This window comes from Oncorhynchus nerka, linkage group LG5 (assembly GCF_034236695.1).
Source record: "Oncorhynchus nerka isolate Pitt River linkage group LG5, Oner_Uvic_2.0, whole genome shotgun sequence".
Classification (NCBI taxonomy): Eukaryota; Metazoa; Chordata; class Actinopteri; order Salmoniformes; family Salmonidae; genus Oncorhynchus; species Oncorhynchus nerka.
Window position 1 is genome coordinate 36,310,917 of NC_088400.1, and position 144,179 is coordinate 36,455,095.

The following is a 144,179-nucleotide window of genomic DNA, read 5'->3' on the forward strand; positions in this document are numbered from 1 at the left end:
ATAACTTGTAATATAACTGCAGCCTACAAATCTGTTGACTGTTGTAATAGAACTGCACCCTACAGATCTGTTGACTGTTGTAATAGAACTGCACCCTACAGATCGGTTCTGTTGTAATAGAACTGCACCCTACAGATCTGTTGACTGTTGTAATAGAACTGCACCCTACAGATCGGTTCTGTTGTAATAGAACTGCACCCTACAGATCGGTTGACTGTTGTAATAGAACTGCACCCTACAGATCTGTTGACTGTTGTAATAGAACTGCACCCTACAGATCTGTTGACTGTTGTAATAGAACTGCACCCTACAGATCTGTTGACTGTTGTAATAGAACTGCACCCTACAGATCGGTTCTGTTGTAATAGAACTGCACCCTACAGATCTGTTGACTCTTGTAATAGAACTGCACCCTACAGATCTTTTGACTGTTGTAATGGCGCTAGAGTGTGTCAACATTCTGAAAGCATTAGCTAATGCTATGTTTGTATACAACTGAATTCCTTGGAAACCATTCAGAGTATATCGAGACATACTACTCCTAGTGTAGATATAACAGGCTCCACTGGAATGGTCTGTGGAGGCACTTCGATTCACAGCCAGCCAGAGGGATGTTTTAACACTTCAAAAATAACCCCTCTACAAATTAGAATGGTTCCCTGCAGCCGATGAAAAGGCAACAACATGGACGTGGGTTGTGTGTGGAATCTATAAAGATATAACCTCAGAGTGCCACATCACTCCTCCCAAGCCAGCATTACCTTCTCCAAGAGCTACTGTACAATCGATGACACTGAGCAGGCATCAGGGTGTTTATTACATGCTGGGCCCGGCACTGATCCACTATTGTAGCAGATCATCTAATTGAAGCCGGCAACCAATTCCCTGCTGTGCTCTGGACGTGTGGCAGCCAGGAGTGAGATACATACCAAGGAACTCAATGGCCTTGGCTTTATACATCCTACTGCTTTTGTCTCCTCCCATCCTAGATTCCTGCGGTCCATCTAACACAGCCTTGTTTAGATGTCCACTAAGCATGCTAAACAGGGCTGCGAGTCAGAGGGCTATAGGACAGATGGAGTAGGTCTATCCACTGTTGAGAAATGACATTATGCACAGTATGCGTTTCCATGCTTTCGTAGTAATGGGTTGACGCTGTCTTTGGCAGGAAATGCCTGCTTTATCTCAGGGCTGAGGTGATCACATGGAGAAATACAGGAGTGCAACCACAGTGCATGAATAAGGTTGTGAAAAGAAAGGAAAGAAGGTGTAGCTGCTGGTGGCTATCAAAACAAAGTCAGCATGTTTCGACTGCACTCGCCCTAACCTCTCTCTCATAAAACCCGGTGCTAATTACTGAAGTATGAATTATTTAGCCGTTCAACGACTCAATGAAATATAAATGGTCTGGATCAATAGGGCGCTCCATCAGAGCACCCCGGGGACTCCCCACAGGGAGGGGGATATGACCAGGGAAGGGCTCCTATTCTCCAGGCCAGACCACATAGTACCACATAGTGACACTGGGGTTGGACCACAGACACTGACCCTCAGCAGTATGCTGCATCAGCGCTATTCTCACAGCACCCAGGAGAGCTGCATTAGCCTAGCCATTCACTGGTGTATGGTTAACCTTAGGACCAGTGGCCTCATTTATCAACAGTGCATAAGCACAAAAAAATATTATCCTTGCATGCGGGACTTTTCCCGCAAAGGTTGGCATTTACCTGATCTTAAACTTGACAGGAAAGTGTGCATTTCTCCAATAATATCTCAGACCATTTCTAGTGGTTGAAGAACTGTATTACAAGCAAACGGTGTAATTTTGAGGGAAATTGAAGTGTTTGACGAACAGGAATTACAATAATTGTAAATAAAAGCATTACAACGTAGACTACTGATAAAACACATGCGTTTGCCGTTGGTAAGGTGATCCCATAACAGCATGTAGAGTAAAGTGTTTCTCTGACTTTTATTATATGGGCCCAAATCATAATAATATTTTCTGACAACATTTTTACTCCCGTTATACACAACAAATATTAGGCTACCATTTATCCACCACTCATTCGATAGCCAAGCATGCTCGAAAGTAAATCGACCGGTAACCTACAGTATAGAAGCGGCAATATTGCTGTGACTGAGATAGGAGCGCACACAAATCCTAGAATTTCCACGTACGCCAGAATTTAGTGAGACATTTACGCACGGTTGATAAATTAGGTCCCTGGGGTTTGTACTGGTAATGTGAGCTGGTCAGGGAAACTGCTAACCCCTAGCCCTTTCATCTCAGTGGGTGTGTGCGTACAGTATGACGTGATGTTCAATCAAAGCATTGGTAGACATTGTTTAATATACATGTGCGCCATCTAGTGGTATATTACCTGAAATGCATGTTTTGTTGAAGACGGGGCTTTTCTCCGTTTCTGATTACAGTCCAAACCTAGAGGAACACATCAGAGAACGACGAAAAAAATCAGTCATCACAGAGAAAAAAACCATGTAAAAACAATCCTTTCACAAAAGGATGTACACGGATACTTACACCAGCCAGCCAACCCATCATTATAAATAAGAAGCTGTTGTTCTTAATTGACCTGGCTGGTCAAAAAGTACAAATAGAAAATTATAAATCCACCACAGTATGTCAATGTTTTGCCTCTAAACAAACTAACAGCAAACATACCCTGCCACTGTGGTTCAAGAGTAAACAGACAGCTGTACTTTGGAGTGGGTGAGAGTGTGTCCATGGTGTGTGTGTGTTTCTCTGCATTGGGCATTGTGATACCAGAGTATCAGATCAGACAGGGATGGCAACAGTTGACCTAATCCTCCTCCTGTGTGTGATGCTGCTAGACTGCCGGCTGGTCTGGGGAGGTAAGTCCTGCTCTGACTGCTGATGGTTTCAGTAGGTTTCTCACTAGTAACAATATTACTGTCATATTACTGTATTACTGTCAACAATATTACTATTACATAGCACCAGCTATGACTGTAACAGCCTTACCATCTCCCTCTGGCCCTCCAGCCCCAGTGTTCCTGTCAGACCAGGCAGCAGACAGTGTGCTGAGGAGACAGAGGCGCCACAACACAGGGGTGTTCGAGGAGCTGTTATGGGGGAACCTGGAGAGAGAGTGTCTGGAGGAGAGGTGTGACCTGGAGGAGGCCAGGGAAGCATTTGAGAATGAAGAGAAGACGGTGAGTGTGTGTGTGTGTGTGTGTGTGGTGGGGTTAGACTCCACCATGAATCCGGTACTGTGTAATGAATGGGTTAACTTGTGATATTCTGAACATTCTGTATTTATTTTTCAGATGGAGTTTTGGGCCGCTTATGAAGGTGACTTTGCTTAATGATTAACTGTTGTGTTGCCACAAACAGAGGGGATTAAGCTGTGACTCAGAGCTGTGTGTGGTGTGTGGGTTTAGCAGTGTTTGTGTTTGTGTTTATTATGGATCCTCTTCCTGGGGTCCAGCAAAATGAAGGCAGTTTATACAATTTTAAAAACATTACAATATATTCACCGATTTCACAACACACTGTGTGCCCTCAGGCCCCGACTCCACCACTAACACATATCTACAGTACTAAATCCATGTGTATGTATAGTGCGTATGTGTATGTTATCGTGTGAGTGTGTGTTTATGAAACTTGGTGTAACGTAAATTGCATCAATAATGCTCTGTTATGTATCAGATGGGGACCAGTGTAAGTCGTCCCCCTGTCTAAACCAGGGCTCCTGTAAAGACCAGAAAGGATCCTACTCCTGCATCTGTCTACGAGGCTTCACTGGGACGAACTGTGAGATAGGTACAGTAATAACATCGTAATGGCTTACTTGACTGAAGCCATTGGCTCCTATAAGGAGCATAGGCCTTGACAAATGTCCTCCATTTCAGTCAGTTCGGGGCAGGTTGGTCCAGCTTAAACCAGTTGAGGACGCTCTATGTAAACTCTGCCTGGACGTCACTCCTATAACATTGCGATAACACAGTTGTAAAACCACGTTGGGGCGGCAGGGTAGCCTAGTGGTTAGAGAGTTGTACTAGTAACCGAAAGGTTGCAAGTTCATATCCCTGAGCTGACATGGTACAAATCTGTCGTTCTGCCCCTGAACAGGCAGTTAACCCACTGTTCCTAGGCCGTCATTGAAAATAAGAATTTGTTCTTAACTGACTTGCCTAGTTAAATAAAGGTAAAATAAATAAATAACAATCGCAACCATACTTACTTCTATTTGCTATATTATTTAACATGCCTCATCTCTTTAGATGTGGGTAATTGATGTAGGTTTCTCCCCACAGTAACAGTTAGACAGTGTGCGGTGAATAATGGAGAATGTATGCACTTCTGCGAGAACCTGGACACCTATGGGGCAGAGTGTAGCTGTGCAGAGGGCTACAAGCTGGCGCAGGATCGAGTCAACTGCAATCCTGAAGGTAGCCACAACATTCACACGTCTTGTTATACCTTTTACCATAATCTTGCTAAAGTACTGTGTAGCAACATGTCAATACAGTAGTGTGATTACAACGTTACATCATTGGTGTAGAGTAACTTGATGTAGAGTTACCACCCAGCCCTCCTTCATTTGGATTTGTATACCACCAGTGGAGTTTCCTTGTGGCAGAGACAGGCGGACTGTGATCACGGACATGTCTAGATCATTACTCCCCCTTAAGAAAACAAGATCAGATGCCAACGTCATTACAACCCCCTCCCTCACCCCAGCCAATACCACCAAGCCCCCTGTGAGAGACCTCAACGTCAGAATACGTATTGTAGGTGGCGACACAGTCACCCCTGGAGATATCCCATGGCAGGTAAGAGAGGGGAAAATACCAAGATGCACTATGCACTGGTGAATGTGTGTCTAAGCATCTCTGGGTCCTTGAAAAGAGCTACATACAACCCATATATATTATTATTACCATGTAAGGGCCGATATACAGTACCAGTCAAAAGTTTGGACACACCTATACATTAAAAGGTTTTTATTTTTACTATTTTCTACATTGTAGAATAATAGTGACGACATCAAAACCATAAAATAAAACATATGGAATTCTGTGGTAACCAAAAAAAGGGATAAACAAATCTAAATATATTTGAAATTTGAGATTCTTCAAAGTAGCCACCCTTTGCCTTGATGACAGCTTTGCACACTCTTGGCATTCTCTCAACAAGCTTCATGAGGTAATCACCTGAATTGCATTTCAATTAACAGGTGTGCCTTGTTAAAAGTTCATTTGTGGAATGTCTTTCCTTAATGTGTTTGAGCCAATCAGTTGTGTTGTGCCAGGGTAGGGGTGGTTTACAGAAGATAGCATTATTTGGTAAAAGACCAAGTCCATATTACGGCAAGAACAGCTCAAATAAGCAAAGAGAAACAACAGTCCATCATTACTTTAAGACATGAAGGTCCGTCAATTCAGAACATTTCAAGAACTTTGAAAGTTTCTTCAAGTGCAGTCGCAAAAGCCATCAAGTGCTATGATGACACTGGCTCTCATGAAGACCGCCACAGGAAAGGAAGAACCAGAGTTACCTCTGCTCCAGAGGATAAGTTCATTAGAGTTACCAGCCTCAGAAATTACATCCCAAATAAATTCTTCAGAGTTCAAGTAACAGACACATCTCAACATCAACTGTTGGTCAAATTGCTGCAAAGAAACCACTACCAAAGGACACCAATAATAAGAAGAGACTTGCTTGGGCCAAGAAACAAGAAACACGAGCAAGAAACACGAGCAATGGACATTAGACCAGTGGAAATCTGTCCTTTGGTCTGATGAGTCCAAATTTGAGATTTATGTTTCCAACCGCTATGTCTTTGTGAGTAGGTGAACTGATGATATCCGCATGTGTGGTTCCCACCGTAAAGCATGCAAGAAGAGGTGTGATGGTGCTTTGCTGGTGACACTGTGATTTATTTAGAATTCAAGGCACACTTAACCAGCATGGCTACCACAGCATTCTGCAGCGATACGCCATCCCATCTGGTTTGCGCTTGCCCTCCATATGCAGGACTATCATTTGTTTTTTAACAGGACAATGACCCAAAACACACCTCCAGGCTATTTGACCAAGGCGGCGAATGATGGAGAGCTGCATCAGATGCCCTGGCCTCCAAAATCACCCAACTTCAACCCAATTTAGGTGGTTTGGGATGAGTTGGACCGCAGAGTGAAGGAAAAGCAGCCAACAAGTGCTCAGCATATGTGGGAACTCCAAGACTGTAGGAAAAGCATTAAAGGTGAAGCTGGTTGAGAGAATGCCAAGAGTGTGCAAAGCTGTCATCAAGGCAAAGGGTGGCTACTTTGAAGAATCTAAAATATATTTTGATTTGTTTAACACTTTTTGGTTACTACATGATTTCTTTGGTGTTATTTCATAGTTGTGATGTATTTATTCACTATTATTCTACAATGTCGAAAATAGTTCAAATTAAGAAAAACTCTCGAGTAGGTGTGTCCAAACTTTAGACTGATACTGTATGTAACGGGATCTCCCTGCTCTCTACTCCCCTAGGCTGCTCTGGTGCAGAGGCCCAGTGGTCAGGTTTTCTGTGGGGGCTCTATCCTCAGTCAGTTGTGGGTCATCACTGCTGCCCACTGTCTGGTGGAGGGACAGCAGGGATCTTTTTTCGTCAGAGTGGGTAAGGCACAATTCCGTTTTTTTTTTTAGCTCAGCTACGGTACATTCTCACTACTTTACACAGGAGCGTGTTCATAGGTGTATGATTTGTATCTATTTCATTGCATCTATGACTAAAACTAAATTCTCTACTAGGACGATTCATATTGATTACTTAATTGAGTTATTGTACCTCTCCAGGGGAGCATAACATCAATGTTAAAGAGGCCACGGAACAGGACCACGAGGTGTCGAAGCAGTACAAACATCCACTCTACGACTCCCAGCAGAGTCTGTACAACCACGATATCGCCCTGCTGCGCCTGCACAACCCCATCACATTCTCCTCCCACGCCAGACCCATCTGCCTGGGGCCCAAGGTCTTCACCGAGGACCTGGTGAAGGATCAGTCCCCAGCTACAGTCAGTGGCTGGGGTCGCACACGCTTCCAGGGGGCCACGTCTCACTTACTACAGAAGGTAGAGGTGCCATTTACAGAGAGGACGTCGTGTAAGGATAGCAGTAGTGCCCGTATCACCAAGTATATGTTCTGTGCCGGCTATGCTCACGTGGCCAAAGACTCGTGCCAGGGGGACAGCGGGGGTCCCCATACCAACCGTTACCATGACACCTGGTTCCTGACAGGGATAGTGAGCTGGGGGGAGGAGTGTGCCAAGGATGGGAAGTATGGGGTATACACCAGAGTGTCGCATTACTATAGATGGATACGTCACGTTATGTCAGTGACCAAGCGCATGCTGCATGACGTCCTGGATGACTAACCCCTGACCTTTGACCCTCAGGGCCCACGCTGGCTTTTTTTGTTCCAGGTCTTTTGGGGGTTCAGGAGATGTGTCTGTTTTGTATTCAAATAGAGAGCGTCTTCTTGTAGCTGGTGAAGATAAGCTTTACATGATAGAGACCTGTATGGCGAACAGATGCTTATGCCTACTGAACATTTATTATGCTTATTCAGAAAACAAAAACTATAATTTACTGGCAAATGGCTGTATGCAAGCAACTAACACTGCTTTATTGTATTCTAATATAGAAAAAAAATAACATTAAACTCTAAGGTGCAGAAGAAACCTGTATTATTTCAATAAATACTTTATTTGGTCTATATACAATACTGAAGCTGTATAAAAAAGCAGCCAATCAACAACGATGACTGAAGAACAATAATAAAAACCTGAAACCTGCCACGTTCGGTCAATATTCAGTTAGCCATGCTATGTTCTCTTATGAGAAACACTTAGCAACAAGCTTACAGCGCTTGTCAAAGACGCACAGCATTTTCAAGCATATTTCTGTCTCTATTTTTGAACATCACAGTTCAGTGCAAAATGTGCAGCATTTTGGAGCCCAAAAGAAAGAAAACCCAGCTAATTCTGCCATATGAGGAGAGAAACCCATTGATGCGACGCGCAGCAGTCAAGCAGGTCTCCGTTAAGGGTAGATAGACAATTTTACTGGGCTGCACAGCTGCTTACCGCCGCGAAGGAACAACTTGATAGCAAAATTAATGAATTAATTAATAAGAAGACATTAGTAGGGTGGCGCTGTGCTCCCCGCTGTTTTCCTGGCTCATTTCCACATCAAACGCAGCATATGAAAGGCAGGCCTCCGACTGGGGCCTTGATTTGATGTAGTAAATTCATATAAGTCCGCAATCAATATTTAATTAAGCGTTCGACATAGCGGGTATATTTCATGTTTGCTGTATGATCCTGTTTAATGGGAAGCCTAAGATTAATTGCAAGGCCGTGGAGGAGACGAGTAGAGGAAGAGAGAGTGGCACATTTCTCCCTCTCTCTTGATCCAGCTCTCTCTCGCTCCATTTTGTGCTGCTCACACCGGGGAGACAGAGTGAAATCCTGGGGAGAATGACATCAGTCTTTGCTGGCGCCACGCGGGTAGTAGCTCTTCCCCCATATCACTATAGACCTGAGGAGTACCCTTCTATCAGTCACCATCACCTCACAAGATGTCGGAATTTACCATCCGTGACATCTTAACTTTATGTATATTGGGGCGGTGTGGCTCCTCGCCATTGACACACACTGAGCTTCGGAAATAAAGTTGAAAAACAATAGGTATGAATCAGGAAAATATGAAGGAGGTATTGTGTTCATGGAGAGCTCAATTTCTCTAGAGCCTTTGAAACTATAGTAAAGCTTTCCGCTTGTTTTCTTTCAGCTTGCATTTCGCTTGGAAGCATTAATAAAGTGCCAGTTGAGTATAGGTCCGATGTGAGGTAGAAGCAAGACTGCGTTTGATATTGCGGAGCAAACAGTACATTTATCAAAGAGGAGCTCGATTCCAACATTGCAGGAATAAAAAGGCATCATGGCACGGCACGTTTTGGCATTTCAAGCTTGGAGAGCTAAGAGAAGGGTGCCTTAAGGAATAAGACAGGATGAATACCTAAACAACATGAGCATGTAGAATAAATGAACATCAACAAACAATAGACCAACATTCAAGTATACACATCCAAAATGAATGACATTGCTATGTACAAAAGTCTCTTTTTAAGAAATGTTTCAGGCAAACACCCGGATTATTATGACGCATAAGAATAAACGCATAAATGTACAAACAACAACTGCATTCTCACTGATTAGCAATGACGGTTAAGAATCCCTCAGAGAGCGAGAGTCCATGGATGTAATCCAGCTACAGCAGCCCAACAGAAAAGCCCATTGGCTGGGTCTAAGAGGAAGTGGGGGATTGAATTTTAAGTCCCAAACCTTTTCACATGTCCCTTGTCTTTCACCAAACCGTGTGCCTTTTGTGCTGGTAGAACCCTGTGCTGTCTAAAGTGTTTGGAGGGTAACATTCATAAAGTGTGTCCACTGTCCATCATGGTGGGCAAAAAAAAACAGGTCCTCATGTTACTGGCCCAGAAAAATGTCAATCAAAAACCCAGACCTAAAACTCCTACGTCCTTCTTAAATTGGCTAGTTGTCTCTAATCGTGGCCAATCAGAGCACTTTGAGGAAGCAGAGTTTAAGATATTCCATCAGTCATGACCTCACAATGTCTAATGGAAAACAGTCTGTCTTTTCAGTCTGCCAATCTTTGTAAAGGTCCAACAAAAGGTGTTGCTGCCTTCCAAAGCTCCTCCGAAGTGGGAAATATGAGGTTCCGACTAACCACTTTCCCAGGTCCCTCGAGCACTTGAAGACATCATTTTCCCTTTAAGGGGAGCTGAGCTTTCTGGCCTTCAGATTCCCTGGATCTGGATAAAAGATAGGAGACACAAATGATTCAAAGAAGCCCATCTAATGAGCTACATGTCAGAGAGGAGGATTGAGAGTACAAATGGCTTTAGAAACCTCTTCCTCTGTACTGTAACACTAACCTTACCTCCTAGTCTGGTGGACTGTCCTCTACTGCCGTTTCCCAGAATCATGTGCAGGTTGGGGACTGGGATGATACCCTCCTGTCTGCGACTCAGGTTCTTCACCAGCCTGGAGATGGAGTGAGGGAGGGAGGCTTTAGAGGAGTTAAAGGCCCAGTACAGTCAAAAACGTGATATTACTGTTTCTCATTTAAAACAAACATTTGTTTATATATATGTATTTTTTTTTAAATCATACTGAGGTTTGTATATTACTGAGAAATTGTGAAAATGATGATAAGGCCATTTTAATGTTGGAGCTGTTTGAAAAACACATGACATTTCAACCTGTTTAGGTGGAATGGGAGTTTTGGTCTGGTGACAACAACCAGGGGGTCAATTAGTTCATAGACCAATAAGAAATAGAGTTCCAAGCCTTTCAGTTTTCCCCTCCCCACTCAGAGCACTCTCAGACAGTCCTAGCAACATTCTTGCATGAGAAATTGCTCACTGTTAAGAAACAAATGTATTTCTTTGACCATCTTAATTGAAAAAAATCACAGTACTTACTGATTTAATATTGAGATACAAACTTTAGCTGCATTGGACCTTTAAGGTGAAGGGCAGGACACACAATAACGAAATTGGCGGAGCGCCGCAGTGTGCAGAAGATAACCTGCTGGGTGTTGACGAATGGTGGCCATTCAACATGTAGAATTGTTGTGAAATGAAAATAAAATGGTAGCCGATAGGACTGCCACACTCTGCTTTTAACCATTCTCCTACGCTGTCTGTTTTGTCGTTAAGTCTTTACACCTGCTATATTAGGCTACAGTCAAACCCGTGTCAAATAAGGTTCTGCCATTGGCAACCAACTTTACCACCAGACAACTGACACTGTCGACACTCACCAGTGGCCTTCGCTGTCCTCGTGCTGCAGCTGGATGACATCACCGCTCTTGATGGTGAGGTCATCTGGGCCGTATCGTGAACATTCAGCCAAGGCCTTATATCTGCCTGGAGCCTGGGAGGACAGAAACAATTCTGCTAGACTAAGAGAAGGATATGTAGAACTGTAGCCTACTAGAGTATGCCTTTTAAACGTGTAGTGTCCACTTTAAACGTAGGGAGTTTGAAGAGGTTCCTTTAACCTTTCTGAGCATATTTAAGGTCCTGGGTAAGGAACGAGGCCACACAGTGTGTTAGTGTTTAAATACAAATGAGTGGTTGTATTGATGTTGTAGAGAACCCATCTCACCAGCTGAGCAGCGTCCTCCTCCTCGGTGTCTGAAGGCTGAGAGGGGTCCTCACCTCCACCCCACTCCTCCAGACCCTCACAGATGTCTAATGAGTGAGGTGCACCGGGCCAGCCTGGAAATTACACATTTTAGTTTTGAGTTACATTTTGCTTGTCTCTCCTTATATAGTGCCTTAATGAAGTACCAGAAATACCTGAAGTAAATACGTGGTAACTATAGCGATAAATTACAATTAAAAACGGAGTAATTGACAATCAAATTATATTTTTTCAAGGGATAGGGGGGGGAAATCTATACTGTAGAGTATTGCGTTATTATTTTTGCAGATTTTATATCAATACTGACTCCCAAGTATTGACTTACAATGTTAGCTAGCGCTAGTGCACTGTACCAGCGATAAAACCGTAGGATTTATCATCCCCCCACCCCCAGAGTTTCTCCATGCACCCACAGCTCCTTTATGTGAAATACCTGCATCTTTAGGGAACCGGGATTGCAATTGTATTAATACCCACATAAATCCAATGTCAATTCAGAGGAGTTTCATGTACCATCTGTCATGACCCAATAACCATTGTTGACCCAATCACCATAATTACAAATAGTTACCAACTATTTACTTTATGTTATGGGTAGACAGCTGGGTTGCTTAGAAACAAAACCGATGCGTGCGCAATTTAGGGGAAAACAACTGTCAACTCAAAATGATTATTGACAACATATGAACTGTATTTCATCTCCAAATGTTTATTGAAAACATACATTTCCACAATAACCACTAGTTGTCTCTCAAATACATCGCTACAGTTGTTGGTTAGCTAGCTAGCGAATTCTCGCCATATTAGCATACAGGTGACATAAGTCAAAACACCTCAAAACAAGACATGGTATCAATAACAAGATACAACTAGCTGAAACAAGAGACATACTATACCCCGCATGGCAGCCTCTTGTTGCTATCATACCGTTTAAAAATCATAACACCACGAGGCCTTGTGCCCCATTGATGTGAGCGCATCATTTTGGTGGTTGTCTGGCAACCAGTCTACTGTACATGTATGGGGTAGTGGTGTACTCACTGCGTCGGTTGCGTCGGTGTTGAAGGGAGTGGGACTGGGGGTCTGGACTGCTCCTCCCTGACTCAGTGTCCTCGGAGCTGATCGACGCCCTCTGCTGTTTGCTGTGGGAGAGACAACACGACACAATCCATTTATATACATTTTATTTAACCTTTATTTAACTAGACTTAATCAATGAACGACCTCATGCTCCAGGTAGAAGCTGCCCTTAGCCACAGATCTAACCTTTACTAATTTCAGAGGAACATCTGATCCTTGATCTGTGGTTAAGGACAACTTCTCATCTCACACCACCATGATGACCTTTCAGCCGCCAGCCAAACAGCCCACGGAGCAGCAAAACAGAGTACAGCATATAGCAACCATGTGACCAAGTGCAACCAAGTTCACACTAAGACACATGCTGGCGCATGGAAAGATCTGGTCTCCATTTAACATGATCCTAGTTCGTCAGTGTATTAGGAGGACTATTTTTGTTGGGTTTGAAATAACTACTATAATTTAGCGAACCCCATCTTAGAAGCAGTTCTGGTGCTGGAAACATGAGGAAATCAATACGTTTTTTGTTTATTTGCTTTGCATTCCATGCTAAATTGAAAATCCCATGCAAAGATGGGTGCAGTCATTTGGGGTAAGATGTCTGAGATGGAAGGCCTGTTAGGACATTTGTCTCTCAAGTCATGAAAACCACATCTGGCGATTTATGAGCCGAATGGAGTCTACTATTAAATGGGTTGCAGATGACGGTCAGTATGCAAACACAGCAGCCCTGTGGGTGGTTTAGATCCCCAAGCTGGGCCATGCCGAGCCTGGCCGAGACATGCAGAGCTGGGCTGAGTTTACCACTGAGCGTCAGGGCGGGTCAGTGGCGCTGGGGGCGGGGGCGGTTGGGGGGGGGGGCGTTGCCGGGGGCTTCGAGGGTGTGGACTCCGGGAGCGCAGACACTGAAAGACATTGGCGGACAGCGAGACAATGTCCAGCCCCGGCAGACAGCCCTTAGGAGCCCCTCCGGACGGCCGCACACCCCTGCAGGGGGGAGGGGGGAGGACAGCAACCAGACAGCAAAGGAGAGAGGGGAGCATTCACACACACATCTTCCCTTCACACACACACATCTTCCCTTCACACACACATCTTCCCTTCACACACACATCTTCCCTTCACACACACATTTTCCCTTCACACACACATCTTCTCTTCACACACACATCTTCTCTTCACACACACATCTTCTCTTCACACACACATCTTCTCTTCACATCTTCTTTCACACATCTTCTCTTCACACACACATCTTCTCTTCACACACACATCTTCCCTTCACACACACATCTTCCCTTCACACACACATCTTCCCTTCACACATCTTCCCTTCACACACACATCTTCCCTTCACACACACATCTTCCCTTCACACACATCTTCTCTTCACACACATCTTCCCTTCACACACACATCTTCTCTTCACACACACATCTTCCCTTCACACACACATCTTCCCTTCACACACACATCTTCCCTTCACACACACATCTTCTCTTCACACACACATCTTCCCTTCACACACACATCTTCTCTTCACACACACATCTTCTCTTCACACACACACATCTTCCCTTCACACACATCTTCTCTTCACACACACATCTTCCCTTCATACACACATCTTCTCTTCACACACACATCTTCCCTTCACACATCTTCCCTTCACACATCTTCCCTTCACACACCTTCCCTTCACACACACATCTTCCCTTCACACACACATCTTCTCTTCACACACACATCTTCCCTTCACACACACATCTTCCCTTCACACACACATCTTCTCTTCACACACACATCTTCTCTTCACACACACATATCTTCCCTTCACACACACACATCTTCCCTTCACACACATTTTCCCTTCACACACACATCTTCCCTTCACACACATCTTCCCTTCACACACATCTTCCCTTCACACACACATCTTCCCTTCACACACACATCTTCCCTTCACACACACATCTTCTCTTCACACACACATCTTCTCTTCACACACACATCTTCCCTTCACACACACATCTTCCCTTCACACACACATCTTCCCTTCACACACACATCTTCTCTTCACACACACATCTTCTCTTCACACACACATCTTCTCTTCACACACACATCTTCTCTTCACACACACATCTTCCCTTCACACACACATCTTCCCTTCACACACACATCTTCCCTTCACACATACATCTTCCCTTCACACACACACATCTTCCCTTCACACACACACATCTTCCCTTCACACACACATCTTCCCTTCACACACATCTTCTCTTCACACACACATCTTCCCTTCACACACACATCTTCCCTTCACACACACATCTTCCCTTCACACACACATCTTCCCTTCACACACACATCTTCCCTTCACACACATCTTCCCTTCACACACACATCTTCCCTTCACACACACATCTTCCCTTCACACACATCTTCCCTTCACACACACATCTTCCCTTCACACACACATCTTCCCTTCACACACACATCTTCCCTTCACACACACATCTTCTCTTCACACACACATCTTCTCTTCACACACATCTTCCCTTCACACACACATCTTCTCTTCACACACACATCTTCTCTTCACACACACATCTTCTCTTCACACACATCTTCCCTTCACACACACATATTCTCTTCACACATCTTCCCTTCACACACACATCTTCCCTTCACACACATCTTCCCTTCACACACATCTTCCCTTCACACACACATCTTCTCTTCACACACACATCTTCCCTTCACACACACATCTTCCCTTCACACACACATCTTCCCTTCACACACACACCTCTTCTCTTCACACACACATCTTCCCTTCACACACACATCTTCTCTTCACACACACATCTTCCCTTCACACACACATCTTCTCTTCACACACACATCTTCTCTTCACACACACACATCTTCCCTTCACACACATCTTCTCTTCACACACATCTTCTCTTCACACACACATCTTCCCTTCATACACACATCTTCTCTTCACACACACATCTTCTCTTCACACACACATCTTCCCTTCACACACACATCTTCCCTTCACACATCTTCCCTTCACACACACATCTTCCCTTCACACACACATCGTCCCTTCACACACACACATCTTCCCTTCACACACACACATCTTCTCTTCACACACACATCTTCTCTTCACACACACATCTTCTCTTCACACACACATCTTCTCTTCACACACACATCTTCTCTTCACACACACATCTTCTCTTCACACATCAGCTCCTGAACCTTCTTCCCCTGTTCTATTTCCCAGCTTTATACCTGCTTCTTGATATGCTCCCCAACACCACATATCATAACTGTCTCAACAGGTCACATAACTGCCTGCCACACTCACACCATCAGTGGGGAGCTGCTGTGTCTTTTACACCCAACATACCTCTCAGACAAGGGCGGAGACAGTTGAATGTGTTCTGGCATCTGGTTGTTGACACAATGCTCATCTGAGAGAAAAAGAGAACCAGAGAGAGGATGTCTGAGATGAATTAAACCAACTCTTTGTTGGGTGTGCTTTGGAGAGTGATGTGAGTGACATCCAAAACCTTTAAGGAGTTTCTGCTGGTTGGTGAGGATCCTTCGCAGATCATTGAGCCAAGCCATCTTAACCTCCACTGTGGGGGCCTGGGAGATAAGAATAGAACACAGTCAATGTATGGTAACAAAACACAATGACAAGATAGACAGAGTACTTATTTTTTTGTGAAGACATTTTATTTGCATCTTACAGGCATGATTTAAAAATGGCACCACAGTAACATAACACACATTTCACTATAACAATATATAACAAATCATAACATGGCATGAAGTTGACAAAGAAGGCACAACAAAGAACAGAACAACACGCAGATGACAAACAAGTCAGTGGGTTGTGGTTATTGTCTAGAGTGCTTGTGTGGTGAACATACGCTGCTTCTGGGTGGCATGAATAATTTCAACAGTCACTTCACACAGAGTAGAGGTAGTCCTTACCTGAACTGAGTACACCTCCTCCCTGCCACTGTACCAGATCTCAAACTTTTTCACATCTCCCTTGACGTTCTCTGTAATCCCCACCGCACTCATCTGTCAGGACACACACACACACACACTGACTGTTACACACACACACATACTGATTGAACCTGGGGCCTACAAGCACACGTCATGCATCACACATCAGCCACACGTCAGCTACACGCTACACGGCTGGCCCGCTGGCCCAAACACTTCCGTGTGATCGCAGGAAGCTCAGGGGCTCAATAATAAATCAAGAGGAGAACATCAGGTGGTGTGACACCATCCGCCATGCCCTGTGCATATTAACACACACACTCGCCTTGACACACAAACCAAAACAAACATCCCACTGGAGACAGTTCCGAAAGGCAGCACGTGTCAGAAAGTACCGCCTTCACATACACACCTTGAGACAGTGCTTGAAGCTGTAGGAGGGGGTCTTGTCTGCACCCTCTCCATGCTCCTCCCTGCGCTTGCAGAAGAGCAGAGCTCTCTCGTACAGGAACAGGTGTCTCTGCATGGGCTTGAAGCGGGCCAGCTCCTTCATACGGGTGGGGCCTTTCTTATGGCTGATCCACACACTGAAGGAGCCCTGCATCAGCACCCGGCCCAGGTCAGACAACTCTCCCTGGGTGAACAATACACAGACAGGGTCAGAGACTGGCTCATACACAGTTCAACACATAGGGACTGGTTTAGTTAGTTAATCTAATGCTACACATACTGACAGAATTGTATAAAATGCCAATATACTGTATGCTATGATCAGATTCAACCACTTTGCTGTACAGTGTCAGCAGCACCAGGAGGCCCCACCTGGTAGCCCGTGATGGCAATCTGATGCATGGAGTCATTGACTGACTTGAGGAGGTCCAGCATGGCTGCTAGCGCCCCCTGTAGCTCCGAGGTCCCCTCACAGCCTCCTGGACTGTACTTCAGTAGCTCCTAGCGCATGCACGCACGCACGCACGCACACACCCACACACACCAAACACACACACACACCAAACAAACACACACACACACACACACAAATCAATGTCTGGTACACATCAATATCTGATAAAAGTTGAAATCCCAAATTCTCCAGCTGTACTATAAAATAATAGTTGCGTGTAAGATTTTCCTTATTTTGTCATTTAACAGGGACTAACACGGGATGTTTAGCAGTCCCCATTAACCAGATGGGATTTCTCTGCAATTTAATCTGTAATCCCTAATGTCATGCATTCAATTCATTGAAATGAATGTCCCTCTGTAGAGCTAGGTTATGTAAGAGTGCTGTTACCATTTACAGGATTTTGGGACATTGAATTATGATAAAGGTTCCCACATGGTTTTATCTACTATAGAGACACTGCAATAGTGGCATGGTGTGCTGGGTAGAGGTGTGTGTGTCATACCTTCAGTAGTAGCTGGTACTTGGTAAGGCGTTGTACTGGTTTCAGCAGGTAAGAATCCAGGCCCAGTTTGTGCTCCAGCTTCTTCTGACACTCCTGTAGAATATGTCGAGGAGGGACAAGATTGGGAAGGCTTTAATACTGCTTTACCACAACCGTGAATCTATTTAAAGTAATATGTCATTTTGTGCCATTAAAAAAAAAGAATATTATGGCTAAGTATCAATAGGGAGCAGTAGTGGGCTGACAGACAGAAACAGGCTTCACCTGGAAAAAGGCACAGTCGGAGAATTGCCTCCACAAGGACTCAGAGCGAGACTTATTCTGACAGTAACACTCATACACCTGGAAATTCTCCTTCTGGAAATACACACAAACATTTCCAATGACCCACCATCCATGCAAGACAAACACACATATACTATAGGTAAAGACATTGCTCAGAAACAACCACAGACATGTACACACACACACTATAGACTTTCCTCACCCGCTCCAGAAAGCAGGCCCCTACTCCCTCTGGGGTCTCCAGGCAGCCCTCCAGGTCCTGCAGGAACACCCTGTCGAAGCAAGAGATCATGAGTCAGAGGTCACAGACATGTTAAGTCAATAGGTCATACCCTAACCACACACAGCAGCAAACATCACCACACAGTCAGCCTCACAGTAGGCCCCATGTCCTGCCCTCATCCATAGTTAATGACTGGGGTCACCCACACAGCTGTGCCACTGAGCCCCCTGTGTCTGCAAGTTTCCTCTCTCGTTTGCATAATCAAATGCTTGTTTGAGCAACTCACATTTAACACCAGTTAGAAAGGCTCTAATTGGCTTAGGGCCTCGTGCAGTCATTCAATTAAGCCATTCAGCCCAGCAGGGGAGCAGGGCCAGCAGGCAGGATATAGAGAATGCAGATCACAGGAGGCGGCTCATAATAATAATGTCCGTAACGGAGCGAATGGAATGGCATCAAACACATGGAAACCATATGTCTGATGTATGATACCATTCCACTAATTCTACTCCCGTTACTACCACTAGCCAATCCTCCCCAATTAAGGTGCCACCAACCTCCTGTGATACAGACAGAGCCACTAATAAACACTTGAACTAACTCACACAGCTGGATAGAGGAAACTGGCTTGTATACTGAACAAATATAAACACACCATGCAACAATTTCAAAGATTTTACTGAGTTACAGTTCATATAAGGAAATCAGTCAAGTTAAATAAATAAATTAGGCTCTAATCTATGGATTTCACATGACTGGGAAAACACATACAGTTTGCATCTGTTGGTCACAGATACTTTAAGAGAAATGGGCCTCACAATGGGCCTCACAATTCCATCACGGTATTTCTGTGCATTTCAATTGCCATCGATAAAATGCAATTGTGTTCGTTGTCTGTAGTTTATGCCTGCCCATATCATAACCCTAGTGCCACCACTCTGTTCACAATGTTGACATCAACAAACCGCTCGCCCACACGACGCCATGCACGTGGTCCGCGGTTGAGAGGCCGGTTGTACGGACTGCCGAATTCTCTAAAACGACGTTGGTGGCGGCTTATGGTAGAGAAATTAACATACAATTCTCTGGCAGCACCTCTGGTGGACATTCCTGCAGTCAGCATGCCAATTGCAACCTCCCTCAAGATGTTAGAAATCCGTGGCATTGTGTTGTGTGACAAAACTGCCCTTGTGTAATGATCATGCTGTTTAATCAGCTTCTTGATATGCCACACCTGTTAAGTGGATGGATTATCTTGGCAAAGGAGAAATGCTCACTAACAGGGATGTAAACCAATTTGTGCACAACATTTGAGAGAAATACGCTTTTCTTGTGTGAATGGAACGTTTCTGGGATTTTTTGTATTTCAGCTCATGAAACATGGGACCAACACTTACATGCGGTGTTGATATTTTTGCTCAGTGTAGCTAGTGTACAGGAGACATGGTTGATTTTAAGATGAAGCATTAGTTCATAGAGGCTATGTGGATGCAATGATTGGAGTCTCAATGAACTGAGAGATTGAATCAAACAACATTAATGACAGTGAGGATCCTTCCTCTAAACCACAGGATACATGTGTGTGTGTGTCCTTGCCTGCTGTGGAAGTTGTAGATCTCAGGCATGTTTCCAAACAGGATGTCTTTCTTACTTTGCAGGATGGGGGGCAGGAGCCCTGAAAGGCCTGGATTCTCCATCTCTCCCCTGTATCCCTACACACATATATACACACACATCAGCATAGAGAACTCTGGAGTAATCCATAAATGGTGAAACGCTGCTGTGTATCTTCTCACCAGCAGCACTGACAGCAGCTCCTCCACATAGACTCTCTCTGTCTCGATTAGCTCCCTCATCACGTGACTGTGGAGGTGACAGGGCCTCATTAGTATTATGTCTGAACATAAGGAATCAGGAAGACTGCGGAGGGATAATAAAGAGGATGAGTAGACAGACCGTTTGAGAAGGTCTGGGCTGTCCTCTCCCTCCAGGCTGGAGAGCAGGGAGCTCCTATTCTCCTGGTAGTCATGCATCACCTCAATCTGAGACAGACGGGTCAAAACCGAGACAACCAGGATTACCATCCTCAGATAACACAGATTAAAGAAGGAAATCCACCTCAAGCCTTTATGACTACCGAAAGATTACCAACTGTAATGTAAACATCACAGCTGTACTGTTGCCACGGTGACATTCATAGTGAGGTGTGTGAACTGCGGCAGCGTTTTAAGTCCTTTCTCCACTGTGGTTATTCACTTTCTTTAATTTCTCCACGTTTACGTCATCCTTTCCTCCATCTCACCTTTCTGGAGCCGGGGCTTTTCCGTGACGTCCTCTTCCCAGGAAGTGATAGATCGAAGGAGAACTTCAAACCGTCGACCCCTGCAAAAGATGACCTCTCAGCTGAAGTTGATAATGATGTACGTTTCTATGTGTTTTGATAAAACACAAGACCTGTCTGGATAACACGTCAATAATGGGGATAAAACACAAGACCTGTCTGGATAACACGTCAATAATGGTGATAAAACACGAGACCTGTCTGGATAACATGTCAATAATGGTGATAAAACACGAGACCTGTCTGGATAACACGTCAATAATGGTGATAAAACACGAGACCTGTCTGGATAACATGTCAATAATGGTGATAAAACACAAGACCTGTCTGGATAACATGTCAATAATGGTGATAAAACACGAGACCTGTCTGGATAACATGTCAATAATGGTGATAAAACACAAGATCTGTCTGGATAACATGTCAATAATGGTGATAAAACACAAGACCTGTCCGGATAACATGTCAATAATGGTGATAAAACACGAGACCTGTCTGGATAACATGTCAATAATGGTGATAAAACACGAGACCTGTCTGGATAACATGTCAATAATGGGGATAAAACACAAGACCTGTCTGGATAACACGTCAATAATGGTGATAAAACACGAGACCTGTCTGGATAACATGTCAATAATGGTGATAAAACACAAGACCTGTCTGGATAACACGTCAGTAATGGGGATAAAACACAAGACCTGTCTGGATAACATGTCAATAATGGGGATAAAACACAAGACCTGTCTGGATAACACGTCAATAATGGTGATAAAACACAAGACCTGTCTGGATAACACGTCAATAATGGGGATAAAACACAAGACCTGTCTGGATAACACGTCAATAATGGTGATAAAACACAAGACCTGTCTGGATAACATGTCAATAATGGTGATAAAACACGAGACCTGTCTGGATAACATGTCAATAATGGTGATAAAACACAAGATCTGTCTGGATAACATGTCAATAATGGTGATAAAACACAAGACCTGTCCGGATAACATGTCAATAATGGTGATAAAACACGAGACCTGTCTGGATAACATGTCAATAATGGTGATAAAACACGAGACCTGTCCGGATAACATGTCAATAATGGTGATAAAACACAAGACCTGTCTGGATAACATGTCAATAATGGTGATAAAACACGAGACCTGTCTGGATAACATGTCAATAATGGGGATAAAACACAAGACCTGTCTGGATAACACGTCAATAATGGTGATAAAACACAAGACCTGTCTGGATAACACGTCAATAATGGGGATAAAACACAAGACCTGTCTGGATAACACGTCAATAATGGTGATAAAACACGAGACCTGTCTGGATAACACGTCAATAATGGTGATAAAACACAAGACCTGTCTGGATAACACGTCAATAATGGGGATAAAACACAAGACCTGTCTGGATAACATGTCAATAATGGTGATAAAACACAAGACCTGTCTGGATAACATGTCAATAATGGTGATAAAACACGAGACCTGTCTGGATAACATGTCAATAATGGTGATAAAACACGAGACCTGTCCGGATAACATGTCAATAATGGTGATAAAACACAAGACCTGTCTGGATAACATGTCAATAATGGTGATAAAACACGAGACCTGTCTGGATAACATGTCAATAATGGTGATAAAACACAAGACCTGTCTGGATAACACGTCAGTAATGGGGATAAAACACAAGACCTGTCTGGATAACATGTCAATAATGGGGATAAAACACAAGACCTGTCTGGATAACACGTCAATAATGGTGATAAAACACAAGACCTGTCTGGATAACACGTCAATAATGGGGATAAAACACAAGACCTGTCTGGATAACACGTCAATAATGGTGATAAAACACGAGACCTGTCTGGATAACACGTCAATAATGGTGATAAAACACAAGACCTGTCTGGATAACACGTCAATAATGGGGATAAAACACAAGACTTGTCGGATAACATGTTAATAATGAGTATAGTATATGTATATATGTGCTTTGATGAAGCCATGACGATACAGCAGTTGACACTACCTAACACTACATTACCCAATAGCGCCATCACTACAAAGAGCAGTTGCTTGTGGCGATATGAAAATGTAGTGGTTTGATAGGTCCTGTGGGACCTGGATGTCCTATCCTCACTTTTTATTTATTTAATTAACCTTTATTTAACTAGGCAAGTCAGTTAAGAACAAATTCTTATTTACAATGACGGCCTATGAACAGAGGGTGCACTGCCTTATTCAGGGGCAGAACAACCTATTTTTTTTTACCTTGTCAGCTCGGGGATTCAATCTAGCAACCTTTCGGTTACTGGCCCAACGCTCTAACCACGAGAGTACCTGCCGCCCCAGTATCCCCTAAGGACTGATTATACTGCTGGGCCAAAACAGGTAGATCTTTAACTCAGGTCGAGCACAAACACTGTGGACTTCCTCATTACTGGATCCTGTAGTTGGCTGCTTTGACTACTTCACTGCAGGGCTGGAGGGACGTGTGTGAAGCCCTGGGCTGTGGACAGCTGGATGATGAAACATGTACTGTAAACCTCTCTAGCCCGAAGCAGTCAGCTATACAGTCTGATGCTGTTTAATCTACTGTGACAAATGTCCTGAATATCAAGTGCGTGTGTGTCCCCTACCTCCTCTTACCATGTTTGGGGGAGAATAGTGGGGACTTGGAACGGGGTGGGTTCTCTGGCCGGGGGGCCACCAGTTGAATGGGACGGATGTGTTTATCAGCCAGCTTCCTCAGACAGACCTGTCTGTTGTGGATCATCTCCTGCACCGCTGTGTGCTTCTCAAATGTCTTCCCCATCTGGACCTGTGGAGGACGAAGAAAGAAGGGGGGGCTTAGAGGATTTATATGGAGCCAGAACCTGCAGTGTGTCAGCAAAACAGTGTTAGTGGAACAGTGTTCGCTAAATAGGCTTTTATAGTTCTGTAATGTATTATGTGTATAGAAAGCCTTATGATGGATTATACACTGATGGTTCATGAGAAGCATTACAGAGGGCTTTTCTCTTTAAACCATAGAGCTGTTTGTGAATGAGAGACACTGGTTGGTGTTTAACCTGTATCTCTGGGGTGAGGACAGACTCAAACTCCACGGCCAGGAGGTCATGTCCTGAGCTGAGGAGAGACGGAGCCCCCTCCAGGAATCTGTCTATGTCCTTCAGAGCAGCCTGGGCCCCCTCCTTAGACTGGAACTTTTCCACCAGCTGCTGGGCCAACAAGTAGGCCCCGTCGTCACACCAACTCTGGGCCTATGGTGGGGACGAGACAATGTCATGCACACTGACCAATCATAATCGGATATACGTTAGCACTTGACAGAGAAAAAAGGTAACCAAATATATTTCAGTGCATGGTTTTGTGCCAGCACTTCATCTACGCAGATCAACAGCTAAATACTCAAATCAAATGGTATTTGTCACATACACGTGTTTAGCAGATGTTATTGCGGGTGTAACGAAATGCTTGTTTGTGTTTGTGTGTGTGCTCACCTGTGTGTATGAGTGTAAATAAATGTGTGTATGTGTGTGTCCTCTACCTGATCCAAGCGTAGCATCAGCTGGTAGGCCTGGGAGAGGTGTGTGTGTTTGGCCCTCAGAGCCTTACTGAGCGTGTCACAGCGGTGACGTAGCTCGTTGCAGCGCTGCACGATCAGGGCCATGGCGTAGTGGTGACAGGCTGCCAGCTGGTGACCATGGAGGATGATGGTCTGGGCACGGGCCATCTCCTCCTAGCAACACCCAGGACACCACTGTCAATTACATACAATAACATGCAGGAGGTCTACACACATACAGTATCACCATAGCAAATACAATTCAATCCTAGCTCCACAGCCAATGCTGTTACCAAAAACACGTGAGACCCAGAGAAGACGATCTCTGCCAACCACCATTTGTAGGTCAGGTCTTGAGGATTATGTATACAAGTGTAGTCCCCTGGTATCCTTGATCTGATGAGGGAGTGTGTAAAAGGTAAATACTGACCTGTGCATGAGCCTCCAGGCTGTCCAGGTCCCTGAGTGTCTGTTCTGTCTGAGTCAGCGTCTCCCCTGACAAAGACACCTCCCTCTCCTGGGTCGCCAGACGCTCCAGAGACAACTCCATCTGACCACAAGAGGAGAGAGAGACATTAGTTCCATACATATGCACCTCCCAACTTCAAAACACCTCACCCAATATCCAATCGAGCTGTACACCCCATGGGTATCGTCAAGAGTTGCCTCTCGGCATAGGCCAATTAATCAACAATCCATCCATGACGTAAACGGTCGGTCTCACCTCCTGGAAGCTGTGTTCGTATCTGAGCAGCTGGAGGTACTGTTGGAGCTTCAGATGATGCTTCTCGAAGAAGCCGTCAAAGGCTGACTCCATGTCCCTCAGCTGGGCTAGTAGCCTGAAGACCAGCGAGAGATAGGTTGTAATATATGGCCACTCTATAACATTTAGGCAGACGGTAGTATGATTATCCCTCTGAGGTTATCTACCTCTGCACAGTCTCCCAGTCCAGCCTGATATCCCATAGTGAATCCTCCTCTCTCCCAGAGGCCTCCAGGCTAGCCAGCAGGTGGCGACCCTCCTTTGATACAGACCATATCGCCTCCTGTACAAGACAGACAAGACAAATGGCTATAAAACATCAGGGGGTCAATGTAGACTAGATTTCAGTGAGTCTGCCGTTGATACGAGACTGTCACACATTATCATAGAGCCGAGCGTAAAAGGTGTGTGAAACAGAGTGCTGCAGTTATACCTTGAGTTTCCTGTATTTGTCAGTGTGGGTTGAGAGGAGGTGTACGATGGCGGTGCCCTCATCTGGCAGCTCTGTCTCTGCCAGCTTTGTGCCAAACGCCTGCAGCATATGAGCTATGTCCTTAACTGTCACCGCAAAGCTCTCTATGGCCTGGAGGGGAGCCAGAGAGCACACAACACAGGGACGTGATCACAGTGTTTCTACATTTATACTCTGACAGTCATCACTCAGAACGGTGCAGACATACAGGCCAAGTTTGAATGTGTCTCGCCACATCAGACATGTTGTCAAATTTGTGCTGGGGTTCTGAGTCGCTGCATGATTGATGGTATGGAAGTTTAAAGTATGTATGTACTGTTCTCAGGACGATCCAGTCACTGTGGCAGTAATCCAGGGTTCCACCAAACTCTGAGGTCAATTGATTTTCATCAATGTATCTCAGTAGGTCTGTCACAGAGCTCAGCATCACCACCTAATAGAGGAGAGATATAATAATGGACACATTATTGACTGCGTTTAGTACTATGTACATGTGTGGTGAAGTGTTGGATTTGGTAAAGTATCTGCCTTACTGGCATCTTGAGCATGAAGTCCTCCTGGCTGAAGCGGAAGCCCAGGTCTGTGACGGTGCGCTGGAAGAAGCTGGTGGGTCTCAGCACCAGCACCAGGTGGAGGTTCCCAGGGAAGGAGGCCTGGAAACAGGGGGGGGGGAAGAGGGACACCATCACTGATGGACAGTGAGCCATGATCTAGAGCTCTGACAAACCCTGGACCATGCCTTTTACCCAAAACCAGGCCAATCTGTTCACTATGAAAGGAAGGGACTTCTGGATGCATAGCCATCATCTGTTCACCCTGAATGGACATATTGACAGCACTAACAAGCAATCAGGCTCAGGCAGACAAAGCCTCTCAGTCTGACCCACTGTCAATTAAAGGAGGAAAGCTGGACCTATCCTGCCTATCACAGGTGTATTGAAGTTGTCGTCAATAGAAAATGGCTTCACTAACCAAGAAGAGACAGTAGGTAGGCTGAATTCTATTTAGGGATGAGGCTTTGATTGAACTTCAGAGCGATTTTCAGCAGCAGACATCACAAGTAGAGCATTTAGGATGACAATCTTATTAGCTCAATTTGAAAAATAATTCACACCCATTTTTATCACATGACTGTGGTGATGCAGGTCTAGCCTTAGTAACATATGGGTTTGGTATAATTCAAGATGCCAGCCGTTAAAACTTAAATATGCATAGGACATCGACATAAAACAGTGGCAAATGTTGATTATTCCACAAAGAGCTCTGATATTCATTTGACGTCGCATTCTAAATCTAGCTTTAGGTTACTTCAAACATCCACACTGCCCTTCAAGCTCAACATGCTAAATATTGCAGTCGGGTTTGTATTCACATAAGCAAGCCATCGTTCTCTGTCTTGCTGCATCAATTGCATGACGAGGCTAAAATCAGGCTCTGCACCGCAGTGCTTATGCTTAAGCTGCAGCCAGTGAGCGATGCCGCATTCACCCTGCCCACCCAAACTTAACCACAACTCTTTAATCAATAAATCTAACTATTTAAAAAGCGTGTTACCGGGCTCCTCCGTATCCTGGGCAATCCTCGGCGCTGGTAACTCACAGCCATTGTGTTTACAGCCATTTATACGATCATACTATCATTCTAAATGTAGCCGTCCCGAAGCTTATAAATCGGTGCCAATGTCGGCTACTGGTTCCCTTTACTTGGCTGCGGGGCCACAGCCGCAGCATCAACGCTGCTGAGACGATGAGGGTGGCAGCGCTGTCTGCAATCTCTTCCTCTCATCGTGCGCCGAAATACAGCGTCATCAGGTAATATCCACGTAATTGAGTGCTGGCTAATGCATCTTCATTCCCTTGTCACGGTACTCAAGTTTCATACAGTGAGTACAGAACATTTTATTTGAAAACTATGCATGAGCAATAATAAACAGTGACAAAGCAACTGTAGTATTTGATAGATATAGTCACGACGAAGTATTTGAATGAACCGAGAAACGAGACCATCACAAAACAGCAGGAACTGAGCGCTGGGCAATTCAGCACCATGGACAGCTCCCCACTCTGACGTCCAGTCTGTCTAGTGCTGAAATTCTGAACTGGATTTTTTATTTTTTTGCCATAGCAGCAAATCACATGTTCAAGACTATAACTCGCTCACCGCAATTCTGGCAAGTGCTGTTTTGATTGAGGTCCAAGTATCCAGTCGTCTGTCTAAAATGATGATGAATTTTACACCTGGTTGTCGTGCTCTGCAAACACAAGCAATAAAAGATTATTTGAACACATGTACTTTTCACTTAACAAATGTATACTTTTACTAGTCAAATATAATATGCTAAGTTGATTTGACAGCTAACTGCAGCCAAAGACAAATGGTATTTTTTGGTGCAGAAAGAAAGCCTGCAGTGAATACATTAGATCTGTTTACAGGGATGTTCATCGACTCTGTTGACCTGAACTCAAACTCCCCTTTTGGTCCACGTCCAATGATACGATCCCTCCTCCCTAGGATATACCTGCTCTGAGCTGGCACAGAGGACATCAAAATAGATGAGGGACAGAGAGCATCTAGTGCCATATCTGCAAAGAATACTAACTCTGGACTAAAGCAGGCACACACTGCATTGCAGAGAAAGTTATGAGGCGAGAGAGGGAGGGCTAGAGAGATGAATAGTAGGAGGTAGTGTATCGTGTTGGTTCACCCACCGAGGTATGAGGGTGAGGTATGTTAAGACTTTAGCTAAAGACTCCTCTGGAATGTCGCTGAAAGCAGAGTATTCTGGGAGGGTGATAATCACGCTGGAGTCCTCACCACGCCCACCTGGGAAGAAAAACAGTTTCATATGAACTATCACACTCAACAGTGTACTAAACGATTATAATATGTTCTTTGCTGACCCCTCATTTAAGTAGTCTATAAAATGTTGGATGAACTGAGAACAGCTTTGTCAGTGTTAGTTTCTACATGTCACTCCTACTTTTACAGGTCGTAGACACCTGAATCTACAGAGCCAATGTTAACACAGGTCAGAGGTTATGAATCCAAAAATAGATATTCCTGAGTAAAGACTTCCCACCTGACAGGTAGGCCACCTGCTTTTCAATGTAGCCGTCCACCTCCTTCATACTCATAGGGACTGACACCTCTGTGGGAAGGAGGAGAAGGAGAGAGCGATAGAAAGAGGGTGATATTAGAACAATGGGGTCAGAGGCCTCTTTGAAAGTGTCAAACCATGGTGATCTTCCATAAGATGATGATTTAACAGAGGGATCTACTGCCACCCAGTGGTCGTATGTAAAACAACATCAACATTAGTGATAAGGAAGGTATCAGACTCTCAGCTGTCTGGTTCAAGTCAGTCAATCATTCGGAGGCGGGTCTGGACCACATCTTTCCACTGTGACATCCAGGCTAGCACAGCAGGAGGCCGTCATTATACCTCTCCACTCCCTTCTCCTGTCACCAGGGGAGAGGCAGCATGGAGTCATATACTGTGTCCAGCCCGCTGTGGTGGCAGGCAGCATTACTCTCTCCTCTCATAACATTACACATTCAACACAGTTGACAGGACTAAAACACTGCCCATAATATACTGTACATATACAATCAAATAGTGGTATGAGTGAAGCCACAGTGAAGACTGAGTTCACCTCTGTCACGTTGGCATGAAGGATCGGGAGACAGACACAGGAATGCGTAATAGTTTTTTTTATTGTACACAAATTATGGCGTGCAGTGTAAAGGCACGGGGACGAACACTATACAAAACACAGGGTTGAAACCCAAACAAAAGATTGAGAACTACCTCGAATAAATAACACACGCGCACAATGATACCACATGGGACGAGATCCGTAATTATCTGCGCAATACAAGCGTCACGAAAGCCAAAACACAGCACAGGTACTCACACGACCAACGGACATTGGAACAATAATCGACAGCCCAATGGAAACCAAAGGGCACACTTATACAAGTACTAATCAGTGGGAACAGGGGACAGGTGTGCGTAATGAAAGTTCTAGAGGGATCCGTGACAACCTCGAGTAACGAGCATTACATAGCCCTAAAGTAGACATGTTAAAAGTAATTTATAGTCATATATAATTCTCTGCTGTTGACAAGTTTATGCAACCGATCAACAGACCACTTGATTCCCATGAACCAACCATCCCTTATGAATAATGTACATTATCATTAAATATGACAATAGAGAGAGAGAGAGATGAAGAGAGCGAGAGATGAAGTGAGAGAGAGATGAAGAGAGAGAGAGAGATGCATTGAAAAGAGCTAGAGAGAGAGAGAGACCCTCCAACCCAAAAAGGCCTGTTGTGTTGATGGTATCCTTAATGAAATGATAAAATATACAGAACACAAATTCTAATCGGCTATACTTAAACTCTTTAACATCATCCTTAGCTCTGGCATCTTCCCCAATATTTGGATCCAAGAACTGAGCACCCCAATCCACAAAAGTGGAAACAATTTTGACCCCAATAACTACCGTGGGATATTCATCAAACGCAACCTTTGGAAAATCCTCTGCATTATCATTAACAGCAGACTTGTACATTGTACTGAGCAAATGTCAAATTGGCTTTTTATCAAATTACCGTACGGCAGACAATGTATTCACCCTGCATACCCTAACTGACAAACAAACAAGTCAAAACAAAGGAAGGAAGTCTTCTAATGATTTGTTGATTTCAAAAAGGTTTTCTACTCAATTTGGCATGAGGGTCTGCTATACAAATTGATGGAAAGTGATGTTGGGGGAAAAACACACAACATTATAAAATCCATGTACACAAACATCAAGTGTGCAGTTAAAAGTGGCGGAAACACACATCTTTCCACGGGGCCGTGGGGTGAGACAAGGATGCATCTTACGCCCCACCCTCTTCAACATACACTACTATTCAACATACACTACTACTAGTCTACACTGTATTTCGGATCAGTTTGATGTTATTTTAAATGGACAAAAAAAAGTGCTTTTCTTTCAAAAACAAGGACATTTCTAAGTGACCCCAAAATTCTGAACGGTAGTTGGTAAATTGGCGAGGACACTAGAACAGTCTGCAGAATCCAACCTCGCCCTACTGGAATCTGAAGTCAAATGTCTGCTGATGATCTGGTGCTTAGTTCCCCAACCAGGAGGGCCTACAGCAGCACCTAGATATTCTGCACAGATTCTGTCAGACCTGGTTCCTGAGAGTAAATATCAGTAAGACAAAAATAATGGTGTTAAAAAAAATGACCAGTTGGCAGGATCACAAATACAAACTCCATCTAGACACCTTTTCCCTAGAGCACAAACAATATACATACCTCGGCCTCAACATCAGGACCACAGGTCACTTCCACAAAGCTGTGAATGATTTGAGAGACAAGCCAAGAAGGGCCTTCTATGCCATCAAAAGGAACATGAAATTCAATGTACCTATTAGAATCTGGCTAAATATACTTGAATGAGTTATAGAACCCATTGCTCTTCATGGTTGTGATGTCTGGGGTCCGTTCACCAACCAGGAAATCACCAAATGGGACAAACACCAAATTGAGACTCTGCATGCAGAATTATGTAACAATATCCTCTGTGTACAACGTAAAACACCAAATAATGCACGAAGAGCAGAATTAGGCCGATACCCGCTAATTATCAAGATCCAGAAAAAAGCCATTAAATTCTACAACCACCTGAAATGAAGCGATTCCCAAACACTCCATAACAAAGCCATCACCTACAGAGATGAACCTGGAGAAGAGTCCCCTAAGCAAGCTGGTCCTGGGGCTCTGTTCACAAACAGCACAATTAGACCCAACAAAATCCTGAGAAAACAAAAAGATAATTACTTGACAGATTGGAAAGTATTAACAAAAAACAAAGCAAACTATAATGCTATTTGGCCCTAAACAGAGAGTACACGGTGGCAGAATACCTGATCCCCTGTGACTGACCCAACTTAAGGAAAGATTTGACTATGTAAAGACTCAATGAGCATAGCCTTGCTATTGAGAAAGGCCACCGTAGACAGACTTCTCAAGAGAAGACAGGCTACAGTGTCCTTTTCCACGTTGTCGTCAGGGGTAACCGTGTCAGGCAGGGAGTCGGCGTGGGTAGCAGTAATGAGTTCCGCTGATCTCTTGTCAATATTTCATGAGTGTTACTGACACACACAGAGACATTGGCTGGACCAAGCCAGGCTGGCTGGGCCATTCACACACACACACAGAGACATGGGCTGGGCCAAGCGAGGCTGGGCTGGGCCATTCACAAACAGAGACATGGGCTGGGCCAAGCCAGGCTGGGATAGGCCATTCCCACACACAGAGACATGGGCTGGGCCAAGCCAGGCTGGGCTAAACCAGACTGGGCTGGGCCATTCACACACAGAGACATGGGCTGGGCCAAGCCAGGCTGGGCTAAATCAGGCTGGGCTAAACCAGGCTGGGCTGGGCCATTCACACACAGAGACATGGGCTGGGCCAAGCCAGGCTGGGCTAAACCAGACTGGGCTGGGCCATTCACACACAGAGACATGGGCTGGGCCAAGCCAGGCTGGGCTAAATCAGGCTGGGCTAAACCAGGCTGGGCTGGGCCATTCACACACAGAGACATGGGCTGGGCCAAGCCAGGCTGGGATAGGCCATTCCCACACACAGAGACATGGGCTGGGCCAAGCCAGGCTGGGCTAAACCAGGCTGGGCTGGGCCATTCACACACACAGAGACATGGGCTGGGCCAAGCCAGGCTGGGCTAAACCAGGCTGGGCTAAACCAGGCTGGGATAGGCCATTCCCACACACAGAGACATGGGCTGGGCCAAGCCAGGCTGGGCTAAACCAGGCTGGGCTGGGCCATTCACACACAGAGACATGGGCTGGGCCAAGCCAGGCTGGGCCATTCACACACAGCCATCGAGTAGGGTTACTGTCAGGTACTGGTTAGTGTCAGGTTCAAAATTGATATCCTGGACTGGCTGTGTAATAATTAATGTTTCCATGGCTTGAATGTTATGGAGTGCTTGGAAAGGCCACATGTGGTATGTATAAGCAGTTTATAAATGATTGATAAGGGGTTCATAGTGTGTACTTCTGTATAAATTGTAGCTCCTGTACAGCCTACATCAACAACAACTACTAGGCTATGTACTTGCAAGTCAGTTAAGAACAAATTCTTATTTACAATTGCTGCCTACCCGGACGACGCTGGGCCATTTATGTGCCGTCCTATGGGACTGCCAATCACGGCCAGATGCGATACAGCCTTTATAATCATTCACATTGTCATCTTGCAACTATTCATGTTGACACAAGATACAATTTATTCATACCAAATTGGTACTGTAATGAAGAGACAATCTCATTTAGAAAGGGTAGCTTTTTTTTCATCTTCGGAACGTTGCAAAACACTGAAACCTTTTGTCCAAAAATGATGCAGAAAAGCTAATCCATAATTTTGTCACTTCTAGATTAGACTACTGCAATGCTCTAGTCTCTGGCTTCCCGGAAAATGCAATAAATACACTTCAGTTAGTGCTAAACACGGCTACTAGAAAACTGACTAGCACCAAAACACTTGACAATATTACTCCAGCGCTAGCCTCTGGCTTCCTGTTAAGAAGCCAGATGATTTCAAGGTTTTACTGCTAACCTACAAAGCATTACATGGACTTGCTCCTACCCATCTCTCCTATTTGGTCCTACCGTACATACCTACATGTACGCTACGGTCACAAGACACAGGCCTCCTTATTGTCCCTAGAATTTCTAAGTAAGCAGGGCTTTTTCCTATATATAGCTAAATTTTTATTGGAATGGTCTGCCTACCCATGTGAGAGACACAGACTCTGAGACCTTTAAGTATTTATTGAAGACTCATCTCTTCAGTAGGAACTATAATTGAGTGTAGTCTGGCACAGGAGTGCGAAGGTGAATGGCAGGGCACTGGAGCAACGAACCGCCCTTGCCGTCTCTGCCTGGCCGGCTCCCCTCTCTCCACTGGGATTCTCTGCCTCTGACCATATTACGGCAGCTGAGTCACTGGCTTACTGGTGCTCTTCCATGCTGTCCCTAGGAAGGGTGCATCACATCGTGCCAAGATTTTTCACTTTACCTGACTTGAGTGTGTTGAGTCACCGATGTGATCTTGTCCTGTTTTGCTCGGGCTTGTGCGGTGGAGGACATCTTTGTGAGCTATACTCAGCCTTGTATCAGGGTAGTATGTTGGTGGTCTGTTGACATCCCTCTAGTGGTGTGGGGGCTGTGCTTTGGTAAAGTGGGTGGGATTATATCCTGGCTTGTTGGCCCTGTCCAGCGGTATCGTGGGACAGGGCCACAGAGCCACTCCCCAGACTCTAATTTCTATCCTCCCTCTCTACCGCACCTGCTGTCTCGTCCTCTGAATGATCGGCTATGAAAATTCAACTGACATTTACTCCTGAGGTACTGACCTGCTGCACCCTCTACAACCACTGTTATTATTTGACCCTGCTGGTCATCTATGAATGTTTTAACATCTTGAAGAACTATGGCTGAAGTGTTTTGGAACTGCGTGCCAGTCTGTGATCCCAGGAAGTCTCCACCAAGGCCCCTCTCCGATTAGAATCTGCATTCTGTACCACTCATCACATGACGTAAATCACTCCGTCTCTGCCTGGCCTGCTAAACAAGATGCACAACACACCGGACCTCCAAATCATGCTTTCTACTTGGCAGCCCCATAGATAGGAAACAATTATTCCCGCTGACTCAATTCGTCAAAGTATCCAAGCACCAAAGCCTAGTCAGGTGACTTCACTGAGTAGTGTTTGCTAAGCATGGCTGGGTCCTGCGATAGACTCCCAGGCAGCCAGACAGATTAAAGGCCCAGGGTAAAGCAGGGCTGGCCTTAGCAGGTGATCTGTGATAGCGTCTGTTTACTGAGCAGGGTGATAGGAGTCCTGGTGGATTAAAGCCGAAGTGAGGCAGCCATGTGTTTTTTGCTCAACATCATCATTAGCCAACCGGTTGAAGCTGGCTCAAATGCATGCAATAGTCTTCCAACAAGACTCTGGTTATTTTACAACATGACTTCAGAAGCCTCACAGATCTTACCTTATTGCTGGAAAAAAAGTGTTATGTGTATACATCCTCTGTTTTATAATGGATTAGGAGTTCTCCATCTAATAGAACACAGAGGGTTGTCTTTAATGGAAGCCTCTCTAATGCAAATTTGGTTGAGTGTGGTTTGATTCCAGGCTATATCACAACTGGCCATGATTGGAAGTCCCATAGGGCAGAGCACAATTGGCCCAGCGTTGTCCGGGTTAGGGTTTGGCCGGGGTCAGCAGTCATTGTAAATATGAATTTGTTCATAACTGGCTTGCCTAGTTAAATAAAAAAAATAAAAAAATAGGCTGGTGCTAAATATCTCCAAAACTAACAGCATTGTTTTTGGGACAAATCACTCACTCAATCCTAAACCATATCTAGATCTATTACTGAATAATGTGGTGATTGACATGACATGATGACTCCTTGCTGTCCCCAGTCCACCTGGCCGTGCTGCTGCTCCAGTTTCAACTGTTCTGCCTTATTATTATTCGACCATGCTGGTCATTTATGAACATTTGAACATCTTGGCCATGTTCTGTTATAATCTCCACCCGTCACAGCCAGAAGAGGACTGGCCACCCCACATAGCCTGGTTCCTCTCTAGGTTTCTTCCTAGGTTTTGGCCTTTCTAGGGAGTTTTTCCTAGCCACCGTGCTTCTACACCTGCATTGCTTGCTGTTTGGGGTTTTAGGCTGGGTTTCTGTACAGCACTTTGAGATATCAGCTGATCTACGAAGGGCTATATAAATACATTTGATTTGATTTGAGTAAGTTGAGGAGACTAAACTGATGGGGGATTTCTCCCTGCTCTGCTGACAAGTTCTTTTGATCTGCTCATACAGGAGTAATAAAGGAATAGTGCACTAATTTGGTTTTAAAAAATCTGTGTGTGTATATTTATTATTCTTTAATTGTGATTTACCAGGGGGTGCTGCAGCACTCCTACTTCCCAGAGTGCAGCTGTGCTCAGGGCACTCCTTCAGCAACGGGATTGTGTCATTTGGGGGCGAACAGTACACATTTTACTAGATAAGACCATACCAAGAAGGGTGCCACCCAACTTCGGTGATATCACACGTGACTGGCACTGCCCGGATGGCAGGCTGTGGGCCTACTGGGCGGGCTGAGGAGGGTAGAAGCGTCTTCAGCCAACAGTCACTGTGATGTCTCATAGAAGCTACATTGTGTGAAGAGGGAGAGTAATATACTGCACATGGACAAATCTCTTGAGACAGAAAGAGACAGGCACAGACATGCAATAATCCCACACATGCAGTCCCTCAAGTTTACCTACACACATTACACAAAGGGCCATGGCTTAGACTGTTTTGAGGTCAGCAGATATTTTTACCAAACAGGGATTTCAGTGCTAAGGAGATTATAGTGGTGGTCTTGGTAGAGGCAAAGTGTTGGAGGAAATGTCACACATCTAGGCTCATGTGCTGTGACTTGTTTACCTGATTTATAATTTGGGATGTTTCAAGCTACTTCTTTTGAGTAGCAATGTGTAGCAAAGCTAATACATTTTTTGTGATATTCTGTTGTGAAGTGGGACAGATAATGAATGTGTATAGCGCAACATCTGCACAGGCAGACAACTATTTCTATGAAAAACACCTCTTAGTAATTAGAGTCGGTTTGTCAGGGGTTGACAGGTTTAACTGAAGAGGTTTGTTATGGGGTCTTTAGGCTACATTTAGGGCTACATTTATTTTTTTCACTCATTGGTCTTTTGACCAATCAGATTAGCTCTGAAAAATATCTGATATGAAAAGACCTGATGTGATTGGTCGAAAGACGAATTAGTGGAATGAATATCAGAATTAGGCTGCCTGCCTACTGTGTGGCGCAGAGGTCTAAGGCAGTGCATCCCAGTGCTGTAGCGTCACTACAGACTGGGGTTCGATCCCAGGCCGTGTCACAGCCAGCAGCGATAGGGAGTTCCATAGGGAGGCTCCCATTTGGCCGAGCGTCGTCCGGATTAGGCTAGGGTTTGGCAGGGGGGCTCTTCCTTGGCTCATCACGCTCTAGCAACTCCTTGGGCGGGCCGGGCCAAATCATTTACTGTGTAGGCCAGGGGAGGACCATCCTCAGTGAATTTCATAAAAAGTGAAACATTATTAAAGTTATCCTTTTTAGCTAAAACTATGTTAAATATAAATGTACATGTAAATCATTTATTAAAACACACTGTTTTGCAATAATGTAGCCTCAGTAGCACTCTAGAGTAGCACCATGGTGTAGCTGGAGGACAGCTAGCTTCTGTCCTCCTCTGAGTACATTGACATCAATAGAACACCCCTTCCATATACTTACCCAGTAATTATGACAATTTCCAGGGGAAGTTCTCTAACCTCTAACCAGAGCTCTTGCAGCATAAATTGACATGTTGTCCACCCAATCAATTAAATATATCTAGTACATAATTAAAGCATAAGCTACAGCTAGCTAGCACTGCAGTGAATTAAATTTGGTGAGTAGTTGACTCCAAGAAAGAGAAAGATAATAGTTGAACAGTTTTGAAAAAAATATTTATTCCAAAATAAGGAGAAGCAATAGAGAGAGAGCTATACTTAGTTGTATTTAAAAAAATAAAAAATAAACTTAGCTAGTGAATGCAGCTAGCTAGTTCAGCCTACTCAAACACCTTCCTCAAACAGAGAGGGATGCTATGTTAGCTAGTGAATGCAGCTAGCTAGTTCAGCCTACTCAAACACCTTCCTCAAACAGAGAGGGATGCTATGTTAGCTAGTGAATGCAGCTAGCTAGTTCAGCCTACTCAAACACCTTCCTCAAACAGAGAGGGATGCTATGTTAGCTAGCTGGCTATGGTGAACCAACACTGGAACTCTTTCAAGTCAAGGTAAGTCAAGGCTTTTGGTTTTATTAATTTATTGCCATCGGGGCCCGCCGGTGTAACTGCTAAACTGCTTGCTGACTGTACTGCATGATTGTAGAGGGTTTACTAACATGTTAGTTTTAGTAGCTATGTTGACTAGGATGTGATAACAATGTAGGCTGTGTAGCGGTTAGCGGTTATGATATGAAGGTATGAAAAGGTTTCTTAAACAGAAGCAAATGGAACGAAACAAGGATAAACATACCTGAATTCGTCCAATAGAAACTCTCATTTGCAACTGCTGGACTAATGATTACAGCCTATATCAGCTAGATGCAGGCAAGAGCGTACAAGGCGGTATTACTCAAAATTCTCTCAAACTGTGCACCTACGTTGTAAACTTTCATTCATAGGCTAGGTTGTAGCAACCTCATGATGGGTATAAGGAAATTAGAGTATAATGTAGTAGCCTTAAACTATCGCTGTTACATTGAACTGGGTGAATGGAATATGAATGACAGTCACCCAATATGCTGTAATAGAAATAAGGCCATGCTTATAAAAAAATATATTATCCTCACTCATGTTAAAACGGCACCGACCACCAGTGGTGTAGGCTGTGTGTAAGTTCAGGATTAACTGCAGGAAGCGTGATGGGGTTTCAAAATGACCCATTCTTCACACAACTCATAGGAAAGCAGTTTGTTAAACCCTGTCTGCCATGTTTCTTCACACACAGAGGTAAATGATATTGACAGGTCAAAATACAACCAGGTGGAGGCAGGTGAAGACTTACAGGTAACTGATCTGTAGTGTGTGTGTGTGTGTGTGTGTGTGTGTGTGTACAAAGGTTTTTCCATATACTGCAGTGTCTCCTTGTTCTCTTGGCAGATCCAGCCCAACCCACGGAACGTAGCTCACATTACACACACATTATTACACTGAACCAACTCCGCCTGGTAAAAATAGAAAGTCCGGGGCAGGGCCTTTTCCCCAATGTCCCCATTACCTTCACACACAGGCCAGCCTGTGGACAGGGACAATACCCTCACACAGGGGAAGTACAGGGGCACAGGTCAGTAACCAAGGTGACAACGGAACAACAACAACAAAGCAGTGCCAAAGGTCACCATCACAATCATGTTATTCGTCTATAGAGAAGAGAATGCAATATACTAGAGCAGGTATTCCCAAACTGGGGTATCAATGCCGTCGGGAGTACGCCAAATAAATATGTGATCACATTTTTTAAAATAAAAATAAATAAAAAATTTCCTTCACATTTTCTAACAGTTCATGCATTTTTTCCAACGGGGCTGTAGATTTGGATGAGGTTTTTTTTCTCGCCTGAGTAGCCTCTTTTCACTGCCAAAAATAGCGAAATAAGAACACAATGTCATAAACAGGCAGCCTAGTCAAATAATTAACATGCACTCACATTAACCGTTACTCTCTCGCGGGAATTCCACCAATGGTCCGTATGTAGCCAAATGTAGCTGCTGCTCATTCCGTTTGCTCAAAAATGGATAAATGGTTAAAAAAAGTAAGGCTCGTGTCCATAGAGACACATACCAGCTCTACTGGTAGTACTGCTACGACCAGCAGTACTACACCTGCACCTGTCGACAACAAGTAGTTCTGCTTCCAAAAGCACATCCAATGCTAGCATCAGTAATTCTACATTTGTTGTTAGCCCAGCTAGCATGAACACTGACAGCTGTGAATCTGATGCAGCCGAAGAGCTACTGGCCCCTTACCCGGGAAAGCACCGAACAACATGTTGGACGATCGAAGAGGCGCAAATATGATGAGAACTACATTGATTTGGGGTTCACTTATATTGGGAGTAGTGCCGTTCCTCAGTCACAGTGTGTTATATGTGCAAAAGTACTCTCACAACTCTATGAAACCTTCACTCTTACGCAGATATTTAGAAACAAAACTTAACCATTTGAAAAATAAGCCAGGGGAGTTTTTTTGAGCGAGAATTAAGACGACTTTCGAGTATTAAGACGTGTATAAAAGCAACGGATACCATTAATAAGAAGGGGCTAGAAGCGTCTTATATGGTGAGCTACAGAGTGGCTAGGACAGGCAAGCCCCATACTATTGTGGAGGACTTAATTCTCCCTGGTGCTGCGGATATGGCTGGGACAATGCTGTGGGAAGAGGCCAAAAAAACTATACAGACATCTTCATCAAACAACACTGTTTCACAATGCATCAATGACATGGAAGGAGATGTTTTGAAGACATCCTCTTCTGTAAACCACTAGAAACCAGGACAACAGGATATTATATTTTTAAAGTACGTGACAGCTTTGTGACATCAAATGGACTTTGTTGGTCAAGATGTGTTGGGATCTGTACTGATGGTGCAAAAGCCATGACAGGGAGACATAGTGGAGTGATAACACGCCTGCAAGCAGTTGCTTCCGACGCCACTTGGGTACACTGCAGCATCCACCGAGAGGCTCTTGCTGCCAAAGGAATGCCTGACAGCTTAAAAGACGTTTTGGACACTACAGTGAAAATGGTTAACTTAGTTAAAGCAAGGCCCCTGAACTCATGTATTTTCTGCAGTATGCAATGATATGGGCAGCGACCATGTAACGCTTTTACAACATACAGAAGTGTGCTGGTTATCAAGGGGCAAAGTATTGACATGTTTTTTAAAATTGAGAGACAAGCTTAAAGTTTTCTTTACTGACCATAATTTTCACTTGTCTGACCGCTTGCATGATGACGAGTTTCTCACACGACTGGCCTATCTGGGTGACGTTTTTTCTCGTCTGAACGATTGCAATCTAGAATTAGATTCTCCGCAACTATATTCAATGTGCGGGACAAAATTGAGGCTATGATCAAGAAGTTAGAGCTCTTCTATGTCTGCATTAACAAGGACAACACACAGGTCTTTCCATCATTGTATGAATTTTTTTGTGTGCAAATGAACTCAAGCTTAAGGACAATGTCAAATGTGATATAGCGAAGCACCTGAGTGAGTTGGGTGCTCAATTACGCAGGTACTTTTCCGAAACGGATGATACAAACTGGATTCGTTATCCCTTTCATGCCCTGCCTCCAGTCCACTTGCCGATATGTGAACAAGAGAGCCTCATAGAAATTGCAACAAGCGGTTCTATGAAAATTGAATTTAATCAGAAGCCACTGACAGATTTCTGGATTGGCCTGCACTCAAGAGTATCCTACCTTGTCAAATTGCACTGTTAAGACACTGATGCCCTTTGCAACCACGTACCTATGTGAGTAGATTCTCGGCCCTCACTAGCATGAAAACGAAATACAGTCACAGACTGTGTGGAAAAGGATTTAAGACTGAGACTCTCTCCGATACAACATTGCAGAGTTATGTGCATCCTTTCAGCACACCCTTCTCATTGACCTGTGGTGAGTTATTCACCAGTCATGTAAGATGGTTAAATAAAGAGCTAAATTATTTATTATTATTTGTGCTCTTTGTCACTTCCCACGATTCGGGTTGTGACAAAAACTCACTCATTCTTATGTTTAATAAATGTATCCTAGTGTGTGTGTGTGTGTGTGTGTGGCAGGCTTACAATGATGCCATGAATAACATTTGAGAGTGTGCTGACCCTGGAGCTAGAGGGGGTACGCAGCTGGAGGTTGAATGTTTGAAGAAGTACGGGACAATAAAATGTTTGGGAACCACTGTACTAGAGGTACAAACCACCACTGTCCAGGAGCTGTACTGTAACTGAAGTCCAACAAACTGTCATCACAGTTGGAAATAAATCAACACTGATGAGAAACTAGCCCTTTCTTCTTCATTGGATTTGTAAATGAATTACTGATGAGAAACTAGGCCTTTCTTCTTCATTGGATTTGTAAATGAATTACTGATGAGAAACTAGCCCTTTCTTCTTCATTGGATTTGTAAATGAATTACTGATGAGAAACTAGCCCTTTCTTCTTCATTGGATTTGTAAATGAATTACTGATGAGAAACTAGCCCTTTCTTCTTCATTGGATTTGTAAATGAATTACTGATGAGAAACTAGCCCTTTCTTCTTCATTGGATTTGTAAATGAATTACTGATGAGAAACTAGCCCTTTCTTCTTCATTGGATTTGTAAATGAATTACTGATGAGAAACTAGCCCTTTCTTCTTCATTGGATTTGTAAATGAATTACTGATGAGAAACTAGCCCTTTCTTCTTCATTGGATTTGTAAATGAAACAACACTGATGAGGAACTGGCCCTTTCTTCTTCATTGGATTTGTAAATGAAACAACACTGATGAGGAACTGGCCCTTTCTTCTTCATTGGATTTGTAAATGAAACAACACTGATGAGGAACTGGCCCTTTCTTCTTCATTGGATTTGTAAATGAAACAACACTGATGAGGAACTGGCCCTTTCTTCTTCATTGGATTTGTAAATGAAACAACACTGATGAGGAACTGGCCCTTTCTTCTTCATTGGATTTGTAAATGAAACAACACTGATGAGGAACTGGCCCTTTCTTCTTCATTGGATTTGTATTTGAATCCAATAGATATTAAAGGACAGATGAGAATGTGTAGGGTTTCTTGGGCACTGTATCATGTGGTCTGTAGCATCTGGACCATGGCAGGGATGCAGCACTACTCCTCTTCATCATTTCATTGTCAGATCTGCCCAACTGGCTGCTCTGACAGGATTCCTATTCCTCCCCCAATAGAGGATTTATTTTTTTATCATTCAACTTGGAAAAGCTGCAAGCAACCATTCAGAACTGGACCTTGATAGTTTCCCCGGGAAAGTTCTAATCAATTCAGTGTCACAAAATGTATAATAAATCTAGTTTATTCATTTCACTGACGGAATGCTTTGTTCGGCATTTCTCCAAACACACCCAGATGTGGCGTGTACTTACAAATATCTCCTCTACGCATGATCGCTATGGATAAAAACCATCCCCGCGGGGTTTAGAAATAGCACATTAATCCCTGCATGGAGTACAGCAGCAACCATCCCATCAATAGACCTAAAGCTACCCTATGAGCTTTAATATTGTCCATGTATTATGACGGTGTTACGTCTCCATACAGAATATTTAACATTGCACAATATTTCCCCGTGTAGGCTACCATGATATTTAAGACAGTTATGTCCCCATATGCCAGTGATTGGGCAGTACAGGAGAGGTACTTACGCTGTAGTGTGTTCTCTAGCTGAGAGCCAGCCTGCAGAAGGCTGTGGTAGCACTCCATTTCTCCCCCTGGCTCCTGCTCGGTCTCCTCCTGCAGTGAAGCTGGGCCCATTCCCTTCTCCCTTATCCACCTCCACAGGGCTGGACAGAACACAAGCAGGCCCGGTAGTGGGTAATGGCTGGTGTCAAGGCCTCACATCCTTACTATCCTACGGTCCTATCCCCAGTCGGACTCCACTTCCCGGGGGGTAGAGAGGAAGCTTCAACCCACTTTTCCCTGTAGATCCAGGGACCCAGTCAGGAGGCTCCCAGGGGCTGGATCGGATCCGGAGTCACCTTGAGCCGCATGCAAAGAAGAACCCAGTACAGCAGAGGAGGAAGTGTGCAGTCCACACAGAAAATCAATGGTAGGTTTTCCGGCTGCTGTGGCCAAGATAGTCCAGAATCAACGATGCACTTTTCCCTCACACACTCACTAATATTCAGTCCAGTGTGGGACTATCTTGTTCTCAGCTACAGCCACTAACCCTTAATGAACACCAGTCTGCCACTTCAAAACAAACACTGCACCCTCCATCTGGCCACACTCTGTTTCCTCTGTGCCCTCCCTTTATCCCCCTCTTGCCCTCAGTCTGGATTTTAGTGCGTCAGCTCTGCCGCTGCTGAGGCACAGTGGCTCCCATCCTGACACACTGCCAACTTTTAAGACTCCGCCTTCTCTCCGCTTTCCTCTGTCTTAGTGGTCACTCTATTCCTGTAGCAGATTGTGGGCTGATTCCACACAGCGCTGCCTGGCTGACCTACCGCATACAGCACTGCTGGGCTATCTGACACGAGTGTTACTGCTTCCTCCTACTCAATATTCTGGGACACACACAGAGAACCGTGTGCTACACATTGAAGTGTCAATAGAGCCATTGTAAACGGTACATTATTCTCCCGTTCTTGTCTAAGCCAACCAATTGTTCTGCCCATGCAAGTGCACACACATTAACACACAACGGACACATTCAAACGAAGGCACAGGAACATGAACGGGTGTCATTGTACAAAATAGACACAGCTTCACTCATCTCCACTCCCCCAGTTACTCTGCCTACGTCTCCCCTCAACCGACCAGGACTCAGACACACGTGAATCCACGGAAGGAGTAGAGTAACAGAAGGATATGAACATACATTAATACACACACCGTGTCGGGTGGTGCTGTGGTGGCAGGTTGAGTGGCGTGCTACAGGGCCACTCGGCCAGCGGTACGTCTGAACTCTGCTGTGGAGCTCTAGCCTTCAGCAGCCCCGTTGATCCAGATAAGCCTCTCAGCCACCTCATTACCGCAGAGCATCTGCGTGGTGTGGCCAGGCGTACACGCACAGTCCACGGGCGGCTGGTGGTGCCTTAATTGGGGAGGATGGGCTCATTGTAATTGCTGGAACATAATAAATGGTACCAAATACATCAAAACATGGTTTCCCTGAGTCTGATACCATTTCATTCACTCCACCCCAGCAATTGTAATGAGCCATCCTCCTATCAGCAGCCTCCTTGTGGTACACACACGTGCAGTCCTGCAAAGCCCACACTAACAGACCATGCTAAGCATAAGACAAGTATGCTTGCAGATACACATGTTCATTCAAGCATACCACAAGTTCATAAATAAAAACAAGACATTCATAATATTGTGATTTATTACAGAAAAACTGTGTTGAACAAACTGGTCTTAAAGTGCTACATTCAGGTCGGAGGTTCAGAGTGCCGAGGCTGGAGCCCGAGGGGCCAGATGTGGGGTGGTCCTGGGGCCAGGGTGAGGTGCCCATTTTGTGCCCGTCACCCCACGGCACCCCACCCCAGCGGTCACCCGTGGGACAGGGCCATTCTCCACATTCATCCAGCTGCTTTTTTTTTTTTGGGACGTTTCGATTATTCTTACAAAAATGGCTGGAAAAAGGGTTGCATTAAAAATACAATCATTCTTTTTTTTTTTTTTGGTCAGGCAAAACACGAGAAACAAATACATTTTGTAAGCTTTTGAAAACAGCATCTGTAATGCCGCCCCCCCCCCCCCCCTCATATAGTAAGTCCTACTCCTACCCCGACCTAGCACACAGCCCAGGCAGGTGAGAGTCCAGCGGTATCTCCACGCTAGTCTGAGCACAGCCCATACTCAGCCCCCTGATAGCTTTAGTGTTCCAAAAGGAAACGTTACAAAGAGTCCTCCCTAATATCTCCATCTGGTGTACACAACCCTCTGGGCACTCCAGTCCCTTGAAGTCAAGACAAATATATACATTTCACCCATATGAAAGTATGGTAAATCACATTTGGCATGGAGGGGACATCAGGTTGCATATGCTCAGTATCATGTACAGCCAGCATGTAGATGTTACAGTATCTCCAACCACTAAGGATCTGGAATGAAGTCCATCTGAACTAAAGCTACTGAACATAGGAACGACAGCCATCATTATCAAATATTTGATAGTTATGGCATTTTTTTAAAGGACAAGACATACCCCTCTGTGCCAGAAATACCCGAAGCTCCATTCAAAGCCTAGATATGGCTTGACTGACCTCTAACCAGTGCTCTGTAATCTGACCTGCGACCAGAACAGTGGAGGGAACAGGATATGGTGTAAGGTAGGACATACGGGTTGGCACAGGGGCACACATCTCGTCTGAAGTAACGCAGGCATACTGAAATTGCACAATAAAACGAATACGTAACAAAAATATAACATTTGTGGGTAAAATTACACAGAACAATAAATATGTCAAATAGATTCTTACACGTTCCAAAACAAAAATCCTCCCGTAGTATCTAAAAGTGATTCAAAACATGGTATGTAGAAACGGAATGTATGAAGCACTAACACCAGAGGTCAGTAAGAAACCCTTCTCAGATATCCTAAATAGATATGGATGTTGATGTAAGGTCAGCAGGTGGTCACATTACCTGATGAGCAAGTCTGGAGTTGGGATCGTTACCTTTGACAAACACTAAGTGGTAATGGGACATAGATACCTCATTTTAGGCCTTTAGTGCATGTGCGTATTAGTGAATGCGTAGGTGTGTGCGCATTATGCGTGTGTTTCGGCATATGACACAATGTGCCTTTCTGACCGCATGCCCAAAGGGAAATCCTCAGAACTCCTGATGTCCTTTAGAGGACAGGTCATGACAACCACGTGCTAATCTACAGGGAAGCTACAGGTATTCCTATGAAAACACTGTACTTTTCTCAATGAAACACACAGGTTGCATTTTAGGCCATCGATCCCATCCAGTACAGCTGGGTAACCGATGTATGAGAAACACATTCACACATAAACAACTTGCTCACACGGCAACATATTTTGCAATATTTGGACGGTGCTGGGCATGACATGCATCTCCCCAGGTCAGATACATTTTTGGCTTCAAGCACTAGGCATTCAAATAGGTTCAGATCTATAGCTACAGCACATGTAATAATTTACACAATCCAATTGGGATTTTCTTATATTATCACCGGCCTTCTGCTTGGAAGATCCATGTCACGCTCCAGACACGGAACCAGGTAGAAACGTTGGCAAGCACAAGTCATTACCGGTCATTTTGATGAACTCACATACACTTTTTGGGAAGATGGGAAAATGGAGAATTAAACCAGTAGGGGGGCTGTGCCTCTAAACCCTCCCTTAACCCAGTAGGGGGCTGTGCCTCTAAACCCTCCCTTAACCCAGTAGGGGGCTGTGCCTCTAAACCCTCCCTTAACCCAGTAGGCGGCTGTGCCTCTAAACCCTCCCTTAACCCAGTAGGGGCTGTGCCTCTAAACCCCCCTTAACCCAGTAGGGGCTGTGCCTCTAAACCCTCCCTTAACCCAGTAGGGGCTGTGCTTCTAAACCCTCCCTTAACCCAGTAGGCGGCTGTGCCTCTAAACCCTCCCTTAACCCAGTAGGGGGTTGTGCCTCTAAACCCTCCCTTAACCCAGTAGGGGGCTGTGCCTCTAAACCCTCCCTTAACCCAGTAGGCGGCTGTGCCTCTAAACCCTCCCTTAACCCAGTAGGGGGTTGTGCCTCTAAACCCTCCCTTAACCCAGTAGGGGGCTGTGCCTCTAAACCCTCCCTTAACCCAGTAGGGGGCTGTGCCTCTAAACCCTCCCTTAACCCAGTAGGGGGCTGTGCCTCTAAACCCTCCCTTAACCCAGTAGGGGGCTGTGCCTCTAAACCCTCCCATTTTGTTGAAGATATTCAGTAACTGGTGTGCAGTGTCGTCTGTATTGAGCGAACATGCTTTCATGTAACTTACAGAACCAGTCAAAAGTTTAGACACCTACTCATTCATGGGTTTTTCTTTATTTCTCACTATTTTCTACTTTCTAGAATAATAGTGAAGACATCAAAACTATGAAATAAGACATGAAATAACGTAGTAACCAAAAAAAGTTACATTAAAATGAATTTGATATATTTTATATTCTTCAAAGTAGCCACCCTTTGCCATCATCAGTAGTCACCTGGAATGCATTTCAATTAACAATCTGTGCCTTGTTAAACGTTCATTTATGGAATTTCTTTCCCTCTTAATGTGTTTGAGCCAATCAGTTGTGTCGTGACATGGTAGGTGTTGGAAACAGAAGACAGCCCTATTTGGTAAAAGACCAAGTCCATATTATGACATTAACAGCTCAAATAAGCAAAGAGAAACAGTCCATCATCACTTTAAGACATGAAGGTCAGTCAATCCAGAAAATGTCAAGAACTTTGAAAGTTTCTTCAAGTAAAGTCGCAAAAACCATCAAGAGCTATGATGAAACTGGCTGTCATGAGGACCACCACAATAAAGGAAGACCCAGAGTTACCCCTGCTGCAGAGGATACGCTCATTAGAGTTAACTGCACCTCAAATGAGAGCCCAAATAAATGCTTCAGGGTTCAAGTAAGACAGATCAACATCAACTGTTCAGAGGAGATTGTGTGAATCAGGTCTTCATGGTCGAACTGCTGCAAAGAAACCACTACTTAAGGACACCAATAAGAAGAGACCTGCTTGGGCCAAGAAACACGAGCAATGGACATTAGACCGCAGAAATCTGTCCTTTGGTCTGGTGAGTCCAAATCTGAGGTTTTTGGTTCCAACCTAGGTGAATGGATGATCTCCACATGTGTGGTTGCCATCGTGAAGCATGGAGGAGGAGGTGTGAGGGTGCTTTGCTGGTGACACTGTGATTTATTTAGAATTCAAGGCAGACTTAACCAGCATGGCTACCACAGAATTATGCAGCGATACACCATCCCACCTGGTTTGCGTATATTGGGACGTATCATTTGTTTTTCAACCTCCAGGCTGTGTAAGGGCTATTTGACCAAGGGGAGTGATGGGGTGCTGCATCAGATGACCTGGCCTCCACAATCACTCAACCTCAACCCAATTGAGACGGTTTGGGACGAATTGGACCGCACGCAGAGTGAAGGAAAAGCAACCAACAAGTGCTCAGCATATGTAGGAACTCATTCAAGATTTTTGGAAAAGCATTCCTTACAAAGCTGGTTGAGAGAATGCCAAGAGTGTGCAAAGCTGTCATCAAGGCAAAGGGTGGCTACTTTGAAGAATATCAAATACATCTTGATTTCTAGAACAGTTTTTTGGTTACTACATGATTCCATGTGGGTTATTTCATAATTTTGAAGTCTTCACAATTATTCTACAACGTAGAAAATAGTGAAAAGAAAAACCCTTGAATGAGAAGGTGTTCTAAAACTTTTGACTGGTACTGTACAAACTATTTGGGCCTGGAACTGTGGAATCTGTTTCAGAAAGTTAAGTAACATTTTTGTTTTAACAAACCTTGACCTACAACACACAAGTAATAACAAGTGGAATGTGGCATTCATGGAGCCTCCTTCGTTTCATGCAGATGAATCATTCTGGGTCCGTGGAGGTGTGGCTGCATGTTAGAACACAGCAGATCATAGTAGTACTACTGACAAGGTAGCCGTGTACGCATTCATTTCGATTTTTTAAGAAAGAAAAAGAAACTGCAGAAACTCATGCCTCCTGTCTGAATAGTGCAGTAAAGCCATTGTAAAAACGGCCTGTGCTGCGTGGGCCAGTGGTGCAGTACTCTGCAGACATGCAGATGGAAACAGGAAGAGGGTGACAGGAGTCCATCCCTGGCTCTTCTAGTATCTTTTCTATTTTCTTTTTGTCAATTTCCATTTTCTTTTTAGATCAGGCAAAAGTGCTGGCAGCCAGCTTGACCGCCATGGGGGCCTGAAAGACATTGGCCGCAGTATAGTTAACCCTCCTTTCTGCCTTTCACTCCTGCCCGATCAGGTGCTTGTAGGACAATGGCGTGACAGCAGCGATCTGGAGAGGACAAACACACAGAGACAGAAGTCAGTCCACCACCACAGACAGAATCCTGCTCCTGCCAAATGCCAACCACTGGAAGGTGGCAACAAAGAGCAGCACCATGACAGACACCATTAAATGTTGACCCCAAAAATCAGATAGAATTGACCACATACCCCCAAATAAAATTGATTGGACACACCTCCCCTGAAAAGAGATGAACTCAAATCAAATCATAGAAAATCTACTGCTCTGATATCATGTGATCATCCCTGATGATTCTAGAAGTGTATGGAACCCAAGAAGACCATGAGGCGATAGCCGAAGATTAAGACATGTGAGATTAGCCCTCGTTTTACCTGGATGTTTTTAGGAGGGAGTCCTCTGAAGGCTGGGAAGAATAGAGAAGCAGGTTAAATACAGGTGATGGATGTGAGCGTAAAGCCTGGTGTTAACCCAGACTTGCCAATAAACAGAACCAGGGCTCCCAATTAGCATTTTACATTGGTAGCACTGTTGCACCCAAATTATTTTAAAGTTAGGAGCACCACATAAAATTTAGGAGCACCAGGAAATGTCATTTTAAAATCGATTGAGATATACAGACTATTGGGCCTATATGAATTCTATGTACTTTTGAAGCACATTTTGTACCCTAGAAAGTAATATCTAACACTGTTAAGACATTTGTTTATTATCTCCACCAATGAAGATGCATCCAGCAAAACCGTAGCGCCGGTAACATGGTCACAACTGTCCAAAGGTAGTAGTCTCTCTGTAGTAATGGTGCAACCACCACGGTCAGGAATCTGCACTCACTTTCTTATCTAGGGTACTCGGAAACAGCGGTGGCAGGTCGTCTAGCCGTTTGAGCTGTAAAATCGTTCTGCCCTTGAGAAAGGCAGTTAACCCCCCCACAAGAACTGCTCCCCGGCGCCAATGACGTGGACGTCGATTAAGGCAGCCCCCCCGCACCTCTCTGACTCAGAGGTCTTGGGTTGAATGCATTCAGCCGTGCAACTGACTAGGTATCCCCTTTCCCTTAATCATTAAAACAATTATAATCTGGCAGATATGTTTGTAGTCGCACTGGTGCTCCCAAATTAAAACGTCAGGTCACAGAGCAAAAATATTGGACCAATACAATTTTATTTTATTTGACTCATTCACTCCAGGCAACGGTCAGTTCATTTTGATGTAGGAAGAGCAACATAGAATCAGGCAAAGGAAAGGGGTAACAAAATGTAGTACTTGCAAATGGAAAATACAAGACGCCAGTAACACATAAGTAGTACATTGCACATGCAACCAGGAGGGACACCACAACCACCATATAAATGACAACTCCATAAGGGGAGAAATGAAAAAAGGCAGATTACGAGGTCTGCAATATTTCATTAGGAATAAAGAGGGAAAAGAAACAACAGACACTCACATTCACACACTGATGAGACAGATGAATCCCCGATCCTCAACGGAGTCCATACTTAGTCAACAAGGTAACTGGAAATCCTTAAAGACCACATGCAAGGCCACCATGAGCCTGTCGTCTACTGGGAGGCTGAAAAGAGCATCGACTGTCCTGGCTTAGTGGATCATATTGGAAAAGGTTCCCCTTCTGACATCAATTTATACATTCGGACACAGTTAAATGTTTACCCAAATCTTTGTCCATAAGAATGTATGTACATATTTCACAAGCAAAAATATGACGCAGCCATTATGAACAATACACTTTTCAGCCAACCAGGAAGCTCAACACACAGGAAGTATAGGTTACAGTAGCCATGAGAGGACTGAACCAACTTCTTAAAAGAAGATGTTGTAAGGCACGGGAAGCAGGATTCTGGTTACAGTTAAAGAGCACTGGGTCTCGGCAGATCTAGACAGCTAAAGGATTTCTTTTGGGGGTTATTTGATTGTTTTAACTAAGGGGCAGAGTTGGGGGTCGGTACCTGTTCATAGGATAGTATTGGACTCGTCTGAAAAGGTTTTCATGAGCAGGGGCCTGGCTGAAGACCGGGGAGACTGGGTTTTCCCCTCGCCAGACTGAACCACCGGCTTCTTCTGGAAGGGTGAAGCAAGAGACACTAATGGCACCTCGTGCTGACAGACAGACACTTACACACTTGAGACAGAAGTTGGACAATGTAATGTAGTTTAAAACACACACACTCTCCTTGGTGAATTCTCTCTCCTCTACCCAGGAGGGTCAATGTTTTAGAAAGCTTGCGTCGTTCTTAATGTCGCATTATCTAAGGTCAACACAAAGCCATCTTAATAGACTAATACACATTATTGGTACAGCGATCCAAATACTTCAAATATCCTTTGGGGCATTTGAGTGACTTTAACTAGAAAGTTATAATTAAAAAGAAACAATCATAGCAACACACAACCACCCAGAAATGTCTGTAGTGGCCCACTGCGGTTGTGGTGGCGTCCAGGGTTGGCTGGAGTCTGGAGCACGCTGGCATGCAGGTAAATCTCATTTGTTTGCGTGCTGCATTCACCTGGACAGGCATGCAGAGACAGCAGGCACAGTGGCAGCACGGGCAGGAAAGACACACTGACTGATGCACTCAGACATACTGAATTAGACATAGGACCAACGCTGCAGCAACAAATGAAAAACCACAATTGCTGGGGAAGTGAGATGGCTGGGCATTGGGCAACCCAGCATTTACAGAAGCATTCTCAAATTATCCTGAAATAACAAAAAATGTACCACCCAGTCTAGACAGTGGTTAGAAAGGTAGCTTCTCTTTAACCTCACCATGACCTGAACAGGGAACCTCTAGAATGGTCAATCAAGACCAACTGGATGTTAAAGGAAGGAGGGGACGAATCTGACGAGCAGGACAGAACAGATGGGAGGAGAGCGGGGAGCGAGGAGGAGAGTGGGTGGGGGAACAAGGAGGAGAGTGGTTGGGGGAACAAGGAGGAGAGTGGGTGGGGGAACAAGGAGGAGAGAAAAGGAGAGGCAGTAAAGGGAAAGAGAGAGACCTCAGTCACTCCAGGAGAAGCTGTGAGTACTGGCGGTCTGTGACAGCATGAAGATAGTGGACGTCCCCGACGAAGGAAGCCGTTGCTTGATCTGCAGCAAGGCAGGCAGGACAGAAAGGAAGAAACAGAAGAGGCAATAAGGGGAAGTGAGAGAAGGGGAGAGAGACTGTAGAGAATGTATTAACACAAAGCAGCAGAGTTAGAGAGATAGCATTTAGTTAGGATGGGGGAGAGTCTTATATAGGGTGCGGCAAGATAGCCTCAAGGTTAGAGCGTTCGGCCAGTAACCGAAAGGTCGCTGGTTTGAATACCGGAGCCGGTAAGGTGAAAACTCCCTGTGCACTTGAACAAGGCACTTAGACCCTAATTGCTCCAGGGGCGCCATGCAATGGTAACCCTGGCAGTGACCCCACTCCCAGCGGGTGTCTCAAGAGGAGGTGGGATACACAAGAAACGCACAAGTGTGTAACAGGACAAATATAAGCATTCCCCAAACTATAAATACATTAACACTCCAGATTCATCCGTCAGAATGCCAGATGGTGAAGCGTGATTCATCACTCCAGAGAACGCATGGTGATCTTAGGCTTGTGTGCGGCTGCTAGGCCTCAGAAACCCATTTCTTGAAGCTCCCGACAAACAGCTCTCGTTGCTGACGTTGCTTCCAGAGGCAGTTTGGAACTCAGTAGTGAGTGTTGCAACAGAGGACAGATCTAGCAGGGCGGAAAGGTGGCATCCAATGACGGTGCCACATTGAAAGTCACTGATCTCTTCAGTAAGGCCATTCTAGTGCCAATGTTTGTCTATGGAGATTGCATGGCTGTGTGCTTGATTTCATACACCTCTCAGCGACCATTGAGGCTGAAATGGCCAAATACACTAATTTGAAGGGGTGGGCAGATACTTTTGTATGCATGCACGTACAGTTGAAGTCGGACGTTTACATACACTTAGGTTGGAGTCATTAAAACTCATTTTTCAACCACTCCACAAATTTCTAGTTAACAAACTATAGTTTCGGCAAGTCGGTTAGGACATCTACTTTGTGCATGACAAGTCATTTTTCCAACAATTGTTTACAGAAATTATTTAACTTATAATTCACTGTATCACAATTCCAGTGGGTCAGAAGTTTACATATACTAAGCTGACTGCGCCTTTAAAAAGCTTGGAAAATGACAGAAAATTATATCATGGCTTTAGAAGCTTCTGATAGACTAATTGACATAATTTGAGTCAATTGGAGGTGTACCTGTGGATGTATTTCAAGGCCTACCTTCAAACTCAGTGCCTCTTTGCTTAACATCAAGGGAAATCAAAATAAATCAGGTCTCAATTAATGTTATATCAAACCCTTTTTTGAGGTTACTTGAGAGCAAAAACAACCTAAATATAAATTACATTTAATTAAATGTATTTGAACCACAGAACTGATTGACAATGAGTTCTATGGTGCACAAATAAGCTGCCCACCCAGTGTCCCCGACACCTTTTAATCTGATCTCATGAAAATTCTGAAAATCAATATGAGGTTGTTAAACATTTACATTTATCAGCCATACACACACACACAAAAAAAAAACATTTGTAAGGGGATATTTAGTTGAAAAATCAAATAACTTGAAATTAATAACCATACGAGTCATCACACCATTCCTAATACTTTGAAGGAAAACTAATTTGACTCATGGAGAATTAATTGAGTGACAGACAATACCAGGGGATACTGGCCTCGGAAGGGAGACTGGGGCAAATTGGATTATTCCTGTGATCTCCATCCATATCAACAACACAAATCAGACCGCTACAGGATCCATGTCCCGACCTCAGGACGGTTGAGCTAAGCAGGCTAATGTGATTAGCATGAGGTTGTAAGAAAAAGAAAAAAAGATAAATGATAAGGGCAGAAAGCTTAAATTCTTGTTAATCTAACTGCACTGTCCATTTTACAGTAGCTATTAGTGAAAGAATATCATGCTATTGTTTGAGGAGAGTACACAATTATGAACTTGAAAATGTATAAATAAACAAAATAGGCATATTTGGGCAGTCTTGATACAACATTTTGAATAGCTATGCAATAGTTCATTGGATCAGTCTAAAACTTTGCACATACACTGCTGCCATCTAGTGGCCAAAGTCAAAATTGTGCCTGGGCTAGAATAATTCATAATGGCCTCTTGCATTTCAAAGATGACAGCAGAAAAAAATGTTTTTTTCTTTGTATCATCTTATACTAGATCTAATGTGTTATATTCACCTACATTTATTTAACATTTCCACAAACTTCAAAGTGTTCCCTTTCAAATGGTATCAAGAATATGCATATCCTTGCTTCAGGTCCTGAGCTACAGCCAGTTAGATGTGTGCATGTCATTTTAGATGAAAATTGAAAATGGGCGGATCCTTTAATGTGTTTAGAGCGATGGGCTCCGTCAAGCATGACCAAGTCTTCTTGGAGACATAAATGGATACTTTCAAGGACAAAATGTTAACCATCTTTGTTTAAATTTAGAATGATGTATAAACAGAAATACAGGGACGTCTGAACGCCTCCTCATTCCACTGACTCATAAAGGACAAGTCATAGCCCATAGAAATTATGAAAGATACGAATACAGGAAAACTACTATGAAGTGTTTTGAAGAGTTGTTACCCCTTTTAACATTTAAACGATATGGTATCACTGTATGTGGACAGTACCTGTCGTGAGTGGGGCCCGCGGGGCTTTCGGAGGACCAGCAGCAGGATCTCAGGCAACAGGCTGAGCAGGATGAGCAGGATGATGATCAGCCAGGCTGACACAGAGCTCAGCATATTAGCAAACACAAAGTAGAGACGCTGCTGCCGAAGGAAAGGCCTGACGGGAGGGAGAGGGTTTACAACATTCACATAGGTCAGCCCAAGGTCAGCCCAAATTCAGCAGTCACACGGTGCTACATGGCGTGCTGGCTTTTGCTCCAGCCCATCACTAACCTTAAAAAAATATATTGGCCGACCAAGAGCCATCTGTTCTTTCGACCAATCGATTGGTCTCAATTTCAAAACGTGTATTTTTCCATATATAGACACATCCTATGTTATTTTAATCAAATCAACTATATGCACTGAACTTGTCTGAAGCTTTAAGTGCAGGGAGTCCGACCGCAATTGATTTGATTGTGCTGCGCCTGCCTCACTCGCTGCGCTGTCACCAAACAAATAAAGACAGCGAGTGACTGACTAGCACCCATTGTCTCATCTCCTCCCTGCTGCAGCGACCACCACAGAACATCAAAAGGTGTTTATGGTGCCGTCTGTGTTGCTGAAGCTGCAACAATTACAGCCATTTCTGACTGAAAAGTTGTTATCGAAGTCCTTAATTTGTTTAGGAAAAACATTCCCTATTCGCTTTGCCTCAACCCTTGCTCTTGTTACGTCACACTTATGCACCACATGCACATGACCAATAGGGCCTGACCTACAACATATCATAATCACGTCAATAAATTGGTTAGAAACTCTGAACAAAGTAACAGCAAAAAAAGTGACAAATTCGAAACAGGGGGAATGTTTACTGGTTGCTCAGGAGGTAAAGGGGAAGTCAGATTAGTAGAATAAATTTGTCTACAAAATACTGAAGATCAAGAAAAATAAGGTAAGGAGCAAATGCTGCATGCATATTATGTGTGCCAAACAGATGGTGCTACATTACAATAACTTTTTCTGACAGTTTGGAACAATGTAAACACAACAAATTATAAACGAGTCGGTTGAAAAACAAATTCGTAAAGCCTTTATTACAGCAAAGACTAAAAACAGATGCATTCATTTAGGCCTATTTATTGTTTACGTTGATTATGCATTTGTCACTTTATTTTAAAACTAAAATGCTTGATTGCATTTCAAATCATGAATGACTTGAATGCTGTGATGACAAGAACGAATAAACGATACAGTAGCCTATTACAGTGCATTCGGAAAGTATTCAGACCCCTCGACTTTCTCCACATTGTTAGGTTACAGCCTTATTCTAAAATTGATTAAATCGTTTTTTTCCCTTCATCAATCTACACACAACAACCCATAATGACGAAGCAAAAACAAGTGTTTAGAAATGTTTACTAATATATATAAAATAAATAACCTCATGGCTTGGTTTTTGCTCTGACATGCACTGTCAACTGTGGTACCTTATATAGACGTGTGGGCCTTTCCAAATCAGGTCTAATCAATTTAATTGACCTCAAATGGACTCCAATCAAGTTGTAGAAACATCTCAAGGATGATCAATGGAAACAGGATGCACCTGAGCTCAATTTCGAGTCTCATAGCAAATGGTCTAAATACTTATGTAAATAAGGATATTTTTTTTGCAAATCTCTTGAAAAACATGTTTTTGCTTTGTCATTATGGGGTATTGTGTGTAGATTGCTGAGGAAATATACTTGAAAAAAGTCAAGTTTAGATTAAAGCTGTAACGTAAAATGTGGAAAAGGTCAAGGGGTCTGAAAACTTTCGGAAGGCACTAAGTATTGAAATATAGGCCTAAGTAAGTTACGGTATTGACTAAACAGGATGCGCTCTTAGGCCTACAGCTGGGTGGTGTTTACGCAAGGCTGCTATACTAAGACTACTAATGACAATGACATTACTTAATATAACAATGATAATAATAACAACGACGAGATCAAGGAAGGTTATTATTATTATTTTCAATATACAAATTCGGACAATTTGGAACAGTTAAACGCAAAGCTGTCATCAAGGCAAAGGGTGGCCATTTGAAGAACCTCAACGATAAAATACATTTTTTGAATTTTTTGAACACTTTTTTGGTTACTAAATTATTCCACGTCTGTTATTTCATCGTTTATGTCCTCACTATTATTCTACAATGTAGAAAATAGTAAAAATAAAGCAAAATGAGTAGGTGTTCGAAAACTTTTAACCGGTAGTGTATGTGGGTGATGTATAAAGCCAGGCACATTTAACAGTTAGGCTATTGATTATAGACCTAATTAAGTTGTGGTTTCTGCTCTCCTTACTTTTCTTAGACAATTAAGGTGAATGCTGTTTCCTCATCTCCTAACTCCACTGCTGCTTCCGCCACGTTGTTCTCAACACCAACATCTGTGTTACACCATTGTTTTTAAATATAACCACATACAATTTCAGTAGCACGTCTTAGAATGGACTGTGCCATCCCCGCAATGGATCAGTCCACTCGGCGCGAATCAGACAGCTGTCTTGTACACCATACTGATCATTTTTATTTTTTGCTCGACTAAAGAAATCTCAGACGACCAACAGCCTATCGACCAATCGACTAAATGGGGTCAGCCCTAATTGAAGTACGATCCAGAAAATCCAGTACTCACCATATGATCCCACCCCAGAAGAAGCTGAAGAACATGTAGAAGGCCAGCGAGCCCCAGATGACAAAGTGATTGATCCACGTCCAATGGCGAGTGTCCATAGCCAGCTAGAACCACAAAGAGAAGACAAGTGTTATCATTGGTCTAAAAATGTACTTCAAATAACACAATTGAGTTATAACGTGCTTTACCTTCAGCGTCACAGTGAAAACGAGGACAGTAAAAACAATCGTTCCGTACGACCAATTCCCAAACACCTGGCCATTATCCTGCAGGGCGGGGTTACTAAAGAGAAAGCGGACCCCGAAGAAAAATAAGAGGCCCTGGTAGACCCCCAGTAGTGTCCAGTACAGGAAGGGCCCCCAACCCAACATGGCATTCTTTGCTACGTCCCTAAGGAGAGAGGGAGAAAAGAGGGAAGGAAGGGAGGATGGGGAGACCGTAAGAATACAAAGACTTTGAAACCACTTACCTGGCTAGTCATAATCACACGAGAAGCCTGTGCATTCTCTACGTAGGTGCAGAATGAATAGTTTAGTTCCCGGTCCTACCTGTAGAGGGCGGCGTTGTCCATCAGGACCTCCATACAGATGTGCTGCTCCAAGAGGCTGTTGGCCAGGATAGGCATTGAGGTGAAACAGATGTTGTACATCGTCAGATAGGCTGCGTCGTAGAGAGGCTGGGGAGGACGGGAGGGAGGGGGAAGGGAGTGGAGGGATTGGGAACCAAGGGGTTAATTACACGGAGAGGAGAGCGCACACACACTAGCTACACAGCAAGAGGGCTCTATAGCCTCAAGCCCGTTGCCGTGTGGCCACACGCAACAACCCATCCTTTGATATATATATATATATACACACACAGATGGACCTGAGAGAGCAGGTCTGAGATGAGGGGCATATTTTTCACAGAGCTACTGAGAGATTACTTATATATCAGAAGTTAGCTGTGTATACTCAGATGTGAAAATGTGGATCACCTCCTGCTAGAGTTAAACATGTGCCAAATGAATAAATCATTTGGCACATTGGCTAATACGGCCAATAATTACTTGGTGTATCCAAGGCAATGTACTAGTCACACTGTATATAAAGTGAATTTCATATGTATATACTAATTTAGTCAATGCGCGTCTTAACATTTAAACATTTCTTAATTCCATTCTTTTACTTTTAGATGTGTGTGTATTATTGTGAATTGTTAGATACTACTGCACTGTTGGAGCTAGGAACACCTGTAATAAGATCTGCTAAATATGTGTATGTGACCAATACAATTTGATATGTACTATATCTATATCTATATATATATATATATATATATATATATCATACTGCAGCCACTCCAGGAGATCGAGGAGAGGGGGGGTGGGGGTCATTCCAACCAGAGGGGAAGAGTATGGGCGTAGACTGGAGAAGGTGCTGCGGTTCAATGGGATACTCTGACGTTTCAGGTTTAGAGCATCTTTGAACTTCAGAGAGGGGGAGCCCCAGCAGGGCCCAGACCAATACTCACTTGCTGGGAGTATCCACAGAAAAACTGGTACAAGAACTGAGGTAAGATGAAGCAGAGGTTCTGTAAACAAGATTGTGGGAGAAAGAGCCCGAGGTTAGGCAATGGACATCAAAAGGCATCGGACGTCAATGGAGGCTGCTGAATGGAGGACGGCTCATAAGTGGCTGGAATGGAGTGGAACGGAGCGGATGGAATGATATCAAACACATGAAAACCGTGTGTTTGATACTATTCCCTTGACTCCATTCTGGTCATTTTTATGAGCCGTCCTCTCCTCAGCAGCCTCCACTGACAGATATGACCTTTGGTGAAGAGCTTTGGTGTCCGGGTGTCAGCTAAATCACATGAGCTTGATCACAGTCCTTTAACGACATCAGAAGACTTGGCTGTGTACAGTTGTAGTCGGAAATTTACATACACTTAGGTTGGAGTCATTAAAACTCGTTTTTCAACCACTCCACAAATTTCTTGTTAACAAACTAAAGTTCTGGCAAGTCAGTTAGGACATCTACTTTGTGCCTGACACAAGTTAGTTGTCCAACAATTGTTTATCGACAGATTATTTCACTGTATCACAATTCCAGTGGGTCAGAAGTTTACATATACTAAGCTGACTGCGCCTTTAAAAAAGCTTGGAAAATTACAGAAAATGATATCATGGCGTTAGAAGCTTCTGATAGACTAATTGACATAATTTTAGTCAATTGGAGGTGTACCTGTGGATGTATTTCAAGGCCTACCTTCAAACTCTGTGCCTCTTTGCTTGACATTATGGGAAAATCAGAAGAAATCAGCCAAGACCTCAGATAAAACATTGTAGACCTCAACAAGTCTGGTTCATCCTTGGGAGCAATTACCAAACACCTAAAGGTACCACGTTCATCTGTACAAACAATAGTAACCAAGTATAAACACCATGGGACCACGCAGCCGTCATACCGCTCAGGAAGGAGACACGTTCTGTCTCCTAGAGATGAACATACTTGGTGCGAAAAGTGCAAATCAATCCCAGAACAGAAAAGGACCTTGAAGGTGGTGGAGAAAACAGGTACAAAAGTATCTATATCCACAGTAAAACGAGTCCTATATCGACAGCAAGGAAGAAGCCACTGCTCCAAAACCTCCATAAAAAAGCCAGACTACAGTTTGCAACTGCACATGGGGACAAAGATTGTACATTTTGTAGATATGTCCTCTGGTCTGATGAAACAAAAATATAACTGTTTGGCCATAATGACCATTGTTATGTTTGGAGGAAAAAGGGGAAGGTTTGCAAACCCAAGAACACCATCCCAACTGTGAAGCACGGGGGTGGCAGCATCATGTTGTGGGGGTGCTTTGCTGCAGGAGGGACTGGTACACTTCACAAAATAGATGGCATCATGAGGATGGAAAATTATGTGGATATATTGAAGCAACATCTCAAGACATCAGTCAGGAAGGTAAAGCTTGGTCGCAAATGGGTCTTCCAAATGGACAATGACCCCAAGCATACTTCCAAAGTTGTGGCAAAATGGCTTAAGGACAACAAAGTCAAGGTATTGGAGTGGCCATCACAAAGCCCTGAAATCAATTCTATAGAAGATGTGAGGGCAGAAGTGAAAAAGTGCGTGCGAGCAAGGAGGCCTACAAACCTGACTCAGTTACAACAGCTCTGTCAGGAGGAATGGGCCAAAATTCACCCAACTTATCGTGGGAAGCTTGTGGAAGGCTACCAGAAACATTTGACCCAAGTTAAACAATTTAAAAGGCAATGCTACCAAATACTAATTGAGTGTATGTAAACTTCTGACCCACTGGGAATGCGATGAAAGAAATAAAAGCTGAAATAAATCGCTCTACTATTATTCTGACATTTCACATTCTTTAAATAAAGTGGTGATCCTATCTGACCTAAAACAGGGAATTTATACTAGGATTAAATGTCAGGAATTGTGAAAAACTGAGTAAAATGTATTGTACACCTCACTCCCGCATATCTACTGCTCTTTGGTTGGCAGCAACCCAGGCTTCCATGTTACAGCTCCAAACCATGCCCTCATCATGATCCTCAGTAACCAGCACAGTACTGTTATGGCGCTCAAATATCTGTGCTGCCCCATACCTTGTAGAAGAAGTATTGCACCAGGTGGGCAATACGAACGTAGTAGAGGTGCCCGTGTCCCAGTAACAGTTTCTTCAGGTGCTTGAGCTTAGGGATGGCATAGTCACTGTTCCTCACTGCCTGGCGACCCTCCCTACCCTTTATACCTGAGACAGGGAGGACGAGGGAAAATATTACAATGTAATATGTGATGTTACATAGAAAAGGCACTGCCTAATGCCTTTGGTGGTCTACCGAGGTCCGGAGTCTTACCGATGCCAACGTGTGCCTCCAGGATCATACTGACATCGTTGGCCCCATCTCCGATGGAGAGGGTGATGGGGCTGCCTTTACAGTTCTTCACCATCTTTACTATCTATAGGAGAGAGAGCGGAAAAGGAATGACAGAGTTTGAATTAAATCCCACTCGGTTCTGCATTCAAAACTAAAATGCACAGTTCACAGATGCAGACATTTGTCATATTATTACCAGGTGTAATGTGTTGAATTACAGAGTGGTTTTTGAGGACGTGATAACCTTTGCGCGAGACCTTAACTGTCACACTGGTTAGCCTTTAACTACAATAGCCATATGCAGTTAATCTACTTAATCTAACAGCAAGCGCCTATGACGTCACTCACCTGGGCCTTCTGTAGGGGAGCCATGCGGCAGCACAGCACAGTGGTACAGTTCTGACAGATCTGGAGGAAGAGACTCTTGTAGCAGCTGGAGTTGGAGTCAGGAGAGGAGTTAAGCACCAAGGACAGAGTGGCTCCGTCTATGATGAAGCCGTAGTCCTGGTTCGCTGAAGACCAGCTCCTGGGAGGGACAGAGAATGCAGAGACCGGTTTAGATTTGACCCAAGAACACGAACTAGAGCAAAACCAGACCGCAAATCCAGTCCAGGTACACAGCTGTGTTCACGTCATCAATTAGAATTCTGGGAGAGGAGAAGGTCTGACCTTCGCATTCAAAACATCATTTACTACCAATTGTTATCAATTGACAACTAGCAGGAGTGGCAACAAACTCCTTTCAACCTCCAACCCTGGACTCAGTAATGACCTGGTGACCCCAGCCTTGATCGGTGGGGCGTCCTGCACTGCCCTCTTGTGGTAGTCCAGCAGCAGCTCGTGCAGGCGCTCCTCTCTCTTCCTCCCCAGGTCCACCAGGGTTCGCACCGTCAGCTCCAGCAGCTCTGTGCTCCTCTGGAACAGCCGGCAGGCGTAGCAAGTGGACTTGGCCGTCTCCATCTTGTCCCCCGTCAGCACCCACACCTTCATGCCTGCTCCCTGCAGGGCCTCCATGGTCTCGGCTGCCTCCTCCTGCAACCTGGCGTAAGAGGGAGGAGGAGAAAAGGGGGGAGTGATAAGGGTTGTGTATCAGAGAATGAGTGATGGGACAAGAGGGATGAGGAAGTAAGACAAACAGTGTGTGTGTGACAGTCAGTGTGTGTGAGACAGTCGGTGAAGCAGTAACCAAAACGGTGGATCAGACAGTGAGGAGACAGGATGTTCTGGTGCTCAACTCTCTTAGAGGCTTTCATTTACAATATTAACAGGTGCAGGACTAATTGGCCAATAAACTTTGTACAGAAAACAGGACGTTGACAAAGACTTGAATAAATCAAACCCACAAATGCTGATGCTCCAGATACTCAACTAGTCTAAAGAAGGCCAGTTTTATTGCTTCTTTAAATCAGGACAACAGATTCAGCTGGGCTAACATCATTTCAAAAGTGTTTTCTAATGATCAATTATCCTTTTAAAATGATAAACCTGGATTAGCTATCACAGCGTGGCATTGGAATACAGGAGTGATGGTTGCTGATAATGGGCCTCTGTACACCTATGTAGATATTCCATAAAAAATCTGCCGTTTCAAGCTACATTAGTCATTTACAACATTACCAATGTCTACACTTTATTTTGGATCAATTTGATGTTATTTTAAAATGGACCAAAAAAAAAGGACATTCTAAGTAACCCAAAACTTTTGAACAGTACTGTTTATCCCAAACAACAGTTTTACATAAACACACACACTTCAATCACTTGTGCCATAACTTCTACTTTAAGTCACAATGCACATTCATGAAATAATTCACCCCTGCGATCATTAATGCCTTTGGTTATTCCCGGCATCCAATCAATTCCTCGATGACATGTAGACTAATTTGCCTCCTGCGTAATGCACACAGGCACTTCAACAAGGAAACAGCGCGGCACTTCAGACAAACAAGAGGTAGGTTACATGATATTATACTCTACCAATACTTTGATCGTTGTCTAATACTATATTACACATTGCTAGAGCATGTACTTTTAAATGAGCAGCTTTATACACGTGTTACGGATACAAGTATCCTGTGTGTGTGTTTCTTTCCTCTCCTTCTCCCCTCACAGGTGAAAATCATCACTCCCCAATCAGTCACCAATCAGAAGACACACCTCCTCCTGTTTCCTACCCAATCACAGTTCCTTTCCCTTGGTTTAAAAACCCTGTCAGTTGTTTGCTCTGGAGCTCAATCTCTCTGTAAATGCCATGTCTGTAGATCTCTCTGTTTTACTCTATGTATTGAGCTATCTTTTGTTTGAGCACCTCCATATCACTTTGTCCTCACCTGTGGGTATTGTTTTTGGTGTTTGTTTGCTGGTGGGAAAAGGGGGAACCAAGACAAGTCGCCCATGGGCATACACTACCCGTAGGTAACCTTTGTTAAATACCCTAAGTTAGAACTGGGCGGACCACCCACTGTATTTTTGGTTAGTTAGTTAGCTGTTGTTGAAATAGGCTAGTCTAGCTTAGGGGTGTTTTTAAATACTTATTCTTTCCTTGGGTCCAGCTCAGACCCTTTTCCTGCTCCCCCCATTACCGTGTGTTTTTCCAATAAACCCTGAGTTTGACGGTAGATTTCAGTTGTCGTGGTTATTTCGTTCTCACTTTTACTTTGTCACTATTAGAATTTGTATGAGTTATGTTACGGGTCTCATTACCATCCCCCCTAGACTGTCGGGCCAAAAGGGATTCGTAACAACACGGTAGAAAAGTTGTTAACAAGTTACTAAAACAATGTAACTGGCGTGTGCAACAAAACACTCAACTTATGTCAAAACGGAATGCGCTACTCAATCCTACATTTCCTACATTCTCTTTGGTTTCAGGACTCTTGACTTTACATTGAAGAAATACAATTGAGAGTCTTTCTTCAACCAATCATTTGTTTCAGTGTCATGCGCTCCATGACAGTCGGGTGGGCGCATGCGCCTGTATGACAGCTCATATTGTAGGAAAAAAATATACCGCACACGCAGGGTTTTACCTCAACACATTATGGCTTCACTTCTAAAGGCTGTGCCCCCAATTGGCCTCCTATTCAGTCAACTACTTTAGACCAGAGCCCTTGGGGTTAGTGCACTATATGAGTAATAGGGTGCCATTTAGGACGCAGAAATGAGTTAACCCTGACGTGACCGTGTCCGCCCACCTGTCCTCCACGGCGGTAGCTCCGATCAGGCTCATCCCGGTCTCCACCTGGTTGTACACAGCCATGAGTTTCTCCTCTCGGTCCTGCAGGGCCAGCTTGGCTTCCCTCAGCCCCGTGTCTGCCTGGTCATACTCCTCCCTGCTCAGCAGCTTGTAGGCCACACACAGCGTCCGGTAGCCCTCCTGACGCGTAGCACAAACACACAGTACGTTAACACACACACACTCGCCGTTGATAATGTGGTTTCTGAATGTGAGAACAATAAGTTTTCAATGTGCCTATTGCAAATAAACGGGAACATGAACCTTATATGAACACAAAACGGCAGCCTCCCTGGGTACTGTGAGACATAAGCGTGCGGACATACACAGACTATTAACATTGTATGAACACAAGTTAGTGAAACAGATGGGGTGGCTGTGACCCACCGTAGCGTTGCGTTCCACGTGCATGCGTATCCTGTCCACCTCCTCCTGCCTGACACGGGGGAAGATAGAGGAGTCGGCCCCCTTACAGAACAGCATGGTGTCCCCTGTGCAACCAACACAGCCAGGCAGGTTAGGGGCAGGAGTCAACACAGGGCAGAGACAAGGCAGCGACGTGAGAGGTAATTGCAGCCTTACCTGATTTGGTTCGGACTATCACACTCATACGCCTTCGCACCGGGTCAAAGTTCAACACGTGAAGCAGTTCGTACCTGCAAGTTCAGAGGCCAATGTGAAGCCAACAAATGAGAACTTTCTATATGACAAAAAAAAGACTAGTAAAACTCACGTATTTAACAACTTGTCATACGATGACTTACGTTTCAACATCGTTGTTTCTGTTCATCACTCTCATGTTCTTGCTCTCCATACCAAGGAATTTGAAACCGTACCTGTAAATGGCGACAAAGTGAGACGTTCTGATTCAACAAACCAAGTCCCCTTATAAAAGTTGATTGCCTTATTTGATGGATTGACTAATTCATAAAAGTTGATTTGATTGCTCAGGCCCCTTACTTCATGGCTCCCTTGACCAGTGCCACCTCGTCGGGTGAGGAGGCAATGAAGCCGCCGAGGTCCGCAGGCCCGACCGTCTCTCCATCCAGCCCCATGACGCTGTCCACCTGGTCCTCTACACCGCCTGCTACTCCATCCCCCTGACCCGTAGCCTCCTTCACCTGCACCGTGTGGCACAGACACAGAGCCCGCAGGAACAGCTCCTCCTTCTCCTGAAAAACACAGACACTTATTTACCAGGGGTGTGTTCATTAAGAACCAATTGCAAACAGGCTGAAACAGGGATGGACCTCCCTTAACTTTTCGCCGTTGCAAAACGTTTTTCAATGAATATAATAAATGAATACACCACTGGTATTTACTTTGATATGACCTAGTAACAGCTAACACTACCTAACAACATCCATCTCTATGGGATTCAATAACACCGGTAGCAGACAACAGACAGTACAAACTGCCAGACCCATTAAATCACACTGGTTCTGGAACAGTTTGGGTAGCACCCACATCGTGTTATCAGGCCAGAGTACACACGTGTGGCGCTTGTTATCATGTCAACACGGCGTGATCTCCGTGGTTCCACCAGCACTCTGGGCCATCTGATACCCATATATGTTGGCCTGCCTGACTGGAATAACTGAGGGTGCAGACAACCAGTTCGTGACAGTCACCCACCCTGCCAGCCTTCTGCTGCAGAATGTTCACGGGTCCATCTGTGACACAGAAGCCGTCCAGCTCGGTGCCTGAGTCAGCGTACTTGTACTGGAAGCCGTCGATGCAGCACTCGATGAACTCCATGTTGTTCTGGGTTAGCGTGCCCGTCTTGTCCGTGAACACGTACTCCACCTAGGGGAGACAAGGTGAAACTGCAGGGTCAGACGAATACCTGTCTCACACTACTGAGCCGAGCCATGACGGAGAGGCATCTACCATAGTCGCTGGAACCATGCTGGAATAGAAGACATCTTAGCCAGCACAGTACGACTCACTACAGTACGGTTCTGGCTCTGTAGTGAGAATCAAGCATGAGACTCTCTTCCAGGGTCGTAAAAAAACAAACACTTGCTGCAATTAATGGCTGCGAACAATAACAATGGGCAATTAATCCCTGACAGTTACACCGCATAAATCTAGTTTAACGAATCACCACCTTTAATTGAAGTAATCATCTGGCAAGCCGAACGCGACTGATCTACGACGCCACTGTTTGGCGGTTCAGTAAAAAGACGTCGGGAAGGCAGTCAGTCAAGTCCTATCAGGCACAGTTAGACCATTTCATATTGTGAAATTTGAGGTGTTGCTCATTTGGGTTTAGGGTCATCTCACGCCACCAAAGACAGAGGCTAAGAGCAAAGAAGCCCTGGACCACTATAGCAGCGTTTACACAGGCAACAATTCTGATCTTTTGCCCAATTTTTGGCAAGAAAATATAATCAGATTGGTTAAAAGACCAGATCCCCCCCCCTGACTAATTGGTCTTTTAACCAATCTGATTATATTTTCTTGCCAATAATTGGGCAAAAGATCAGAATTGTGCTGCCTGTGTAAACGTAGCCCATCAACACCTACGGCCTTGTTTGTACCTCTTCCCCTTTAGGTAATCACTGATCTAACATGACTGGGTAACTGATACATTACAGTACATTACATAGGATGCCTTTTCAAAGTATTCATACAGGGTGGATATCTGGCCAAATGTATGTAACACTTCAGTGGGAGTCTGGCATGTAAACTAGGGTAACCATGACCAAAGACCGCTCCTTCGGGGATGTGGTTATGGTCTTATCGACATGCTTAACCCCTGACCTGTCCCAGCTCCTCATTGAGGTCGGATGTGTTGACCAGAGCCCCTTCCTGGATCTCGGGGTCAAAGAAGTCCTTGTCCCAGGAGATGAAGAAGGAGCCCAGGAACTTCTGCATCTCCACCGTCACGTACATGGACACGGGGATGATGAAGTTGAACAGAACCATGAACGACAGGAAGTCAGTAAACATCTTCAGGTACTGGGGGGAGAGAGGAGGGAACACATGGAACCTCCGGTTAAAACACTTCCACAGACCTTTGAGAAAAAAACAGGCTCACACTGTTAATGCTGTGCTGAATGCCATTGGTGTATTATGACTCTTGGTCAATGAACTAGGCTCATAAGGTGTTAGGTTTAAAACAATTGTTATTTGTCACATGCACCAAATACAACAGTTGTAGACTTTACCGTGAAATGCTTGCTAACAAGCCCTTAACCAACAACACAGTTCAATAACTAGAGTTAAGAAAATATTTAAATAAACAAAGTAAAAAATAAAAAAGTAACGCAAAATAACAATAACGAGCATACAGTGGGGCAAGAAAGTATTTAGTCAGCCACCAATTGTGCAAGTTCTCCCACTTAAAAAGATGAGAGAGGCCTGTAATTTTCATCATAGGTACACTTCAACTATGACAGACAACATGAGAAAAAAATCCAGAAATTCACATTGTAGGATTTTTTATGAATTTATTTGCCAATTATGGTGGAAAATAAGTATTTGGTCAATAACAAAAGTCTCAATACTTTGTTAAATAACCTTTGTTGGCAATGACAGAGGTCAAACGTGTTCTGTAAGTCTTCACAAGGTTTTCACACACTGTTGCTGGTATTTTGGCCCATTCCTCCATGCAGATCTCCTCTAGAGCAGTGATGTTTTGGGGCTGTTGCTGGGCAACACGGACTTTCAACTCCCTCCAAAGATGTTCTATGGGGTTGAGATCTGGAGACTGGCTAGGCCACTCCAGGACCTTGAAATGCTTCTTACGAAGCCACTCCTTCGTTGCCCGGGCGGTGTGTTTGGGATCATTGTCATGCTGAAAGACCCAGCCACGTTTCATCTTCAATGCCCTTGCTGATGGGAGGAGGTTTTCACTCAAAATCTCACGACACATGGCCCGATTCATTCTTTCCTTTACGGATCAGTCGTCCTGGTCCCTTTGCAGAAAAACAGCCCCAAAGCATGTTTCCACCCCCATGCTTCACAGTAGGTATGGTGTTCTTTGGATGCAACTCAGCATTCTTTGTCCTCCAAACACAACGAGTTGAGTTTTTTCCAAAAAGTTATATTTTGGTTTCATCTGACCATATGACATTCTCCCAATCTTCTTCTGGATCATTCCAAATGCTCTCTAGCAAATTTCAGACGGGCCTGGACATGTACTGGCTTAAGCAGGGGGACACGTCTGGCACTGCAGGATTTGAGTCCCTGGCGGCGTAGTGTGTTACTGATGGTAGGCTTTGTTACTTTGGTCCCAGCTCTCTGCAGGTCATTCCTTCCCCCCCCCCCGTGTGGTTCTGGGATTTTTGCTCACCGTTCTTGTGATCATTTTGACCCGGGGTGTGATCTTGCGTGGAGCCCCAGGCCGAGGGAGATTATCAGTGGTCTTGTATGTCTTCCATTTCCTAATAATTACTCCCACAGTTGATTTCTTCAAACCAAGCTGCTTACCCATTGCAGATTCAGTCTTCCCAGCCTGGTGCAGGTCTACAATTTTGTTTCTGGTGTCCTTTGACAGCTCTTTGGTCTTGGCCATAGTGGAGTTTGGAGTGTGACTGTTTGAGGTTGTGGACAGGTGTCTTTTATACTGATAACATGTTCAAACAGGTGCCATTAATACAGGTAACGAGTGGAGGACAGAGGAGCCTCTTAAAGAAGAAGTTACAGGTGTGAGAGCCAGAAATCTTGCTTGTTTGTAGGTGACCAAATACTTATTTTCCACCATAATTTGCAAATAAATTCATTAAAAATCCTACAATGTGATTTTCTGGATTTTTTTTCTCTAATTTTGTCTGTCATAGTTGAAGTGTACCTATGATGAAAATTACAGGCCTCATCTGTTTAAGTGGGAGAAGTTGCACAATTGGTGGCTGACTAAATACTTTTTTGCCCCACTGTATATACAGGGGGTACCGCTACCGGGGTACAGTTTAGTTAAGGTAAAGTGACTGCATAGATAATAAACCGCAAGTAGCAGCAGTGTAAAAACAAAGGGGGAGGGGGGGGGAATATAAATTGTCTGGGTGGCCATTTGATTAATTGTTCAGCAGTCTTATGGCTTGGGGGTAGAAGCTGTTAAGGAGCCTTTTGGACCTAGATGTGGCACTCTGGTACCGCTTGCCATGCGGTAGCAGAGAGAACAGTCTATGACTTGGGTGACTGGAGTCTTTGACAATTCTTTGGGTTTTCCTCTGACACCTCTTAGTTTTGAGGTCCTGGATGGCAGGGAGCTTAGTCCCAGTGATGTACTGGGCTGTTCGCACTACCCTCTGAAGCGCCTTACAGTCAGATGCCGAGCAGTTGCCATACCAGGCGTTGATGCAACCGGTCAGGAAGCTCTCGATGGTGCAGCTGTAGAACCTTTTGAGGATCTGAGGACCCATGCCAAATCTTTTCAGTCTCCTGAAGGGGAAAAGGTGTTGTCGTGCCCCCTGCACGACTGTCTTGGTGTGTTTGGACCATGACAGTTTGCTGGTGATGTGGACACCAAGGAACTTGAAACTCTCGACCCGCTTCACTGCAGCCCCGTCGATGTTAATGGGGGCCTGTTTGGCTCTCCTTTTCCTGTAGTCCACAATCAGCTCCTTTGTCTTGATCACATTGAGGTAGAGGTTGTTGTCCAGGCACCACACTGCCCCGTCTCTGATCAGGCCTACCACTGTTGTGTCGTCAGCAAACTTAATGATGGTGTTGGAGTCGTGTTTGGCCATGCAGTCGTGGGTGAACAGGGAGTACAGTAGGGAACTAAGCAAGCACCCGAGGGGCCACAGTGTTGAGGATCAGCGTGGCAGATGTGTTGTTACCTAACCTTACCACCTGGGGGCGGGCCTTCAGGAAGTCCGGGATCTAGTTGCAGAGGGAGGTGTTTAGTCCCAGTGTCCTTAGCTTAGTGATGAGCTTTGTGGGTACTATGATGTTGAACACTGAGCTGTAGTCAATGAACAGCATTCTCACATAGGTGTTCCTCTTGTCCAGGTGGGAAAGGGCAGTGTGGAGTGTGATTGCATCATCTGTGGATCTGTTGGGGCGGTATGCGAATTGGAGTGGGTCTAGGGTTTCTGGGATGATGGTGTTGATGTGAGCCATTTAAAGCACTTCATGGCTACAGCCGTGAGTGCTATCGGTCGGTAGTCATTTAGGCAGGTTACCTTCGTGTTCTTGGGCACAGGGACTATGGTGGTCTGCCTGAAATATGTTGGTATTACAGACTCAGACAGAGATGTCAAAAATGTCAGTGAAGACACTTGCCAGTTGGTCAGCGCATGCTCGGCGTACACATCCTGGTAATCCGTCTGGCCCCGCGGCCTTGTGAATATTGACCGGTTTAAAGGTCTCCCTCACATCGGCTACGGAAAGCGTGATCACACAGAAGTACGGAACAGCTGGTGCCCTCATGCATTGTATTTGAGTGTGCGTTACAAGCTGCTAAACTGTATTTGAGTGTCTGCGTAAAGTCTGACTAGCAGAGAGAAGGCCTCACCAGGTTGGTATCTTTCTCCTTTTGCGTCTTCTGGTTGTACCAGGGCTCGTCCTGGCCTGGTCGGTTCTGCCACACATACTTGAGCGTGGTGCACACCAGGGCCTTGCTCACCAGGATGCACAGGTACACCAGCAGGAAGGCATTGATAGACCTGAAACAGGAGCCATAACCAATCTTCCATGAGCAACACAGAATATACATCCACTGAGAAACAGTTACTATATATCCATCTCAATATCCCCCCGATATCAATGTGAATGGACTTTAACTACTCCAGCATCATACAATTGATCATTGCTCCCCTGTGGCTAAACTGAAAATATAGCCCCTCCTTCAATGATCTGCTTCTCCTTTTGTGTAATTCTCTTTGACTCTCCTTACTTCTCCACCGCAGAGCGCTTCTGGGACTTCCCCTGGTAGTTCAGAGCCATCTTGGTCTCCATGCCTGAGTAAACTGCCACACCTAGAGAGACAGACAGCAGAGAGAGAGAGAGACAGCAGAGAGAGAGACAGACAGCAGAGAGAGACAGACAGCAGAGAGAGAGACAGACAGCAGAGAGAGAGACAGACAGCAGAAAGAGAGACAGACAGCAGAGAGAGAGACAGACAGCAGAGAGAGAGAGACAGACAGCAGAGAGAGAGAGACACAGCAGAGAGAGAGAGACAGCAGAGAGAGAGAGACAGACAGCAGAGAGAGAGACAGACAGCAGAGAGAGAGACAGACAGCAGAGAGAGAGACAGACAGCAGAGAGAGAGACAGACAGCAGAGAGAGAGACAGACAGCAGAGAGAGAGACAGACAGCAGAGAGAGAGACAGACAGCAGAGAGAGAGACAGACAGCAGAGAGAGAGACAGACAGCAGAGAGAGAGACAGAGCGGTCAGGATAGTCTCACACGCTGACACCAGCACTGAGGGTCATTCAAACCCTCAATTGCATTAAACAATGTCCTGTAACTCACCATATATCTTCTGAGTGTTCTTCAAGGTAGCACCTTTCAGGAGGAGATTCTCTGGACCCAAAGACCTAAAGAACACCACACATTGAGAAAATATGGTCACAAAACTAAAAACACCAAGACCGTTCCGTTCTTTTAGTGGCACACTAGCACTCTCTAAAATGACTACTACTCTTAACTGACAGGACACAAAACATTTTTTATAAAGACCATTACAAACCGGCCCGGTGACAAATGCTTCCGAGAGCGCTTTCGAAGCACTGCCCGGAGTCTGTGCCAGGTTCAGCTTTACTTTAATGCCCATTTGGCGTTATGGATCAATGAAATAATGATTTGATGGTAATGCAAAGGGAAAAGACAGAGTGCTTAAGAGACTGTTTTGAGTTGTTTTTTTTAGACTGATGTACGGGAGGAGGGGGGAGGTAGGGCTGAGAGGAACCAATAGGGGGAGTGGTGAGTACTTACCTCACAGCGGGTTCCTGGTTGTTCCTGTAGATGTGCATACGCCCCACAAATCTACAGACACAGACACGCATGAGAGCACTGCCCCACCCAATAGCAGTAACATACATGTACATCACAGGAGGCTGCTGAGAGGAGGCGGCTCATAATGTCTGGAACAGAGCGAATGGAATGGCACACCTGGAAACCATGTTGATGTATTTGATACCATTCCCCCTATTCCGCTCCAGTCATTACCATGAGCCTGTTCTCCCCAATTAAGGTGCCACCAACCTCCTGTGATGTACATCTCACGATGGACCTGAATTGAATTAACTGTGGAATGGGCTAGAAAAATCATTTCTGATATTAAAAACACACAGTGATGACTAACACCACCAGGAAGCACAGGAACTAGTTAGACGTCAAACTAATCACAACCCCATATGCTGACCACCAGGACTTTGCAGGGATTGTACCAATGAAGAGCTAATGACTGGTGGTTTGTTCGAATGCACGCTGGCACCACCACTCTGTTTTATTGATTGTGAAAAGGAGCAGCATCTGGCGTCTTCAGCTCCTTAGGACGTCTGAAACGTCATTGATGTCTGGCGCCCAACTGTCCTGTAATGGCAGCTCCTTGGCCATAGGTGGCGCCAAACCACTAGGTTTATGGATAGGATACAGCTGTGCAAACAACTGGGTCTGTTCTTCAGCTTGGGCCAAATCTAACTGAACTTTCCCTTCAATTCCTGGCCAGTCTCATCCACAAATCAGGTTTACTAACAGTCTAACATCTCTCATAACAATATGTCAGAGAGATAGATCTAGCGTATAGCCTGCCAACACTCAACGTAATGACACTGCAGCATCCTAATTGACAGTTGATTAAACTGCAAACCCCTAAAGTAAAACCAGTGTGCTTTTACGGTCCAGGGAGCAGATTCACAAACGATCGGTCAACGATCAGTTGTAGCTTTTTTTGTATGGACGGGGGGGAGAGAAACGTGCAACAAGGATTCATAGCCTACTTGTAGAGGTCAGGCTGCGGCTGCTCGCACTCGATGGTGGCGCTGAGAGACTCCAGGTTCCTCTCCGTGTCTGGCACTGTGTAGTGTGTCTGAGACAGATCCAGGAGAGAGTGAGTGCCAAATATTTCAGGTCATCACTGCAGCTCTCTAAAAACACCCCCCCATAATGGCAGGTGCACGCACACACGAGCAGGCGCACACACACACGAGCAGGCGCACACACACACGAGCAGGCGCACACACACACGAGCAGGCGCACACACACACACGAGCAGGCACACACACACGAGCAGGCACACACACACGAGCAGGCACACACACACGAGCAGGCACACACACACGAGCAGGCACACACACACGAGCAGGCACACACACCGTCGATGGATTTGAGTGAAGGGTGATGGAGAGGAAGGGAGTGATGGCAGATTGGAAGCGATGCCAAAGCCCCCCACGTCTGCCATGATGATACGTCTCAATGACACAGTGATTCTAGCGTTACTGTAGCAGCACTCCACCTTATGGTTGGACTCCCCGTCCAGACTGGCCGTGGTGACAAAGCAGGTCTCGTCCTCCCGGCTGGATTGCAGCAGGATGAGGTCACAGGGAAAGGTCTCATCCTCAACCACCTCCACCACATCCCCAACCTAGAGGAACAGAATAAATCAGGTCCATACAGAGGACAATGCCAATTCCACCCATAGTCCCTAGGCCCTTGTGGATTTGTTTGGTATAAACAAATGGTGACACTTCCACCATCCTAGCCTATCAGAGGGCACGTTGGAGCTGTAACCAAGTTGCTTAAACCTGTCATATCTTCTCAGATCTACAAAAGTGCCTAGGGAGGTCTAGGGGTTGATTTGAGTCTGTGAAGCTACACTCAGTGTACAAAACATTAAGAACACCTTCCTAATATTGGGTTGCACCCCCTTTAATTTTTACAGTTGAAGCCGGAAGCTCACATACACCTGTCTTGGTTCAGTTAGGATCAGCACTTTATTTTAAGAATGTGAAATGTCAGAATAATAGCAGAGAGAATTATTTATTTCAGCTTTAAATTTCTTTCATCACATTCCCAGTGGGTCAGAAGTTTACATATACTCAATTAGTATTTGGTAGCATTGCCTATAAATTGTTGGGTCAAACGTTTCAGGTAGCCCCCCACAATAAGTTGGGTGAATTTTGGCCCATTCCTCCTGACAGAGCTGGTGTAACGGAGTCAGGTTGAAGGCCTCCTTGCTCACACATGTTTTTCAGTTCTGCACACAAATCTTCTATAGAATTGAGGTCAGGGCTTTGTGATGGCCACTAATACCTAGACCTTGCTGTCCCTAAAGCCATTTTGGCACAACTTTGGAAGTATGCTTGGGGTCATTGCGACCAAGCTTTCCTGACAGATGTCTTGAGATGTTGCTTCAATATATCCACAATTTTCCATCGTCATGATGCCATCTATTTTGTGAAGTGCACCAGTCCCTCCCGCAGCAAAGCACCCCCACAACTTGAGGCTGCCACCCCCGTGCTTCACGGTTGAAGGTGTTCTTCGGCTTGCAAACCTTCCCCTTTTTCCTCCAAACATAACAATGGTCATTATGGCCAAACAGTTCTATTTTTGTTTCATCGGACCAGAGAACATTTCTTCAAAAGGTATGATCTTTGTCCCCATGTGCTGTTGCAAACCGTAGTCTGGCTTTTTTATGGCGGTTTTGGAGCAGTGGCTTCTTCCTTCTGAGCGGCCGTTCAGGTTATGTCGATATAGGACTCATTTTACTGTGGATATAGATACTTTTGTACCCGTTTCCTCCAGCATCTTCACAAGGTCCTTTGCTGTTGTTCTGGTATTGATTTGCACTTTTCGCACCAAAGTACATTCATCTCTAGGAGACAGAACGCGTCTCCTTCCTGAGCGGTATGACGGCTGTGTGGTCCTATGGTGTTTATACTTGCGTACTATTGTTTGTACAGATGGACGTGGTACCTTCAGGAATTTGGAAATTGCTCCCAAGGATGAACCAGACTTGTGGTCTACAATGTTTTATCTGAGGTCTTGGCAGATTTCAAGCTGTTTAAAGGCACAGTCAACTGGCACAGTGTATGTAAACTTCTGACCCACTGGAATTGTGATACAGTGAATTATAAGTGAAATAATCTGTCTGTAAACAATTGTTGGAAAACTAACTTGTGTCATGTCATGCACGAAGTAGATGTCCTAAACGACTTGCCAAAACTATAGCTTGTTAACAAGAAATTTGTGGAGTGGCTGAAAAACTGGTTTTTAAATGGCTCCAACCTAAGTGAACATAAACTTCCAACTTCAACTGTATCTTGCATGTCTCCAGGCTTAAATCCATGTCTCAAGGCTTAAAAAGCCTTCTTTAACCAGTCTCCTCCACTTCATCTACACTGATTGAAGTGGATTTAACAAGTGACCTCAATAAGGGATCATAGCTTTCACCGGGATTCACCTCTGTCACGGAAAGAGCAGGTGTCCTCAATGTTTTGACTGAAATGTATCATCTTCCTCCATTCTGCATCACCTACTTGGGATTACCATACCATAGAGCCAAACAAGAACATGCCAAGATGCCAATTACCTCTCCCTCCCTCCCTCCCGACCCCCATGTCCCTAAGGGGATATTTATTTCCGGGGAACTTGACCGAGGTGCAGCTTGCTAAAAAGGTACCTTGATCTTCTCGCTCTCCTTGCATGCTCTCCGGCCGTCCTCCAGCACTGTCACCAGGTACTTATTCACCTCATTATCTGCCTTGTGCCGCAGCCAGTCCTCATAGCCCTGAGAGCGATGGCGGGAGAAGAGGGGAGGTGAGAGGAGGGGAGGAGAGAGGGTGGGAGAGAAAGAGAGAAGTAAGGAGGGAGAAAGAAAGATGGGGAGAAGAGAGAGCAGTAGATGGAGAGGGAGGGTAGAGGGTAAGCGAGAGTGAAATGGGACATGAAGAGAGGGCCAATAGATAGTCAGTGTCAGAGGTCAGGGTAACAGGGATAAGAGGGATAGAGGAAGAAAGATGCCGGAGGGAGGGAGGGAGGGATTTTATCAAGTCAGTTAAGAACAAATTCTTATTTACAATGACGGCCTACCCCGGCCAAACCCTAACGACGCTGGGCCAATTGTGCGCCGCCCTATGGGACTCCCCAATCACGGCCAGTTGTGATACAGCCTGGAAACAAACCAGGGTCTGTAGTTACACCCCGAGAACTGAGATGGAGTGCCTTAGACCGCTGCGCCACTCGGGAGCTCAGGATGATGCAGGGATGAAACAGGAGGAAGAAAGAGTGGATGGACAGAGAGAGGGAGCTACAAAGTCCTTTTAATAAGGGACTGACTGCAGGGCTCACCTAACCCAGTCTACAGAGCCTCCCCTTGTGTCCCACTTCAAAACCTGGCTAAATGCAGCAGCAGCATCGCTAGCCGCTATCAGTGTGTCCCATATATATTTTTGGAAGGAAGTCCAGCCTCCATTGTGCATTTCAAAAAGCCCTAGCAGCAGGCCACCAGAAAAGCCCATTCCTAAAACAATACATCTAAAAGCTTGGACACGCTTCAACAGAAAAGAGACTCCTCTGATCATTTGTTTCTATACTAGCGACTATAGTACCATTTGGTCATGTTCCAAGACAACGTTCATCGTCTCTTTAAAAAAAATCACCATCTCATAGCCAGCATTACTTTGGCTATGACAAAACCATAGGCAACGATTCCATACTTCACACCCCAAAAAATTAACTTTTACAGAAAGGGAAAACAAATGTTTAACATGGAAGAGAGGTGGTGGAGACGCATGGAGAGCCACAGAAATAGAGTTACTAGAATGTGAAAGGCCCCTCAGAATGGGGATGCCGGTTCTAGTAATTCTACATCTATTTGGGGGTCAAAAGGGACAGTGCTGCCATTTCTTACCTGTTTGATGGCTGTGACAGTGATGACAAAGAACAGAGGTAGGCCACTAGTGACTGGGCTGGTGGGGGTGTCTACGATCACCTGTAGGAGAGAACAGCAGAAACTTTACAGACTATACAATCCCGTTCATGAAGTAAAATGTACTACTAGCTCTAATAACTAGTCGACTAATTGTAATGGTAGCCTATATACTAAACTGTAGATAACACTGACTAGGTCATAAGTCCGAACGACTATCTCGAATACAACATAGGGAATGCAGACAACTCCGTCTCGGGAGTTGTTCAGTACAGGAGTCATTTCCAAGACCATTTCTTAAATGAAAATACACTGAATGGGAAAATAAAGTTGGACAAGTTATGACAGATTCCTCAATTACATGTTGCAATGTGGTTAAGGTTCAGCAAGCACTCCCACATCAATACAGGTTGTATTGTGTGTGTGTGTGCGTGTGCGCGCGCACCCGCCTAATCTCTCCGGTCCAAGAGGAGCATGAGACATTTCATACCGAGACAGAGTGGGAGGAGAACCCAAGCAGCTTGGACCTGCAGGACATCTAATCAAGTGGGCCAGGGCCACTGTGGTATTTAATCTGCACACACAGGGGCTGGTGCCTGCCGCCTGCCTGGTTCTGGTGCCAACGTCTCAGACCACTGAGCAAGCTCTCCTCTCCTGCTGGGCTGCTGAGAGCAGTCCTCCACCGCAGGCCAGGGGCTGTACAGGAATCTGGTGTGTGTGTGTGTGTGTGTGTGTACATACAGGAACCTGAACCACTAATGATCCTGAAGAGCATGCCTGCACAGGGCCAATCAGGTAATCCCAAACAACCAGTGGCTCAGGAACACTGGAGCTACGAGCCAAAAGCTTACCAGCAAAAACAGCCCCCAACAACATGCAACGATTGTGTAATTGTGTGTGTGTGAGAGAGAATGTGTTGTGTAGCCTCTTAATGCTGTCACACAACAGATTTTACCCCCTCTCCCCTGATCCTGCAGCACGCAAAAGGCTCTCACCACCGGGGCTTCCACTGAGCAAGTGGCCTGTGTTACAGAACACACACACACACGTACCCACACACACACACCAGTGCGCACAGAGTGGCTCTTATTTGTCATTCGGAGCATGAGCTGTACAAGCTGTCAGATAGGCATCCTCTGAGGCAGGAGCAGGAGACATGTTGTGAGCCCTCTCGGTCTGGTGTTCTCCTGCTTTCCTGTGAGAGGACTGACAATGAGGAACATGCTGCTTCCCCACTAACACAGCTTCGCTCTTCCGCTCACATACGCAGGGCAGCAGTTAGTCTAGAGGTTAGAGCGTTGGGCCAGTAACCGAAAGGTCGTGGCTTCGAATACCTGAGGCGACAAAGTGGAAAATCTGTCAATGTGCCCTTGAGCAAGGCACTTAACTCCAATTTGCTCCAGGGGCCCTGTACTACTATGGTCTACCCTGTAAAACCACACCTTTCACTGAACCTATCCGGTGTTGGTAACATTAACTAACATCGAAAGGGTAACAGTGCCCTTTTTTTGACCGGGGCATGTTCGTTATTGGTTCACAATTTGCTTTTTTATTATCGTGATTAATTCACATTACTGTGAATGCCCCTGTGTGTGTGTGTGTGTGTGTGCGCAGGGAATATTATTGTCTACAGTACCACTTTGTATAGCCGTTAGAGATGCTAATGATAGCCTAACTGTCTTCAGGTAGATGGAAAGGCAATTAAAAGGTAACTACAAAGTAGCCTATGCCTACCTGGCAGAATCATGATTATTTGCATAAATCCAGTGGCCATTTGTTTTGAAAACTCCATCAAATGCACTACAGAGATAGGTGGCGTGTCCATAACCTAAGATCCCCTTTAAGTACATTGAATTGTCAAATTCTCGCAGTATCTCACAGGAATTTGGGACTTCACTAATTTTCTAATGCCGAAACCAGATTAGATGCATGCCATAAAATAAATCAGAGTTAAATGCCAAAAATATGATATGCAATATACTAAGCGCAAAAAAAAGCAAAAGACAATCACAACATAGCCGATACAATGTCGAAACATGATTTTGTCTTGAGCTCAGTACCATTTGCTTGATTTTTAGCTAGCTAGCTAATGTTAGCATGCTAGGGACATTAGCAGAGGCTGCTACATGATAATCAGTTAGCGTTAGCTACCTAGCTAACTATAGTCTAAAAGAAACTGATGCAACCCTGCTGACTAAGTGGCTAGCTAGATGAGCAGTGGTGACAGTGACATCCCTATGAGATTCAAGGCTTTAATAAGTGCCATCGTGCAGAAATGACAAAGAAAATACTGGTTGATGAGTTTGCAACGCACAAAAGTCAACAAGGCATGCAGAATGGACTGCCTTTCTGGGACGGGACTGCCCCCATCTCACTACATAGTAGAGGGGTACAAAAACGCCAGACCAGAGATGCATCACATAGCTCATACAATTATATTTGTTTCAGGTCAAAGAAAATAGATGTTGTAAAGTGTAAATGGAGAAAAATGTCACCAAATTCCTGAATCTCCAATACAGGAACGCTAACTAAAATAATTTGCAGAAAGTCGTTACTGAAAACGGAGTCATCTATGATTCTCTGAATGATATTTTAAAAGAGGAAGCTAATTATTTTAGGCAGATGTTTCTCTTTTCCGTCTCACCCTATCCCACTGAATGAAGATTATGGTAAGGAATTCTTTCCAAATAATATAAAAAAATGGAAAATTAACAAATGTACAGAAAGATCAGTGCGAAGGCCAAATTACAGAGGAAGAACTTTGAGGCTATTAAATCCTTTCAGTCTGGAAACCCCCCAGGGCTTGACGGCGTAAAGGTATATCAAGTATTTTTTAATGTACTAAAAGCTCCATTGTTAGATTGTTTTAACTACTCCTATAGTTTTTGTCAGGTACTCAGCAGGAACAAGACCCAGATAGACTGGGTCTTTATATTTGCTATCTAAAAAAACTGGAGGCCCCTTACACTTCAATGCTGTGATGCAAAAATACTAGGAAAACGCATAGCACTCAGAAATAGATGGGTTTTACCAGGTATTGTTCATCCTTATCAGACAGGTTTTTAACATGGACAATACATTAGAAATAATATACGACAGCTTCTAGAAATAAAAGAACATCATGAAACATAAGCCAGGAATGGTATTTATAGCAGATTTTGAAAAGGCATTGATAAAGTAAGAATGGATTTGATTTATAAATGCCCAGATTTTTTTCAAGTTTGGTAATTCTCTTATTAAATGGGTAAAAATAATGTATAGCAACCCCAGGTGTAAAATAGTAAATAACGGCTACTTCTCAGAGAGTTTTGAATTGTCAAGAGGAGTTAAACAAGGGTGTCCGCTGTCACCATATCTATTCATTATGGCCATCGAAATGCTACCAATTAAAATCAGATACAATAACAACATTAGCGGATTAGAAATCCAAGGCTTAAAAACAAAGGTGTCCGTGTATGCTGATGACTCAAGTTTTATATTAAGTCCGCAAGCTAGATCCCTGCAATGTCTCATTAAAGATCTAGATCACTTTTATGTAAGGTGTGTCCAAACCTTTGACTGATACTGTACATACAACAGAGCTGGGACGATAAACCGAAAAAGACTGACACAGATATTGCCCTCTTACGAAGCAAGTTTGCTTAGGTAGGTAGTTTCAGTGAATAGACTACATGTGCCTTTTACTGAGGAGTGGCTTCCATCTGGCCACTCTACTATAAAAGGCCAGATAGGTGGAGTGCTGCAGAGATGGTTGTCCTTCTGGAAGGTTCTATGGATCTATGTCAGAGTGACCATCGGGTTCTTGGTCCCCTCCCGGTCTCCCCGATTGCTCAGTTTGGCCGGGCGGCTAGCTCTAGGAAGAGTCTTGGTGGTGGTTCCAAACTTCTTCCATTTAATAATGTAGGCCACGGTGTTCTTGGGGACCTTCAAATGCTGCAGATGTTTTTTGGTACCCTTCCCCTGTGCCTCGAAACAATCCGGTCTCTGAGCTCTACGGACAATTCCTTCAACCTCATGGCTTGGTTTTTTCTCTGACATGCACTGTCAACTGTGGGACCTTAAATAGACAGGTGTGTGCCTTTCCAAATCATGTCCAATCAATTTTAATTTACCACAGGTGGACTCCAATCAAGTTGTAGAAACATCTCAAGGATGATCACACGGGCAACCAGTGAAGAACAAACACTATTGTAAATGCAACCCATATTTATGTGCACATCGCTACAACACTGTTTATAGACATTCTTCACGTTCTTATTATGGGGTATTTGTGTGTAGATTGAATCATTAAAAAACAATTTTTTTTTAGAATAAGGCTGTAAGGTAACAGAATGTGGAAAAGGGGTCTGCATACTTTCCGAATGCACTGTAGCCATCTAGCAACAATATCATATTACAGTTGACAATCTAGCTAACGTGTTTTGAGTTCCCACTTCCTCAGGTTGTAAATTATGTAGCATATAGGCTAGGCTAATATCCACACAAAACACGCAGGCAAATTCATTTCTAAATAAATCTGATCATACATGATCCTATTTTGACTGATATGTTGCACATCAAAATATTTATCATGCATTCCCTGAATATGCTTGATGAAATAGCTAACTTATTTAATGTCTTACTTGGCACTGAAGAGTCAGTCTAGAGCCCTGCCGCTAATGTAACGCAACTGTGCATAACATTTTTATTTATTTATCGTTAGAGCAAAATGGGTCTATTTATTGAGATTAACGTACACACACCACCAGGCTAAGCGCTAAAGCATCTGAGACTGCTGTAATTACAGTTAAGAAATCTATTATAAAAAAAGGCAGAGATGGACTGGGGCACAGTGAACCTTCAGCCAGAATGCAGAATCAGGAAAAACAGGGAACAGACTCTGCATTGTTTCTCTCCCTGGGACTCAAAAGAAGAGAGAAACAGTGAAACCACCCTTGCCTCTTCTACAGCTCCAGGTGTTTCCAGACAGAAAGAGAAAACACTTCAATAGAATATGTGGAGCTGTGTGGACCCAGGTGTTAAAGACTCCTCAGTGGACCCGCCGGTTCCATCTGATGAAGTTTTATTGAATATCTCCCACCGATCCACTCTCCTATCCCGGCCAAGCCCTGACCCTCACCACACTCAGTAAAAGTCTATTCAGGTCTATTCAGCAGAAAGCAGCTGTAACTAATGCTGCCTACCGGCCCCATAGGTGATGGATGTTGAGGGGGAGCGGGCGGAGGAGCACATTGTTTTTCGATCTAATAAATTGATAAAAGCCAGTAGGGAGAGGGGCTAGATGCAGCCAGTCCAGGCTAGCTGCATCTGAAAGTGCTGAGGACAGTATTGTCCCCGACCGGTACACGGTCAGTCCCACCCGACCGCCAGGCCTGATTTAGTTTCGGAACACAATACTGCAGAGAGAGTGGCCACTACAGAGGGCACTATATCACACAAACATTCCACACCCATGCACTTAGTACAATACATTAAGTGAGCACCACTCCAATGTTCTCCCTAGCATTACCTAGGTGGGGCCGGCCATTTTCCCTCAGCCTCATTAGTTTGGTGGAGTCTAGAAAATGTACGAGGGAAGGAGAGGTAATGTCACATGAATCACACAACTAGACCGTATCCCACCCGAATATCCACAAAACACCAGGCCCATTCCTCAAACTTGCCTCCTCCACACTGCACCAAAAACACTCAGACCTAGTCAGTCAAGAAGACGACTCCACAGAACTGATGTGAGATCTGACACTGAAAAACAGGAAAGAAGTGTGTCAGAGTGAGTGACTCACATCCCAGGGCAGGGGAGGAAATGGCCCTCTCATCCTCCCTCTCTCCCTCCATCTCCTGCCCCTGATCTGCTCCCATTCGATCAGGAGTCAGGCAGCAAAAGGCATGCTGGGCTATTTATAGGCGAGTGGTGCTATTCTTATAAAAAAGGCAGCCAGAGTCTATTTGAGGCTCTCAGAAGTACAGCGGGCTCCCTGGCTGCTGACGTCAGCGGTGCAGCTTTCGCTGCAGAGAGCGAGACTCACCAACAGAGAGATAGAGACCATCACTAAACGGGGAGAGACCTGCTGAGAGAAAGAGACCATAACTAAACGGGGAGAGAGAAACCTGCTGAGATGGAGACCATCACTAACTGGGATGGATGAATGGAGAGATACCTGCTAATGGAGAGGGAAAGGGAGAGAGGGAGACTTGTTAACAGAGAGATGGAGAGAAAAAGAAAAGCTCAATAAGAGAGTGAGAGACTAAGAGCAAGACATTGAACGGAAACTCTGAGAAAGAGGGGGAAGGAGGGGGGGGTTGTGTGAGGTTTGGATTCTGGTAATTGAAAGGGTTTATTTTTGGCTGTGATGTGAATGCAGGTTGTGTGTGCTACACCGTGTGATATAATGGTAGGCTGCGTGGGGGGAACTGGACAGTTAGGCTCTCTTCCAGAGAGGTTGGATTAGTGGAGAAATGGCATGCCACACGCCAGGCTGGGTAAACATGTGAGCACAGCCCATACCACCCCAAAACACACAAGACACACACGATTACAAAATCATGACTCACGTTTACACTGCACTTAAACCTTTCATCTTAAATCAAACACACTATGCACATTTAGTTAACTGCACACTCCAGTACATGTACTGCACACACAATACACTAAAATGAACCCACTGATAGAGATTCAAAATAGGTCAAGAACACTGATGGAGGAGGCTGTGCTGTTGGCTGGGGACATCAAATAACCAATGAACAGAGTTCAAGACCAACGCATCTCTTCAACCTTGTTGGGGTAGGGCTGGACGAAATGGCAAAAAATTTAAACAAATGATGGGCGATTCAGGAGCTCCAACAGTGACATGTTTTGGCTCTGTAATCCAGCACTTTGAATGTGAAATTATGCAATGACTGAGGTTAAATTGCAGATTGTCAGCTTTAATTTGAGGGTATTTCCATCCATTCCATACACACTTTTTGTGCATACTCCCCCTACTGCTGGGCAGTATACGTGTTTTGCGATATACCGGTATTGATGAACGGACCGGTTTTGGTTTTTACCTTCTATACCGGTATTTGAATGTTTGGTTTGTTAAATGTGATACGCAGTGTGTAGCGTCCATCTTTATAGTTTACTTCGCTACTTGAGTCATCCCTCTCCACTCCCTCTATGCCACTTTCCACACAGACCTAGCTAAGCCCCGTCACTAATGGAGCGCATTTGATGTTCCTCAACCACGAGACACTTGCGTCATGGTCAATGCAGCATATGCAACACTGTAGTTGTCACTTTCCATCTTAATATAAATACTAGCATTCTATAATGACACTATTAGCTTGTGTTTCTTGCATCTGCAAACAGCTAGTTTGTCTTTTCTTAGCAAGTTCGGCCTAAATCTTGTTAGCTGCTAATCACTAGCTAGCTAGCTAATACACGTACTGAGTAAGGGCAAGCGTAATTAGCTATACAGCCTGATAATACCAGTGATTGTGTAGACCTAAATCAACATGTTTGTGCAACAGTGTCTTCTAAATTAAAGTTGTAAACGCAAAGCAAGAATAATGTTAGCTACATGAAGTAGCTAAGAGAATACATTCAACGTAGCCAAAGATTATAGGAAACGCATATCAACACATTAGTTCCTACCCTGTCGCAATAACTCCTCCCTGGCATTCTCATTCGTTGTCATGTCAAACACTGTATTAAAAAATGCCCACTATTATATTCTAACTACATAATTAGAATAGACATTATAGTCCCATGATTCCAAGTGTTTTGCTCTAAATTGCAACATTGTTAAAAATAAGGCCCAGATTACTTGCCCATATCGTGCAGCCCTACATGGCAGGCTAGAAATGATCTCAAATGCAGAAATGGCTGAAAATTGACTTTTTGGGGGTTGAAGTTGAATTGAACAGTATAAAACAATCAGAATGGAGAAAGACCCATTGAAATCACTTAGAATGTATGTGTTGCCACCCTGGGGTCACACACACGACTCAAAGAAAATGTACAACTTTTATTATTAAAAAACAAAATAACGTCAATAAATAAATTAAGTGATCTAATATGTTGGGCACATTGCCCAGCCCCAACTCCCCCTTATTTTAGTGGACCTAAAGTACTGTGACAAATGCAATTATGTATATAGTAAAGTAATAAAAAGTTAAGTATTTGGTCCTATATTCATAGCACGCAATGACTATCAAGCTTGTGACTACAAATGTTGGATACATTTGCTGTTTCAGATTGTGTGCCCAATAGAAATGAATGCTAAATAATCTAGGGTGTCATTTGAGTAACTTTTATTGGTAATAATATAATATTTCTAAACACTTCTACATTAATGGGAATGATTACACATCCTGAATGAATAATGAGTGAGAAAATTAGACGCACCAGTCATACCGCAACGCCGAACAATAGACTGAGCATTAAAAGGACATTTCACCGCATATAGTCAATTCGGAAAGTATTCAGACCCCTTTACTTTTTTCACATTATAGCCTTATTCTAAAATTGATTAGTCCCCCCCCCCAATCTACACACAATACCCCATAATAACAAAGCAAAAACAGGTTTTTAGTAATTGCACATTTAAAAATAATCACAAGTACTCAGTACTTTGAAGCACATTTGATAGCAATTACAGCCTCGAGTCTTCTTGGGTATGACTTCTTGGGTACGCTACAAGCTTGGCACACTTGTATTTGGGGAACTCCTCCCATTCTTGGGAAGCGTAGCTGCACAGCTATTTTCAGGTCTCTGCAGAGATGTTTGATTGGGTTCAAGTCCGGGCTCTGGCTGGGCCACAAGGACATTCAGAGACTTGTCCCAAAGCCTCTCTGTTATCTTGGCTGTGTGTTCAGGGTTGCTGTCCTGTTGGAAGGTGAACCAGTCAGGTCCTGAGCAAGTTTTCATCAAGGATCTCTGTAGTTTGCTCCATTCATATTTCCCTTGATCCTGACTAGTCCCCCGGTCCCTGCAGCATGATGCTGCCACCACGTTTCACCGTAAGGATGGTGTCAGTTTTCCTCCAGAACTTTGGCATTCAGGCCAAAGAGTTTAATCTTGGTTTCATCAGACCAGAGAATCTGGTTTCTCATGGTCTGAGTGTCTTTAGGTTCCTTTTGCCAAACTCCAAGCAGGCTTTCACTGAGGAGTGGCATCCGTCTGGCCACTACCATAAAGGCCTGATTGGTGGAGTGCTGCAGAGATGGGAGAATCTTCCAGAAGGACAACCATCTCCAAACAGAAACTCTGGATCTATGTCAGAGTGACCATCGGGTTCTTGGTCCCCTCCCTGACCAAGGCCCTTCTCCCCGATCAGTTTTCCAAGAGTTAGCCGCCCAGCCAGAGGCTTGGTGGTTCTAAACTTCTTCCATTTAAGAATGGAGGCCACTGTGTTCTTGGGGACCTTCAAATGGTGCATCTTTTTTTTGCCACCCTTTCCCAGCTCTGTGCCTGAACACAATCCTGTCTCGGAGCTCTACGAACAATTCCTTCAACCTCGTGGTTTGTTAATTTTTTCTTTCTGTGGGACCTTAAAATAGACAGGTGTGTAGCTTTTCAAATCATGTCCAATCAAGGGAATTTACCACAGGTGGACTCCAATAAAGTTGTAGAAGCGTCAATGATGATTCATGGAAACAGGATGCACCTGAGCTCAATTTTCAGTGTCATAGCAAAGGGTCTGAATACTTACGCAAATAAGGTATATCTGTTTTATACATTTGCAAAAAATTCTAAAAGACCTATTTTCGCTTTGCCAATATGGGGTATTGTGTGTAGAATGTTATTTAATCAATTTTGGAATAAGGCTGTAACGTAACAAAATGGAAGAAAAAGGGAAGGGGTCTGAATAATTTACGAATGCACTGTATTTGCATTAATAAGCTATGAACATGTCACAAAAATGTCAGATTTCCTCACTACATGCAAATACGAGCATTTATGCATCTCACCGGTAGAAACGGGCAGCAACATTGCCATGCCTATCAGCAAACCACAAATGCATAGCGATTTCAGCACATGGAGCGCCCTGTGGAGGTGAAAAATATGAAAAAGTCTAGCCAGTAGTTTCAGCCAGAGGATTTAGAAACGGAACTGAAGTCTCAACTGATAGGGTTGCCATGTCGTTGAACGTTAAAAGGGGATGCTATCAAAGAGATGTTCCCCTTCACTTCAAAGAGGAAGAACAGCAGCAGAAAAGTCAACCCGAGATAACGTAGCTAAAGTTACCTAGCAAGCAAACTACATTTGTTTATCCTAAACCAAAATCTAGCTGGTTTTCAGAATATGCTCGCTAGAAATTCCGAAGCACATCAAACATATAAATGGAACATGTAAAGTGTTCCCATGTTTCATGAGCTGGAAAAAAAAAATCCCCGAAATGTTCCACACAAAAAATAAAATACATGTGCTTCAAATCAAATCAAATTTTATTTGTCACATACGTGGTTAGCAGATGTTAATGCGAGTGTAGTGAAATGCTTGTGCTTCTAGTTCCGACAATGCAGTAATAACCAACAAGTAATCTAGCTAACAATTCCAAAACTACTACCTTATAGACACAAGTGTAAGGGGATAAGAATTTGTACATAAAGATATATGAGTGAGTGATGGTACAGAGCGGCATAGGCAAGATACAGTAGATGGTATCGAGTGCAGTATATACATATGAGATAAGCATGTAAACAAAGTGGCATAGTTAAAGTGGCTAGTGATACATGTATTACATAAAGATGCAGTAGATGGTATTGAGTACAGTATATACATATGAGATGAATAATGTAGGGTATGTAAACATTATATTAAGTAGCATTGTTTAAAGTGGCTAGTGATATATTTTCCATCAATTCCCATTATTAAAGTGGCTGGAGTTGAGTCAGTGTGTTGGCAGCAGCCACTCAATGTTAGTGGTGGCTGTTTAACAGTCTGATGGCCTTGAGATAGAAGCTGTTTTTCAGTCTCTCGGTCCCAGCTTTGATGCACCTGTACTGACCTCGCCTTCTGGATGATAGCGGGGTGAACTGGCAGTGGCTCGGGTGGTTGTTGTCCTTGATGATCTTTATGGCCTTCCTGTGACATCGGGTGGTGTAGGTGTCCTGGAGGGCAGGTAGTTTGCCCCCGGTGATGCGTTGTGCAGACCTCACTACCCTCTGGAGAGCCTTACGGTTGTGGGCGGAGCAGTTGCCGTACCAGGCGGTGATACAGCCGAACAGGATGCTCTCGATTGTGCATCTGTAGAAGTTTGTGAGTGCTTTTGGTGACAAGCCGAATTTCTTCAGCCTCCTGAGGTTGAAGAGGCGCTGCTGCGCCTTCTTCACGATGCTGTCCGTGTGGGTGGACCAATTCAGTTTGTCTGTGATGTGTACGCCGAGGAACTTAAAACTTACTACCCTCTCCACTACTGTCCCATCAATGTGGATGGTTAGTGAGCATTTCTCCTTTGCCAAGATAAATCAATCCACCTGACAGGTGTAGCATATCAAGAAGCTGATTAAACAACAGGGACACAGGTGCCCCTTGTGCTGGGGACAGTAAATGGCCGTTCTAAAATGTGCTGTTTTGTCACAACATAATACCACAGATGTCGTAAGTTGAGGGAGGGTGCAATTGGCATGCTGACTGTAAAGTCCCCCAGAGCTGTTAACAATTTAATATTATTTTCTCTACCATAAGCCCCCCCAAGCATTATTTTAGAGAATTTGGCAGTACGTCCAACTCGCCTCAAATGCAGAACACGTGAATGGCGTTGTGTGGACGAGCGGTTTGCGGAAGTCAACGTTGTGAACAGAGTGCCCCATGGTGGTGGTTGGGTTATGGTATGGGCAGGAACAAGCTACGGACAACGAACATTTTATCAATGCAATTTGAATGCACGGAAATATCGTGACTAGATCCCGGGGGCTATTGTGAGGCCCATTTCTTTAAGGCATCTGTGACCAACAGATTCATATCTGTATTCCCAGTCATGTGAAATCCATAGATTAGGGGCTAATTAATTTATTTCAGTTGGACCGATTCTCATTTGAACTGTAACTAAGGCTGACCCCAATTAGTCGACTGGTTGATTGTTTGGGCCATAAACGGTTGGTCGCAAATATATGTTTCTTTATGGCACGAGAGACACCTGTCTGATTTGCGGCCATCTCAGTGAACTAATCCATTGCAGACGATGAGAGTAATCCATTGTGGAGGTCACGTGGATGGCACCGTCCAAGAAGGGGAGGGTGGCCAAAATGCACGTCTCTCTCCAGAGAGTGTGAATTGTTTGCATATATCAATTCCCCATTACATACATCACCAGCAGTACCCTACATTTACCTTTAATTCCTAATCTACAATGTTTGGTTATGGTCATTTCTGTAAATGCATTCAATATATTATTCCAGTCATTTACCATTGTCAAAGTAGACACGTAGTTTGCAGTGCGCACAACCTATGCTACACTTGTGATAAATAAGTTAGTTTATTTCATTCCATTTATGAGCTGTCAATTTAGGTCATTGTCTTTTGTTTGGAGCGCTACAGTCATTGTGGAGTAAGGATGCGCACTGGATTACAGATCGAAGTAGGCCTATAGGCTACCTGGCCTGTGTGCAAATGTGGGCATATAAAAATGTGCCCATTTGAGAATATGATAGTATTTCAGATTGGCTTAACGCACCACCATAATGTTCTTCCCCTCAAACAAAGTATATTTTTACATCCATTGAGGACAGTAGTTCAATGTATTTTTAAAATCTTTCCAGCTCTCTCCCTTTTGATAACCACTCCGTGTGAATGGGAAAAATGTCATGCCCTGATCCAGTGGAAACATAAAATAAGTCTGGCTGATGAGCTCTTAACCCTTGGACAAATAGCCTACAGCGTGTCTGGCTCACTCACTGGCACCGGGAAACTGAGGGGCCCAGAATATTTTATACGTTTGAAGTTAATTTGCAGACAAGCCTGCGTAACCAATGTGATTTATAGGATATTTATTTTTCAGGGTATGTTCTACCTGCGGGCTGCAATGTTTTATTTGTTGGCTTTATGTAGGCTACTTTTACATAAATTAAATGAAAAGGTTACACAAAATGTCCATATGAAAACCATAACTGGCACGAAATAGTCAGATAAATTGGCATTCCACATGAAAGGTTGCAGACTCCTCGTGTAGCCAATTGCCGACAACTTCAGGAGAGTAATAGCAGAATCTGGTAAAGCCAGCAGGAGGATGGTCGGGGCAGGTTCTCCTCTTCTGGTTATCTTGATCTTTGGCTCCCTCTTGAGTCAATGGTCTTATTTAAATCAAACAGCATCAACCAAGCATATAGTTGATTTTATTAAAATACATGGGTGCGTATATTGAAAAATTCACGTTTCAAATTTCTACCAATCAATTGGTCGACAGAACAGACCACTTTCGGTCAAACAAGATTTATTTTAGTCGGGGACAGCCTTAACTTAAATCTTTGACATTGTTGCCGGTTATGTTATATTATTGTTCATTATAATTAGGCAGCTGCTGTCTGACAATGTGATTTGTAACTTCTCAAGCTAATGTTTTCATTAGGTTACGTTTAGCTAACCGTTAGGCTAGCTAGCTACCGCAGATGCCAACGTGACTGTTCTATTTAGAGTCTAATCAATAACTGCAGAGGCACGAACATCAAGCTCAGCACCAGGAACTAGCGCAAGTCACCTGAAATCTATTAAATCTTCCATGACGAGCAAATAAATATACTGGAGCTAGGCATGCACACGGTCCGCGGCAGGTAGCCTACCGGTTAAGAGCTTTGGGCCGAAAGTAGTTGGTTCGAATCCCGGAGCCGGCACGGTGGAAAAATCTGTCAATCTGACCTTGAGCAAAGCAGTTAACCCTCAACAACTCCTCCTACCTGGGCATCAATTAAGGCAGCAACCTGCACCTCTCTTATTCAGAACGGTTGGGTTAAATGCAGAAGACACATTTTGGTTGTATAACTGACTAGTTATCCCTTTTCACTGTCTTGTCGTCATGGTTGGTGTGTTTATAAGTAGGCTACACCTACTGTAGTTATTAGGATGCAAGTTGATTGTTAATGCAGTGACCGACTGGTGTCTGTTGGGAAAAAGTATTCTGTGTGAAGGTTAGTATGCATGATCCATTGCCATGAGGGCGGTGGGTAGACAAAGTTGTTTGAGTGTGTATTGATGGGGGCAAAGTGTAAAATGTTGGCTAAAGCACTGACTACGTGTCCTACAGACTAACCATGCTGCTGCTGCTGACCTTGACATATGCTTCAGTAGTACAGAGCCTGTAAACCCATCGGACTTTAAACAAGCCAGGACAGCCAAAAGTAGAAATGAAAACAGACTACCCGGTTGAGAAAACAAAACCACCAATAACACTGAACTGTCCACAAGACTGTGGACTGTCCACAAGTGCTGCTCAAACTTTTACACTATTTGCTAAAAGCCCCATTGACTCAGTGTAACAAAACACCATTCCACAGTACCCTTTTTAATTCATTGTATGGTTACACATCTTCATGACCAGTCAACATGTCATTCCATGAAATCTTCTCCAAGAGGTTGAAGCAGTGGGTGGTGAAGAAAGTGGACAAGAGGCTTGTCCAGCTGGCTGTGGAGTTCAGAAAGAGCCAGACGGTGGTCTTACAAGGAGCCAGAGCCACAGTTCTCCAAACCCAACATCACCAAAGCCTGCTAAACCAGCTGCCATTCCCCAACACAAGAAGTTCACCAGATGAAGAATATTCAACCAACATCCATATTCAGTTAGACTGATGTTGTAGTATAATATTGAATGCCAAGTATGCTCACAACTGCATTGTGGTCCAGGTATTGCTAGCTGTCGTACATATGTATATAAGTGTTTTATATAACTTTTTTTTACTAGTACTGACAAGTGGCTAAATGATTCCAGCTTTATCAGAAACCTATAAAGTGTTGATTTCAACTTATTGATCAATTCATTGTGATATTCATTAAATGTATTTGGATAAACTCGCTTCAATCTTAGTGCTAAAACAAATTATGCAGGGAGTTGGTGTATCATTTAAACTAATTGGTTGCCAAGTAAACATGTTTCAATAAAACAGTAGATTAGTCTGTCAATATAGCAAATAAATAGACATGGCTTGTATTCAAGACAACGTTTAATTGCTCTGAAGACCGAGGTGAGTTTACACAGCAGTACGGAGGAACAGTTATGGCAATGTATTACATATACAGTAGAATAAAAATATGCCAATAACGCGTATAATAAATAATAGAGTTCTACAAAGGGAATACTTGGGTATGATGCAGTGAAGTGTTCGGAGTCACTTTGATGCAAGGGGAGATATGTGAAAGGTCCCATAACTCTTGAGTTTCAACCTCTTCGTATCCAAGCAGTTTTGTCTGAGAGAAAAAGGCAAACGACATTACACATTCATGGGCAATCATTGTGTACTGTCTGTATTCCTACTGTAGCAGCATAGTGTAGAATAATGAGACATCGCAGACACACGTTAGCTAGCTAGCTACAACACAGGTATAGTTGCTCCAAGACTAATATGAGTCAAAACATTTAGCCAGTTTTGCTCATAATGAGAGGCACTGAGGCTAGCTAAGCTAGTTAGAGAGCTATAACGTTACACTAAAAGTACATTTTAGGTATAACAAACACAGCTAGCTAGCATAAGCCTAGCTATTCATATACATTTGTTTTTGCTTTCATTTGTTTGGGAATACGTGTGGGGGTTTTTCATCACCATGCCCTGTTATGTCCGAAACGATCACCATATTGTACTGTGCTGAACAACACTGTCTTGGTTAAAAGAGAGGTTATAGTGCTAGCTAGCTCCCGACAGAAAAACAACTTGTTTGTGTTTGACCCTCCTGAGTCCTGGTCCAGCTGGTCTCGAAATCATTTCTCACAGTCAACACGTCTTCAGTGTATTCCGGCTCAAATACATAGGTCAACACGTAAAAGAACATCCAACAATGGTTTCGCCGTCCAGCTCTTCTTGGAAAGCGGAAGCAGCCATTGTAGCTAATTATTTAGCAGTCTCAGATAGACAGTGCACGGTTAACATAGCTCCAGTGAAACCTGTAAACTAGTACCGCCACTGTTTTGAAAAGACTGCCTTCAAGGGTGAGACGAAGAAAGAAATGATGGCTCCTGTCTGGCTGTAGTCTTACAAAGCCAGGGAAAATGAGTCAGCCTAGAGATCCTGCAACGTCCCGGAAGATAGGAACATCGTTGAGACAAGTCCAACGGCTCTATTGAACTAACACAACCATATTTACTCATGTGATCGTGCAATCGGCGAAACACAAAAGGCCGCAATAGCTACAAACGTCTCCGTTCATTTTGAAATCACAACAGGCTTAATCAACCAATGACGTCATTGGTTGAAGTCTCCCGGCACGAAATTTAAAAAAAACTACAGCTATAGTCTATAATGTCTGAAACACCTCATCACTCAAAATGAAGCAGAGAGACCGGAAAAACACCCAAATAGAGTCTAGTGGTGAAGTTTCCCTTTAATTTACAAGAATTAATGATCATTGATGGTACCATTTTTGTTGGTACTTTTACCCCTTTTTCGTGATATCCAATTGGTAGTTAGTCTTGTCCCATCATTGCAACTCCCGTACGGACTCGGGAGAGACAAAGGTCGAGAGCCATACGTCCTCCGAAACACGACCCTGCCAAGCCGCACTGCTTCTTGACACACTGATCGCTTAACCCGGAAGCCAACCGCACCAATGTGTCAGAGGAAACCGCGTACAACCGGCCCGCCACAAGGAGTCGCCAGAGCGTGATGGGACAAGGACATCCCGACCAGCCAAACCCTCCCCTAAACCCGGACGACGTTGGGCCAATTGTCTCGCTCAACGGCCACGGCCGGTTGTGAGAGAACCCGGGGCTGAAGGGACACCTCAAGCACTGTGAAGCAGTGCTTTAAAGTGCTGTGCCACTCAGGAGCCATAACTTGAGAAGTTGAGAAACATTGTTAGAAAGTTCTCAATTCTAGTAAAAATCCTGTCAATGTGTTTCGGTGTCCCTGTGAACAATTCTGTTGGACAAAACCTCAAATGCAAATAGCGAGTTGAAAGCACTTGTCAGAGAGGAAGAAGTGATTTATCATCGTTGTTGTGTACGTGGCAGGGGAGGGGCTTGGTGTGTGTGTGTGTAAACAGAGGAGGCAGCGAAGCGAGAGGTTTCACTCTTATGACAAAGCCTTTCTATGGACTTATTTTGGACCTAAGCTTGTCGCTTGCTTTCCCGCCTTTGGTACAAGGACTCCCAATGTTAGGGGGGGAGAAATTAGCACTTTGTCATTATATACTGATCTCTAGTTTAAATGGGAAGGTAAACAAGGCACTGAAGAAGATATTTTTAAAAATATGAGAACAAGCAGACAAACACTCATAAAAGCGGGGGGGGAAAATCCTTGATTCTTGCGATACAGGCATTTGAAAGTGCAAAAACATAACATTGAAATAAAATCGATATCGCCCAGCCCTACCATGAGGTTTCTAGACTAGTTCTCTGACACGAGCATGATGGACTACTGGTAGGCTACTCTATTTATACCAGCCAGCCACTCCATGATCTTATCCTCTCAGAATGTTACCCATCCAGCTATTCATCTCCCAGAAGAATCTCCCTGACGCTCAACACACTGGGCCAGATTACACTGGGGACAGGCTGTTTAGACCTTTAGTTTAGGTTACAGTTATAGAGAGAGGTGGTTAGTTTCCATCTCCTTGGGTTAGAGGGAGAGCGACGAGGGAGACAGAGAAATTGTAGATGTTTTTTTAAATCGTCGCTGGGCAGATCTTTTGGCCTTATAGAAGAGATGTGGAAGAGAGGTAGAGAAAGGGACCTAACGCAGCAGAGGTGAAAAACTCCTGAGGTGCGTTTTTCTTTCTGTAAAGGTTCATTTCTGACAAAATCGGAAGTTGCTCTTTCCATTTCCCCTGAAAACCGGATGCATCCTTTTGATGCCCCACACAGGGTGGGAATGGTGTGGTTCAGTTGTGAGCACTGACCCGACAGATAAACATGTGCTTTGACTCTGGCTCAGCCCTCTCTCTCAGCCCACTCACACTTTCCACTGAGCAGTGGAGGAGAGGCTTACCCACACACACACCCAGTTTCACAACTGCCATAAATAGGTTAAACTCGCAAAACGCATACAGAGGATGACATGCAAATACATTTACATTTTACACACAGGCCTGACCACAGGAAGTCAAATAGACTGTTTCACACGTGCTACAAACACACATTCAGTGACAAATACATAGCTATACCCCACAAAAATTACACACACACATTTTAAAATAAGGCTGTAACGTAACAAAATGTGGGAAAAGGCAAGGGGTCTGAATACTTTCTGAATGCACTGTGTGTGTGTGTGTGTGTGTGTGTGTGTACATATATACACACACACAGTTGAAGTCAGAAGTTTACATACACTTAGGTTGGAGTCACTGAAACTCATTTTTCAACCACTCCATAGATGTCTTGTTAACAAACTATAGTTTTGGCAATTTGGTTAGGACATCTACTTTGTGCATGACAAAAGTCACATTCCAACAATTGTTTAGACATATTTCAATTATAATTCACTGTATCACAATTCCAGTGGGTCAAAAGTTTACATACACTGAGTTGACTGTGCCTTTAAACAGCTAGGAAAATTCAGGGAAAATTATGTCATGGCTTTAGAAGCTTCTTATGGGCTAATTAAAATCATTGGAGGTGTACCTGTAGATGTATTTCAAGGCCTACCTTCAAACTCAGTGCCTCTGCTTGACATCATGGGAAAATCAGAAGATATCAGCCAAGACTTTAGGAAAAAAATGGTAGACCTCCACAAGTCTGGTTCATCCTTGAGAGCAATTTCCAAACGCCTGAAGGTACCACGTTCATCTGTACAAACAATAGTACGCAAGTATAAACACCATGGGACCGCGCAGCCGTCATACTGCTCAGGAAGGAGAAGCGTTGTACTTGGTGCGAAAAGTGCAAATCAATCCCAGAAAAACAGCAAAGGACCTTGTGGAGATGCTGGAGGAAACAGGTACAAAGTATCTATATCCACAGTAAAACGAGTCCTATATCAACATAACCTGAAAGGCCGCTCAGCACGGAAGAAGCCATTGCTCCAAAACCACCATAAAAAAGCCAGACTACGGTTTACAACTGCACACCGGGACAAAGATCGTACTTTTTGGAGGAATGTCCTCTGGTCTGATGAAACAAAAATAGAAAAGTTTGGCCATAATGAACATCGTTATGTTTGGAGGAAAAAGGGGGAGGCTTGCAAGCCAAAGAACACCATCCCAACCGTGAAGCACTGGGGTGGCAGAATCATGTTGTGGGGGTGCTTTGCTGCAGGAGGGGCTAGTGCACTTCACAAAATAGATGGCATCATGAGGCAGAAAAACAATGTGGATATATTGAAGCAACATCTCAAGACATCAGTCAGGAAGGTAAAGCTTGGTCGCAAATGGGTCTTCCAAATGGACAATGACCCCAAGCATACTTAAGGTTGTGGCAAAATGGCCTAAAGACAACAAAGTTAAAGTACTGGAGTGGCCATTACGAAGCCCTGAACTCAATCCTATAGAAAATGTGTGGGCAGAACTGAAAAACTGTGTGCGAGCAAGGAGGCCTTCAAACCTGACTCAGTCACACCAGCTCTGTCAGGAGGAATGGGCCAATATTCACCCAACTTATTGTGGGAAGCTTGTGGAAGGCTGCCTGAAACATTTGACCCAAGTTAAACAATTTGAAGGCAATAATACCAAATACTAATTGAGTGTATGTAACCTTCTGACCAACTGGGAATGTGATGAAAGAAATAAAAGCTGAAATAAATCACTACTATTATTCTGACATTTCACATTCTTAAAATAAAGTGGTGTTCCTAACTGACCTAAGAGAGGGAATTTTTACTAGGATTAAATGTCAAGAACTGTGAAAAACTGAGTTTAAATGTACTTGGCTAGGGTGTATGTAAACTTCCGACTTCAACTGTGTGTGAAATACTTTTTGGTATAAAAACATTAAATACATATCAGGGCTGGGTTTTGCTAACATACTAGGGCTTGGAATTGCCAGGGACCTCACAATACGATATAGCACCATACTTCGGTGCCGATATGCTATGCATGATGATGCTCACAATTCTATATGTATTGCGATTCAATACTGTGATTTGATTGAGATTTGAGACGTTCCAAACATATTACTTACTATATGCCTGCTGCAGAGAGACGAAAGAGAATGAGAAGTCATTTTAAAATCAGTCAGGGAAATAAAAAAGTGCTGAAAACATGTTGGCTCACTATTACAAAAGATGGAGAACAAGCTATAGCAGCGTTTCCCAAACTAGGGGACAGATACTGAAAAAAAAAAAAAAAAAAGAGTTGGTTCACAGAACCAGGGTTGCCAGTAACCTCTGCTAGCCGCTAGATGTGGTTGCAATAAACTAAGTGGTTTCTGTTTTCTTCCTACAAATATTGCACCATCTTTTGAACGGTCTAAGCTTCATACTATGACCCCATCACTGAAAGATTAGACTCCCAGGAACACGTATGGGTCTTCTGTTTCTCTTTACAAAACCCAAACAAGCTATTTTAACATTAACGCATATTCAACATACAAACGAGTCACAGACGCATAAACACAACTCACCTGCACCAAAAAGATGATGAGGAAGTAGAAATTGGCAATTCTTCTGAACTGCTCAAACAGATTCTTTGGCAGAAAGTTCCACACCGTGTACTGGAAAGACAAAGAGAGAGAGAAGGCACCAATGAAATCCCATGAGAATGAGAAAAACAATCTAAGCCTACCCCACTGGATCCTGGGTCTCTGTAAACAACTATTTTACAGTTCTCTGACATCCCTGTTTTTCAACGTCTTTACAGTAGAGGACTAGTAGGACATATTAAATCATTTCCATCCTCTGTGCGTGTGTTTTCCCAGTGAGTTGGTGCTGCCCTCTGAACCACCTGAGACCCAGGGAGCCAGTCTTCCCTCTCAGTCCCTGGGGGGCCTGCAAATATTCCAATGATTCGGATTAGCGACGTCTCTCCTTAAATTTGCCCAGCCCTGAAAGGAGAGCCGATTACCTTAAGTTGGAGGCAGATCCTACTTTTTTCGCTCTTTCTTTTAAGTGGGCATGACTGCGGATACTCCAAACAGTAGCTGAACGAGACACTCTGATGTTGCCAAATCCCCGCGAGACAGCCCAACAACGCCCCGGTGGCAACTTAAACCACACAACAGGCTAATACAGGTGGAGGAAAACACAGTGACACACACCACTGTTGAGAGGGGAGTGTAGAGGAACGTATTTGCATGGAGACAGAGAGAGTGCTGAAATGCAAACGGTAGCAGAAAGGGACCATTTCATTTTGCCAGAGAGAAGAGAGTAGTAATAAGAGGAGAAGCGTGAGGGGGGAGGGCAGGAGAGAGTGAGGAGAGAATGAGGAAGGGGGATGAGGGAGGAGAGAGTGAGGGAAGATAGTTCAGGGAGAGAAGGAACTGCGAGGGAGTTGTAAGGAACAGGATAATGGGAAGCAGGTGCATGGTAGAAGTGTAAACACCACAGCCAGGGTAATTAACAACTGTTTACACGGTCACACTAGAGGACGAGAGACATTGATTGGCCCATTCCCAGTGGGACCCTCTGCACCACTATAAAAATCCCCTTCCTCTCTCTTCCCCTGCATCCTCATATACATGAATCTAAACCCCCAGCCAGCCCTCCTTCTCAGACCCACACCCTTAGCCCTGACAGGGGGGAGAGATTTAGGGGGGCTCAGGAACCAGAGGGGCAATCTTGAATCGCCACCCCTGCCTGCTGGTACATCAATAGTAGCAGTGTATTATACCACCACAGACGGAGCTCTCCTGACAGACAAATACTGGCCTTCCATTGGGGAGGAAGACGAGCATGCGGGGAGGCAGTGGGAGGAAGACGCGCATGCGGGGAGGCAGACGCGCATGCGGGGAGGCAGACGCGCATGCGGGGAGGCAGACGCGCATGCGGGGAGGCAGACGCGCATGCGGGGAGGCAGACGCGCATGCGGGGAGGCAGACGCGCATGCGGGGAGGCAGACGCGCATGCGGGAGGCAGACGCGCATGCGGGGAGGCAGACGCAGAGGCGACGAGCATGCGGGGGGAGGCAGACGAGCATGCATGCGGGGAGGCAGACGAGCATGCGGGGGGGGAGGCAGACGAGCATGCGGGGAGGCAGACGAGCATGCGGGGAGGCTGACGAGCATGCGGGCGGGGAGGCAGAGGCAGTGGGAGGAAGACGAGCATGCGGGGAGGCAGGGGAGGCAGACGAGGCAGTGCATGGGCGGGGGAGGCAGGGGGAGGCAGACGAGCATGCGGGCGGGGAGGCATGCGGGGAGGCAGACGAGCATGCGGGGAGGCAGGGGAGGAGAGACGGGGAGCATGCGGGGAGGCAGTGGGAGGCAGAGACGAGGCAGACGCGCATGCGGGGAGGCAGGGGAGGAGGCAGAGGCGAGCATGCGGGAGGCAGGCAGTGGGGAGGAGAGACGAGCATGCGGGGAGGCAGTGGGAGGAAGATGCGAGGCATGCGGGGAGGCAGACGAGCATGCGGGGAGGCAGGGGAGGAAGACGAGCATGCGGGGAGGCAGTGGGAGGAAGACGAGCATGCGGGGAGGCAGTGGGAGGAAGACGAGCATGCGGGGAGGCAGTGGGAGGAAGACGAGCATGCGGGGAGGCAGTGGGAGGAAGACGAGCATGCGGGAGGCAGTGGGAGGAAGACAGTGGGGGAGGCAGTGGGAGGAAGACGAGCATGCGGGGGGCAGGCAGTGGGAGGAAGGAAGACGAGCATGCGGGGGGCAGTGGGAGGAAGACGAGCATGCGGGGGGGCAGTGGGAGGAAGACGAGCATGCGGGGAGGCAGTGGGAGGAAGACGAGCATGCGGGGAGGAAGACGAGCATGCGTGGAGGCAGTGGGAGGAAGACGAGCATGCGGGGAGGCAGTGGGGGAGGCAGTGGGAGGAAGACGAGCATGCGGGGAGGCAGTGGGAGGAAGACGAGCATGCGGGGAGGCAGTGGGAGGAAGACGAGCATGCGGGGAGGCAGTGGGAGGAAGACGAGCATGCGGGGAGGCAGTGGGAGGAAGACGAGCATGCGGGAGGCAGTGGGAGGAAGACGAGCATGCATGCGGGGAGGAGGACAGTGGGAGGAGGAAGACGAGCATGCGGGGAGGCAGTGGGAGGAAGACGAGCATGCGGGGAGGCAGTGGGAGGAAGACGAGCATGCGGGGAGGCAGTGGGAGGACAGGCATGGTACGAAACATCCACTCGTTTTACGGTGTTGAGCAGACCACAGGTCGACGGTGTAAAACATGGCAGTATATCTTACCTTGGAAGAGACAATCCTGTTGTCACAGAACTTGGGGGGGATTAAAGCTTCGGTGGCGGGACAGGGCCGGTGGCCTACGTAGATGGTCCTGCTGTCTACCTTCCTCTCGTCCCTACCAAACTGTAGAGAGAGATGAACAGACAGAATTAGAAGAAATTCTGAGCCATGTATACAAGGTGTAAATATATGGCTTTAGCTGACATTTAGACAACACCGGAACACCTCAGGAGACTAGAAATGTAAACAGTAGCCTAATGCTGTGAACCAGCAGACTAAACCCTGGGGGAAATGATACGACTCAACTCCACGTTTTACGATGGAGTTAAGCGGCGACTAGTGTGGGAGGACTGGAGCTCCGACGTCACATAAAATTAAGACATTGTTCTGTATTACTTTGGGCTACTCTTTGGTTGCTAAAATCTGTATTTGTTTTTTTAAATACCTATGCGATGGCGCTCCAGTCCGCCCATACTAGACGCAGAGTTTAGTCGGCTAGGGGGGAAATGTTATTCAAGTCCACTGCAAAGATGGCTTGTGCATAATTCCCACGGTCAGTAAATGAAGATTTAGTCCACATTAACGCATGGGGAGCGAAACAAATCAACGATACTGCTCTCACCTCTACCACAGTGCAAAATCAGTGTAACAACGATACTGCTCTCACCTCTACCACAGTGCAAAATCAGTGTAACAACGATACTGCTCTCACCTCTACGACAGCGCAAATCGGGTCGTGGAAAACCATTTTCCTTTCTTTAACTTCGAAGTCCTAAGTCTTTCAGGTCCATAATATAAATTCAAATCAAGGCCATGAACCATAATATAATACCATCCAGTTGGAGGTGCAGAAAATAATTACAAAAAGCTCTTTGCAAACTTCAAAAGCAACGGCGCACCAGAAAAAGCTGTTGAACGCAAGCTAAGGTTTCACGGAAAGTATTACATGGGTCAACGGACCAAAATGGAGGGTGGACCAGTTCAGTAATGACTTTCATTTCTTCCCTCCAAGGTGGACAGTCGATGATTAGTCAGTTATAAAGCGCTGCCTCTGGGGAGAAGAGGCTGCTAACACCAGATTTATGGGCTCAGTTATCGCTTGTTCAGATGTAGACTGAGGAGGCAGCGCAGGCAAGGCCAAGTCACTTCAATGCACTCTGCTGACAAAGGCCCTATGGATGGGAGACCTTGGTAGACAGGGGCAGCAGGCAGAACCAGACTCCCGGTTTCCCCCAGCACAAGGTCACCTGTACTCAAAGCACAATTCTTTCATCTTCTTTAAAATGGCAATCTGAGTGACACACAGGATAAGAGCTTGAGTGTAAGGATGACTTTCTCCCCCACAGCTGAGGCCCATCTCTAGATTCAGGAAGAACACTGATAGACTGAGTCAATATCTTTCCTGTATCCTGACAAGTGGGAGTATCAAAGCCATTTTCTCCCTCTCTCGCTCTCAAGTGGTCTTGGGCACCACCTTCTCCTCAAGAGAACAGATGAGACAGGGAGTGAAGACGCACTAATACACCCCCCCTCCCCTTAACTGGAAAGGACACCCATGATTTCAGAACTACTCTCTCTTATGCACCTTCACTCAACACCAGCCCCCCCCCCCCAAGCCACAGAGCCTATGAGGTGCTTCTGCCTGGTTAAAAGCACAAGCTCCACAGCCATTAAGGAGGAAGTGAATTATTAAGGTTCTCCAGCTAAACGATCTGTAGACCTAATGCACTGGGGCCATGTGTGGCGTTGACAGCTGTCGGTCAGAGACGCCACCGACAGACAGCTGATCTGATCATGGACCGAACGCCACAGTGCCTGTGAAGTGTGAACAAAAGCAAGCTAGACACTGCATGTTGTTCCTCATGCATAGCTAATGAGGCGCCCTAGACTCAAGTCTGTGCTTTGATCTAAGCTGTCCCCAGTACAGTCGGTGGACACCTCAGTGTCTAGCTTGCTTTTGTTCACACTTCACAGGCAGTGGCGTTAAAGGCGGAGTGAGATTTCAAAAGGCAAATGTCTCCCTGTGCAGAAATTGAGATGCAGACAGTCCTGTTGTCTCCCAGTCTGGGAAGAGCCAAGTGATTGCATAATGCTCCGTCAGGCATGAGAGAGAGGAAGCGTTGTTCACACCTTAGTGTAGCTGTCAAACCTGTAATGCACTGCCCACCAGGCACAGCATGCGCTCCTCCAACAGGACAGACCGGATGGACCGGCGTGGCAGGGAGATGAGGGGAGAGAGTGAGGGAGAGGAAGCACAACCAGTTCCAAGGACAAAAACACATACAGGTTTTTCTATTTCAAAACAGAAAATAGGTCTCGTAACCTTATGTAGCCCACAGTACGGAGTGGGACCGCCAAAAGAAGTGCATCTTATTCTCAACCGTTCTCCCTCCGAGGGACCCTCCACTCGGATCATTTTCTCCCCAGGTACTCAGTGAAGTACACTTAAAAAATGCCTGCTTCTGTCGTAATAAGACCATTAGAGATTGAGAAAGCAACACATAATGCATCCCTAATGACAGAACGTTTGGTAAAAGCAGGCAGCACATAAACTAAGTGATCACACACACAACTACCCTCCCTGGATAATGCAAATTTCACACTGAAAATAAAGGAACAATTTACAAAAACGAGCCTTGAAGCAGAGAATAAAAATATTCTCAGTGCCTTTGGCTTCGACTGTAGACCCGTTTCCCCATTCAGACCACTGTGGGTTAGTTATTACCCATAGCTACCCTACTTTTCATCTGAGACAGTCTCTCTCTATGGGAGTCATTAACCGCGAGAGCGACGACATTGCAATGCTGCCTCAAGGTTAGAGCCACAAGCAAACACTGACTGGGGATTTTAAACAAATGAAGAAGTTATTGAACAACCAGCCACAAACTAGATTTAATGGAAGTGGACATTTGGGACCGTTTTCAACAGAAACATAAGACACTTCAGAGGATACAAATCATGCCTTAAATTAAACTGCATATTAAAAAAGAGGAAGAGGTCCAATGAAAACTCCCTGGGGTCCAATAGATAAGAACAGCTGTGTTGAATGGTCATCGATTTAGGAGGGTATGTCAGTGTAAAATAATGAGGGTCAGACCATAGGGCCAAATTCATTTTTACACCGTTACGTGATCGCAATAATCATCTCCAAAAACAGTGCAGCCGAGGCCAAGCTATATAAGGAAAGGCTAATGTAAGGGAAAAGTCAAATTGATGGAATTATCTTTGCCTCTTAGTCAAAGGACAAACTAAGCAGCTCAAAGCCAATAATGGAAGGCCACAAAAGCAAAATTATAGAGAAAGTGCCAGGACGTCGAAGTTTGACAGTGGATTCCTGCTCGATGAAAATGCATTAGCTACAACAGAGAGATGCGGATCAATAAAACAAACATGGAACACTCAACTGCTGGGAAATAAACAGTGCATTAGAGGATTGACTAGAGCTCCCAACTTTACATTATTAGATTATGCTTTAAAAGGAAATTAGGCACACATTGTTAAACGGGAAGAGGCTGGTACGGAGAGGAAAATCGCATGGTATTCAAGGTGGAGGCAACAGAATGCTGCATTCAGCCATTGCCAAGCCCCGGACGAAGACATCACAGTCTGACGACACCGTGTCCTGTCTCTTTTCCGAGACCTAGGACGGGCAAAACATCTAGGAACTGACGAGTACCGAGTTCTGGTTTCTCTCAAAACATGAACTGGCAAGATAAACCACCATCCTGTTTGCCAACAGGATGGTGCAACCATGACAAAATTATATTAGAATAGCTTCCATCATGTCTGGTTGGAATTTTGTTCACCTTTATAATGCCGATTACAATATAGGTGTACAATACAGTACATTCTCTAAAGACACCTCCATCTCCATCATGTGCAGCAACACCCTCCCCCCTCCCTTCCTGAAAACCCATCTCTGCTTGGCAGCCAGCCACCAGCACAATGCAAAACACACAGGGATGAGCTACTCCTGGAGAACCAGCAGACAACAGTGGCATGGTGCATATCACAGCCATACTGCAATCCACAAAGCCAACAGCAACATGGGTGTCCAGGTGAAGGGGCAGGCAAGCCCTCCTCGAGCCAAACTGACAACACACACAAAAACAATACACAGGCACACAGTTACCCGGATACACAAAAACACACACAGGCACACAGTTACCCGGATACACAAAAACACACACAGGCACACAGTTACCCGGATACACAAAAACAATACAGGCACAGTTACCCGGATACACAAAAACAATACAGGCACAGTTACCCGGATACACAAAAACACACACAGGCACACAGTTACCCGGACACACAAAAACACACACAGGCACACAGTTACCCGGACACACAAAAACACACACAGGCACACAGTTACCCGGATACACAAAAACACACACAGGCACACAGTTACCCGGATACACAAAAACACACACAGGCACACAGTTACCCGGATACACAAAAACACACACAGGCACACAGTTACCCGGATACACAAAAACACACGCAGGCACACAGTTACCCGGATACACAAAAACACACGCAGGCACACAGTTACCCGGATACACAAAAACAATACAGGCATACAGTTACCCGGATACACAAAAACAATACAGGCATACAGTTACCCGGATACACAAAAACAATACAGGCATAGTTACCCTCACACAAAAACAATACAGGCATAGTTACCCTCACACAAAAACAATACAGGCATAGTTACCCGGATACACAAAAAAATAATTAGCACTGGAGGAGATACTTTAAATTATACATCAACTGGCCAGAGACAAAAAGGGGCTTGCTGCTTTCGAGGCCTGAATCTCCAAGTGAAATTGACAGACAAGGCTGGTTGGTGGGTGCTTGGTTGCTCAACTCAGGTGAATAGAGGAAGCAGAAGCAATGAGCACCTGAACATAATCTCAAAGGGGATACTGGCTGTTGTCACTTGGTATCTGTGAGTGAGTGAACACGACAAGTGGCTTGTGGAGCTCGGGGCAGAGTGGGCCCTGATATCATGATGTACGCTAACAAAATAAATGCCTGTGACTGCAGGTGCTGTCGAGGTCAGCTCGGTCAAAGCATATTCTGTGGGAACAGAGGGCGTCTCTGAATTTGTGTTTGCATACCACATGCCTGGACACGGCGAATCTGATTTTGCAGTCAAATGAGCAAAGCAGTGTGGATGCGAGTTGTGGGTCTGTTGGAAGAAATTCAAAAGGAGACATAATACAGCTGGTCCTCCCTTGTAAAATGAAGTCCTAAGCTTGTTGCTGTATGCGCCTCATAAGGAAATCTCCTACTTACTGGTTTCATGAGGTGTGAAGTGCAGGGCATGGAGAGAGGGAATACTGGAGACTACAGTACCTCTTCATGCCCTGCACGTGCCCCAACGACACCCGCTTTTGACCGCCCTGCACCAACGAGTCAACGACACCTGATTTTGACTACTCTGAGGGCAAATGTAGCAACGCAGGGCCATGTTATTATTTCAAATCAGAGAATCCGTTTCAAATAGTTCTCCAGGCAGAAGAGAAAATGAAGTAGATTAAAGGGCCAACTTCCCCATAAAGGGAAACTGGAGGACAGCCATAAGCTCCAGTACAGTAGCTCCACTGATAACACAACAGGCAATATCAACAAACACGTAGGCCTGTTTTTGTGGGGGTGGCTGTGAATTGTCAGGGACCTCAAGATACGACATTATCACGATACTTACTTGGCCTCAGCCACAGGAGCACACAGGGAAACCCCAGTAGGAACCAGATGGAAACGATGCAATGAGCACACATCAAGGGACCAACCAAAAACAGCCAAGAGCACACAAACGGACTGAACTGTGTTCGTCAACAATAGATTTTGGGAACACAAGTAGCTTATTGATTTCAATGCTCCAGATGTGATGCCAACAGACATTCATCAAGAAAATCAGGATGACCAACAGAGAAAACCGCTATATAAAGCTAATCTGCTAGTTAACAGTGAGCGCATATCAGACCACATACAAAACACCAATGCAGTTAGTCACTGCAGTGCTGGCACTCTCCTCTCTCCCTCCATCTTGTCTGCCTGCCTCTTGTGCTCTTATTAACTCAGTTACAATCTCACATTCACCTAGTCACAGAACCTACCAGCTGCAGTCAATGGTTCCCACCAGTGACTGCAGTCGACTTCAAACTTCACATCCAAAATTAGCCAACAGTTCAGACTGTCGTGACTTTAAGAGACATCGTACCATCATGACAGTATGGTGGCACCTCTATCACTGGTTTACACACAAAGACCCATTGTAGTTCTCAAAGCGCTCCCGACTGCCATTCACAGACCGTGCCGAGTAGCACCATAGTTTATTAATAGGACAACAGCAACTTGAATTGAGGACTGGTTAGTCCTTAGGAGCTACTGTTGAATGGGAAAGGCCCATTGTTCCAGTAGCAGACAGTGTTCCGTACCATTCGTGTACTGTGGACTGGCCTGCATTACACTTGGGAGGGGGAGACCGCTTGTTACTTTGGGATCCATCTGGAGCTGAATACAGTAGGCTAGTAAAGCAAGCTATTGACAGAAGTGCTAAGTGACGATTTTGGGAATGTTTTTCCAAGACCAGAGACGTCCGCGTTGAGAGGTGAAGGCCCTAACAGGTGTCCGCGTTGAGAGGTGAAGGCCCTAACAGGTGTCCGCGTTGAGAGGTGAAGGCCCTAACAGGTGTCCGCGTTGAGAGGTGAAGGCCCTAACAGGTGTCCGCGTTGAGAGGTGAAGGCCCTAACAGGTGTCCGCGTTGAGAGGTGAAGGCCCTAACAGGTGTCCGCGTTGAGAGGTGAAGGCCTAACAGGTGTCCGCGTTGAGAGGTGAAGGCCCTAACAGGTGTCCGCGTTGAGAGGTGAAGGCCCTAACAGGTGTCCGCGTTGAGAGGTGAAGGCCCTAACAGGTGTCCGCGTTGAGAGGTGAAGGCCTAACAGGTGTCCGCGTTGAGAGGTGAAGGCCCTAACAGGTGTCCGCGTTGAGAGGTGAAGGCCCTAACAGGTGTCCGCGTTGAGAGGTGAAGGCCCTAACAGGTGTCCGCGTTGAGAGGTGAAGGCCCTAACAGGTGTCCGCGTTGAGAGGTGAAGGCCCTAACAGGTGTCCGCGTTGAGAGGTGAAGGCCCTAACAGGTGTCCGCGTTGAGAGATGAAGGCCCTAACAGGTGGCCATACTAAAGAAATGCTTTTTCTTGATTCATTCATCATTCACTGTCCATACAGGGTATGAATACAAATGAGACGCTGCGTAATTCAAGTGCCACTGTGTAAAAGCAATGCAGTCTCCTGCCTCGGGCATCGCCTAAGATGAGCACGTCATGATAAAACTGCATGCTGAGGGTTGTGAAAATGTTTACAACTTGCAGAAAAACTGTGGTAAGGTGTTAAAATGTGTTTTTTTTAAACAGGAAATACATAAGTGTTTTTTTTAACAATGCTGACCAAAGCCTGTGGTCATCCAGTCTGCAATGGGACTTGTTCCTCAAAAACATGTCCAAGAGTGTCACAGCACGTAGAACAAGGAACATATAGCCACTTACAAAAGACAAACACACTGTAGGTGAAAGTGGGAAAGCTTACTGTAGCTTGCGATACACCAAGTCTTGGTTTTGCATTTTAGCACAGTGAATGCATTGAGTCAATCCTTGAGTCAATATCTAGGGCTCCATGGAAATCGAATTTGCATAATAAACAAAAAAACTAAATCTGTCTGTTTAAGATGGATGTTTTTATTTTTTTTGCATGGGCTGCGTCTCAATCCACCTCATGCGCCAAATGGCGGCCTTCTGCATCTGTGGTGTAAGGTGGCAGAGACCACAACGGTGTTTGTCAGACCGTGAGAAATCTCAAAAATCGGGCTTCTCACAAAAATGTCTGTAGCATCCGAATGGTTTGGGCCTACAACACTAATATGACCACCCTATGGAAAGGTGACTCACCTAGGGCTGTTGCGGGGACCGTATCACCGCCACACCGGCAGTCACGAGTCATGAAGGCAGTCAAATTCCATGTGACCTTTTAGTCACTAATTAAGCTTCTCCAAGCTCTGATGCTGCTGCTGGTCATTAGTAGCCTACCAAAGCTGCTGACTGCCTGGTACTCAGCACTCTATTGTTCGTCTAATCACTCAATGCAAATGCCGTCGAAAATCTAATCAAACACTTCATGAGAGCCCATTTCTATAGGCAATTGCGGGATAAAACAGAGTGATGGCCTCTACTAAAAAGAGCATAACATCAGCATTCTATTGGTTAGGCCTACTATATTTATTTCTCAACCTTCCTAATATTAAACACATTGCTTATCTTTACAACAAGAGTATAACCTGGCATGAAAATGAACGGAAAAAAGCGTCCTCCATTTGCTATTTAAGTGCATAGATGTATATTGTTCCCGCTGCCCCGATAAAGGGGAATTCGATTATTTTGTGTATATAAAGACAAGATTAGCCTATCACTTATATATAACCACTTGTGAACGATACCCAGCATAAGAAACAATGCCTTGTTATTTTATTTTAGAGTCTCACGAACATGTTGGTGGTTTTGATCTACGATCCCCACAAGTGTCACGGGACACGTCTGATGTCGGTACCGCCGATCTGCCAACTTCTGACTGTAGCATCCGAACAGTTTGAGCTACACACTAATATGACCCCCTCTATGGAAAGGTGTGTATCTCAAGAACATGTACAAGCCTCAAGTCTCAACCTGCAGGCAGCCCTGTGTCTGTTTTTTAAAAGTAAGTATACCAAACATTCAGAACATTAGACACAGAGTGGCGGGGGGTGGTTCGAGCAGCACCAAGACAACGACTGGTTCAGGTGCCTGTAGTACTGCTGCTGTACGTAGATCCCTTCTCGTTTGCATAAGTGTACTGTATGGCTGTGACTAAACTCATCTGGACTTAGCGTGCTACACACTGGCTTTCATCCCGTCGCCACGTCAGGCGCAGGGAGCCATCCGATATGGCGGGAGGAGCCTCAATTTTTTTTTTTTACATTTTTTTAAAATCTAATAATCTGCATCTCAGCTGCAGCACTTCTGATGTCCTCTTTCATAATTCAAGATACTGACTAACTGCCATTCAAACATCTATGAGGCTGCAGGCAATGATTGGTGTGAATGGGGCCGCTGCTTCCTTCGCTCCCAGTCATTCGTGACCCGGGTTAAGAGTCATTTTTCTACCCGTTACCAGGTGCTGCCGGCAACCCTGGCGTAAGTGTTTGTTCTGAGGTAATCGTCGTACTGTTGTTTAACTGGGGGGGGGGGGGGTGTGCTTGAGCGCGCGTTTCCAACAATGTGTGTCAACCGACACTCAAACCCATGTGAAGAGGTTGCCGTTTCTCTCGTGTCAGTGACTATGGTTAAAAACTGGGATGGCAAAACATTGGTTCTTTGATTACCCTCCATGCTCACCCTCCGTCTCTCTGACTCAGACAAAAACATAACCACACTTCAACATTCTCTTCAAAGCTCACTACGAACGCTCTTTGGGTAATGCCGGCGATGGAGCGCAACAGGGATTCTCTGGTTGTTCTTTATAAATATATGGATGACGAGAACGCATTTTAAGTGCTGCTACCGAAGCAACGATACGCAGGCCAGAAGAGGAGCGTTGTGAGAATTTAAAATAAATCAAGTGGATTGAATTATTTAGAAGTACAAACTGAGAATTCAACCTCTCTTTTAGACGAGAGATGGAACACCGCCACAAAAAGCAACGGTGCACCCGTGGCACCCTTATTTAACACCAGATCACCTCTCCCCATCGCCCTCAGCCCCTGAAAGCCTGTCCATTAGGTGCAGTGAGAGGAGTGCAGGGGTTACAACAGGTAAACCTACTGTATGCCCCACCATATCCTCAGGTTCAGTCACGCAGGGCCAGGCTCTGTGCTCCATCAGCCTGTCCAAAACCCTAATACCGTTTATCCCCCGCCTCCCCATGCTAAATGTATTTATTGTCCTGCTGTGTGGTGCAGATGAGCTCCAGCGGCTGAGTTTTCATTATTGGGTGGAGAGGGGAGCGTGGAGAAAAGAGAAAAGTCCAGAGTAAGCATTTCTGTCCGCCAGCCAGTCCGGGGCGCAAGACTGATGGCGGCAAAACGGAGCTCAGCTCTAATCAATACGCAGCTCTCCTGATTGAAAACGGCCACCCAGACCTTGTAAGGACTGTGGCCTCTATGCACTCTTACCCTCTCAGAGAACTCAACCCAAAAAAAACTCCCAAGGAGCACCCCAGTCTGTACAGCCAGGTCTCACTCATCACTTGACAAACTACCCCCATCTCTTCCCCAATAGGTGTTTAGGATCATAAGTAAGGATCCTGGGCCTCTCTATGGTTAGTCACAGTGTCGACTGTGATACTTCAAAACAACCAATGAACGCACCAGCTGAAACAAAACACCATCGCTATCAGAAGAAGCAGAACTGAGAAGCTACGGTCCAGCTGAAACAAAACACCATCGCTATCAGTAGAAGCAGAACTGAGAAGCTACGGTCCAGCTGAAACAAAACACCATCGCTATCAGTAGAAGCAGAACTGAGAAGCTACGGTCCAGCTGAAACAAAACACACCATCAGTAGAAGCAGAAGCTACGGTCAGCTGAAACAAAACACCATCGCTCCAGAACTGAAACAAAAACAAAACACCATCGCTATCAAAAACACCATCGTAGAAGCAGAACTGAGAAGCTACGGTCCAGCTGAAACAAAACACCATCGCTATCAGTAGAAGCAGAACTGAGCTGAAACAAAACACCATCGCTATCAGTAGAAGCAGAACTGAGAAGCTCGGTCCAGCTGAAACAAAACACCATCGCTATCAGTAGAAGCAGAACTGAGAATCTACGGTCCAGCTGAAACAAAACACCATCGCTATCAGTAGAAGCAGAACTGAGAAGCTACCAGCTGAAACAAAACACCATCCAGAAGCTGAAACAAAAGCAAACAAAACACCATCGCTATCAGTAGAAGCAGAACTGAGAAGCTACGGTCCAGCTGAAACAAAACACCATCGCTATCAGTAGAAGCAGAACTGAGAAGCTACGGTCCAGCTGAAACAAAACACCATCGCTATCAGTAGAAGCAGAACTGAGAAGCTACGGTCCAGCTGAAACAAAACACCATCGCTATCAGTAGAAGCAGAACTGAGAAGCTACGGTCCAGCTGAAACAAAACACCATCGCTATCAGTAGAAGCAGAACTGAGAAAACAAAACACCATCGCTATCAGTCCAGCTGAAACAAAACACCATCGCTATCAGTAGAAGCAGAACTGAGAAGCTACGGTCCAGCTGAAACAAAACACCATCGCTATCAGTAGAAGCAGAACTGAGAAGCTACGGTCCAGCTGAAACAAAACACCATCGCTATCAGTAGAAGCAGAACTGAGAAGCTACGGTCCAGCTGAAACAAAACACCATCGCTATCAGTAGAAGCAGAACTGAACTGAAAGCTACGGTCCAGCTGAAACAAAACACCATCGCTATCAGTAGAAGCAGAACTGAGAAGCTACGGTCCAGCTGAAACAAAACACCATCGCTATCAGTAGAAGCAGAACTGAGAAGCTCATCTTACACACAAGAGACTGGCTGTCAGGCCACAGAAGTCAACAATGTTTGTTTAGGTGGGAGAAGGGTCCAGCTGAAACAAAACACCATCGCTATCAGGATCAGGAGAGAACACACAAGAGACTCCTTGTGTCAACAATGTTTGTTTAGACTGTGGACTGCCTGGGACTGCCGGCGAGGCTCTTCTCTCTAGATCGACCTGAGAATCAGGTTCACAGCGTCTCGAGGATCCAGAACTGTTTAACATGCACACCTGCAAAGCCCTGATACGAGACAACATCCCCCGCCAGGCAAGGGCCTGCTTATTAGCGCTGAGGTCACAGCAGAGTAGAGGCTAGGCGATATATTGAATTAACACAAAATGTTTCAGTGAATTTAAAAAATAATTTACCTTTAAGGTCCGCATGTTGTCTTTTTTGAAGCCTGCAAAGCCCTGATACGAGACAACATCCCCTGCCAGGCAAGGGCCTGCTTGTTATTTTCAGTATTACATTGTTATCGATTACTGTAGTTTGGTTAGATCTTGCAAGAAAGACATTTCACTGTACTTGTGCATGTGACATTACAACTTGAGAGGGTGCAGCCGACCCTGCTGAAAACACCCAAGACTGCAGCAGCTCATTCAATTAGATGGACCTCACATCACAACAGAGAAATAGAGAGAGAGGAGGCAGGGAGAACAATCCTGAAATGCTCAGCCCCTCAAACATTTGCGGTCCTTTTCTGATCAGAGCCACTGTTGGTTAACACAGCCCCGCAGTGAGCCCCACAGTGAGCCCCACAGTGAGCCCCACAGTGAGCCCCACAGTGAGCCCCACAGTGAGCCCCACAGTGAGCCCCACAGTGAGCCCCACAGTGAGCCCCACAGTGAGCCCCACAGTGAGCCCCACAGTGAGCCCCACAGTGAGCCCCACAGTGAGCCCCACAGTGAGCCCCACAGTGTCCACCTTTAGATCTGTGCGGGGCTGGACTTCAAACGACTGACTGAGTCACCATCATGATCCCTTAAGGCATGCACACATTGCACTGAACGCAGATGTAGTGTTCGTCTGCCGATCGTTCAGCATGCTGTGTTTCAAGGGCCATCGGTTGAAGACGTCTGACATGCGATCCTATATGTAAAATTGGTACAAACTCAGTTCGCAAATTATGTTCAGAGGTGCCAAGTACTCTCAGCCAGCAAACTCTACTGGTGTGTCAAAGCCAAAGTTGTCGCCATTTTCTATTTTGACAAAATATTGAAAATCATCATACTGCATCTAGGGCAGAAAGTATTACAAGTTCAAATAATGCAGATTCTCTCCAGAATAAAAAAGGCACTTAATTTCATAGGCTAATTGCTAGAAATGTGTGTTTAATGAGTATAAACTGAAATGAGACAGAACGCAGGAAGGATAATGGCTTTAGAATGCACCATTGAGACAAAACAGCTGGATCTTAAACCTGCACATTATCCTGAACTCACTTCTCATGTGCTGTCCTTTGAAGTGCTTGTACAGATAAACAGCAAAACAAATGTCCTCATGTAAGCCATGTACTTGAACTGAGTGACCGGACTGCATGGACAGAATGCAGAAAGAAACATTAGCATTGTCCACTCCAGTAACCCAGGAGGAGGTTAGGAGGACTGGCTACCAAGGAACAGGAAAGGTAGCTATAGTACTAGGGAACAGAGACTGGGCGATGGAATGCCTTGATGTGTCCGTGCTCTTCCCTTTGAGGCAAGGAAGGGGTTTCCAAATTGAATACTATCACATTTCCGCCAGGCTTCACCTCTTCACAGATCTAGCTGCTACCTTCAATGGCTTGAGAGAACATGAAAGGCAGCTCTGGGATTCTGCATTCCTGTCAGAGCATTACAACCTCTGGAGCTTCCGCCTGACGTAAAGCACAGCACCACTCGTTCTGTTCCCACAGCCATCTTTAATTCATTTGTGAAGACACTCTGGGCTTTAGCGCATCATAGAGGCAAGTCAAGTGAAGCTCCCGATTCCTGCTCAGATTGAGTCTCCCTCCGTATCTCCCTCCCTCCTGTAAAGTACCACGACCCACCTCCCTCCCCCTCCGAGCAAATGCGAGGGTGGTGTGAATTACAAGGCAGAAAGCCAGAGCTCGAGATTAGAGCACAATTGCGCATCAATGAAAGTGTGGCTGGCTGCTACACACAAAATGTTATTTACAGCTCACACAAAAAATAAATTACAGGAGCAAACAGCTCAGGAGGCAGAATTATACGCTGACCTGGCAACACTTAAAGGGAAGCTGGAAAAGGGTCAGGCTGCATAATTATTATATTGCTTTTCCTCCTCAGCCACCAGTATCTAAGCAGCTCACATTGACTCTGGGGATAAAACCTAATAGTGACAACAGGTTATTGGAGGACTATAAAAAGGAGGTAGAGCGTTCTTTAACAGGGACTTGTGACTGTGCACGTGAATAAAGGGATTGATCCATGCTCCCTTCTTTGATGACCATCAACCACCAATGATTTAAAGACTATAAAACATGTATTGAGCAGAATTAAACGTATGGTTTAAATTTGCTGACAACAGTGAAATTCAACCCAGACCGATCCCGAGTAACTTTTAGTTCAACAGAAAACAATTATGATTTTACGAGGCTTCTTTAAAATACAGGACCATATGAAACAGGGTAACAGTCATTTCACCACTGAAAATTATCATTTAACATCACATTCAAGTAGAAAGGTAATGGCAACCTGCTCTGAGATCAGTTGTTTAAACATGACCATCTGAGGAGACGGCGTTATCAAAGTTGATAGCTTGTAACGTTCTCCCCTAGGGTTGAATTACTGTCTACTCTCTGTCAAAAAGATCCATGTAAATGAGGAAACTTCGTAGTAATATGGTAGCCAATAAGCTACCGTTAACCTTTGGTAAAACTAGCCAGCATACTTTCATGGGTAGCAAGAAGCATCACTCGGCTGACAGAGTATATTATCCTGATAATTGCTTGACAGAATAGCAAGAGGCGGTTGGCTAGCTATATTCTCGATTAGCTATATTCGGCTAACGTTAGCTGGCTATAGCTACCTACCAAACATGCCGCATAAACTTGAGTGCCGGGTGGCTGCCTAGCCATGTGTATTGCTGTCATACATACCAAGCGGTTCAGTCTTCTCCGTAGCATATTTCAGTATTTTCTTCAGTCTTCTTTGGTGACTGGGGACACCAACGAACTAATAGTTTCAACCAACTTACTATAGGCTCTGTTTGAGCTTTTCTGATATGTAACTTCGCATGTATATTAGTTAATAACTAGCTCTCTATCCAGCTATGTTCTACCCTAGTAGTCCTTCTGGCTACATGGAATGCCGCAGCGATTCTAAATTGTTTCCATTTTGTTTGAATTCGAGCTCTTCTAACCATTCGCATTATACCTTTTAAATATGAATCGCGTTGCGGTGTTATAGTGCTAGTCGTGCTTCCCGGTGCAAAACGTTGAAATGATCCGCGACATCCTGTAGTACTATGCGCTGTTGCTGTCTTCCCCAAATGAATCGTCGCATACAAATCAACTCGCGGCGCCGTGTGGCCGACATACAAAAAGTAAGTTCAATGTTGATTCGTACACACGTCGGACTCGCTTACTACCGCCCCCTTGTCTTCTTTTAGCCAAACCCTGTCAAAACCTTCTTTTTTTACAACCCCCACAACCATCCCACGTTTTAAAGCCGGGTTCAAGTACTAGTCTGAAATAGGAAACTTGGAAATGTCCGACTTCCAAACTGGTTGTAGTTATACACGTGCCGCGTTCAACGAATAAGCAAGTAGGAAATATCAGAGTTTCCTAGTTCCTACTAGTATATGAACGCAGCCATAAGCCCTGCCCATTGAAGGTACGACGGTGAGGGGGTGTGATGGGATTTGTAGTCATACGTCTGTTGGTGAACAACTTTAGCTATTTCCTTTTCATAAAGACTTATCTATCCTGTATCAGTGTAAAGATGACCCAAATATAATATCCAATAATCAGTTCAGTAGTCCCAGGACAAAGCAAAAAGTTGAGTTAAAGACGTTATATACAGAATATGAGCTATGATGCTTACCCCGAAAAGTATTGTAGACTGAAAAAAAATACGTCGTTTTTTTTAGTATCTGTACTTTACTTTACTGTTTATATTTTAGACAACTTATACTTTTACTTCACTACATTCCTAAAGAAAATAATGTACTTTTAACTCATAAATTTCCCCTGACACCTGAAAGTACTCATTGTATTTTGAATGCTAAGCAGCACAGGTAAATCGCCAATTCACTCACTTATCAAAAGATCATCCCTGGTCATCTCCACTGTCTCTGATCTGGCGGACTCATTAAACACAAATGCTTTATTTGTAATTCATGTCTGAGTATTGGAGTGGGCCCCTGGCTATCCATAAATAAATAAGAAATGGTGACTTCTGGTTTGCTTGAATGAATAAGAAAATATTTATACTTTTACATTTTTTATTTTAGCAATTACATTTACGTTTGATACTTAAGTATATTTAATACCAGATACTTTTAGACGTTTACTCAAGTAGTATTTTACTGGGTGACTAACGGTTTACTTGAGTCATTTTCTATTAAGGTATCTTTACTTTTACTCAAATATGACAATTGAGTACTTTGTCCACCGCTGGCCGTTTGTGTAGACTGCTATACCTAATGTACTTGTGAGCTGCTGTTGATGAGCTCATGATGGTGAGCAGTGGTGTAAAGTACTTAAGTAAAAATACTTTGAAGTACTACTTAAGTAGATTTTTGGAGTATCTGTACTTTACTATTTATATTTTTGACAACTTTTACTTTTACTTCACTATATTCCTAAAGAAAATACTGTATATTTTACTCCATACATTTTCCCTGACAACCAAAAGTACTCTTTACATTTTGAAAGCTTAGCAGGACAGGAGAATTGTCATATTTTGACTCTGGCCTGGCAGACTTACTAAAAACAAATGCATCTTTTAATGTCTGAGTGTTGGAGTTTGCACCTGGCTATACATAATTTTTAAATAAGAAAATTGTGCATTCTGCTTTGCTTAATATCAGGAATGTTCAATTATTTATAGTTTTACTTTTCATGCTTAAGTATATTTGAGCAATTACATTTACTTGATACTTAAGTATATTTTAAACCAAATACTTTTAGTCTTTTACTCAAGTTGTATTTTACTGACTGACTCACTTTTACTTGAGTAACTTTCTATTACGGTATCTATACTTTTACTGAAGTATGAAAATTGGGTACTTTTTCCACCACTGGTGTTGAGATCCATATGCTTGACTCTATCTCCTCCATGTGGCTTTATAGTGAACTGCAAACAGTTTTTCTCAAAAACTTGAAAGTGTTTATTGAAACAATTGAAAACAGAAAAAGCTTATTTCCTATCTTCAATATCAACATAGTACATCTACAATGGAAGAGAAATGTATTTATATTTAATCGCAAGTGATCACAATGAAACATAAGGATAATAAAGTAGGTAGCTTCCATAAATGTGATGTTTATTTTCTATTTAACACATAGGCCTAAGTGTAGGATCCATTAATCAGTTGTCTTCCCTCATCTCATCTTCCTCTCAGGCCTAGAGGTTGAAAAAAAAAGGGAGCTATCCTGGCATTTCACAGAGCTGGAATCCCTGGTCCTCTTCCTGGACACCTTTGGCCCTTTAGGGGTGGGCCACAGGTCAGGTAGGCCTAATGTGGGTCCTCCAGGTATGGCATTTACATACCTCAAGTAGTCCACGTACTGCTCTAGGTCCACTCTGTTAAAATAGCTTGCAACCACAGTGACAGTTGCATTGTTTCCTCCCATCTCTCTCACACAGCATCCAACTTCTCCTTCCTGTTCTTCTTTCTATCTCTCAGCCGGTGTCCGTTTCTGCCAACGTTCCATATACTTAGGGTGCGTTCGTAAATTCAATCTGGAGTGCCAGAGTGTGCTCAAATTGCCTTCTGGGTGTTCATAAATTGAGAGCATGGTCAGATAGTCTGTTCGTAAATTTGGAGCATTTCGCTCTCAGAGCGTTCAGAGCACACACTGGACGCTGTGGCCGAGGAGTAGGGTCAGAGTAGATCACCAGAGTGAATTTACGAACGCACCCTTAGCCAGAGCCTGTAGCTATTCCTCTTCTACTTTCTTCATCTCAACATTTTTCATCAGTCCCTTTAGAGCACCAACATTCAGTATCCATTCCTGACACTCATCGTTAAGTTCAGCCTTATCCTTAGGCTGTGTACCAGTTCATTTACCAGTGCATGTACCACTTTCTGACAGTCAGTCAGTTCCTGTGCCTTCTTGCGAAGATCAGCCACTTGACATGCTACGTCCTCTTCTTGAGCCTTTGCCCCAGTTTGAGCAACGACCAGTTGCTGAACCCGTAACTTGACCGGTCTCTTAGCTAGTTTCTATTTTATTATCTTTCCGAGTTTCTTAGCCTCAGTCTGAATCTGTACCTGGGTTTGGGAAGAATAAACGGACCTCTCTCCCCGACCTCTCTCCCCGACAACTCACCCCGACCTCTCACCCCGACCTCTCTCCCCGACCTCTCTCCCCCGACCTCTCTCCCCGACCTCACCCCGACCTCTCCCCGACAACTCACCCCGACCTCTCTCCCCGACCTCTCTCCCGACAACTCACCCTCCCCGACCTCTCTCCCCCCCGACCTCTCTCCCAACTCACCCCGACAACTCACCCCGACAACTCTCCCCGACCTCTCTCCCCGACAACTCTCCCCGACCTCTCTCCCCCGAGAACTCACCCCGACCTCTCTCCCCGACAACTCTCCCCGACCTCTCTCCCCGACAACTCACCCCCGACCTCTCTCCCCGACTCTCCCCCGACAACTCACAACTCTCCCGACAACTCTCCCCGACCTCTCTCCCCAACTCTCTCTCCCCGACAACTCACCCCGACCTCTCTCCCCGACCTCTCTCCCCGACAACTCACCCGACCTCTCTCCCCGACAACTCACCCCCGACCTCTCTCCCCGACCTCTCTCCCCCCGACCTCTCTCCCCGACAACTCACCCCCTCTCTCCCGACCTCTCTCCCCGACAACTCTCCCCCGACCTCTCTCCCCGACAACTCACCCCGACCTCTCTCCCCGACAACTCACCCCGACCTCTCTCCCGACCTCTCTCCCCGACCTCTCTCTCACCCCCCGACCTCTCTCCCGACAACTCTCCCCCGACCTCTCTCCCGACAACTCTCATCCGACCTCTCTCCCGACAACTCTCCCCGACCTCTCTCCCCGACAACTCACCCCTCCCGACCTCTCTCCCCGACAACTCTCCCCGACCTCTCTCCCCCCGACAACTCACCCCGACCTCTCTCCCCGACAACTCACCCCGACCTCTCTCCCCGACAACTCACCTCTCTACCCGACAACTCTCCCCGACAACTCTCCCCGACCTCTCTCCCCCCCGACAACTCACCCCTCCCCGACCTCTCTCCCCGACAACTCTCCCCGACAACTCTCCCCGACCTCACTCCCCCAACAACTCTCCCGACCTCTCTACCCGACAACTCTCCCCGACAACTCTCCCCGACCTCTCACCCTCCCCGACCTCTCTCCCGACCTCTCTCCCGACCTCTCTCCCCGACAACTCACCCCGACCTCTCTCCCCGACCTCTCTCCCCGACAACTCACCCGACCTCTCTCCCCGACCTCTCTCCCCGACAACTCACCCCGACCTCTCTCCCCCCGACGACAACTCCCCGACCTCTCTCCCGATCCGACCTCTCTCCCCGACAACTCTCCCCGACCTCTCTCCCGACCTCTCTCCCCCCGACAACTCACCTCCCCCCGACCTCTCTCCCGACAACTCTCCCGACCTCTCTCCCCGACAACTCCCATCCGACCTCTCTCCCCGACAACTCTCCCGACCTCTCTCCCGACAACTCTCCCCCCGACCTCTCTCCCCCGACAACTCACCTCTCTCCCGACAACTCTCTCCCCGACAACTCACCCCTCCCCGACAACTCTCCCCGACAACTCTCCCCGACCTCTCTCCCCAACCTCTCACCCGACCTCTCTCCCGACCTCTCTCCCCCGACCTCTCTCCCCGACAACTCACCCCCCCGACCTCTCTCCCGACCTCTCTCCCCGACAACTCACCCCGACCTCTCTCCCCGACCTCTCTCCCCTCTCCCCGACAACTCACCCGACAACTCTCCCGACCTCTCTCCCCGACAACTCTCCCCGACCTCTCTCCCCGACAACTCACCCCGACCTCTCTCCCGACAACTCTCCCGACCTCTCTCCCCTCTCAACTCACCCCGACCACTCTCCCCGACAACTCTCCCCGACAACTCTCCCCGACCTCTCTCCCCCGACAACTCACCCCGACCTCTCTCCCCCCCCCGACCTCTCTCCCCGACAACTCACCCCGACCTCTCTCCCCCCCGACAACTCACCCCCCGACCTCTCTCCCCCCGACCTCTCTCCCCGACAACTCACCCCGACCTCTCTCCCGACAACTCTCCCCGACCTCTCTCCCGACAACTCACCCCGACCTCTCTCCCGACCTCTCTCCCCGACAACTCTCCCCGACCTCTCCCTCTCTCCCCGACAACTCTCCCCGACAACTCTCCCGACCTCTCTCCCCGACAACTCTCCCCGACCTCTCTCCCCGACAACTCACCCCGACCTCTCTCCCGACAACTCTCCCCCCCCAACCTCTCTCCCCCGACAACTCACCCCGACCTCTCTCCCCGACAACTCACCCCGACCTCTCTCCCCCCCCGACAACTCACCCCGACAACTCTCCCCTCTCCCGACAACTCTCCCCGACCTCTCTCCCCGACAACTCACCCCGACCTCTCTCCCCGACAACTCTCCCCAACTCTACCCGACAACTCTCCCCGACAACTCTCCCCGACCCCCGACAACTCTCCCCCGACCTCTCTACCCGACAACTCTCCCCGACAACTCTCCCCCCGACCTCTCACCCCGACCTCTCTCCCCGACCTCTCTCCCCGACCTCTCCCCCGACAACTCACCCCGACCTCTCTCCCCGACAACTCACCCCGACCTCTCTCCCGACCTCTCTCCCCGACAACTCACCCCGACCTCTCTCCCCCGACAACTCCCATCCGACCTCTCTCCCGACAACTCTCCCGACCTCTCTCCCCGACAACTCACCCCGACCTCTCTCCCCGACAACTCTCCCCGACCTCTCTCCCCGACAACTCCCATCCGACCTCTCTCCCCGACAACTCTCCCCGACCTCTCTCCCGACAACTCTCCCGACCTCTCTCCCCGACAACTCACCCGACCTCTCTCCCCCCGACAACTCACCCCGACAACTCTCCCCGACAACTCTCCCCGACCTCTCTCCCCGACAACTCTCCCCGACCTCTCTCCCCGACAACTCTCCCCGACAACTCTCCCCCCGACAACTCTCCCCGACCTCTCTCCCCTCCCGACCTCCCTCCCCCGACAACTCTCCCCGACAACTCTCCCCGACCTCTCTCCCGACAACTCTCCCCCGACCTCTCTACCCGACAACTCTCCCCGACAACTCTCCCGACCTCTCACCTCCCCGACCTCTCTCCCGACCTCTCTCCCCGACCTCTCTCCCCCTCACCCACAACTCACCCCGACCTCTCTCCCCGACAACTCTCCCCGACCTCTCTCCCCGACAACTCTCCCCAACCTCTCTCCCCGACAACTCACCCCTCCCCCGACCTCTCTCCCCGACAACTCTCCCCGACCTCTCTCCCGACAACTCACCCCTCTCCCCGACCTCTCTCCCCGACAACTCACCCGACAACTCTCCCCGACAACTCTCTCCCCCGACAACTCACCCCGACCTCTCTCCCCGACCTCTCTCCCCGACAACTCACCCGACCTCTCTCCCCCGACAACTCACCCCGACCTCTCTCCCCGACAACTCACCACCCCGACCTCTCTCCCCGACAACTCTCCCCGACCTCTCTCCCCCGACAACTCTCCCCGACCTCTCCCGACAACTCTCCCGACAACTCTCCCGACCTCTCTCCCCCGACAACTCACCCCCTCTCTCCCCCGACAACTCTCTCCCCCGACAACTCTCCCCGACCTCTCTCCCCCCGACAACTCACCCCGACCTCTCTCCCCGACAACTCACCCGACCTCTCTCCCCGACCTCTCTCCCCGACCTCTCTCCCCCGACAACTCTCCCGACCTCTCTCCCCGACAACTCACCCCGACCTCTCTCCCCGACCTCTCTCCCCCGACAACTCTCCCCGACCTCTCCCCCCGACCTCTCTCCCGACAACTCTCCCCCGACAACTCTCCCGACCTCTCTCCCCGACAACTCTCCCCCGACCTCTCCCCCCTCTCCCCCGACAACTCTCCCCGACAACTCTCCCCCGACCTCTCTCCCCCGACCTCTCCCGACCTCTCTCCCGACCTCTCTCCCCGACAACTCTCCCCGACAACTCTCTCCCCGACAACTCACCCGACCTCTCTCCCGACAACTCTCCCCGACCTCTCCCGACCTCCCCCCGACAACTCTCCCCAACCTCTCTCCCCAACTCACCCCGACAACTCACCTCTCCCCGACCTCTCTCCCCGACAACTCACCCCTCCCCGACCTCTCTCCCCCCCGACAACTCAACTCCCCCGACAACTCTCCCCGACAACTCTCTCTCCCTCTCTCCCGACAACTCACCCCGACCTCTCTCCCCGACAACTCACCCCCGACCTCTCTCCCCGACAACTCACCTCTCTCCCGACCTCTCTCCCCCGACAACTCACCCCGACCTCTCTCCCCTCCCACTTGACCTCTCTCCCGACAACTCTCCCCCCGACCTCTCTCCCGACAACTCTCCCGACCTCTCTCCCCCCGACAACTCACCCGACCTCTCTCCCCGACAACTCTCCCCGACCTCTCTCCCCGACAACTCACCCCGACCTCTCTCCCCGACAACTCACCCCGACCTCTCTCCCCAACAACTCTCCCCGACCTCTCTGCCTGTCCTCTCTCCCTGACCTCTTGAACCGACTTGAGATTTAAACAAATTAGTAATCGTATTGTTAGCTTGAGTGCATTTACATAATTGGTACTCTTCTCTAATATCTCAATTTACAAATGCCTTTTTAATTCCTCCTCTTATCATTTTGTACACTAACAAAAGCAAGACTTGCTTGATCGACTTGGTGAGTAGGGTCAGGTAACATTCTCCATTCATGTTACATTTCCAAGTCATCCACAGTTAGTCTAGAAGTTCATCTGAAGTAATTTCCTCCAGGTGTAGAAGATTCTGACAGTGTCTGTCTGTGTTTAGAGTGGTGAGAATATATATATATATATTCAGACTTTTCAACCCTTGATGCCACTTCAGTGAACTTCATCATGTGGTGCTGTTGGCATGGTAACAGTGGAAATATATATATTTTACAGTAACTTACATTCACCATGGCTGTTATGATCTCATGAGTATGTTCTGTCATCTAACCCAGGAGGTGATTATCTCAGAACAGCCTGCTATGGCAGTAGTTCTAGGCTACTGCTGCCCATGTAGATACTTGATTAAATGACAGACAACTTCTGTTCTTCTGAGGCACACATGTCAATTTGTGGATATTTTCACATTATATACATAAATCATACTTTGTCACACTCATAGAACTAGAATTCTAATTCTGGTCCCACCTCCCTAACCGTGGGCTGATCATCATGGTGAGTTCTGTGTGCTTGACTTTATCTCCCTGTGTGGAACTGCAATTCATGTTCTGTCTAATGTTTGCTTCTCATCGTCTGATCTAGGCCTATAGAGTTAGTGGTAGTTGAGTAAGCATCAAATTCATCCATGTGTGTACAAAGGAAGATTCTTTTAACATTAAGAATGTTAATTAATAAAGTTTCTTGTCAATTAAAGTAACAGTCCAGTGAAAGAGAACTTGGGACGGTTGAACACCAGGCAGGATGCAGCATTCTGGATAAGTTGCAGGGGTTTGATGGCACAAGCGGGGTGCCCAGTCAAAAGCAAACATTTCACACATACATTTTATTCATTTAGCAGACACTCTTATCCAGAGCAATTTACAGTAGTGCAGCGTTTCCCAATCTCGGTCGCCAGGACCCCGAAAAGTGCACATTTTGATTTTTGCCCTAACACTACAGAGCTGATTCAAATGATCAATGCTTGATGATTAGTTGGTTATTTGAATCAGCTGTGTAGTGCTAGGACGAAAAACAAAATGTGCACCCCTTTGGGACTTGAGGACCGAGTTTGGGAAACGCTGCAGTAGTGAGTTCATTTTCGTGCTGCAACTTTAAATCAATTGCAATTTTAAAACTTTAAATCATTTGAATAATATTTCTGTATAACAAAAATAATAGGCATATGGATGAATTTATTCAACTTCTAGGCTATTCAACTTACCTCTTTGCCAAATAATTCCATTATGCGTCAACACATTTATTCAACAATGTATATTTTCGTGAGATACATTTATTCAATAGTGGTCAAATGATTCCAAAGGGTTCAATCTCATATTTCCTAGATCAAACACTACACCATTAGGTCAATCTAATAGAATCACAACCGCAATGGTTTTAGAGCACACAAATCAACAAGTTGTATGTAGGCGTCAACATCATTTTGGGGCCTAAAATATCAAATGGAGTTTCGGTCATTCCAAATATCTCCACACGACGGCAGCGCAGTAAAGCCAATGGAACGGCTACTCGCTGGCGGCAGGCACGGCTATATTTCCGTGGCCTCACATTATTGTCTCCATGGAACTGAATAAGTAGCCTAACTAATAATGTACTCTGCTGTCAAACTAGCTATCAAACTAGAAGAGCTTGAGAAAAAGTAGCAAATAATGTTTTGTCTCTTCACACTGTGTTCCATATGGTGTATGGCTGTGACCTAGATGATGTGTGTTATCAGGTTGCACAGCAGTTGATTGTTGTGTGTAGTGTATCAGGTTGAACAGCAGTTGATTGTTGTGTGTAGTGTATCAGGTTGAACAGCAGTTGATTGTTGTGTGTAGTGTATCAGGTTGAACAGCAGTTGATTGTTGTGTGTAGTGTATAAGGTTGAACAGCAGTTGATTGTTGTGTGTAGTGTATCAGGTTGAACAGCAGTTGATTGTTGTGTGTAGTGTATCAGGTTGAACAGCATTGTTGATTTGAACAGCAGTTGATTGTTGTGTGTAGTGTATCAGGTTGTTGAACAGCAGTTGATTGTTGTGTGTAGTGTATCAGGTTGAACAGCAGTTGATTGTTGTGTGTAGTGTATCAGGTTGCACAGCAGTTGATTGTTGTGTGTAGTGTATCAGGTTGAACAGCAGTTGATTGTTGTGTGTAGTGTATCAGGTTGCACATTAAAACAACCCAGAAGCCTAAATTGGTTTCTTACTCTACAAATGTTACTTACCCGGCTATTGTTTATTCTGTTACTTAAACATTACTTTTGAATATTTTACTTTCATAATGCTCTAACAATAAAGAGGGGGTGCTAATTTATGTTGCAATTTCTCCAACACACACTATATATACAAAAGTATGTCCTTCAAATTAGTGGAATTGGCTATTTCAGCCACACCAGTTGCTGACAGATAAAATTGAGCACACAGCCATGCAATCTCAAGAGATTAACATTGGCAGTAGAATGGCCTTATTGAAGAGCTCAGTGACTTTTAATGTGGCACCGTCATAGGATGCCACTTTTACAAGTCAGTTCGTCAAACTTCTGCCCTGCTAGAGCTGCCCCGGTCAAATATAAGTGCTGTTATTGTGAAGTGGAAACGTCTACGAGCAACAACGACTCAGCCACGAAATGGTAGGCCACACAAGCTCACAGAACGGGCCACCCGGGTGCTGAACTGGTATCGCGTAAAAATAATCTGTCCGTGGTTGCAACACTCACTACCGAGTTCCAAACTGCCTCTGGAAGCAACGTCAGCCCAATAACTGTTTGTCAGGAGCTTCATGAAATGGGTTTCCATGGCCGAGCAGCCGCAAACTAGCCTAAGATCACCATGTGCAATGCCAAGCGTCAGCTAGAGTGGTGTAAAGCTCGCCGTCATTGAACTCTGGAGCAATGGAGTGATGAATCACACTTCACCATCTACTTTCCCAATGCATAGTGCCAACTGTAAAGTTTGGTGGAGGAGGAATAATGGTCTGGAGCAGTTTTTCATGGTTCTGGCTAGGCAACTTAGTTCCAGTGGAGGGAAATATTAATGCTACAGCATACAATGACATTCTAGATGATTCTGTGCTTCCAACTTTGTAGTAACAGTTTGGGGAAGGCACTTTCCTGTTTCAGCATAACAATGCCCCCGTGAACAAAGCAAGGTCCATACAGAAATTGTTTGTTGAGATAGGTGTGGAGCAACTTGACTTGCCTGCACAGAGCCCCGGCTTCAACTCCAACAAACACCTTTGGGATGAATTGGAACACTGACTGCGAGCCAGGCCTAATCTCCCAACATCAGTTCCCGACCTCACTAACACTCTTGTGGCTGAATGGAAGCAAGTCCCTGCTGCAATGTTCCAGCATCTAGTGGAAAGCCTTCCCAGAAGATGGGAGGTTGTTATAGCAGCAAAGGAGGAACCAACTCGACATTAATGCCCATGATATTGGAATGAGATGTTCAACGAGCAGGTGTCCACATACTTTTGGTCATGTAGTGTATGTGTACATATGAAATATTAGTGTGACCAGGCTTAGTCTTTGGGATGTAGTAGTGCTTGTAGATTTGTTTTTATAGCATTTAACCTTTTACTGAAATAGGCTAAATCAGGGTCACACAGAGTGTTTCTTGGTAGTCTTAAACAAATCTACTTTGAAACAACAGTATACACCTCACACACTGGTTATGGGCTTTAAAAAAAGAAGACACCTGTACCATGTCAGATATAGAGTTGAAATGTATTACATTTTGAGTTTGCATCCCAATATTACACTTTATATACATCAAAGAAGACTGAAATATAACAAAACGGTTTGACATAGAAACACCAGATATTTTGCAGTTTAATTTTTGCTTTTGTTTATTGATGATGAAATTATGAAAAATATTAATAACATTCCACGCATGAGGCCATTAGGTCATTTGAATGCAGGAAAGGGCTACAGCAATGTCTGTTCCTCTGCTACCATTTTAACATGACCTGTAGGCTACTTGGGATACATGGTATGGATCCAAATAACACTTTTGTAATGTTGATAAATGTAGTATTGTAATGAAATGAGTTATAAAAGAGGAATGGCTGTGATATTTAAAGCACTGCCCTACTCCTCATATGTAATCCCTAAAGGGAACCCACTTGGCAATAACTGATTGAATCAACGTTGTTTCCACATTGAAAAAAGACATACAGTACCAGTCTAAAGTTTGGACACACCTACTCATTCAAGGGTTTTTCTTTATTTTTTTACTACTTTCCACATTGTAGAATAATAGTGAAGACGTCATAACTATGAAATAACATCATGTAGTAACCAAAAAAGTGTTAAACAAATCAAAATATATTTCAAGAACTTTCTTGACAGTTTCTTGAAGTGCAGTCGCAAAAACCATCAAGCGCTATGATGAAACTGCTTCTCATGAGGACCGCCATAGGAAGGGAAGACCCAGAGTTACCTCTTCTGCAGAGGATAAGTTCATTGGAGTTACCAGCCTCAGAAATTGCAGCCAAAATAAATGCTTCACAGAGTTAAAGTAACCGACACATCTCAACATCAACTGTTCAGAGGAGACTGTGTGAATCAGGCCTTCATGGTAGAATTGAAGCAAAGAAACCACTACTAAAGGACACCAATAATGAGAAGAGACTTGCTTGGGCCAGGAAACACGAGCAATGGACATTAGACCGGTGGAAATCTGTCCTTTGGACTGATGAGTCCAAATTTAAAATTTTTGGTTCCAACTGATGTCTTGGAGACGCATGTGTGGTTCCCACCGTGAAGCATGGAGGAGGAGGTGTGTTGGTGTGGGGGTGCTTTACTGGCGACACTGTCAGTGATTAATTTAGAATTCAAGGCACACTTAACCAGCATGGCTACAACAGCATTCTGCAGCAATATGCCATCCCATCTGGTTTGGACTTAGTGGGACTATCATTTGTTTTTCAACAGGACAATGACCCAACACACCTCCAGGCTGTGTAAGGGCTATTTGACCAAGAAGGAGCATGATGGAGTGCTGCATCAGATGACCTGGCCTCCACAATCACCCGACCTCAACCCAATTAAGATGGTTTGGCAGGAGTTGGACCGCAGAGTGAAGGAAAAGCAGCCAACAAGTGCTCAGAATATATAATTCCTTCAAGACTGTTGGAAAAGCATTACTCATAAAGCTGGTTGAGAGAATGCCAAGAGTGTGTAAAGCTGTCATCAAGGCAAAGGGTGGCTACTTAAATATATTTAGATTTGTTTAACACTTTTTTGGTTACTACATGATTCCATATTTGTTATTTCATAGTTTTGATGTCTTCACTATTATTCTACAATGTAGAAAATAGTAAATAAATAAATAAAAACCCTTGAATGAGTAGGTGTGTCCAAACTTTTGACTGGTACTGTATATGTGATGACGTTGTATCAACGTTGAAAACTGATCGGACTTGCAAAAAGTGGGAATTTTGTATTTTTTTCATCTAACTTTTAAACTAAATCCAATGACATGGTGAATTTTAAGTTGAATTGATGTTAGCTGACAAAATGACAACTAGATGTTGAAATAATGTCTGTGCCCAGTGGGAAGTACAGTGGTGACTATAGCGCCCCCCTTCCCTCCACAGTTTAGAAGGCATTCCTCCACTGCCTCTTCCCCTGTGTGTATCAGTCTTGTGAATCCAAACTGACAGTCCCCATGGAGGAGCCTTGGCTGGGTGGAGTTGGGAAACTTCCCCAGCCATCTGTCCTAGAGAAGCCCCCCTCCCTCCACGCATCCCTCATTCCCACACTGGGCCTTTGTCAGCAGCTCCTGTCCCTGGACTAGGCGTGGTGTACGCGGAGGCTGGGGCGACCATGGGTGCTTTCACAGGCACCTGCAGATGGGACAAAGGGCCAAGGGTGCTGGGCCTGAAGACAGATTGATGCTTTGTGCGTTGAGGCAAGAGAGAGTGTGTGTGCGTGTGTGTGTGTGTGTGTGTGTGTGTGTGTGTGTGTGTGTGTGTGTGTGTGTGTGTGGGTGTGTGGGAAGGGTATTGGGAGGTAGTGTACTAGCTAGCTGAGAAGTTTTGGGGGAGAGGGTTAGGGTGGCGGGTGCAGGGGGTTGCTGGTCTGTCACTCCAGTCTGTGTGAGTCCAAGCTTTAGAGGACCCTGCGAGATTGACAGCTTTTGTGGGCTGCGTCTCCACACAATGGTGGTGCTTTAATGGGCGGTAAAGCTAGAGTAGAGCTTTGGGGAAGGATTGAGGGGAGGTGGTGGTCGGTCGTGGTGGTGGTTGTGGTGGGGAGGGATTAATGGATGGGGGGGGGGGGGATTACTGCTTTGCTTAGAGGGTACCAATTCATAGGCAGTCCAGGCCTCGTTATTCACTGAATGCATCCAGTGCAGGAATGCAGCAGCATCAATTAGAATGTGTTAGCAGCAGATAGCAAGGCGCAGAAGAAAACCCTTTCTCTCTCTTTTGGTTCCAGGACAACACAGTCCCACTATAGGAGGTGTCAAAGCCACAAAGCCTTTTTTGTGGCTCTCTCTCCATTACATTACCAGTGCAATATGTAAGGTGGAGACTCTTTTGATTGAAATTAAGTGGAAAAAACACTAAATCCTATTTTTATTCAGCAGGAATAATGGTGTTATAGTCTATAAAGGTCTTTAACTTCTTATCTGTGGCTTGAAATCTCCCCCTGGCTTTCTCTGCTCTCTCAGTGTCTTACTCTCATTCGGAGCATTATATTTATTCAGTGGTGAAGGGTCAAAGACAGACTGTTCAACAGAGCTGCTTGTAGCCTTAACTGCCGCATCACTTCTAATGTGTAACAGTGGGTCAGCGGTTTGTTGTGTGTCCCCCTTTAAGAAAGGGAGAACGGATATGAATTAAAACAGTATCTTGTAAGCCATTGTTTGTTGTGGGTACAGGCCTCCACTTCAGACACTGAGGGGCTGGTAGATAATGAGTTGTTCTAGAACTTTCCAGGGTAAAGGGTATAAAAGAAGGGAAGGAGTGGGAAACACTTTGACCGTGATCAGATGTCAGGGAGACACACCACTTCGTTTTGTTTTACAAACAAAGATAATGGGGCCATATTTAAACTAATTAGCCTGCATTTAATTGAACGCTTTGTCAAGGTTTAACAACACTAAAGGTCCACAAAATTCAAATGTCAAAAATAGAAGATTTGTTTATATTCATCTTTGAAATATTTATTAATGTACGGTTCAAACTATGTATTAAGAAATGACTTTTAAAAGCATGAAGTCTTAGTATCTGTAAAGCTATAGGCATAGAGTAAGAGTATGTGTTTGGCCTCCAAGTAACTCCAAAATACAGTGACTAACCCAGGCTCGAGTGGTTGTTATACGGTAAGAACGTTCAGCATCCATTTCATCACCCATTTCCTTGCTCTTACCACCAAATGGCACAGCTGCCACGTGAGAATTTGAGATTTTTGTTCTCCTATGATTTAATGTGCGCTAACCGGCAGGAACCTCTCGTTGAAAGGTGTACGCTTCGCTATGAGCAATTAAGCTGCATTTGGAGCCGAGTGAGGCAAAGCACCTTAAGAATAGGAAAGTAGAGGTAAACTGAACAGTGCAGAAAATTGGGACAAACAGAGCAACATGCAGAAAAGCATCTCGGCTCTAGTTGTGTAATTGTAGAATAGCTGTCTAAATGCATCTCCCAATTAAACGTGCTTCTTCTGCCAGGCAAAGAATTGGCAGGGAACTATGACGAAAAGTATTGCCATGTTTTAAAAGCTGCCTCCTTCAGAGTTAAGGGGTGACAGGTGGGGGTGGGATCATTTGCACCAAAATGGAAAATCTGCTTTAAATATGGACAGATGTCTTCATACAGTACATGTGATGCGGGGGTGAGACCAAGACGGAAGGATGGAGCTCTCCTCCAGGAGATGGTGCTTCCTGAGTGATGAGAGGGCACAGGAAGGAGAGGGTGAAAGAGGAGAGGAGGAAAGAAGGGAAGAGAAGAGAAGGGGAAGTTTACACTCTCGGTGGGGGGAGACATTTCCCTGAACACCAGTTGATGGGTCTCTCTGTCCCACAAAGAGTGGAGTGGTGCTGTCTACAGAGCTGCAGAACAGCCCTGTCTCTGTCTGGATTAGACCCTGCCTGGGTGCAGCACACAAAGGAGAGCTCAAGTAAACGGTTCATGAATGCTGATTAATTGATGCCATTTTTCTGCAGTGTGCCATGGAGATTTAGAGGGATGGGGACTGGGGAGGTTGTGTGGGAGGGGGAGAGTGTTGGCTGTTCAGGGTGTTAGGTTGTTGTTGTCTTGGATGCTCACTGTCTAAGTAGGACTACCCTACTTCTGAGTTTCAGAAGTCATTTTCCTGCAAAGTACTGTAAGTACTACTTCTTTGAAATAAAAAAAACAACCTCAACTTCAAATATCACACTGCCCATCTCTAAACCCTCTGTGATAAACTTAGTTAACAGTTATCATTGCCACATTTAACCAGCACTGTCTTCCAGTCCAAGCTCAGGTGGAACCGGCTGAGATGGAGGTTCCCACGAGGGGGTTGAGGGGTACAGGTGTCCTGGGAGAGTGAGGGTGGCCCGGGGGATGGAGGGGCGAACCACTGGCCCATAGCCCGCCTCAATGGAGGGATCCCAGGGGCCAACTCAAAAGGCCGGGTTCCACTTGATGGAGAAAGAAAAGGGCTGTTTCAGCCACTGCCCAGCAGGAAAGATCTGGTTGTGGAAGACCTCTTTCAGGACTCTCTGTTTGTCTGAAGGCTGTCACAGCAGATGAGTACTCAGCAAACAGCGTGAACAAGGATTTGAACCAGAAAACCAACAGAGCCTTGACAATATTGTGATTGGGACTTGTCTCTTTAGTGGGGGCTGAAAGGCGAATTGAGAGCAGGGACAAGTGCGCATTCAGAGCTGGACGTGGAAGCTTTCGGGTTGTTTTTTGATGGATTCTGGCAGATAAATCGCAGTCTGTATGTGTTGGACAAAGTTAAATCATGTTAATCTCCTCTTTCGCTCATTTAAGGTAGAATGGGTGTGAACCTGATCCACTTCCTGTCCTCTTCTTCATTGAGGTCTCACAAAGTCATTGGGTAATCTTATGTCCACTTTGTTCTGTCTTGAAACATCTGGGTGTCCTTGTCAAGTCGCCATGTTGGCACTGACCACTATCCCTCTGAAAATGTATTGAAATAAACATCAATCAGTAGATGATTCAATAAATATTTTTATTTTAATTGATTTAAATGTACAGTTCAACATCATTTCAGTTTCTGGCTTTTCCATTTCTTGTTCCTGACCCTGTCCTCCTGGCAGGCGGATGCTGCAGGGTACCACTCAGAGCTGCCGCTGTGTGGAGCTCAGAGGTAACCTATGACCTTAGAGTTTAACCATGGTACCATGTGATACCTTTCATCTTCTCCCAATATGGACTATGTCAGGGTCTGTCTGGGGTTAGGATTCACCTTTCCTTGTTGCTTTAGGCACCACACGCAAGCATATAAACTCACACACAGACATACACACACACACACACACACACACACACAGACATACTCACACAAATACGCTCATGTGTATACACAGACACTCACGTGCTTCCGTACACACCTGTCACCTGGAAACCATACAGAGAGATTAGTGGGGAAGCCTCTGCTTATTACACTGAAGGAGAGGAATGGGCCTAGATTAACCTCCATCTCACATAGGGGGTCTGTCTATCATGCAGCTCAAATGAGACATCATATTTTCTGGTAAAATTGTGTTTTATAAAGTGAACCTCATTTGATGCTATTGCATTGCTTTTAGTTTACCTCAATATAATCACAGTTTTTGTATTTTTTCTAAATAAAATGTTCACACTAAGAGTGAAAATGACATTAAACGTTAAAAACGAACAGAAAGAGCAGGCTGGATCGGTGGGAGTAGATTACACACAAAAACGAACCGATTTTATGCTGCTATTTTGTTTCCTTTTTGACTTTGTATATATTAATCAACCTATTTATCCATTTGATGGTGGGGGTAGAGAGGCTAAGAAAGAGCAATGTTGTCTGTTGGATGAGTAGCTCGAACTTTGAAGGTTTGTGAAGAGAGAAGGCTTGTGATGGAATGGGCCTGGGAAGGACTGTGACTTCTCCATTGAGAATGAAGGGGCACGCTGAATTAGCTTGATTTGCCTGTGAATGGGAGCTTTCCATTGTTCCTGTTAGGGAGCTGTCAGATCCAATAGAGAAAGTGAAAACCTCCTTTTATCCACCTTTTCCAAGTGAAACTGAACGGGCAATCAATAACTGAATTCAGGCCCTGGGGAAAGTCAAACGGAATGCTATGGAGGTGTTACAAAGGGAGTATTTGTCAAATTGCTAACGGGGAAAAAAGAAAATAACTGATGTCATTTGGGTACAGTTTGGTAGTGAGAATAACAGCAAATTGAAAATAACGCATCAATCATCCCAGCAAATTGAATGATTATGTCTGGGATGGAATAACTAAATACTACTGAAAAGAAATACAATTATGGCTATTTTATTTTATTTAACTAGGCAAGTCAGTTAAGAACAAATTCTTATTTTACAATGACAACCAACCCTGGCCAAACCCTCCCCTAACCCGGACAACGCTGGGCCAATTGTGCGCCGCCAGGGTCTGTATTGATGCCTCTTCCTTGGAGACGCAGTGCCTTAGACCGCTGCGCCACTCGTGAGCCTTACCAAGATGAACTGATTTCATAAACATTTTAGGTTATTGTGATGTTATGTTGATGTCATTAGCTATATTTGTTTTAAGTTACATGATTCATTGCAAGTCTGGAAACATTCATTTGAAAACTGAAGGATACCTGTTTTGAGATTGTAAAATGTACTATATACACATTCAACACAAGGATTTACTTTTAAAATCAAACTTGATGAGATTCCATTTAATCTGTTCTAACCAAAATGTAGATGTTTTGGGAAAAATTCCTAATGAATAAAGAGCTCACAGCATATAAGGAGACTATTAACAACAGACAGTAACTATTTGTGATTCTTTTTTGAAAGACACTCCGTATATCACTGTCTGTAATAAGACAGAAGAATTGGGAGTGTCAAACTTTTTTAATTAAAGGAATGACACCATATTATTTTGGGGTTTCATTATATTGACCTTATTGTGCTATTGTCCCGGCCCTGACACCATGATAATGCCTGAATACAGGCGGAATTATGCTGAGGATAAAAAGATCCCATAGTGGCAGCCCGGTTCAATTATCCCTCTAAACATCGACAACATGGAGAGAATAAAACACAAGCCACAGTCCAAGCTGCTCCCAAGACCTCTCTTCTTTGTTATAACAACCATTGTTACAGAACTGAGCAACATTGTTGCAGAACTGAGCAACATTGTTACAGAACTGAGCAACATTGTTACAGAACTGAGCAACATTGTTACAGAACTGAGCAACATTGTTACAGACCTGAGCAACATTGTTACAGACCTGAGCAACATTGTTACAGAACTGAGCAACATGAATGCAGAGGAGAATTTGAGGTGCTTACTTTTTCAGTTAGTTACACACACTTGCTTGTAGATCCTTTGTCATTGTGTTTGATTTGTGTTCAACGATTTTTGTATAATATATATACAAATATATATATATATATATATATATAATATAATAATATATATTTAATAATATATATATATAATTTAAAGTTAATTTAAAAGACAAAATCCTGGTGTACTTCAGCAACTATTATGCCAAAACATCTAAACAAAAACACAACACTGACTGTGAAACAAACAACGTATTGTGAGAAATAGAACACATATAGCAGGACAAATATACTGTAATTATCTGTGAATTGTGTTTTATCAAGAACACGTTTCCTACAGAACTGTGAGCTGAGAAAATAGAGAGAAACATTCAGTGTATATTACCGTCCGCTGGGTTCAAAAGCTGTTCATATCGGCTTCTTAAATACATTCATCAACTAATTTCCCCATATTGGTGCTTCCAATTTTTACGCTGGATGGAGAAAATTAATCGGATCATTTAGCCTCATCAATCAATTTAGTAATTGAGGTCTTAATTGATGGCAGTGATCTACAGTTAATTGAGCACCTCTATTTTAGCCTGTCATTGTTAACGGTGCTCAGATACACTACCCAGCAACTGGCCCAAGTCTTTGGGTGAGTTTGGACAAAAGATACAAGTTTTGTTTCCTGTTCCCATTCTCTGAAATAAACGACCAAAACAAACATCTATATTGTTAAACCGCCAAAACAAACATTTATATTGTTAAACCGCCAAAACAAACATTTATATTGTTAAACAACAAATACATGTAGCCACATTTCAAAATCTAACTCCAAAAGATCTTCCCTCCATAATAGCAAATTCAGAAACTCAATCTAAATTTGGGTGTTTGAAATTGTTGATGCAATTTTACATTGTGAAACTACTCTTTTCCTTCCAATGACGAGGGCATGTGAGTTTTTCACCAAAGTAAAAGTCAGCCATCCATCTTCTGTGCACTGTCACGCGATAAAACTGTGACAAAGAAATCATTAGGTCTAATGAGTGTCTCAGTCACCTCAGACTGGGAGCCTGGTGGACAGCCCTGCACCACAGAGCAACTATTCCCATGCATTCCACGTCACTGTCCTCCTTCCTCTCCACCTCAAAACCCTTATACCTTCACACTCTCCCCCAAATCCCCCCTTTCTCAGAGTAACCAGTCCAGTTAAACACTTTAGGCCCTGGGCTAAGAGAGTGGTCGGGAGACCATAAAGGGGGTTAAGTCGCCAAGCTCTACCAGGATCGAGTCACTATCGCCGGGGCTAGCTAGGTAGGGCTGTGACTAGGGCTGAGACTGTGGTGCTGGAGGGCAGCACCCTTAATTGGGTTAGAGAATACTTTAATTACGGCAGGTTCTCACATTCCTGCTCCGGAGCGAGGACGCCTCCAAACACAATACGAGCCTGAGCCTGGGTGGAAAAAAACCAGCGAACTCCAGGCCCGGAGTGCAGCTGCGAGGCAATTATCATCAAGCACTCCCACATCTGTGTACCAACAATCCCACAGCTGCTGGCATTGATACTGTAGATGCAGAGCAGGAGAGTGAAAGCTCAGGTCGCCCCCTCCAGGGCCCCAGTATCGCCTGTGAGATGGGTGCCATGCCTCTATTCATCACAGTGAGGTATCTGTGACACCTCAGAGCATTGAACCTGTTTACAATTTCAAACGAACTGTCACACACTGGCAACAGAGTGTGCTCATTGTTGACATAGAGTGTTGGATAAATGTTTATTTCATTATGCAAAAATCCCAGGAGACTTTATAGGACGGCCAAGTGCCGAGGGTATTACAGCCCTTGTCAGCCTTAGCGACAGTGTAAACTCCCACCTGCCCCAAATCTGCTATTTGCTGTTGTAACGGACACTTCCTTAAGAGGTGATAGGCCTTGGAGATGGAAATGTCACATTAACAACAGCAGCATCAGGTAGAGGAGAGGTCCTATAACCGGAGAGGCCTGAAGTTTTGTTCCCCCAAGATTATAGGATATTGTATTCACACTTTCTACATTTTTAGGAGTAGATTGTCAAATAATTTTTCTTTCATAAAAATGTCTTTGTTATCTGAAGTAGGGCTGGTAGTCAAGTGGTTGTTAGTACAGTAGTAATCTTAGTAGATGTGAGGTCGTATTATATATGGGTTGGGTACTAACAAAGTGTTTATTGATTATTTGTTTGGCAGCATACTATGAAAATGGGGGAGTGTGAAGCTGTGAGAGTATCTGAATATGTTTAGGTAGTGTAAAAAAGTGTGAATTTGGTAAATGTGCTGTAGCATTGTAGAAATGTGTTTGGGTGTGAACGATTTGAGGAATGAGGTGTATGTGTGTGAGGGGGCTGTGAATGTCAGTGAGTGGGCCCGTTTGTGAGAAGAACTCATCCCTACCATGACAGAGAGGGGCTAGTGTGGGAGAGGGTAGATGAGTGGGGCTTTACACAGAAGGGTAGAGGGGGTGTAGTAGGGGGTAGATGGGCTGCCCTGCCTGTCAGAGCTGAAGGCTGCTGGAAGACTCAGCGGGAGTCCCGCTTGGCCCCCAGGATGCCCTGTTGCTATGGCAAGGCCCCGGAATGCGACCAGCACACAATGGGTTCTTAGGGATCAGAGGGCACTCCGATTTGATAACCACATTAAAGTCCCAGCAACATCTGTTGGGGTGCAGGAGAAAGGGCCTATCACCAGGCTCTAACCCCCCAGAACAACAATCATTAACCCCAAACCTTGAGAGAGAAGGGGGACAACGGCCCTCTATTTGTCAGCCGCCCTGCTCCGGGGGCTAATGTTTTACCACCAAACAGCGTGAGAAGAGGAGCTGGCAGGGGCTCCATGCAAACGAGAGAGGGATGATGGAGAGAGGAGAGAATGATGGAGGGAGGAGAGGTTTACCATAGTTTACTCACATCATTAGCGGAATGGCATCATAATTTATGGGACCTACACATAAACACCCCCACACCTCCACAAAAGACCTCCATCTTGAAAAACGGCAATTAAGTTGTCTCTATTCAACTGCTAGCAAGCATTAATTCAAGTCAAGTTCTATAAGAAATAAAAAAATAATCAGTTCATATTTTATATAACTATGGACAAGGGGGTAAATGAAACTCTGGAACCCTGACACACTACATGGCCAAAAGTATGTGGACATCCCTTCAAATTAGTGGATTCGGCTAGTTCAGCCACATCCGTTGCTGACAGGTGTATAAAATCAAGTGCACAGCCATAAAATCTCCCATAGACAAACATTGGCAGTAGAATGGCCCATATTGAAGAGCTCAGTGACTTTAAATGTGGCAACGTCATAGGATGCCACCTTTCCAACAATTCAGTTCGTCAAATTTCTGCCATGCTAGAGCTATCCCGGTCAACTGTAAGTGCTGTTATTGTGAAGTGTAAACGTCTAGGAGCAACAACGGCTCAGCCGCTGATGTAATTGGTAGACCACACAAGCTCACACTTGGCGCCTAAAATCATCTGTCCTTGATTGCAACACTCACCACTGAGTTCCAAATTGCCTCTGGAAGCAACGTCAGCACAAGTCCTGTTTGTTGGGAGCTTCATTAAATTGATTTCCATGGCCGAGCAGCCGCACACAAGCATAAGATCACCATGCACAATAACAAGAATCATCTGGAGTGGTGTAAAGCTCGCCGCAGTTGGACTCTGGAGCAGTGGAAATGCGTTTTCTGGGGTGATGAATCATGCTTCACCATCTGATAGACCAACAGACAAATCTGGGGTTGGTGGATGTCAGGAGAAGGCTACCTGTCCAAATGTACAGTGCCAACTGTAAAGTTTGGGGGAGGAGGAATAATGGTCGGGGCTTTTTTTCATAGTTCAGGCTAAGCCCCTTAGTTCCAGTGAAGGGACATCTTAACACCACAGCATACAATGACATTCTAGACGATTCTGTGCTTCCAACTGTGTGGCAGCAGATTGGGGAAGGTCCATTCCTGTTTCAGCATGACAATGCCCCCACGCACAAAGCGATGTCCATATAGAAATGGTTTGTCGACATCGGTGTGGAAGAACTTGACTGGTCTGCACAGAGCCCTGACCTCAACCCCATCGAACACCTTTGGGATGAATTGGAACACTGACTGCGAGCCAGGCCTAATCTCCCAACATCAGTGACTGACCTCACTAATGCTCTTGTGACTGAATGGAAGCATGTCGCTGCAGCAATATTCCAGCATCTAGTGGAAAGCCTTCCCAGAAGAGTGGAGGCTGTTATAGCAGCAAAGGTGGGACCAACTCCATATTAATGCCCATCAGTGGAGGCTGCTGAGGGCAGAACGGCAAATAATAATGGCTGGAACAGAGCGAATGGAATGGCACCAAACACATGGAAAGCATGTTGATGTATTTGATACCATTCCACTTATTCTGCTCCAGCCATTACCATGAGCCTGTTCTCCCCAATTAAGGTTCCACCAACCTCCTGTGATGCCCATGATTTTGGAATGAGATGGTCGACGAGCAGGTGTCCACATACTTTTGGTCATGTGCTATATGTCCTGTTGGTAATAAGATTTGGCAAGGTCTGGAGAAAGACAAGAGGGCCGAGATGGTGAAAGAACAGGTGTCCTGTCACAAAGGGGCTTCTCAGGCTCTAGGATGCTCCTGTGTGATTCGTGGGTCAGCAACAAGCCTCATCATCCGCCTCCACAGGTTTCAAACGAAGGCCGTCTCTCTTGGATGAATAATTAGGAAACAAAGGCTCATGGGGGAGGAAAGGAGAGGAGAGGCAAGCCAAGGCTAACAGGCCAGATGCAGAGGAGGAGGTAAGCTTTTAGCCCTGTGGTCCATCCACACACACACACACACACACACACACACACACACACACACACACACACACACACACACACACACACACACACACACACACACACACACACACACACACACACACACACACACACACACACACACACACACACACAGCATCCACCTCCTCAATGTATTCCCTGGGGATGAAGGGCCTGCAGGAGGTGCCCCAATGCACAGGCTCCTCAAGTGCCTCCACACAAGTAATCCCATTCACTCCAGCTCATTACATGGGCAATTAAGTGCTGGCTTGGGGTGGTAGGGTGGTAGAGGTGCGGTAGTGGTGGGGCGGTACATTAGTGCAGTGTGGGGGGCGGGGGTACATTACGGAGGCCGGGTATGGGGGGGATCGCCTGTTGGTCTAAGGACCCCCCATCCACACACACACATGCCTCCCTCCTCCTCGCCATCTCTGCTCTTTCTTCACCTGGGCCGGCTTCACGTGGACACCTGCCTCTCCTAATGAAGATCCATTGCTTCATTTCCATTTCTGGAGTCATATCAGAGACAGTGAAGCAACAAAACAAGCCTGTTTCCTCCCCGCCCAGGCCTGGAGGGCCAGATTGAATGACATGGCTAAGTGCTCTGGCGGAGCAGGGGCAGCTGCGGAGCCTGAAAATGGGATTTGGTCCGGGGGGCTGATCTGAAGTGGGGGGCCTGGAGGATGGAGAGGGATGGATAGGGCCCTGTGTTTGGATTGGCTACAATGGCAGCCGTGTGCTACCTCAGCAGCTCCTTAACAGTAATGAGGCTTTCTGCAGAGCAGGATGAGGAGAGGAGGAGAGGAGTGGGGGTGCCACTACACACCTACCTCACACACTGCTCTCACCTCCTTAGCAGACAAGAGCCACGCTACTCTGACACACACAATAACATGCACACTCGCGTACAAGCTCACACAACACCTCCACAAATCCATTTAGAAAATAAATAAATTACAAAACACATGGGTGTACAAAAATATGGGGTTTTAGACAATCTCGATATGGTAGCAGCTGTGATCTGAGTTTAAAACATATTTCTCAGGACTATGTATCATAATGAATAGTGTAGTTAGTAGATGAAGTAGTACAAGGATATTAAATGTAGTCAAGTTTAGTCCTACACGGGCAGGACGGCTTCTTGTGGGAACCTGAGCTTTTAACCCTGTCAACAAGCTCTGAACAAACAAACAAGCAGGCCGCCATTACTGTTTGAGACCAGAATGGGGACAAGGGTTCAGAGACTGAGTCAAGACCAAATGAAGACCTTGATTGTAATTTTGTAAAATGACCCCCATAATAAGAGTTTGAAATGTCCAGTATTTCTGTGTTCATATTTCAGAACAACATATGGATTCTTCAGAATAGTGAAAAATCCATGCTGAGGTAAAATAGAACCACTCTACAAATGATTACTAGCCCAAACACAATGGGAAACAATGGGCCTTCTACGCCTTCAGAGAATGGCTCAGGATTTATAAAATAATGATTATAATAATGTTAATGTTATTACTTTTTTCAACATTGTTTGGATTTCATCTCTTCAGTTTTTGTTGGAAAGGAAATGGTTAACACTGAAGAGAAAATGTTTTTTTTGTGTGTTTTTTTGCTGGTCTTTGGGGAGATAAATCTAGGTTGCTAGGTCAGCCATTGACTAGGTGTCAAGGCTGTGGGTAACTGGTGAAAGGAGTCAGGCACAGGAGAGCTGAGATGTGTGGACAAGGTATTTAGTACAAGATAACACCAGTATTAAACACTATACAATGTTTAATGAAATGAAAACCAGGTGTGTACGAAAACAGGACAAATGGATATATGAAAAATGGCGCGCGAAGGCTAGAAAGCCTGTGACATCGATCGCCGAACGCCGCCCAAACAAGGAGAGGAACCGACTTCGGAGGAAGTCGTGACACCCAGGAGGAATATGACACTTATTTTAAAAAATCTGACAAGCAACCACTTAGATATGGTAATTTTCACGTTTTCATAAATTCTTAGAATGTTTGGGAATTACGTATAGTATATTACGTATATTTGTGAAAATTCTATAGCAATATAGAGTTGGAAAGTGACCGTGCGTTTGGACAATTAATAGACACTGCAGTAAATAAAACCGAATAAAAACATCTGTCTTCTCCAGGACCAGAGTCTACGCAGACTAGAGCTACAGTAGACCTTTATACAACCAAGCCAATTGCCACATGGGCCTGTCATCATTTACTTTGAACTAGACCGTGTGTTTACAGGCAGTTGCAACAATGCACCTTTAGAACATTAGAACGATCATTAGTTGGCCATCAAAATTGCACTGATAAACAATGGGGAATTGTAGCCTCTTCGTCCTTCTGCAGCTTGCCTGCCAATGCATGCTTGTCCCAACCAAGCACCGAAGCTAACTGGCTAAAGTTGGCTAGCTTGCTAGCTAGCTACTTCCAGACACAAATGAGAGTAAAGCTCACTCTGACCATTTTACTCGCCATAGCACAGCTGGCTAGTGTGTTATCTAGAGCGTTCTTGACTAACTAGAACTTTTTTTGCTTACGTTTACTGACACCGGTCATATTCAGCAGGTGTTGCGTGCTCTAGCACACTCAGACGAGGGTGCTCTGAAATCGGAGACATGCTAACTGTATAACAGTTTCAAGTTCTTGCTAGCTAACCAAATGACACCTGCATCTCTAGCTGCGTATAGCCACCAAAAAATGATATGAGGGGAAAAAGTCAGTCCCTCACCCACTCCTCCAATGGCATGACATCCTCCTAGCAGCTAGCTAGCTATCTAGCTAACATTAGGCTCCGTGTTTTTAGCTGGCTACTGAAATAATAGATAGATACTAATAGATACGCTATTAGCCACATTATGACTGACTTGTGCTCATTGCCCTTGCTAGTTTGATTGTGTTGACATTCCCAGCCATTTGTCAGTTTTTGTCCAGAATATTGAGTCATTGAAACTGAAACAGTGCATCCCAAATGGAGGCAACAAACACTGTACCAGGTTGTGATTTACAACCTGATAGCAATATGTTTGGGACTACCAAGAAATGTATTGGTGAATTATATTAATCATGCATTGTGCTTCAATGCATTTAGCCAACAATGCCTTATAGTACGTCATTGAACGTTGAGTTAAATATAACTTATTTTTAAAACCTCTTATAAAGTTGGTTTTGTAGCATGAACTGGCAATTTGATATTTTTTAGGATACTACGATTGTCTGTTTGTTTCATATCTACAAAGTAGTTAAAAGGCTTTCAGTTCCACTTTAAACTTTGAGTCACTGCTTAATGTACTTTGTGTGCTAAACATTCACTCTTTTTTTTACAGGCAAAAAAAATAATGGATTGTCTAAGTCCACAACGATGCTTAAAACACACCAATCTGATTGGGTGGGCCTATCAGGGCCTGGCTCCCCCAGTGGGTGGGGGAGCCACCCCATCCATGTCCACCCCATCCATGTCTTCTCCCCTGATGCAAACAGAGCAGGATGACAATTGGCCATCACAGATAGCCTACTAACCTGTCACACACTGAAGACCTATAGGTTCACCACTGTCACACACTGAAGACCTATAGGTTCACCACTGTCACACACTGAAGACCTATAGGTTCACCACAGTACTAACCTGTCACACTGAAGACCTATAGGTTCACCACTGTACTAACCTGTCACACTGAAGACCTATAGGTTCACCACTGTACTAACCTGTCACACGGAAGGCCTATAGGTTCACCACTGTACTAACCTGTCACACTGAAGACCTATAGGTTCACCACTGTACTAACCTGTCACACTGAAGACCTATAGGTTCACCACAGTACTAACCTGTCACACTGAAGACCTATAGGTTCACCACTGTACTAACCTGTCACACTGAAGACCTATAGGTTCACCACTGTACTAACCTGTCACACGGAAGGCCTATAGGTTCACCACTGTACTAACCTGTCACACTGAAGACCTATAGGTTCACCACTGTCACACACTGAAGACCTATAGGTTCACCACTGTACTAACCTGTCACACTGAAGGCATAGAGGTTCACCACTGTACTAACCTGTCACACTGAAGGCCTAGAGGTTCACCACTGTACTAACCTGTCACACTGAAGACCTATAGGTTCACCACTGTACTAACCTGTCACACTGAAGACCTATAGGTTCACTACTGTACATACTGTCACACTGAAGGCCTAGAGCAGTGGTCACCAAACTACGGCCCGCGGGCCGAATACGGCCCGTCAGCACATTTGGCCCGGCCCTCTGAACAATACCAGAGAAGGCCTATCGAATTTTTTTTAACCTATTTGGCCTCCAGAAAAAAACCTAGGCCCGGCCCTGTCAAAGAAGAGAACGGAATAATGGCGAAAAGGTTAGGTAAGAGAAAAATTGATTCAGAATGCAGGGTATTTAACCTGCAGTGGACAAACAATTTTTTTGTTCAATGCAAAGAAAAGGCTGTTTG

The 144,179-nt window shown here is 45.0% G+C and overlaps 3 protein-coding genes across 11 annotated transcripts; 1 reads left to right on the forward strand and 2 right to left on the reverse strand.

Moving 5' to 3' along the window:
• Positions 1 to 2,749: 2,749 nt before the first annotated feature.
• Positions 2,750 to 7,836, forward strand: f9a (coagulation factor IXa). Its single transcript, XM_065018600.1, has 8 exons — positions 2,750 to 2,877; positions 3,029 to 3,198; positions 3,313 to 3,337; positions 3,695 to 3,808; positions 4,303 to 4,437; positions 4,610 to 4,821; positions 6,530 to 6,656; positions 6,836 to 7,836. The coding sequence occupies exons 1-8, from the start codon at positions 2,811 to 2,813 to the stop codon at positions 7,414 to 7,416; spliced, it is 1,431 nt and encodes a 476-aa protein (XP_064874672.1). The 5' UTR covers positions 2,750 to 2,810; the 3' UTR covers positions 7,417 to 7,836.
• On the reverse strand, positions 6,835 to 43,213 carry mcf2a (MCF.2 cell line derived transforming sequence a). Of its 4 annotated transcripts, XM_065018599.1 has the most exons (30): positions 42,600 to 43,213; positions 28,559 to 28,627; positions 28,188 to 28,302; positions 27,640 to 27,730; positions 26,013 to 26,132; positions 25,796 to 25,912; positions 25,441 to 25,590; positions 25,175 to 25,290; positions 24,969 to 25,083; positions 24,675 to 24,794; positions 24,227 to 24,418; positions 23,748 to 23,939; positions 23,326 to 23,497; positions 20,621 to 20,700; positions 20,275 to 20,360; positions 20,115 to 20,181; positions 19,915 to 20,030; positions 18,298 to 18,367; positions 18,075 to 18,167; positions 17,811 to 17,903; positions 17,224 to 17,352; positions 16,814 to 17,035; positions 16,381 to 16,473; positions 15,951 to 16,029; positions 15,788 to 15,851; positions 12,319 to 12,419; positions 11,239 to 11,351; positions 10,892 to 11,004; positions 10,007 to 10,110; positions 6,835 to 9,878 (listed from the first exon to the last, which is right to left on the reverse strand). In XM_065018599.1, the coding sequence occupies exons 1-30, from the start codon at positions 42,706 to 42,708 to the stop codon at positions 9,838 to 9,840; spliced, it is 3,342 nt and encodes a 1,113-aa protein (XP_064874671.1). In that variant the 5' UTR covers positions 42,709 to 43,213; the 3' UTR covers positions 6,835 to 9,837. The 4 variants fall into 4 exon arrangements, with proteins under 4 accessions (XP_064874671.1, XP_064874669.1, XP_064874670.1 ...); XM_065018597.1 differs by having other exon boundaries at positions 15,788 to 16,029; XM_065018598.1 differs by lacking the exon at positions 6,835 to 9,878 and having other exon boundaries at positions 9,899 to 10,110.
• A 3,246-nt stretch (positions 43,214 to 46,459) lies between these two features.
• Positions 46,460 to 115,919, reverse strand: LOC115129410 (phospholipid-transporting ATPase IG-like). 6 transcript variants are annotated; one of them, XM_029659715.2, is made up of 30 exons: positions 115,345 to 115,919; positions 100,637 to 100,756; positions 97,922 to 98,011; positions 77,226 to 77,306; positions 75,996 to 76,103; positions 73,830 to 73,958; positions 73,315 to 73,403; positions 72,308 to 72,358; positions 71,846 to 71,910; positions 71,267 to 71,348; positions 70,886 to 71,036; positions 67,186 to 67,383; positions 66,055 to 66,225; positions 65,380 to 65,591; positions 65,184 to 65,255; positions 65,002 to 65,075; positions 64,807 to 64,910; positions 64,379 to 64,560; positions 61,957 to 62,223; positions 61,533 to 61,710; positions 61,164 to 61,266; positions 60,912 to 61,057; positions 58,808 to 58,867; positions 57,844 to 57,971; positions 57,484 to 57,685; positions 57,296 to 57,399; positions 54,639 to 54,795; positions 49,289 to 49,320; positions 49,106 to 49,136; positions 46,460 to 48,944 (listed from the first exon to the last, which is right to left on the reverse strand). In XM_029659715.2, the coding sequence occupies exons 1-30, from the start codon at positions 115,369 to 115,371 to the stop codon at positions 48,894 to 48,896; spliced, it is 3,465 nt and encodes a 1,154-aa protein (XP_029515575.1). In that variant the 5' UTR covers positions 115,372 to 115,919; the 3' UTR covers positions 46,460 to 48,893. The 6 variants fall into 6 exon arrangements, 5 of the variants coding, with proteins under 5 accessions (XP_029515575.1, XP_029515579.1, XP_029515580.1 ...); XM_029659717.2 differs by lacking the exon at positions 49,106 to 49,136 and adding an exon at positions 50,885 to 50,996 and having other exon boundaries at positions 48,890 to 48,944; positions 115,345 to 115,918; XM_029659718.2 differs by lacking the exon at positions 46,460 to 48,944 and adding an exon at positions 50,885 to 50,996 and having other exon boundaries at positions 115,345 to 115,918.
• Between the last annotated feature and the right edge of the window lie 28,260 nt (positions 115,920 to 144,179).

Coding starts and splice junctions, on each gene's coding strand:
- mcf2a (XM_065018595.1), bottom strand. CDS start 42,708: ATGGGCCCAGCTTCACTGCAGGAGGAGACCGAGCAGGAGCCAGGGGGA. Junction 20,701..23,325: donor ACTATTCTCCCCCAAACATG/GTAAGAGGAGGT, acceptor CATCTTTTGCAG/GGGTCGACGGTTTGAAGTTC. Junction 18,168..18,297: donor GGGCCTGCTTTCTGGAGCGG/GTGAGGAAAGTC, acceptor GTGTATTTCCAG/AAGGAGAATTTCCAGGTGTA.
- LOC115129410 (XM_029659715.2), bottom strand. CDS start 115,371: ATGCTACGGAGAAGACTGAACCGCTTG. Junction 64,561..64,806: donor ACGTGGAACGCAACGCTACG/GTGGGTCACAGC, acceptor GCTACGCGTCAG/GAGGGCTACCGGACGCTGTG. Junction 49,321..54,638: donor GCGGGCCCCACTCACGACAG/GTACTGTCCACA, acceptor TATTCTTCCCAG/CCTTCAGAGGACTCCCTCCT.
- f9a (XM_065018600.1), top strand. CDS start 2,811: ATGGCAACAGTTGACCTAATCCTCCTCCTGTGTGTGATGCTGCTAGAC. Junction 3,199..3,312: donor TTGAGAATGAAGAGAAGACG/GTGAGTGTGTGT, acceptor TTTATTTTTCAG/ATGGAGTTTTGGGCCGCTTA. Junction 4,822..6,529: donor CTGGAGATATCCCATGGCAG/GTAAGAGAGGGG, acceptor CTACTCCCCTAG/GCTGCTCTGGTGCAGAGGCC.